The sequence below is a fragment of the Mus caroli genome, unplaced genomic scaffold (assembly GCF_978045245.1).
Source record: "Mus caroli unplaced genomic scaffold, Mus_caroli_1 scaffold_3, whole genome shotgun sequence".
Lineage (NCBI taxonomy): Eukaryota > Metazoa > Chordata > Mammalia > Rodentia > Muridae > Mus > Mus caroli.
In genome coordinates this window covers 121,828,498-121,972,676 of record NW_028227258.1, presented here as the reverse complement: position 1 = coordinate 121,972,676, position 144,179 = coordinate 121,828,498, and the positions used below count along the sequence as shown (strand labels likewise).

General features: G+C 40.0%; 1 long non-coding RNA gene across 3 annotated transcripts; it reads left to right on the top strand.

Moving 5' to 3' along the window:
* Positions 1-44,631: 44,631 nt before the first annotated feature.
* On the top strand, positions 44,632-141,005 carry LOC110292003 (uncharacterized). Of its 3 annotated transcripts, XR_015046632.1 has the most exons (4): positions 44,632-44,755; positions 66,266-66,327; positions 108,917-109,018; positions 139,602-141,005. It is a non-coding gene; the product is annotated as an uncharacterized LOC110292003 (long non-coding RNA). The 3 variants fall into 3 exon arrangements; XR_015046630.1 differs by lacking the exon at positions 108,917-109,018; XR_015046631.1 differs by lacking the exons at positions 108,917-109,018; positions 139,602-141,005 and adding an exon at positions 71,264-71,448.
* Positions 141,006-144,179: the final 3,174 nt, after the last annotated feature.

The following is a 144,179-nucleotide window of genomic DNA, read 5'->3' as shown; positions in this document are numbered from 1 at the left end:
GCCAGAGGTTACAGAAAGGAATCCTCATAAGGGGAGAAGAAAAAAAAAGTTACCCCATCATGGCAGTGCTGTCAGTGACCAAAGCCACACTCTGATGTCTGACCTATGTCCCCCAAAGCAGAGGGATGTTTCTTCCTCTATAAAGTGAGTGTTATTTGATTAAATGAATGTTTCTCTAATAAATAGCGCACTAAAGGTCCTTTCTAAAAGACCGTCTTATCTGGAGCCAAGTAAAAGATATATTGGCAAAAACAAAACTTTCATCCAAATTAATAATGTCTTTATACATCCCTGTCCAGATCGGTGCTGGCTCAAGGATGAGGAGGCTTTTTACCCATGATCCTCTTCTAACCACTTACTAGTCTAGCTAAGCCAGAATCCTCAGCACCAAATCCTACAGACCCTAATTCTGAGGGTGTCTTTGTCTTGTCGACTACCTCTTGGTGAAATGATCACAAAATGGCAGAACATGTCACAGGTTAAAATGAAAGGTTTTTGAAGCCCATTTACTTTTTTTAAATTTTAGCTACTTACTTACTTACTTAGTTAGTTAATTAGTTAGTTAATTTTGTTTTTCAAGAAAGGGTTTCCCTACATAACCCTGGCTCTCCTGGAACTCTCTCTGTAGACCAGGCTGGCCTTAAACTAAGAAATTCACTTGCTTCTGCCTCCCAAATACTGGGATTAAAGGTATGGTCCACCACCCCCTGGCTCCAGTAAAAATTTGAAAATTAAATACAACCAACACTTATTTAATAAAGGGTTTCCACTGTCTCCTCACATTCATTTTACAATCCTCCTAATCTTTTTGTTTCGGAATAAGAGTTTGGGGGGCAAAGACAGAGCATCTGCTTCATTTGCGATGGAGTTAGTGGGTGAGAGACATCCCATCCAGCTCTTGCCAAGGACCTCAGGTTGGGAGAAGGGGCTGCCAGTTTCCTTTGCCTTTTCTTGCACTGTTTAAATGTAGCATTATTCAAAATGGGTATCACAAAGCATTAATCTCATGGAATTCTCTGAGGAAAAATGTGAGATGATATTTTAATTAGAATACTTTGGGTTTTAAGTGAATATCAAAGGGAGTGGGTAAGGGAAGAGTCTTTCTGTGTACATGATTTAATACCACGAATTATGCTTAGCAATAGCCCTGTGTTCAGGAACGGTCAGCTTCTTTTTCTACATACTTCTTGTTTCTGCTTGTCTATAAAGATCCTAGTCCTACCAAGTCTGCATGGTAGCAAAAAACAAACAAACTCCAGCTCCTGAATGTCAGGTTAGCCCATAGCTCAGCAAAATTGGCCCTGTTTTCTTGCAGTCTGAAATCCAAGAAGCCTGGAGCAGTTTGGTGAGCTGGATCAATGGGTAAAGGCATTTGCTGCTAAGCCTAACCTGAGTATGACCCTTAGGGCTTGCACAGCAATAGGAAAGAACCAATACCTACAAGTTGTTCTCTCACTTCCAAATACCACGCACGTGCACACACACACACACAGAGTAAATATTATAAATTTTTGTAAACAAGGAATTGTTTCTGTGTTGCAGGGGAAGGAAGAAGGCAAGCCTTAGTAAGTGTTTGGGATTATATAAGGAACTGTACTGGCTGGTTTTGTATGTTAACATGACACAAGCTGGAGTTATCACAGAAAGGAACCTCTCTTGAGGAAATGCCTCCATGAGATCCAGTTGTAAGGTATTTTCTCAATTAGTGATAAAAGGTGACTGGGTCCATTATTGGTGGTGCCATCCCTAGGCTGGGAGTTGGGTTCTATAAGAAAGCAAGCTGAGCAAGGCTGGGGAAGCAAGCCAGTAAGTAGGATTCCTCCATGGCTTCAGCATCTACTCCTGCCTCCAAGTTCCTACCCTGTGTGAGTTCCTGTGCTGACTTCCTTTGGTGATACAGCATTGTGGAAATGTAAGCTGAATAAACCCTTTCCTCCACAACTTGCTTCTTGGTCATGATGTTTTGTGCAGGAATAGAAACCCTGACTAAGGCAGGAATCATCATAAATAGGTAAAATTTTAAGATTATCAGAATAGATGCTTGCCATGTTCCCAAAACACTGTTAATGCCACAGGCACCTACTTAGGTCTCCACACCATTCATTACTTTCCACCCAGCTCACCAAGGCTTCCAATAAACTTACCACTTCACACATTCCATATTCCTGCAGCCTTAGGGCAGCTAATCAGATGTACTATGGAGTGTTCGGACAGTCCAGAGCCCTTGTTCGGCATGAGTACAAGACTTGCTCTGCAGCTCTGTTGTATCAGTAGATGGGGAAAAAGGCACTTCTCATCTGGAGGATTTGCTGTTTAATCCTCAATTACATTTCTTAAGAAACAAGTCCAAAGGAAAGACAGGGACAAAAAATGGAGCAGAGACTGAAGGAAATGCCATCCAGGGACCTCCCCACCTAGGGATCCATCCTGTTTGCAGACACCAAACCAGATAGCTGCCATTGCCAAGAGGCACTTGCTGACAGGAAACTGGTGTGGCTGTTCCCTGGGAGGTTCTGCCAGCACCTGACCAATGCAGATGTGGATGCTTGGAGCTAACCATCAGAGTGAGCTCAGGACCCCAGTGGGGAGCTGGCAGAAGGACTGGAGGATAAGAAGGGGATTGCAACCCCATAGGAAGAACAATGTTGGCCATCCCTGGGTAGTCCCAGGAACTAGACCATCTACCAAGGAGTGTACAGGGAAGGAACCCATGGCTCCACATACATTTGTAGCAGAGGGTGGCCTTGTCTGACATTAGTGGGAGAGGAGGCCTTTGGTCTTGTGAAGGTTTGATGCCCCAGCGTAGGGGGAGGCATGAGTGGTGGGGCAGGAGTAAGTGGGTGGGTGGGGGAGCACCCTCATAGAAGCAAAGGGAAGGGGGACCTGGGAGGGGGATATCATTTGAGATATAAACGAATGCAATGATTAATAAAGAAAAAAAATACAAAAATAAAACAGGACCAAGTGTCTCTCTGGGGCAGTTTTGAGATGAGGTTTATCCTACTCTTTGCATAATGATGACTTTAACAGAAGAAAGAAAAACTAACAAAATAATTCTAGTTATTATTAATATCAAACAGGCTGCATTTTCTTCTGCAAAGGGTAAGTACAGAGGACATCCCCTCCATCCCTAGACTTGAAATGCAGACTGAAATTCTCTTTCTTCTCCATATCCCCTTCCCCATTCCACTAGATGTTCTTAGTCAAACTGAGCATATTTGTGGAAGCTCGAAAACTGATAAGTGCTGTCTGAGCTTGCCCTGTGTGTTTCCTGATCTTGCAGCGCTTATCTAATGTGATATATACCTAGAGGGAGGGAAAATTGTAGTTCCCTCAAACAAAACAAAACAAAAGCAAGCTCTTTATTCTCTTGCCTACTTCCAGTGAAATTTAGCCAAGAAGAAATTTCAGTCCATACAAAGGAGTTTGGGAAGGCAGCTTATAAAGAAAACTAAGTTTGTTTCCAGTTAGACATCTCAAGGTTGGATGAAAACCTGGTGGGAAAGTCAGAATTGCTATCTCAGACCTTCTCAAGGTAAGCGTTGCTTTGTTTTCCTTAATAGAGCTGGAAAGGTTGTGGAATAAAATCATCACTGAACAAGTAAGTTTTATTAAGATCCACAAAAGTCTTTCCAACTCCAGTCATATTGTGTTTAAGACTGAAGTTTAAGTGAATCTATTCAAATAGCAACTGTGTATTCCATGCCTTCCTAATAAAGCTACACACAAATAAAGCACTGCAGATTAAAGAACTTTTCTTTCATGACTTTATTTGAATGATGTTCTGGCATCCAGCATGTGTATTGTACATTGCGATGACTCATAAATAATCTTGCATTACTATAAAACCAATACATACATACACATAGATTTTTCAGGAAGCAACTCACAGTTAACCAATATTTGAGTGTTTATTTAGTGACAGATACTTATATAGGTATTTCTCACATGAGTTGTTTGATTTAGACCTTGAAAATGAAAAGACAATTATATTCAGGATCACAGAATCAGAGTATATCTGATATTGGGTATAGCTCACTGGTAGAGAGTCCATCTAGCATTCAAAGAGCCCTAAGTTTAATACCCATCACTGAATAAATGGTAGGAAATTGTCTAGAACCAGAGCCCATAAACTCAGGTCTGTAAATCACTAATTGTATGATATTGGGCACACAAGCACTTATCATCCATCACTTGATTCAATTTTGACATTTGATACTTTCAAAGTCGTGTATGAACATATGCATAGAAATTCACAGGCAAACGATCAGAAAATAGTATCTCTTGTTACTCAGAAAATGAATATTATGTTGAGACTTTACATATGGATATTAAAGCATAGTCAATATACACAACCACTCCCAACCCACATCTTGAACAGAACTAACTGTGCCAATGCAAAAGCATGCATAGGTCCAACTCTCTAATTACCACGCCATCTGGTGTTGATCTGAGATGAAGGGAGCTGAAAGCTTGGATTAGACACCTCCAAAGTGGGGGATTTTGATTAGAGACTTTCAAGTGCTGGCCAACAGTCCCCATCCCAGCATGTGTACTCCATATTTGGTTATTTTAAACTTTAACAACCACCCTCAGTCAACCCACTCAACAGATTAAAACTGGGTGCACACAGACATGCACACAAATACATGCACACAAAGCCACCGCCCAGGGGCTGGAGAGATGGAGCAGCAGTGAAGGAAGCAGTGAAGAGCACTTGCTGCTCTTAGGGAGGACTCAGACTCTGCTTCCAGCACTTACATCATGGCTAACAACCATCTGTAACTTCAGCTCTGGGGAAATCGATGCCCTTTTGCAATGAGCACCAGTCACACAGATAGTGAGCATATTCATGTGAAAAGCAAAACACATATACACATTAAGTAAACCGTCTTTAAAAAACACTGGGTATGATAAACTACTTTTAAAACACATGTTAAAAGGTATTATCTTTCACCCATACATATTTCTTTCTCTACCCTGACAGTTCAGAATTTACATGAATTCAGTTGATATGTCTATATCAAATAGATGTCTAAAGTCCTAACCAACATCCCAATTGTTCTGCCACATGCTCATGGACTCTTATTTGATAGCACTCCCAAGATGCATGGGCTTCTCTTCTTATGCCTCCCAACACTAACAAAGTTATCATTGAACCTCACTGAGTCTGTAGCCATTGAACCTGCTCTCCTACCTTCTCCAGGTGGAGCAGATATGAACTGGGGAAGGAATATCACAGTGAAACATACTCAAAACCAGAATTGTTGAAAGACAGTATTGATATTTTTTTTCTCAAGACCCTCCGTATTCCAAACTCTGTGATTTCTCTTTCCAATTTTCATCCCAGGGTGAGTGACACATGTGATGGGCATTCTACCACTTCTTCCACTTGGGCTCTCTGCCAGCGGCTCCCTCATGTTGCATGTTCCGGCCTCTCTTGATTTTGTACTGTCTTCCATAGCTGGTTTTCTCTGTACACTTTCTCTCTCTCTCTCTCTCTCCGTGTGTGTGTGTGTGTGTGTGTGTGTGTGTGTGTGTGTGTGTGTGCATGCCTGTAGCATGCCTGTAGCATGTGCATGTGCACATGCTAATGTATATGTATATATTACCAAAACATATTTATTATTTTATATCTAAGCCAGTGAAACAAATAAAATTTCAATCTAAAAGAATACAATCAGAAAATAAAAAGAAAGAAACAAATAGATACTCCCAAACTTGGTTAAGACAATAGATTCTTTCATCCTAAAATACACAATGATTCTGAAGAGATTAAAATTCCCCATGGTAGTAATCTCGAAGATTCGTACATTTTGTCTTCAAGAACTGTCCATGAAAACAGACAGGGAAAATGTGTAGCTGAAATGAACACAAAAATATGTAAGTAAGTAAATAATAAACCTGACCATTGGAAGCCTGGTGTAGCCATACTGATACCAGGCAAAATATAATCACCAAAATAAATGCAGAGACCAGTTTGATGACCAAAACCTTCATGGGGACATAACCAAACTTACATGATCCTTATTAAATATTCAAAGTCACCTAATTATCAACAATAGCACTAGCACTTGAACCCACATCTCTGAGAACATGGACCCAGGTTCTTTCTAATATGCCATGGCATGATGACATATTTAGTAACTGCAACATTAGCATGCAGTTTTAGCATGTGTTATACAGTCATATTTTCCACAGTGAAGCATGTGGAAGTGTGTAGTTCTCGGATAAGTTCGGACTTGTTTAGGCTTTCTTGTTTTTTTCTGAGAAAATGACTTTTTGGTTCCATGTTTCTGATTATTTTACTTTCTGAGGCCTTAACTCAATAATAAATCGATTAATCTGCATGAGATTAGTCACACTTGTGTACACTTGCACGCATTATTTCTAATTCTCAAAGCAACCCCTTGGGCCAATGTTATTGTCCCCACATTACAAATAAGAAAACATTTTTTTGCTGTAAATTCAACTAGTATATAAAAAACAGCTTTGGAGACAAAATGCAAGGCCTGTTTTCATAAGCTTTACATTATTACTAATTATTCAAAGAGTATTTTAAAAAAATTACTGCCAATCTATATGCTAAAGTGGTCTCTACTCACTATTTACTAACTCCCCCCTGCTTTCCTGAGTCTTTAATACACTTACCAGGGTCCTGAGAAGTGTTCCTTTGTTCAACATGTAACACTGATGCCCCATAGCTTACCTATGGATGGAGTTTCTAGTTACAGTCAATTGTCCTTTCACTATGGTAAGGGGTCCCTCTGTATCCTAGTAATCAATACTCATTTAATATAGTCCATCTCTGTGTCTTATAACTTTCCACTATGTGAAATCATAAAGTAACTGAATGTTTGGTGAGAAACATGTACATGGACTTACATGCACTATAGACCAAGTAAAAAACAAAAATTGTAATTTTAATGCAGTTTAGTTAAACATTATTTAATGTTTAACTTTCATGGCTTTTCCTCAGAAAAACATTTCTTGTAATGCAGCTCTTCTTACTTAGTCCTATAATTAAAACAGCAAATAGTGTTGCGTTTTCATCTAAACACCCTGTGGTATGTATGCACTCTAAGTTGGCTGACCCAGTGATATTCATTATAAAGATAACACAGACAATAAATGCATACACAATGTACATTATTTTATTTATATGTCTTTATTCTATACATAATTAAGGAGGAAAACATACTTGTTAACAAACCAAGTATTTTTTAAGTGTTGTCTTTCAAACAAGAAGCAAGAATTTTACCTTCTACCATCCAAGTCTGAAAAATCTTAAGGATAAGGCTTAGGACACAGCAATGTTAACAACAACAACAACAAAAAGGAACACTTAAGAATGTGAGAAAAAATAAACCTATTTTACCCTAAGATTTTTTACAAAACATAAAAATCGAGCTCTCCTTGCTGGATTGCTACCTCTCCTGTGCCATCTAGTGTCTTTGAGTGACCGGTCTGTGTGCAGAGTTTAGAATAACTTGCTAACGCTCCAGCTGACCATGCAGCCAGTCTGCACATTCACCCTCAGGCGAGCAAACAAGTAACTTAAGACCTGGGCTGCAGAAGGGTGGTTTTATTAGGTTATGAAAAACTGCAAATGAATAGGACTTTAACAGCAAAGGAGAAAGCTTTCAAGTTCAGTCCAGGAACCGTGGCTAGCAGATGCTGAGAAAATGGGGCATAATGGAGCGATTGAATCTCGTTAGGTTCACATACTGCATAATAGGAACAGAATTTTGATCTGAGGCCGCACATCTGGAAGGGAGAAAGTAATGGAGAAGGGACATAGTGAGCAAGACCATCCTTCTCCATTCACAACTGAACATTTTTGCCTCTCTTGTGGTCTGGCTACTGTACCAGATCTGGTCATAATACCCGCTATTAAGAGTGGCTGCCATAGAGCCTTTATCCTTTCTGAGTAAAAGCCTGTGTTTGTCCAAAGACTCCATTTGGAGCACCAGCTCCCTGCAGAAAGCTGGGTAGAGATCTTTCCTGAGGGGTTTTATTCATTTGGTGGGATCCTGTAGCATCAGACATGAGCTGTCTAGTATATCAAGGATAGACAGGTTTGATATATCAAACAGGTTTGATTTATCTGAGAGAACAACTCAGATGGCTTTGGACTGTGCTGTGCCATGCTCCCGTCTGCAGTTTAGATGAGGAAATAAATAAAGCCCTATGAATTGATGCATCTTGTCTCAGTTTGGAATTTCAAATACATGAGTCCTGGACTGTCCAGTCATGTTTTGCTAGAATAAACTACATCAATTTACTGCCCCATAGAGCAATGTATGATACAGCTCAACTTTGCATAGGAACTTATGTCTCAATCCTTTTTTATATTACAAGACTCATTCTTAGACAATAAGGGTAGTTCTACACATACCTGCTTTTTACTTTGACCTAAACACAAAGAGTCAAAAGTCATGAGTTGGTTTGAAGATGTAGCTCAGTGATAGAGTAGTTGCCTAGCAACTGGGTTCCTAGCCCAGTGCTACAAGACAAAAGTAAGAACTTTGTACAAGAAAATCTCGTGGCCTCCTTGTTTTTTTGTTACAGTGATTAAATGCCCTGACAGGCACACCTTAGGGGATGAAGGGCTTAATCTGAGTTGCAATTCAAAGTGTGGTCTGTCTGTCATGGCAGAGAAGTCCTGGCAGCAGGAGCTGCAGGCAGCTAGTCATCTTGCATCCCAGTAAGGAAAATACAGCAATGAATTCACACCTCTGCTCAGCTCCCCTCCACTCTTACACAGCCCATGATGCCAAGTGCCACCCACTACAGGCAGGTCTTCCCACACAATCAAGATAGCTTCTCCCACACCCACCCAGTAGGTAAACCCAGAGGTCTGTCTCCTTGTTGAGTCTAGATTCCATCAAGCTGGCAAGACAGGATAGCCATTACAGTAGGAGTTGACATGGAAACCAACTATGCCATTTGTAGGATGGCTACAACTGGCTTCATAGTTATGGCTAACCCTTTCCAAGCAATGATGGTACACAGATGAGTTATAGGTTTGACCTTAGGTCCCATATACAGAGCTTTGCTCAACTTTCCTTGCATTTTCTCACAGTTAGGACACTGAGCCTTATTTAGTTGTAGCCATGACACATGCCCCCTGCTATGACAGCTCAAGTATAGTAGGAGAAGACAGGTTCCTCTTCTGTGTAACACTGACCAAGATTGGTGCTATAACCCACTTCCTTCTGCACGGGCAGCATGCCTGATTTACATCAGTTGGGCTGATGCCTCCCCAACTGTAATAGTTAATGTCGGTGTCAACTTAACTCCACAGGACCTAGAATCTCCTCAAGACAAATCTATGAGCAGGTGTATGGGAGAAATTTTAATTGAGTTGTTGAGGAAGACTCACTCATCCCATCGACCAGGGTCTTAGACTGAATACAAAGGAGAAAGCAAGCTTACAGCAAGCATATTATTTCCCTGATTATACAGAAGCATTTGTGAAACGAGTTTTCTAACCTTGTAGAGTACTTACTAGAACCCAACCTGAACCCTGATCTCAGAGTTCTAATTCTCAGAACAAGGGACAAGTAGATTCCTGTTATTTAAGTCACCCCGTATTTTTCTAGGGTGTCCATAAAGCACATGTCAGAGATATGTTGAGTAATCAGGTATTAAATGCGTCCTCATCTTGTTCTAAGACTCCACTAATGAGCATTCTAAAATAATGAAGGCTTGTCTGAGTATATAATCAGATCAATTACTATCCAAAAGCAGAGGGTCAACTTTTATTCTATGATTATCTGTAGGGAGAGAGAGAATTACAAAGAGGTAGATGGAGAGGCTAGGGAGGAGGTCCCAAGAGTTCCAAAAGCTAGGCACAGGAAGACTCAAAACCAAAAATTAGATGCCAATGAGAAAGACCAGTCAATTTAATGAAATATTGCTGTTTAGTTCAGACAAGGTGTGTTGGACTTCTTGTGGCAGTCTGCTAACAAAAGAGTCACTTTATGAATTGGGACATGATTTGAGGACAAACCTTCCTGTGAACGGCAGACATCACTTCCACATGAAGATGATGGCATGAGTAGTAGAATTCTCAGGTTGAGGTTTGTGGACATCTCTAAGGCCTGTACAAAGATGCTATGTACATTCTGAAATTGGAATAAAAATGCGATAGAAATATGCCTTGTTCTATGAAATAGAAAATGCTGTCTGTATTATTATTCATTTATAGTTCTTAGTTGAAAAGAAGTGGAGTATTTGAAGAGACTCTGGGCCTTTCATTAGCTTCTGAGAAGGGCTGCTGCTTACCTACCTAAGAACAAAGAGAACCCAGAAGTAGCCTTATGAAGGTGAGTGTTGCTCATAAGAAAATCTTCCCCAACAAGGCAGAGAGCAAGCTTCCCACCCTGGCAAGGGAAACAGAACAGGCAGAATTTGAGTCCCTGAAGCTCCTGGGTTAGGAGCAGAACATCACTCTCAGAAACTGACTTCTTGGGAGCCGAGTCATTTATCATTATGCCGACAGGTGAGAATGGGTAAAGAGCTATGGCTGAACGGCAGTGAGGGCAGGATTGGTCCCAAGCAACTGTGTGGTTGGCAGAGGAGACCCCCTCACAGATCACCATATAGACAGTTGCTACAGACCTTGTGTACAGCACCAATCCCCTCTGGGTTCAAAGGGGACATGTAACACCATGGATAAAGTCCTGCTGAAGATGGTGGTGAAAAACAGGCCTGTAGTGGAGACTGAGGACATGTTGGGACTTGAGAGAATCTAAGTACAGGAAAAAGGACTTCAAGACCTTGATCCTAGAACACCTACATCTTTATCTTCTAAAAACAAACAAAAATAACATACATATGAGTTATCTCTCATTTTTCATTTTAACTTTAATATTTTAATTTTAATAATTATTATCTCACTCATTTTTAAAGTCTTAACTAGTTAGACCGAACAGTACATTCTGGGAATTCTGTAGTAAATACAAGCTTGATTAATCTACAATAGAATCTTTTCTACTCAAGATTGTCAAGAGAATTTTAATCATGTAATAATAACTAAGCAAGCTGTTTTTTTACTAAACATCAGGGTACTTTTAGCCCCAAGGGTGCAGAAGGGGGCATAAATAGCCTGTACATAGCTTAGAAGATGCACTCTGTACAATTTTCATGCTACTAATAAGTTTACGCTATAGATGGTCTTTATTACCCCACAAATAAAGGATATTAAAAGGACGAAGGAAAAGAAAAGGGAAGGAAAGGAAAGAAAAGAAAAGGAAAGAAAGGAAAAGAACAAAGCAAACCGCTCTGTTTTGCGGGTAGTCCGAAGCATGTGAGTTGCCTGTGCGTTGGGAACCGGTGCTTTGTGACTTTAAGAAACAGTATACATTGCATTTGTTTGCATGCGCATGTTCATTGTGTAAATTTGTGAACCCTATGCATTGTCTCTAAGGGAACTCTCTGCTGAGCTCCAGCAATCCACACAACCACGTTGTCAGTCTACTGTCAGCCTCTGCCATGCCAGCCATTTTGGTAAGTGCTCCTAAATTTGATACAGGACAAATAATATTTTATTATTTTCCCATGGGGGAGAGAAAGCTCTTTTTACAGAGCACAGACCAGGATTGCCCTCCTCCCCCGATTCTTGCTGACGTTGCCTTCTTTTTCTTTTTATATTTTCTACCCTGAAGAATTTGAGGCTATAATTTTTAAAGTTTTGCCAGAGCATTAAAAAGCTAACTTAGTCCTTAACGCCCCTTTCCAGCTATCATTAAAATCTTTCTCCACTCTGTTCTTCCCTGTTCCTTCCAGGCCTTGTGACATTTGCGGTGCTCAGCAGGGAGGCCCACTTCCACAGCCTGAGCATGGTCCTCCCTCACACACAGTGAGAAGGCAAACTTCTGCCTTCTTTGGTATCTTTGAAAATAATTTTAGATATAACATACCTCAGAATAGCAGTTCAATTTGGTCAATAAATCTTCTGAGCACATGCCCCAGTAAAAGTTAATAGCTAGTACGAGGCATCCTGGTAACTGTCGTGTACCTTAACTGTGAAACACATTAATATGACTCACCAAAGCTCGACGCACACACATGCACAGGTTCCTCTTAAATAGTTTTCAAAGGGATTGAGTTGATGAGTATCCTGGTTGCAATCTGCACTATGGCAGTGCACAATAATAACAAAGGGAATTAATTTTAAGTACAAGAACTTATTTTTGACCTCAGTACTCTTAGCATTCCTTCTAAGTTCTGCCCCACAGTTACCTGGCAACAGCCAGGTATGCCTAGCTTACTATAAAAGGAGCTGTTCTCTCCTTCCTGCTGGCTCTCTTACTCTCTTCCCCTTCTCTCCCTGAACTCTTTCCCTCTTTCTCCCCTTTCTCTCTCCAAGTATTCTTGGCTGGCCAATTCACACCCCCCTCCTCTCTGTCTCTTTCTGTCTCTCTCTCTGTGTCTTTCTCTGTGTGTTTGTCTCTCTCTCTCTCTCGGTCTCTCTCTCTGTCTGTCTCTGTCTCTGTCTCTGTCTCTGTCTCTGTCTCTGTCTCTCTCTCTCTCTCTCTTTCCTTTCCAGCTCCACTTTCCATGCCCTAAATAGACTCTGTGCCATACTATATATCCATTGTATGGCTGGTACCTCACCTCAGGGGAAGGGGTGCAAAACATATTCTGACCTCTTTCCTTTTTAGAAAACATAAGAAGTATCACAAGGGAATTTATTGTCTCAAAATTCAAAGTTTATTTTACTCAGCAAATTTTACATTTGGTAGATTTTTTTTTTTTTAGTTTGATCATCTAAAATGTGGCAAATGAAACACATAGAAGTTAGCAAGAATGTGCCATGTAACAGATATCAAGTAATCTTTATGATTTTAACCCTTTCTCACATGTGATTATAAATTTCCACTGTTAGCAACTAGAAGTGAGCCTCTCAGCAAGGTCATTAAATGTTATTTTAAATGTTATGATTTAGAAAATACACTACATCCAAGGAGATGCCTTAGGAGAGGAAATATTAACCACACACCTGTGAATGAGAACCTGAGTTGAGATTCCTCACCCCCAACACACACACACACACACACACAAACACACACATCAGATGCAAAAGTTTGATCCCAGCTCAATGGGAGGCAGAAATAGGAGAGTCCGGGTTTCTATTCCTGCACAAACATCATGACCAAGAAGCAAGTTGAGGAGGAAAGGGTGTATTCAGCTTAAACTTCCATACCGCTGTTCATCACCAAGGAAGTCAGGACTGGAACTCAAGCAGGTCAGGAAGCAGGAGCTGATGCAGAGGCCATGGAGGGATGTTCTTTACTGGCTTGCTTCCCCTGGCTTGCTCAGCCTGCTCTCATATAGAACCAAGACTACCAGCCCAGGGATGATCCCACCCACAAGGGGCCTTTCCCCCTTGATCACTAATTGAGAAAATGCCTTACAGTTGTATCTCATGGAGGCATTTCCTCAACTGAAGCTCCTCCTTTCTCTGTGATAACTCCAGCTGTGTCAAGTTGACACAAAACTAGCCAGTACAGTTACCATAGTAACTGAGGCAAACTAAAGAGACTTTGCCTCCAACAAGGTAAAAAGCAAGGACCGATACACGATACACAAAGTGGTTCTCTGATCACCAGTTTCAGAAAAATAAAGGTGGTGGTGGAAGAGACAGGACGAGAGAAGAGGGAAAGGAATGAGAGGGAGGGAAGGAGAGGGCCTGACCTTGACTTTGTGCCTGAGTTAGACTATACCAGGTTCTCCTGCTAGCTGTTATGTTTCCAAAGTAAAGTAACCGATCACAATGGTGTCATCTGTGTGTTCTCAGAACACCAAGCCACAGCCCTGATGGAAGGAAAGTCTATGCCAGCATCTCTCATTTTATGACTCAGAAAGACACTCAAAGTAAAACAAGAATTGCTGTCACCCTGAGATATCCAAAGACACATTTTTAAAGGATTTATCTTACATTCTTTCCTAAACCAAACTGCATGAAACTGTTTCAAATAGAAAAATACAGATGACAAAAAAGTCCCCTAACTATTGTTGTCCTAAAAAAAAGTCCCCTAAAGTTTCTACTGTTTCACAGCCTTATCCTGTGACATCAAACTGCTCTAAAAACAATATCTTAGATACTACCATTCTGTAATCAGTCCCTAAAGCTCCAAAAATTAAAGGATGTGTTCCCATCTGACCCTCAAGCTTGAACAGTAAATAAACCTTATTAAAAGGCACCCCCTCCATCACCACAAGTCCCAACACCTAACAACAGGATCGTGAAGCTTAGACTATTAAACTCCTACGATAAGTCTGAGACTTACAAATTGTGTGATACTTGCAAAAGATTGGAGACTATGCCTAAATCCTCATGCCATACAAGCCAAGAAACACCAAGGAGCTGCAAATGCAGAGAGAATAATCCTCACCTTCACAGCTGCAAGGGATGTAAAACGGTCTGAAATCAATGTGACCCAAGCAGATTCCTATGTGCCTCGTTGTTCCTGGTGTGAGAGGAAAGAAAACTGAGGCCAGAATACCACTGTTTGTTATTTCACGACTTCTATTGTGAGGTCTGTTTTCAAAGAATTGCCAGTTTTCTACAAGTGCTTGAAGTGGGCCTTGTGACTCTTTAAATGAGGAGAATTAATAGTATTTTCAGGACACCTCAGCTCAGGAGCCAGGCTCTGCCCTCTCCACTGATCACTTAAGAAAATGTCACATTGGTCCATTTACCCTAAATACCTAAGAATAAAAACATCAGGAGAGCCTCCAGTACCTTAAGAGCCTAGTGTAGAAACTTGGAGCCTAGAAAATCATCTGTAATGCAAACTAATTAAGGGAAAGACTTATTGATGCTAGATAGTCTTATGTGCAGCCTGATTTAAGATAAAGTACTGAATTATTTATTTGCATAAAACTTATTACTCAGATTTTAGCTTATGTTTCTTCGTGTGCATGTGTTACAAGAAAATATAATATACATATAGTATGAAAACCCTTTAGTATTTATTTCCTTTTTGCTTAATTGTATATTTGTGGCTTATTTATTTATCATTAAGATGGGGGTCTCCAGTAGCCTGGAATGATCTCTGTAGCCAGGAATGAGCCTGAAGTTCTGCTCCCCAACCACCCCTCCAGAGTGCTGGATCCCCACACCTGCTTTTTTGTATTGCTAGGGATCAAACCCAGGGCTTTACACATGCTCAAGATGCATCTACCAAAAAGCTGCATCCAGAGACCTATAACCAATTCTTATCTACATTCCTGTAGTCACTCTAAATTGTTTCAGCATTGTTCCCAGTGTCTGATTTAACGTTTGAGACTATGCATAAGCTAAAGGCACACTCTGCTTTAATAACTGCACAACAGTGATTTTGTGTTACCATAGATCAGTGGGGCGCCCACACTGGATAAAGGGAAAGAAGGAAAACATGGAAACATTTTGTCCCTTAAAGCAGCTTTAGTATTCTTGTCTTCGGTGTTGTTTACACTGGTGGGTTGGGGAAATATTCTTTAATAGGGCTCTCTTCTGCAATGGAAGCTGGCTTATTCTTCCATTTCCCTAAGATTTTCAAGCTCTAAAATTAAAAGGAGTTTTGAGTATAGACTAAACAGAGAATAATGCTGTTTCTCGTGTTAGTACATCACCTGGAGCAGCAGAGGAAGGCTGTTGGTGTCTTACCCCCATCCCTGAGTCAGTCTCAGTATCTTTCTCTGAGCTGTTGAGGCTGTGTGTTCTCACACCCAGGCTTCCATGAGCATAAGCTGACTTATAAGAGATTCATAAGGATGATGCTCAGCATCTGCTAGCAAGATGCTCCTCTGGAAAGGGTTAAAGGCATCAGTCTCCTGCCACTGTTCCCAGCACCCACATCATCAGTCATAGAGAGTGATGTCACACACCTGCATGGCACATGTGAACTATAAACACCTCACCGACATTGAATTTGAGTCTTGAAGTTGAGTCTTCCGTTTAAACTATGCCCAGATGAGTTCCCTGGCTGCCAAGGTTGCTTGTCTGCAAAGTTTTGAGAAAATAGTCTTAAGCAGTCAACTGGGTTCAGGTTTACAGTGCTAGGCTGGACAGTTTCCCGGTTGGTTGATTACTTCTCACTGTCTCCAGAACCAGGGAGGTGGCACTACAAGCAATCAAACCTCACCTCCGTTGCAACTTTTACCAATTTTCTCCTTTTTGACCTACATCAGTAGTCCACATCTTTTCTTTTTTTCCCCTTAAATCAAGGATAGAGCCCAGGGCTTATTTATTTATTGACATGTTTATTCAATTTATTTATTTTGTGAGTGTGGAGAATGCATGACCCATGTGGACACACATGGAGGCCAGATGTCAGCATCAGGTGTCTTCCTCTCTCCCTTTCTATCGTAATTTTTGAGACAGTGACTCTCGTTAAACCTGGACCTCGCTGATTTACTATACATAAATGCTAGTCAGTGAGGATTCAGGATCCTCCCACCTCCTGAGAGTTGGGATTACAGGCATGAACCACCAGACCTAGTCATACCCAGAGCTTCTGGCAGGCTGGGCAAGCACTTTATTACTAAGGTGCTTTGCCAGACACAAGAGTAGGTCTTTTACCAGATTATAATTAAGGTGGTGTGATATACCAAGTGTGATTTCTGGCTACCACCACACCGAAGAGTCCAGCTTGGGTTTGCTACAGGATTAGGCTAGTGACAATGGTAGGAGATTGTTTTCCTACCAGTGAGGAGTAAAGACCTGGGCTCCTCCAAGACCATCCTGCAGAGGACTAATTTCAGTAACAATGGCATCCTGTCTAGAATTTCTGGGCAGCAGTAGCCTATAGTCACAGCTTTCTACAAATCATCTTTTTTTTGTTGTTGTTGTTTTGGTATGGTTTGGCTTGGTTTGGTTTGACCTCCTGAGTTCTCAATGGGACCACAAAATGAAGACAGCAGTAACCTCTCTGGCCACCACATTTCCCCACATGTAGTCACCTGAGAGTTGTATGCCCATTCTCACATTCTCAAAGTAAACAACTCTTCCAGGTTAAAGACTTAATGGAGGAATGATATATGGGAGAGCTCTGAAGTGGCATCGGGCCACGAGGAATGAAGAAGCAATTTTATGTATGTTTCAGTGTCCTAGAGCCCTGTTATAAGAAGCTGGAAGCTAGATGGAGTAGGGTACCTGGAGCTTACACTCTAATTCAGCAGTCAGTGCCAATGAGGCTCTCAATGCTCATTTGCTGTCTCCTTTCCACTCTGCTTTAGCAAACCACTATTTGGAGGGGAAATAAAAATGACCCAAGTGTTTTCTCTGTGCTTAAGCTGTCTTCCCCAGGCCTATCCCAATAATTACATAGAAAAACATAAGAAAATTGTCTGTGTATAAAAGAATGCTCTCATCTCTAGATAGGTTCAAAGAAAACCAATAGGGGTTTAATTTATATTCTTAAGCTGTTAAAATGGTATCAGGGAGATCTTTTAAAATAAATTGCCCAAATTGCTTAATGAAGACTTGTCTTTAAATCCAGATGGATGCAATTTATTTTATATATATATATATATATATATATATATATATATATATGTACAGTCAGAAGAGATATCAGATACCCTGGAACAGGAGTTACAGTTAGTCAAAAGTATAGTACCACATGCAACTATGAGAAGTATAATCTCGATGATATCCAATTGCTTTGCATTTATTTCTTTCCTGTGCTACGCTTTTTACTATAATTTTCAACTGTATTCCTCATATCTAATTGAAGTCCCTTATAAAATGATAAGCCCTTTCCTGTATCTAGGGTTTACCACAAGTAATGAACCTTTGCTGCCTGGGTTCTCAGGTGAGTTGTGATGATACAGAGAGACCATCTAAAATATTTTTCTCAGAGCATCTCCACCTTATGAAGCAACACATGGCTATATACATTTTGGTTCTCCAACACAATTTATTAATGAATGTTTGATTTACATTTATACTGCAATTATATCCTAATTAAAATGTAGTCTCTTATGATCCTAACTATCCTTTAATTCTCTTAATATTCTGGGCATTTGTCCTTTTCTCTGTATAATTAAAAAATTCTACATAATATCAGAATCACCTGTTTTCTTGGGTTCTTCAGTGAGTATAACTAGACTCCCCTTAACCTTAATTTACACAAAGTTTGTTGTGATCATTCGAAATCAAGTACCAAATTGATCAAAACTTTAATCATATCCAACAGGATATGAAAATTACTAAAGTAAAAATTTTATTGCATGGTACTGTCTTCATGGAGAATCATCTCTGAGAATCAAAAGTCAACAAGGGTCTTTTTGCTCCTAATCTTCCAGTGTTTGAGACGTCTAGCTGCTATTATAAGCCTAAAATTGAGCTCCACCACCATCAATAGCCAAGACCTTCCTAGAAACAGTTGGAATACACACACACAGAGACACACACACATACACACACACACACACACACACACACACACACACTGAGAGAGATAAAAACAGAGACAGAGACAGAGAGAGACAGACAGAGAGACAGAGAGACAGAGACAGACAGAGACAGAGAGACAGAGACACACCACACACAGAGAGACAGAGTCACATACACAGACATACCACACACACACAAATTAACACACAAAAAGACACATGCACACACATAACACAAACATTAGCAGACCTATAAACACATACACACAAGCACATATACATACTCACAAACCAAAATGTGTGGGCACACGCCCACACACACACACACACACACACACACACACACGCAGCCTCCATTGTCTATAAATAAACAGAACACTTTATTCTATTTTTCCTTTTTGTAATATCCTGCTTTCCAGAACATAGCAGGACAAACCATACGTCAAGATCACTCCTGACAGTGATTACTCCATGCCAGCCCAAAGCATGTGTTCAGATAAAGGGCATTTCACAAATTCCCCAAGTTCAATGATCTCCCTTTTGGCTTTTTTACCACAGTTACTATTTCTAATTCTTCCCAGTCCACAGATTTGCAAGAGTGCAACACAAAAAAACCCACAAAAATGTCGAAAACAAGTGTTGGAAATAAGTACTGTAAAGTCCCAGGAGCATGCATGGAAGGGAAAAAAAAAACAAAACATGTGCACAAAATTGTTTTCTAAGCATTTAAAACATATTTACCCTCAATCTGTAATATTTGGGTTTCCCCAGGGTGGGGAGAGATTGTGAATTAGCATGATACATCAGCCACAGAGCAAAACTGAGTCACTTTTGGCTCAGCCTGTCATCTGTGGTAAATCAGGTTTTTTTTTTTCTTTAAATTTAACTTAATTTGAACATAAAAATAGCTTTAAGAAAAGCAGAGGAAAGCAGTGGTTCCCCCAACTCCCTAAACCACCTTCATTCAAGTCTATGCAACTGTGCTAACTTTTCAGAAAATTTATATTTTCATCTGTTATGTGTGATCTTTTAAAGAATCTGAATGTCTAAAATAATATAAACTATGTATACTGAAAATTCAAATTTATATTAACAGGAAGGTAAGAGAGGGCTATTTCTGGTATTTTGCATTTTCCCTACATTCTTGTAGAATAAAATTAACCTTGACCTCTTTAGAATTCCACAATTTGTGCATTTATCCATTTTCATCTCAGGCCCAGATTAATCTCATTTAATCCTCACAGCAATAGCACAAAGCAAATATTGTTACATCTGGTTTATAATTGGAAAAAATAACTACATCTGAGAGTCAAAGGAAGTCAATTGACTTATTTAAATTCTTCCTGCTGGTATGTGGCAGAATTAGTAACCAAACACGTGGCTCCAACATCCATAGACAAGACCACAAAAACCAAGTCACCTGAGGACCACTACCAGCATACATCTCCAACTGCAACAACCTAAACGCCTTATCCATTCTGGAAAAAACAAGAAAACCACTCAGCACCAATCCATAGAATGGATCACTAAGTATCGTCTAATAAGTTTCAGGCTAACTCCAAAACCTGTTAAGTATCTCAAGCCATCAACAGAGGAACCAGTGCTGTAGAGCAGGCTCTCATAGGTTTCATCTGTAAATGTGTTTTTCAATGTCATTAGTGATGCTCACAACTTTACATTCACGATCGGCCAATTATTACCAAACCTTAATTTTTATTCTAGCTGAAGACTGGAAGTAATACTGTAGATTTTATTTATGATGCTTTTGTTGTTGTTGTTGACCTTGTGTCTCATATTTATTTTAAGGTAATATTTTAAAATTATTATTGAGAACTTCATCTTGCCTAACTCCTCCACATCATGAGGACAATGGTAGCCAGTATAAATCATTGTCAGTATAAATGGCTATGAATCCTGACAGCTACAATATCTGGGAGTCCACCGAGATAGGGCCGTGAGTCTAACATTGGCACAGATGCTAAGGATATAACCAACTGGTTTCTGATTGGATTTAAGGCTGATTCCTCAGGAGGAAACTCATAGTGGTACTATAAACTAGCCAAGATGTCATGACTGGGACGCTCATAGGCCTTATGAAGTTATTACTATTAATTTGCTAAATGGACAGAGGATCAAAGTATCTTCTAAATATTTATCTGTGTATGCAAACATTTTCTTTGCTTATATTTTATTGGTTATGTGCAGTATCATTCAAAGTCTCAAAAGTTATGAAAATTATATATAATTTTGCTAGGAGATAATAGTCCTAGCAAATGCTGTACTATATTGCAACCATAGTTTTTCCTATGAAATAGGAAAGCAAAGAATAAGATCTTCACAATTACTAAGTATACTGATACAACATTGTTAGCTACCAGTTGTTAGAGACCACTGTGTGCCAGGCACTGTGTGGACTGCCTTGTGTGTCTAGTCAAGTCTTGTTAGGAATAAGCTTTTGGGTTATATTACAAATAAACTTACAGGAAATGAATCTGCTCCAAGTGGGTTAAAAAATTCACACAAGGAGCTGATGACCCAAATCTCGTGACTTGTAGGTGTTCCTTATGTACCCTCTCACAGGCCTAGGTTCAAATCCCAGATCTGTAGCATACCAACAGTGTTTGAGGTATGAAGAAAGCAATAAATTGAGCAATAAATTGAGGTATGAAGAAATCAATAAATTAGTTCAAAGGACTAATAAATTAGTTCAAAGGACGTGTACCACTGGGGCACTATGGGAAAACTGTGATTGCTAATACACAAGCTTTTTGTTGTATGTATTCCAAGTTGAGAGAAGAGCTGAACAATTGCCATTGTGGAGAACCAGACACAGTAAATCACCATTTGACATAGCAAGTGTATAATGGTCAGAAAAACAGTTAAGACATTCAAGACTATGCAAACTCTCCTAGTAAAGAATTTCTGAAAAAAAAAATAGGTTGTTTCTTTCAACAGAACAAGACTTGATCACTTCCAGTGGAACTCCCTCACTAGCATACTCTGGAGACTTACTGGCTTATCAGGAAATCAAGAAAACTGTCCCCATCAGGTGCAAATGGCTGGTGCCTGCACCAAAGTCCTGAATCTCTAACAAATTTGATCTGCAGGTTGAAATGTCTTGGACTCAGTTAGTGACCATGCTGACCATTCATAAAAGCATTATTATGTTTTAGTAATTATAATACATCTTGAGTAGGGTCGTTTTGGAAAGCACTCAGTGAATCACAGGTTCATCTAATAATCAATGTCAGAATGTTCGCAGTTTTCATTTTTTGGGAAGGGGAGGTTGTATGTTTCTGTATATTCTTCTTGATGTATCATTAGCAAATTGGCAAGTTATCTGGTTCTCTCTCTCCCTCTCCCTCTCCCTCTCCCTCTCCCTCTCCCTCTCCCTCTCCCTCTCCCTCTCCCTCTCCCTCTCTCTCTCTCTCTCCCTCTCTCTCTCTCTCTCTCTCTCTCTCTCTCTGTGTGTGTAAGTGTGTGTATGTGTGTGTGTGTGTGTGTGTGTGTGTGTGCGTGTATATGTGCCTTGCCCTAAAGGCCTAGCACCTAGCTTTTATCTTGGGCAATACTTTCTCAAGGAATGTCAGAGGTGGGAGATCAGGGTCATTGGTGTCATTGCTGTGTCACTAGCAGAGACAGATGGAAAAGGTCACCGAGAATTTTCTCAAGTCATGATTCAGACCCATTCTTGGCTTCTAACTTTCCAGGAACTATAAATAGATTCTATTTTTCCTGTTCTAACTTACTGGGGAATTTTTCATTTTACATATGAATGATATTTTGAAACAAACAAGCATTTGATTATATAATGAATGTACTTAGTATTTCTTATTTTTTAATTCATCCCTATGTATTTTATCCCAATACCTAATTCTCATCCTGAGAACTGTCATGAGCCTCCTGCCCATATAATAGCTGAATTCAAACCTGGACTTAAGTAATTATTTAAGGTAAGTTAGTTTTACTCTTCAATGATTCAAATGCTCCTCCTGTTAAGAATTTAAGCTCAGATGTATGCCTTTGTTTCCCCATTTGCAGTGGAAGAGGAATATGGATAGAAATGATCAAGTAGCACAAGAGACAACATAGCTATGAACATAAATGCTGGAAAAATATTTCAGGGCTAGATCTGAGGAAGTTCCTGGAGCCTTCAGCATAACAATGGCAGAGACAGCTAGCTGACTACACCAATCTAAGCCAGGTTTCACAGTCCTTTCACATCTATCAACAGGTTTGACAGCTACACCAGAACAGGGGCTCAAATACTTCCTGCTCTGTGAAATTGTCCCTATGGCATAACGTACAAGAACTTTATGGTTTAGGGGAGGATATTTTCTTGTCAAAAAGAAAGCCATCATGATAAGCTTTAAATTGTCTCCTGCCCATCTTAGAATCTCTCAGCAGAACTTGGGAAGGGGCTGGAAATGTGAGCAATATAGACCCTTATGAGACTTATACTTGTCTCTCATGGAAAAAAATAACAGATTTGGAGGCAGAAACATTGTTTGTATTTACTAGGAAGTTGCCAAGCCAAGTCACTAACATCAGCCATTTACAGCCTTTGGCAAGAGATATTTGGGGACTCAAACCTAGTGCTAGAATTCTTAACTGAAAAACACATTCTTCAATAACACTTCTACTGGATTCCATGAATCGTTTTATTTTTTTATACAGGTACATAAATCTGAATAGTAAATTGTGTACAGAATATGGGTTTTCATGCCACAGAGAAGACAAGTTGATTTTGTATTGCTAATGGCATCATGAGTGTGATGATTTGTATCTGCTTGGCCTAAGGAGTGGCAATGTTAGGAGGTATGGCCTTGTTGGAGTAGGTGTGGCTTTGTGAGTGTAGGATTTAACACCCTTGTCCTAGCTGTCTGAGAGCCAGTCTTCTGTTTGCCTTTGGAGCAAGATGTAGAACTCTCAGCAACTCCAGCTCCATGGCCTGGATGCTGCCATGCTTCTGCCTTGATGATAATGGACTGAAACTCTGAACCTATACGTCAGCCCCAATTAAATATTGTCCTTTATAAAAGTTGCCTTGGTCATGGTGTCTGTTCACAGCAGTAAAACCCTAACTAAAACAACGAGTTAAACAAAAAGAAAGTGGTATAGGGACTTACTATCCATTCTGAATCAGTGAACTCTTATTATTTGATGTGATTTTGTTTTAAGATTCTCCTTTAAAACAATGCTGAAGTCCGCATGACATCTATAAGACCCATTACACTAGCATCTGTCCAAGACTCACTCTATCATCAATGGTCCTTAATACAATAAAAATCCACATAGTTCCTACTTTCATAGTTGATCAGTGTTGGTTGTCAATACATCTGAGGGGTCATTCCATGGCTTTGAGAAGTCTCACTCACTTAACATTCAATGAGCCCAGAACAAAATAGTTATCTAATGAGGATAATTTTTACATTTATCCTTTGTAGTTATCTATCTCTGTCTTCCTTTCATTCATAAACAAAAAAAGAAGGTCATTTGGTGACAGTTGAACTGATGAAGATGAAAATGGAAATCAAATTTCAAGGGAGACATTTATTGTTACAAAGCTCCCTCATTTTATATTGTTTCAGAAGTTCCCCTTTATTATTAATTTGCCCTTCATAGAGTAGGGGATATAATAGCATTTTTAAGATCTCAGGTTTTGGAGTCACTTGCCTTGAAACTCAAATATTCTTCTTGCACACTATGTGATCTCAGAAAATGGTTCTGACCTCTCTGAATCTGTTTGTCATCTAAAAACAGCCCAACAAGTACCTACATCATAGTATGTTGGGAAAATAAAGGTACTCTATCACTCATCAATGGTCCTTAATACAGTAAAATCCACAATGTTCCAACTGCACACTTAATCATTGCTAGCTGTCGATATACTTCTGCATCTGAGGGGTCATCCCACAGCTCTGAGGAGTCTAAAATGTAAAGTACTAGTTCTGTGTATAAATTTTTAGCAATAAATAACTCATTGTTTTCTTAATATTAAAACATCATGCTTGTTAGGAATGTTCAATTCACAACAGATTGGATATCCTTAAGAAAGTCAAGCCTAAGAGACAGAATGGGCTCTACAGAAACACACAGTTCAAACTAGCATGCAAGAGGGAAGGGCTGGGGAAGTAGAAGGTAATGGGTATCACAAAGTGAACAGAGGTCCAGGGTAGGGGGGTTGGGGCCCCTTTATCTAGGGAGCTGTAGCCTCAGCAAATCAGAAGTAGGATGTAGCATCCAACCTGACCACACTCAGGGCTGCACACAGACTCTCCAGTCACGAACACATTGAAAGGCTTTACCCTGGGAAACCAGGCACAATGAGTGTCAGATCCTGTCTACCAAAAGGCTTGGCTTGATGCTAGATGACTAGTTACTGGGCTCAGTCCTTCCTGGCCAAAGTTTGGCCAAGAAAGTGGAGATAAGATTGGACCTGCAGGTAGGTGTTAAGTGGTCCCAGCTGCCAGAGGAAGAAGCCAAGGAGATCATTATTCCATAAACATTTACAATTGGATCTCCACTGCCAAAAAGGAACACCAATAAAATATCTACAACCTGCCTCGGGGCTTCCCACTAGCCTCCCTTCCCCAGCCAGATCTTGCTCCCCATGCTTGGCCGGTGCTGTAGTGTATTTTTCAAACAGCCTTTGCTCCGCATCTACTTCCCTGGCCTTTGTTTTCTGGATTGTTTCTCCATTATCTGATACAGTGGTTGGATCCAGCTTCATCTGGACACCAATCCCTTGGAACTGCCCACGCACATATGAGCTCTAACTTTCAGGACCTTAACTCTGGGCATAAGGCCCAGACTCTAACTCATATTAGAAAAGAGGTTAAAGGGGATCTGGGCAAGGGCATTGTGCTTGGGGCAGAAAATCTGGACTGGAGGCCAAGGTATGCATGTAATGTTAGTACAGCTTTGTGGAAAAACAACTAATTGAACTCTTTACAACTAATATTCTTCCCAGAGCCCTAAAATGAATGACGTGCTTCCCATTTGACAGTTAAGGAAATGGATGCACAGAGACGTGAACTGCTCAAGGTAACAAGTTCAATGTCAGGCTACTGAGCAAGTGCCTCATCACTTCCTATCACTTTGCTTAAGGGAGAGAATAGTAGAAAGCCAAGTCTTCAGGGGATGAGGGCTCTGGAGTCTAGAGAACCATGAAGCTTTAAGGGAAAACAAGAGAGCAGGGCTCAGTGTGTTACACAACTTAGAAAAGCTTATAACTAGTCTTTCGCTGGAGATATACACTAGGAGGAGATGGGGGAACACACAGACACAGGAAAATTCCTAGGTCATGACAAAATACAGTTTTGATAAATCTTTCAAACACTTTCCCTAAAAAGGTGACATTAGAATCCTGCAATCAATGACTAAGTGTCCACTTAATGCTCCCACCCACATCTACCCACCCCCCACCCTAGCATTCCTCAAAAACAATATTAATGCATCTGTGATTATTTGTTCTCTACTCTGGCAGATGTTAGAGGAGTTTCGGTTATTGTTTTATTTTGCATTTCCCTGTTTAATAGTAGAAGCCAACATCCATTTTATAGTTTAGAAAATAGAGTTAGAGTTTATTAAGAAAATGTTTAAATATGTCTCTATACTCAAATCTTTGAGCATGAGTGTTAAAATAAGAGCAGAGAGATCTATAAGAAGGCACCAGTTTTGCAAGAGCATGATCTGGGCCTAAGCATCCGTTGAACCATTCTTAGTCAGATCTTCCATGTTTGAGGAAAGTTGCCTTTCCTCATGTGAATGTTGCTAGCGAATTTTTTAATTGTCTTCACTGGCTAATGAGAGGTTTTACATCATTTTTTACATACATAATAAAAACACATGCAAAATCTAGCCCTCTGTCAGTCTATCTGTATAAACAGTCTTGTCAAATGTACAATAAAGACGGTTCTTGCTTTGACCTTTCCTGATTGCTCCTTTTCTGAGTCTTCCAATGAACAAGTACATCTAGTGTAATTAGTCTGCATCAGCCCTCTGTTCCTGTTGTACTCATGGGCCCCTGTATAAGAAAGCACTTACTCAATCTAAGATCATGAAGTTACCTCCTTCATCCTCCTCTGATAGCTTTATTGCTTTACCTCTACATGAGATGCATGTAGAATTGATTTTGTATAAATCTTAATGCAGAGGTCTGTATGTGTATTTGACTATTCCAACATTGCTTAATAAATGTCCTGGGCTAGCTAACATCCTTTGAACACCAGAGCTTTGCAATCCTTCCCCCCTGCTCTGCCAGTTCCATTGGGCACCAATTGGGTCTACCTCTCACCTCTCTAGCTGGTCCATCGTTTATCACCCCCTCCAAAAACTGTCACCAGATTTTCATAACCATTTGGAAGTCTCAGTTTCAGACATTCATATTTTTCAGTGAATTTCAACTTTTCTTAGCTTTTTGCATTACTGTGTGCAATTTGAAATTAAACTGTCGGTGTGTGCCCAGTGGTGTCAGAACTGATTTTAGCAATTCAGAAGATTTTTGTGATTTCACCAGCTGAGCTGGCACACCATTCCTTCATGCCCATGCCGTGACTGAGCATAAGTCTTGCCAGGCGCACACAGCCCGTGTCCTCTATTTACCTAGGTCTCCTGTGCCACAGCTCACTCAATTGGCTTCCTCTAAGGCTCTATGCACTCTCCAATCTCCAGAGCCCTGGAGAAATCAGGCAATAGGTTGAAACATGGCTGGCCTTGATCTTCTAGCCCTTCCCTTCTAAAAATGTGACTGGTAAAAATAAAAGTCTCCTGGCTTCCTTTCACAAGTTATTTCACCTTTCTCCAATCTGTCAATGAAAACAGCAGCCAAGAGATTGTTGACTTTAGACAAACCTCAGAAGTCTTTCTGAACTCGGAAGCAACAACCGAGAGCCAGCCTTGAACTCAGAAGCCTGCTGTTTTGTCGCTTTTATCTCCAGCCTTTGATTGAAACCTCAATATAAAACCATATCCCTCCTCCAAGGAATGGGAGGAAACCATTGGCTTGGGGGTCAGGATCAAATCCAGCTTTGACATTTATTAGCTGTGCTTGGGGCAAAGGGTCTGATGAAGAGGTTTACACAGCATATCATCATCCCAGCCTGCAGCACGGAGCCTCATGGGGGGGACTGTCTCGGTCGCTGCTCCAGTTTTTGCAATGTCCTCTCAGTTGCTCCTTCTTAAACATATTTATGTTAGAAACTACAGTATTTGTCTTAATGTTCCATGTGATCAACAGTCTTCACTCTAAATCCCATCAACCTTCTTCCCTTCCTATGGACACATTCTAAAATAGCAATACCCAGTGCCTTTAGTAATTTTTCCTAAGACCGAATCTTGCTGTGTCCTCCCGGCTGGCTGAGGGCTCACTATGTAGACCAGGCTAAGCTCAGTATCTCAGCAATCTTCTTGTTTTACCCTCCCTAGTGCTGGGATTCCAGGCACAAGCTGAATACCAGGCTTCACTACTACTTAACAACTGTTCTCTAGCCTTCTAATTGTAGAGTGTATTTTTACTTATTTACCTCTTGTTAATATTTACTTTATTTACCTGGCCAGTGGTGGTGTACACCTTTAATCCTATAGTATTTGGGAAGAAGAGGTAGGCAGGTCTCTGAGTCTGAGACCAAGATGGTCTACAGAGTGAGTTTCAGGATGACCAGGGCTACAAAGAGAAACCTTGTCCTGAAAATATGTATGTGGGTACATTCATGTGATTGTTCATACATTTGGAAGCCAAAGGGATCCCCTGGAACTGGATTTAGAGGCAGTTGATGCCCCACCTGAGTACTGAGAACAGAACTGGGGTCCTCTGTGCAGTAGGTGCTCTGAACCACTGAACCAGCTCTCCAGCTGCTTCCCCTTTGTTTTTCTGTTCACAGTTCTATTCATTCTTTTCTTCTTGAAGCTGAGCACCTCTGTTGTTCTTGGATTAGAAGCACTTTCTATTCAGTGTCCTGGGCTAACTATTAGCCTCTGAACATGGTTACATGGCTATGAGAGTCACCTGGACTGACACTCCTGACCCTAGGGCCTTCCTTGGCTACAGATGCCACAACAGTGCCTCACCAGCTCATTTCTGCTGCGCTGTTACAGCATCCTCATGCTATGGAGCTGTGATAGACAAGAACTAGGCTTTGCTTGAAGCCAAGTCAAGGAGAATACACCTCTGCCACTCATCTAATCCACCCCAGGAGATGTTTCACTAACATTTATGTCCTGCACAGAGCCCTTTGTGTGTTTGTTCTGCATTCAGAAACAGGTTCCTGAAACATGTAACCCTTTTGAGACAAAGTCTGTGCCTGAGTCAATGTGCGGGGTGCACCCTTCCCTCAGGCCAGGGGTTTTCCAGAAAGAATCTTAAACTCGTCCTATGAAGATGCACCTGGCAGACAAATCCACCCAGATGCCTGAGTCTCAAATGTCTAAATTAGCTGTGGTCAAGAATGAGCTGTTCAGAGATGCCATAACACTGTCAAGTGCAGCAAAGAGAATACTCCTTCCACATTATATTTATATGCACAGAATGGAGGAATGTGGCTTTGTGTCTTTTCTCCTCAGATGCATCTGGATTCCCTCCAATTTGACTCTTCTAATGTATGGGGAGCGTGGCTTAGCTTTCCAGCATTTTCCTTCCACAAGGTCCTTTACATCCTTACCCATATACTTATCTGATCTTCGTACTTCATCAGAATATAAGTCTTCCAAACATGATTGTATTTTTAAGACATTCATTCCATGGTTTAAATAAAGAAAGTTCCTCCCCCAAAAGAATTCTCCTCTTAGTGATCAGCAAAATAGCTACACACCCAGGCCTGCTGTGCACAGCTTCCTTCTGTTCTCAGCCTGGTCAAAGCACCCCACCCCCACCCCCAGGTGTCTCATGTCAAACTCCTCTGGTCTCTGAAATGTCCTAAATGTCCTTGTGTTCTGAAATCTAGAATCACAGCATGTGTCGACCTCCCATTGGCAGGCCCCTGAAGAGATCAGGGAGTGAAAACACTTCTGAGCTCACATTTGGACATGTGAGCACAGGACTTGCCTGAGGTGAGATAGTTGGGGAAGCAGGGTAGGACCACCAGTAGCCCCATTTAATCTCCTTCGTTTATTTCTGCATCTGCTGAAGTGATGGTTTACCCTTAGGTAAGTTGTTGCTGTCATTATAAGGTTAAAGGTGTTTGCAAAGTTTTATGTTCTAGAGTAGAGCATACACCACTGCGATCATTTGGGGTTTGTGTCAGATATGGTCAGAATGAGCACATGTGTAAGACAAATGCAGGAGAGCTAACAAGGCAAACCATTGCAAAGCCAGGGATGAAAGAGTCCTCAGGAACTCTGAGGAGACAGCCTGAGTGTTTCCTCAACTTGGCCTACCTGGTTCAGAATGGTAGTGCCAGGAAGTCTTATGCTGCTATTCTGGTAGAACCCAGGATCCAAGTGAGTGTGCCCCATCCTCTCTTGTCATTTAAGCATATCGCTGTAACACACAATCTCAAATTCTCTAATTTTCTCACCAAGAAATGGACCCACGGAGCTCAAAAGGCCCACTTTGTAGAATTATCCACAGTCCTGCTTCCCTTCCTTCTTCAAATAGCTATAATCACAAGATTTAATCTTCCTGATGATGTTTCACGATTGTCCAAACAGTCTGTTATGCTAAAATTAGCGTTCTTTATTTTTCATTTAATACAAAATGAGGAGACTCAGGAAAGCATAGTGGTTTTACCACGCCGCTGATGATGACAAAGGCAAAGATACAGATCTCAACTCATACCTGCATTGGTTATTATTGTTGTCTCTGGGTCCCAAGGTCTGGCATAGAGAACTCAAAGATGGAAGTATTTCTTTGGTGCATGGTTTCAGAGACATCTGTCTGTCAACACAGAACAGCATAGTTTAAGTCATGGACAGGAAGTAGAAAGATAATACAGGAAATATTGACTTCTTTCTACTGTACCCCAGCAGTTCCATTCACCATCTCCCAGCAATGCATTGATATTATGATATTATAAGGACATTAAGGCATTTATCCATATACTAGGCTAGAACTGTCAGGGCATCATTGACTCTAGAAAGTCATCTTAGGCACACCCATAGCCTTTGTTTTCTTCTAGTTGGTTCTTAAGAGAGTGTCATTGGCAATCAGTATCCTAATGCCTGTTGCAATAGGGAAAAAACCTGTTTTTCCTATTTATTACAAGTTTTTAATAGTCACCCTATGCTATCAAGGTTGCTGAAAGTTCCTGCTGGCTAACAAATCTGGTGTACACTTTTCCAAGCAGGACTTTGTGGAGCATCTGAATTAAAAATCATAGCATGGCAATTCCAACTTGATAGGGTAATTATATTATTATTAATTATTATATTATTAAGTAATATATAATAATATATAATAATTATTATATATTATATAATAATATAATAATTATTATATTTTTATTAATAACTATTGCTATTATATATTCCAAATATGAGCTTATTCCTAGTCAACAAAGTACAGAATACAGTAACATGTTCAATGTGATCCACAACGTGGTATGATTACTGAAGGGAACAAACAATAAAAGTGAATAAAATAGAGGTTCCGATATCAAAGCCAAACCTCAGATGGAGACTGAAGAAGCTCAAGGTGCTGAATTATTTCAGCAGATTGAGGGAAGGAGGGAAGACTTTCCGTTCAGAGACACTGAGATCTCAGTCCACCATATCACTGAGCAAGGGCTCCTACCTCTAGTCACCGATCTCCACACCTACCTACAAGCTAGTAAAGGAATGGCTCGTTCCCCATAAAAGATGTAACTGCATCCATTTTACTCACGTGAATGAATGGTTAACTAGTTACATGTGAAAATACACACAGAGAAAGCCATACATAATAACCCAGATATAAATCCAATTTTAAAATGGAGCCTTTTTAAAACAAAAGTACTAAAACCTCCTCAAAACCAGACATGACTCAATTCAGGAGAAAAGGAGAATGTGTCACCATCACACCAGGCAATTACCAGGCCAGAATGTCGCAAAAAGTAATGTGATGGACCCAACACCCTACATTTTAAAATTATCTCCATTGGAATTAACTGGTAGTTGTGAAGAATTTCCTTAACCTTGAAAATTGGCAGAGCACTCTTGAATTAAACAGTATTACATAATAATCAGAAATCAACAAAATCAATTAAAATGGAGCTGCAAGATCATTCAGGAAATGCAAACATACTCTGAACTTTGATTTTTTTTTCAAATTGCTTGTAACTAAAGAATATCAAATGTCCCAGGCCCAGGTTGTTAAACCAGTAAAAAATTTATTAAACACTTAAAGAAGAATCTGTAGATTATTGCAGGAAAGAGAGGAACAGGCAAGGCTTTTCAACTCATTTGAGTGAAACCCAAGAGACGTGGAAATAAAATTAGTGACAATTATTCATCATGATAATGGCATACACAAAATAAAAATGTCCACAAAATGCTAAGAATCCACAGTCAGTAGCACATAAAAGCCATAATACATCATGAACAAGTAGAGTTCATTCTGGGAATGCAAGGTTCAGTCAACACATAAAAATCAATGTAATACATACATATATACATATATACAAGCTTGCATATGGTAGCAATGAACCAACTGAAATAGTCATTTTCAAAAGTACCACTTGTAATGATTCATGTAAAACAAGACATACTTAGATATAAGTAAAGTATCATGCATGAAAACGTGTCATGGTAAAAATCACCCAACCAATGAGATAACCAAGTCAGAAGACACATACTACTTGTTTTCAAGGCTTATTTTAAATCTACAACGATCAAAGAAATTTAATCTTTGCAGATAGCTACCTAGATATAGAGACCAAAAAGAGACCCACCCAAAATAAGACAAGTGATTTTCTTTTAGTCATGTGTCTACTAAATCAATTAGAAAAAGCAACCTCATTCACAAGAATGCTGGAAAAATTGAACGTGGAGATGAAAACATGTTTAATTTTATGACTTAGGCCTAAATGCAGGTACTTATAGAATACATAAGAAAAAAAAACCTTTGCAACCTTGAATTTTGTCCTCTGACATCCTCACACATCCTCACACATATACACAAAAGCATAAGAGTAAATACACACAAGCGAGTAAATAATAAATTTTAAAAATATACACAAATGTTTACAGCTATTTTTTAAACATTTTTATTATGTATTTTCCTCAATTACATTTCCAATGCTATCCCAAAAGTCCCCCATACTCTCCCCCACACTCCCCTACCCACCCATTCCCACCTTTTGGCCCTTGGGTTCCCCTGTACTGGGGCATATAAAGTTTGCATGTCCAATGGGCCTCTCTTTTCAGTGATGGCCGACTAGGCCATCTTTTGATACATATGCAGCTAGAGTCAAGAGCTCCAGGGTACTGGTTAGTTCATAATATGTTTACAGCTATTTTAATCATCGTTTCAAATTATAAACAACACAACTAACTTTCAACTAGGGAGAAGCTAGCACAGCACAGGAGACAGTTCTGGAAACCTGTGAGCCAGCCATCACCTAGTGAGAGGCTTAGGTCCTTGGGGGTCAGCTCTCAACTGTCAGTCTGTTTACTCACTTGCAAATCACCACGAGGTGAGTGTGCTGTGCCATCCTTTCTCCCACCATGATGTACTTAAAAGCAATGGCACCAGATGACCGTGGGCTGGAACTTCTGACATCATCATGACTCAAGATAAACTTTTCCTCCTTATAAGTTGTTCTTCTCGGGTAGTTTGTTACCAGAGAAAACAATGGAAAGGTTGCTGATATAGCCATATGTCATAGTAAGAGATTTAAATAAAATACGAGAAAGATGAAAAGCTTTGTGTGTGACAGAGACAGAGTGCTTACTCAGGCTCAAAGAATCTCTATCAAAATGAATATTTATCAAATATTAATAAATACAAAATATCAAGTAACCAACCAGGAAAACTCTGGAGCAGGAACGTGTAAGAGCAGGAACAACGGGAAGACCTGCGCGCCCTTCCCTGAAGCTTCAGCTGCACAATCAGTTGCCACACAGTGGAGGAAACAGGGCCTACTGAACCTACTGAACATAGCTTGTGGTGACTCCTCTACTTAACAGGAAAGGCAGGAAAGTTTCCTTTGTGCTGTGTCACAGCTTTTCCTATTTTTACTTTTGTCTATTATCCTAAACAAAATTGTCAAAATAATCATGAAATTTGAATGGGTATTGTGAATTATACCACAAATGTTAATAAATAACATTACATAAATGTTAATTTTATGATACATGTGTATGTGTGTGTCACATGTGTATGTGTGTCACATGTGTATGTGTATGCACAACTATTACATTTGTGCAGATGTAAATGCATATATGTATGTCTTTATATCCATAAATACTCTATTGGGGTTACAAAGGAAGTACATATTGAAATATTTAGAAATAGTAGAACATCATATCTGTAATATACTCTCCAGTTGAAATAAAAGATAGACAAGAGACAGATGGTAGAGGCAGAAAGCATATGACATATGAATATACAGAAACAGAAAAATTATAATCAGATAGATGATATATAGATAGATACACAGATACGTCGATAGATGATAGATAAGAATGATAGATATATATATAGATAGATAGATAGATAGATAGATAGATAGATGATAAATAAGTACATGATAGATAGATGATAGATAGGTAATAGATAAGTACATGATAAATGATAGATAAATAGATAGCTAGATTGATAGATGGCAGGTGATAGATAATAGATTAATAGATAATTGATAGATTATAAATAATAAATAGAAGATAGATAATAGATTGATAGATTTGTAGATGAATGGATGATAGATAGGTATAGATAATAAATGCATAAGTGGATGACAGAAAGATGATGATTAGATGTGTAGATGATAGATAATATATAAATAGTAGATAGTTGATAATAGAAGATATATTATGAATAGATGTAGGGTAAATAAATGATAGTTGGATAGGTGACTGGTAGAATATAGATATGTGACAGGAATTAGATAGATAGATAATAGATAGATAGATAGATAGATAGATAGATAGATAGATAGATAGATAGATAGATGATTGACTGATAGAAAATAAATAGGTAAAAGAAAGATAGAAAACAAGTATACTAAAAACTAAAATATCAGTAATTAGAGAATTAGTGTAATGATTAAATTCCCTTGCATCTTTTTTTTTTAAGTTTGAAAATATTTCCAAATAAAAGACTAAACTAAAAAAGACTATATTGCTGCCTTCCCTCCTTTTTATGTCTTAAATTCTACAAAAATATAACAGGTATTAAGAACATTCATTACCATATTTTCACAGACCTTGTTTGCTGTGTTTTCAGATTTTAAAAATCAGTACAAACACTGCAGTGTGGGAGAGGGAACACTTTACAAAAGCCATGAAGATTGTGCAGCCATGTTTTCTCATTCCTGTGGTCATTATGGTCACTTTAATTTGGTCACAGTTCAGAGCTGTAAATACATTTGCCCTTTTGACATACTCATAAAATCTATTTATCAATGTTCTCTTAAATAAAACATAGCCTGAAGAAAATCTTTCAAACTGACACCATATGTTATTGAAATTAAAAAAAAAAAAGAAAGATATTTTCTTCTGGTGAAATACAGGAAAATCAACAGACATTTAGTGATATGTGTGCACATGCTTGAACTACAGTCAGAGCCTCTTTTATATGAGGCTTGGGTCTGCAATTACTCATGTTAATTCATGTGTTTGAATTGCTGCCATATTTATTACAGTGGTTAAATGTTGACTTCAGCGTGGGACGCGTCCTTCTTACAATACTACATGGTTCAGATCTGAAATGAAGCATTCTGTTTTCTTTCTGAGGGACCATTGTGAATGAGAAGAAATAAAATATATGGATATTTTAGAGGTGGATGCATTTGAGAAGGAAACTTCACTACTGATTAAATTAAAATTAACACAAGAACACATGGTTTAAAAGCTACTTAAAATCCACAAAAGCCAATTAAAGAGGAAAAAATGTGGCTAACGCTGTAAAGTTTAATGCTACCTCATTGAAAATGACTGGGCAAAGCCACTACCCCACACAGTAAGCCCAGCCAGAAACACAAACAAGGCAGTTGAGCAGAGTTCTGTTTTCTCATAATAGTCGTTTGGTTTAACTGTCCATTTAAGCATGGAATTTCTCTTGCAGGAGTCAATAAATATCAGGAATGCATGATCAACATCAGCTGTGCTTGCTGGGTGTCTGTCTTTTTTTTTAATTTTTAATATTTTATTACATATTTTCCTCAGTTACATTTCCAATGCTATCCCAAAAGTCCCCCATAGCGCCCCCCACTTCCCTACCCACCCATTCCCATTCTTTTGGCCCTGGCATTCCCCTATATTGGGGCATATAAAGTTTGCAAGTCCAATGGGCCTCTCTTTCCAGTGATAGCCGACTAGGCCATCTTTCGATACATATGCAGCTAGAGACAAGAGCTCCGGGGTTCTGGTTAGTACATCATGTTGTTCCAACAATATGGTTGCAGATCCCTTTAGCTCCTTGGGTACTTTCTCTAGCTTCTCCATTGGGAGCCCTGTGATACATCCAATAGCTGACTGTGAACATCCACTCCTGTGTTTGCTAGGCCCCGGCATCATCTCACAAGAGACAGCTATATTTGGGTCCTTTCAGCAAAATCTTGCTAGTGTATGCAATGGTGTCAGCGTTTAGAAGCTGCTTATGGGATGGATCCCTGGATACGGCAGTCTCTAAATGGTCCATCCTTTCATCACAGCTACGAACTTTGTCTTTGTAACTCCTTCCCTGGGTGTTTTGTTCCCAATTCTAAGAAGGTGCACAGTGTCCACACTTTGGTCTTCATTCTTCTTGAGTTTCATGTGTTTAGCAAATTGTATCTTATATCTTGGGTATCCTAAGTTTGGGGCTAATATCCACTTATCAGTGAATACATATTGTGTGAGTTCTTTTGTGATTGTGTTACTTCACTCAAGATGATGCCCTCCAGGTCCATCCATTTGGCTAGGAATTTCATAAATTCATTCTTTTTAATAGCTGAGTAGTACTCCATTGTGTAAATGTACCATAATTTCTGTATCCATTCCTCTGTTGAGGGACATCTGGGTTCTTTCCAGCTTCTGGCTATTATAAATAGGGCTGCTATGAACATAGTGGAGCATGTGTCCTTTTTACCGGTTGGGACATCTTCTGGATATATGCCCAGGAGAGGTATTGCTGGATCCTCCAGTAGTACTATGTCCAATTTTCTGAGGAACCGCCAGACTGATTTCCAGAGTGGTTGTACAAGCTTGCAATCCCACCAACAATGGAGGAGTGTTCCTCTTTCTCCACATCCTTGCCAGCATCTGCTGTCACCTGAATTTTTGATCTTAGCCATTCTGACTGGTGTGAGGTGGAATCTCAGGGTTGTTTTGATTTGCATTTCCCTGATGATTAAGGATGTTGAACATTTTTTCAGGTGCTTCTCTGCCATTCGGTATTCCTCAGGTGAGAATTCTTTGTTCAGTTCTGAGCCCCATTTTTTAATGGGGTTATTTGACTTTCTGGAGTCCACCTTCTTGAGTTCTTTATATATATTGGATATTAGTCCCTTATCTGATTTAGGATAGGTGAAGATCATTTCCCAATCTGTTGGTGGTTTTTTTGTCTTATTGATGGTGTCTTTAGCCTTGCAGAAGCTTTGTAGTTTCATGAGGTCCCACTTGTCAATTCTCGATCTTACAGCACAAGCCATTACTGTTCTATTCAGGAATTTTTCCCCTGTGCCCATATCTTCAAGGCTTTTCCCCACTTTCTCCTCTATAAGTTTCAGTGTCTCTGGTTTTATGTGAAGTTCCTTGATCCACTTAGACTTGACCTTAGTACAAGGAGATAGGAATGGATCGATTCGCATTCTTCTACATGTTAACAACCAGTTGTGCCAGCACCATTTGTTGAAAATGCTGTCTTTCTTCCACTGGATGGTTTTAGCTCCCTTGTCGAAGATCAAGTGACCGTAGGTGTGTGGGTTCATTTCTGGGTCTTCAATTCTATTCCATTGGTCTATTTGTCTGTCACTATACCAGTACCATGCAGTTTTTATCACAATTGCTCTGTAGTAGAGCTTTAGGTCCGGCATGGTGATTCCACCAGAGGTTTTTTTATCCTTGAGAAGAGTTTTTGCTATCCTAGGTTTTTTGTTATTCCAGATGAATTTGCAGATTGCACTTTCTAATTCGTTGAAGAATTGATTTGGAATTTTGATGGGGATTGCATTGAATCTGTAGATTGCTTTTGGCAAGATAGCCATTTTTACAATGTTGATCCTGCCAATCCATGAGCATGGGAGATCTTTCCATCTTCTGAGATCTTGTATAATTTCTTTCTTCAGAGACTTGAAGTTTTTATTATACAGATCTTTCACTTCCTTACTTAGAGTCACGCCAAGATATTTAATATTATTTGTGACTATTGAGAAAGGTGTTGTTTCCCTAATTTCTTTCTCAGCCTGTTTATTCTTTGTGTAGAGAAAGGCCATTGATTTGTTTGAGTTAATTTTATATCCAGCTACTTCACCGAAGCTGTTTATCAGGCTTAGGAGTTCTCTGGTGGAATTTTTAGGGTCACTTATATATACTATCATATCATCTGCAAAGAGTGATATTTTGACTTCATCTTTTCCAATTTCTATCCCTTTGATCTCCTTTTGTTGTTGAATTGCTCTGGCTAGGACTTCAAGTACAATGTTGAATAGGTATGGAGAAAGTGGACAGCCTTGTCTAGTCCCTGATTTTAGAGGGATTGCTTCAAGCTTCTCACCATTTACTTTGATGTTGGCTACTGGTTTGCTGTAGATTGCTTTTATCATGTTTAGGTATGAGCCTTGAATTCCTGATCTTCCAAGACTTTTATCATGAACGGATGTTGGATCTTGTCAAATGCTTTTTCCGCATCTAACGAGATGACCATGTGGTTTTTGTCTTTGAGTTTGTTTATATACTGGATTACTTTGATGGATTTCCGTATATTGAACCATCCCTGCATCCCTGGGATGAAACCTACTTGGTCAGGATGGATGATTGTTTTGATGTGTTCTTGGATTCGGTTAGCAAGAACTTTATTGAGGATTTTTGCATCAATATTCATAAGGGATATTGGTCTGAAGTTTTCTATCTTTGTTGGGTCTTTTTGTGGTTTAGGTATCAGAGTAATTGTGGCTTCATAGAATGAGTTGGGTAGAGTACCTTCTGTTTCTATTTTGTGGAATAGTTTGTGAAGAACTGGGATTAGATCTTCTTTGAAGGTCTGATAGAACTCTGCACTAAACCCATCTGGTCCTGGGCTTTTTTTAGTTGGGAGACTATTAATGACTGCTTCTATTTCTTTGGGGGATATAGGGCTGTTTAGATCATTAACCTGATCTTGATTCAACTTTGGTACCTGGTATCTGTCTAGGAACTTCTCCATTTCATCCAGGTTCTCCATTTTTGTTGAGTATAGCCTTTGGTAGAAGGATCTGATGGTGTTTTGGATGTCTTCAGGATCTGTTGATATGTCTCCCTTTTCATTTCTGATTTTGTTAATTAGGATGCTTTCCCTGTGCCCTCTAGTGAGTCTGGCTAAGGGTTTATCTATCTTGTTGATTTTCTCAAAGAACCAGCTCCTTGATTGGTTGATTCTTTGAATAGTTTTTCTTGTTTCCACTTGGTTGATTTCGCCCCTGAGTTTGATTATTTCCTGCTGTCTACTCCTCTTGGGTGAATTTGCTTCCTTTTGTTATAGTGCTTTTAGGTATGTTGTCAAGATGCTAATGTGTGCTCTCTCTAGTTTCCTTTTGGAGGCACTCAGAGCTATGAGTTTTCCTCTTAGAAATTCTTTCATTGCGTCCCATAAGTTTGGGTATGTTGTGGCTTCATTTTTATTGAACTCTAAAAAGTCCTTAATTTCTTTCTTTATTCCTACCTTGACCAAGGTATCATTGAGAAGAGTGTTGTACAGTTTCCACGTGAAGGTTGGCTTTGTATTATTTATTTTGTTATTGAAGATCAGCCTTAGTCCATGGTGATCTGATAGGATGCATGGGACAATTTCAATATTTTTGTATCTGTTGAGGCCTGTTTTGTGACCAATTATGTGGTCAATTTTGGAGAAGGTACCATGAGGTGCTGAGAAGAAGGTATATCCTTTTGTTTTAGGATAGAATGTTCTGTAGATATCTGCCAGATCCATTTGATTCATAATTTCTCTTAGTTTCTCTGTGTCCCTGTTTAGTTTCTGTTTCCATGATCTGTCCATTGGTGAAAGTGGTGTGTTGAAGTCTCCCACTATTATTGTATGAGGTGCAATGTGTGCTTTGAGATTTACTAAAGTTTCTTTAATGAATGTGGCTGCCTTTGTATTTGGAGCTTAGATATTCAGGATTGATAGTTCCTCTTGGAGGATTTTACTTTTGATGAGTATGTAGTGTCCCTCCCTGTCTTTTTTAATGACTTTGGGTTGGAAGTCAATCTTATCAGATATTAAAATGGCTACTCCAGCTTGTTTCTTCATACCATTTGCTTGGAAAATTGTTTTCCAGCCTTTCATTCTGAGGTAGTGTCTTTTTCTCTGAGATGAGTTTCCTGTAAGCAGCAAAATTTTGGGTCTTGTCTGTGTAGCCAGTTTGTTAGTCTATGTCTTTTTATTGGGGAGTTGAGTCCATTGATATTAAGAGATATTAAGGAAAAGTAATTGTTGTTTCCTGTTATTTTTGTTGTTAAAGTTGGCATTCTGTTCTTGTGGCTGTCTTCTTTTAGGTTTGTTGAGGGATTACCTTCTTGTTGTTTCTAGGGCGTGGTTCCTGTCCTTGTATTGGTTTTTTTCTGTTATTATCCTTTGAAGGGCTGGATTCGTGGAGACATAATGTGTGAATTCGGTTTTGTTGTGGAATACTTTGGTTTCTCTAGCTATGTTAATTGAGAGTTTGGCTGGGTATAGTAGCCTGGGCTGGAGTTTGTGTTCTTTTAGTGTCTGTATAACATCCGTCCCGGATCTTCTGGCTTTCATAGTCTCTGGTGAAAAATCTGGTGTAATTCTGATAGGCTTGCCTTTATATGTTACTTGGCCTTTTTCTCTTACTGCTTTTAGTATTCTATCTTTATTTAGAGCATTTGTTGTTCTGATTATTATGTGTTGGGAAGTATTTCTTTTCTGGTCCAGTCTATTTGGAGTTCTGTAGGCTTCTTGTATGTTTATGGGCATCTCTTTCTTTAGATTTGGGAAGTTTTCTTCTATAATTTTGTTGAAGATGTTTGCTGGTCCTTTGAGTTGAAAATATTCATTCTCATCCACTCCTATAATCCGTAGGTTAGGTCTTCTCATTGTGTCCTGTATTTCTTGGATGTTTTGAGTTAGGATCTTTTTGCATTTTACATTTTCCTTGATTGTTGTGCTGATGTTCTCTATGGAATCTTCTGCACCTGAGATTCTCTCTTCCATCTCTTGTATTCTGTTGCTGATGCTCGTATCTATGGTTCCAGATTTCTTTCCTAGGATTTCTATCTCCAGTGTTGCCTCATTTTGGGTTTTCTTTATTGTGTCTACTTCCCTTTTTAGGTCTAGTATGGTTTTGTTCATTTCCATCATCTGTTTGGATGTGTTTTCCTGTTTTTCTGTAAGGACTTCTACTTGTTTGATTATGTTATCCTGTTTTTCTTTAAGGATTTGTAACTCTTTAGAAGTGTTCTCCTGCAATTCTTTAAGGGATTTTTGTGCTTCCTCTTTACTGTCTTCTACATGTTTACCAGTGTTCCTTTGTATTTCTTTAAGTGTGTTATTAAAGTCCTTCTTGAAGTCCTCTACCATCATCATGAGATATGCTTTTAGATACGTGTCTAGCTTTTCCGGTGTGTTTGGGTGCCCTGGACCTGGCGAAGTGGGAGTGCTGGGTTCTGATGATGGTGAGTGGTCTTGGTTTCTGTTAGTAAGATTATTACGTTTACCTTTCGCCATCTGGTAATTTCTGGGGTTAGTTTTTGTCGTTGTCACTGTTTAAAGATTGGAGCAGAAGCTGTGTTCCACTCACCAGCAGTCTCAAAATCCTGTGGCGGGGGTCGTGGGTAGCTGGCGGTTGTCAGCTGACCCTGCGCTCTAGCTACCCTGGTGCTGGTCCGGCCGGAAGAGGCCTGCGGTCCTACTCAGGCCGGTTTTCTGCTTCCCTAACTAATGCAGTCTCAGGTCCCTCGAGCAATTGGATTGGAGCAGAAGCTGTGTTCCACTCACCAGAAGTCTTAAGATCCTGTGGCTGGTGTTGTGGGTAGCTGGCGAGTGTCAGCGGACCCTGCGCCCTAGCTACCCGGCACTTTTCTCCGGTGTCTGTCTTTTGATTTAACCCCTAACTCTCAGACAAGAGATGGGTGATAGAGTTACTCTCTAAGAAGAGAGGGGACAGTTAGCATCATACAGAATGACCTCAGTCCTCAGTCCTTCACAAGAAGGCTTTGGCATCACCAAAGTCCTATACATGTCTTAAAAAAAAAATACAGACATGGGGTATTTCTGAAAGTTTTGCTTTTAAAGAAAAGTCTAAACTTGTTCCCATCCTAAGCCACGGGTGAGAAGCAAGTCTGTACCATTCATCCTTGCTTTTGAGCCAACGTGGGAAATTTTTTTAAAGACAATACACAGATAGAAAAGTATTAACCAGCAGTGAAAAAGTTGGACAGTCCATGGTGGTTTCATAGGCAGGAATTTTAATATCTTACAGTAAGATCCCAGTCTTTTAGCTCAGCGCATAGCTGAGAGACTGGCAAACCCAAAGCCACCGTACTTTAAGTCTAGCTTGCTGCATGCCACCAGGGTCCCAGGCTGTACCCCACAAAGGAGGCCTTGCTGTCTCACTGAAGTCTGAGTTTTCATTCATTTAGAAAACATATCCCCATGCTACCTACGGATCAGAAGAAAAGGCATAGTCAGGACAGAGGCAGGAGATATGACTTCTATTTAAAATACCTTTCAAAAGTTAAGTAATGCCTAATATGATGGGTCTCAGGGCCCATCAGACTGTCACTTAACATAACTGTGCAATAATGGTCTCTTGACACCAGGTTTGAAGTCAGATCTTGCCCTGAAGCTGAAGCTTGAGCAATGTGCCCTGTCCTTTCAGGTGTCATGTTCTCTGTTTAACAGCACAGCCCTAACTACTGTAGCAGGCTCAACTGTGCCCTGAGAGGCTGGCCAACAGGAGAGGGACTAGGTGTCAAAGAGCAGATGTTACTAAATAAAGAAAGCAAAAATAAATAAATAAATAAATAAATAAATAAATAAATAAATAAATGAAATTAAGGTACTGATTTTGTTCCCAGTGGCATAAATGGCTACCTCTGCTTTAGTTCTCTAGGATAATTATTGGTACTAAAATTGCTCAGAACAGTTCTATGACAAGGTGTGTTTTTTTTCTATGCAACAATGACCTCAGGTCTTTTATAACTTGTAAGTTCTTTTGTTTTTTTTAACTAATCACTAAGGTTGGCATATCATCTACAGCCGTACCACCCATTCTTCTCTGACCTCAGGGGGCTACCATAGAAAGTAGTGTGTTTCATTATGGCTTCTTCATACACATGTGTCATAAATCTGTGTTCCAGCCCATTCTCCATGATCCCAACCTTTCCCTGTGTCCCCTGCTGTCCTCTGACTAGTTCCATGACAGAGAGTAAAGGAGGGGAGGGTTACCTTTCTTCCACAGCTCCACCTAGTCTCACAAAAGTTCAAGGTAGATTTGCATCCCACACTGTGGATCCATTCTGTTGGTGCAAATGTCACTTCAGGCTCCCCCATAAGCCTGTAGTCCAGCTCTATCTCCCACAGTGTCCCTATATGAAAGATCAGCCAACTATAGCCAAGTGTTTCATGTCCCCAAGTAAAAAATAAAAGCATGGGGCTCCACATTCAAATATATGACAATAACATGAGAGCACTAAGCCAGACACAGACCCCTTCTAAGCACCAAGTTTTGTATGAGGCAGAGAATAGATTCTACTGCTGTGCAGTCAGTCATTCAGGAGTCATTCTTCCAAAGAAATGACTCACCAAAGAATTGGTTTGAGCCTTGTATTACAGCCCCCATGAAGCTTTTCAACCTCACTGAGCTGCTCTACCACATTTAGACAGGCATGAGGAGTGTTTGAATGTTACACCCAACCCAGAAAAGTATCTTGAATTTGTTACTTTGTTTCATGTAAATGGGTGTTTTGCCTGCATGCATATCTGTACCACATGCATGCCTGGTGCTGGCTGAGTCAGAAGGCAGATGTTAGGTCCCCTAGATCTAAAGTTTCAGATGGTTGCAAATCACCTGGTGGTTGTTGAGAATCAAGAACTGATCCTCTTCAAGAGAAACTAGTGTTCTTAGAGATATCTTTCCTTATATTTACCACAAAGAATTCCTAAGAGTGGACAAGGCCTACTTTGAAGGGTACTATCTATTTCTGATACTTAACGTGTTCTTATAAAGTAATAAATAGTATAAATATTAGAAGTCTTTAAAATGACTATCTGGATAATAAACATGAAAGCTAATCTAGATTGTCAAGTTCATTAGATTTGGAATCAAGAGGAAACAAGCTAGCCTATGAAGGCATTTCTAGGAAGGATAAACATGTAGGAAAGACCTTCTCACAGAATGGGCAGATAAAAGACAGATAAATGATAGATGATTAATAGAGAAATAAATGCAAGATAGATAAGAGGTAGATAAATATGTGTTAGATAATTAATAGATGATAGATGATTGATACATATATATGTATACACATATACACACACATTCATAAACATAACTTGGAAACATGATAGGTAGAAAGAAGATAGATGGGTAGATAGAGGATGATACATAGATGATATATATTTGATTGGTAGATGATATATGGGTAGATGTCAAACAGACAAACAGACTTAGGTTAGGTGACAGATGATTAGACAGATTTCTCTAAGTTGCTATGAATTGTTGGTCTTAAACCAGCTTAAATGAACCTTCTCTTTTCTCAGCAGACAGCATGGCACAGAGGCATGAGGCAAGGACAAAGTTGTCTGTGCTAGCCAGGGGCCATGTAGACAAGAGCATGACAGGAGGAAACTGGGAGCTGTGGGACCGTTCTGTGCCCTCACAATCACCCTCAGCATGCACTGTGACACAGAAACTCAAAGCTGGACCACTGGCATAGTGTTAAACAGACAGTCAGAACGGGAGAGTATGACAGATCAGCATCTCTGAGCGTAGACATGTAAGACACATGTCAAGGCCGATGTCTTCTCATGACACTACACCAGGACACTGCAGCAGAAATACAATTTCCATGTCTCTAACCTCTGGTAAGTTTACAACCTGGAAGTCTTTATGTAATACTCGATCCTTCTTTCTGGAAACTCTAAGAAACCTTTCACAGTTCTGTGGCATGTGGGTAAGTCTTTCAGGACTGATAGAAAAAGACAAAACTTAGCCAGGAGGCCAGGACAATGCTATCCATTTATGCTACTCATGTGCCCTATAGACATGAGTATGATGGGAGTGACCTGGAAGCTGTGAAACGGTTTTGCGTCCTCAGTCACCTTCAGCATGCATGGTGAGTCAGAGACGCAAGACTGGACCACTTGCATAGTGTTAAACACACACTCAGAATGAGAAAGTATGACAAATGTGTTTCAGGAACAAAACGACTAAAAATTAGCAGAGGAAGCCTGAAAAGCAAATATCTAAATGAGGTTTCCATCCAAGTGAATGATGAGCCTGAGGTCAAAAGTGGCTATCCACAGACGAAAGAAAAACAGATAAGGGGATGCATGTCTCTAGTAGTTCACTGTGTCCCTGTGTGCACAGAACTACATGGAGAGGAATCACTTGGTGCCAAGGAGGAAGCAATGAATCCTCAGGAAGATGCCTGGAGACAACACCGCAGCTTTCCACTTTCCTGCTTCAGTTTTACCTGCACTGATACTACAGGACCAAGCCTGTCTTGTTTTGTTCTGTTTTGTTTCCAATGCATTTTTGGGGATCCTTATAAACTGTCTGCTTCATTGTAGGAAAGGAATAAATATTTCCACTTTGAAGTTTTTCATTTCATTTATTGAAAGCACCGTAAGGAATGACTCTGGGGAAAATTGGTTGATTTCACGTAGGCTTCACATTGGTATCACAACCCTGTCACACAGATCACTGTGTGGATTCAACTGACTACAACTTTCAAATACTCAGGAATGAAAGAGCACTTTATCATTGTTACCTAAGCAACTTAAGTCATAAGACGACTTAGGATGCTCCATACACTGTCATAAGTCATCTGGAGCCATTTAAAGAAGGCAAGAACTTGTATGTAGCTAACACAGAGATACTGCATCATTTTATAGAAGGAACTTAGACAGATGCATATCTAATAACTGAGGGAAGGGTCCAACCATCCACTCTCCATGGATATCAGAAACAGCCATACCACTGTTCTGCAGAAGCCACAGCATTCGTCCACCAGGACAGAATTTACTATCAGCCCACCTAAGAGATAAAAATCCTAGATCACAGTTGGTGGAACTTGGAAAGGAAAAAAGAACAGAGGATATTTAATGATTACTATAGCTACAAGTCTTCAGAAGACAGGAAATATATTACTTCTTAATTGTCAAACTCATGAGACCCATGCTGGTAATCTTACCTCTACACCATTTCAAGACTTACTTTACATTAATCCATCTTTGAAAGCCTAGAATTTATTGAAATGTTTACCTTTCACATTTCTGATGACTTGTGTCTTTTATTTTCATTTTACTGCCTTATAGACTACAATTGCACGTCAACAGAAGCATTAAACCTTTGAGCTAAGAGTAGCTGCTGTGGGTTTGTGCTCTCTGTCAGCTATCTCACCTCTGACCTGGACGGCTGCAGTAGGGCAGCAGTGTGTATGCTATGCTTCCTAGCAAGCTGCATTTCCTCTCATCATTTTATACAAACTGGAAATATAAACCTTTACCTTGAGCTTTCTCACTTAACATCACAGCATTAGCAAATTACATATTTTAAGTGGTTTATAAGCAGTCAGGATTACATATGAATAAGGGCTAGAACTGTAACTTGGTGGAGAGCGTTGCTTAACATTCATGAGGCCTTGACTCAAATTCTCAGAACACTACATACACCCACAGAGATTATATACAAAAGTATCTGTGGCTGTGTTCTAATAAAATATATCTCAACACAAATTCAAATCTTATATTTTTCACATCCCATAAAGTACTTTTTCATTTTTCCAACTATATAAAATTATAGAATTAATTCTCCATTTATTTTTTTCTCCTAAAATAAAGATCAAATTATAATATTCAAGTCCCTGGATGCAATGTCTAATGACCCAGTCTGAACAGCGACAATAACACGTATCTATAAGTTAAGGTGTGCTATTCTGATATCTTTTCCAATCAACCAGAAAAAAAATACCTGTAGGTATTGATTGAGTGGTACTCACGAAAGTCAAGGCTCAAGGCTTTCTAGGCTGACACAGAAGCTCCTCTGAGATGTAAGGAGTACAATATAGTTAATTCCTGGTCCTCAAATTTCTTGGCCAATAAGAAGGTTACATTAGGTTTCAAAGTCTTTTTTATGAAAATGCCAGCACAAAACTATGGTCCTGGGTTCCACCTCTCCTCTCAGGCTGTCCCAACACTGCCAGTACACCAGCTCGGAGAGAACAGGGTAGAATAATGGAATGGTTCTGGAATGGATGGGATTGGAAGTCTACCTCGTCCCTTGGTGCATCAGAGGAAGTGCCCACCAGGCCAGGAAAGGATGAAGCAGTCAGGTTGGAAGTGGGTGGGAGTCTGGGAGGCCTTCTCTGAGGATCTTAGTGTTAGGGCTCTTTAAGATGAAGACCTCCAATGATCTTTAATGAAGAAGCTCTCTGAGACAATCTTACCTTGTTCTATTACATTACTTGGGGTGTATTTGAATGCATACACTTTATTCTGGGTAAACCAAGGGTTATATAGTTTTGGGGGAGGGTATGTGAGAATATCCCTAGAGGGAAATGTCATTAGCTGATGGCTAAGGTTATTATGATGTCTCAGTAGCATGGAGAGGCATTCCTGGTGCTGGGTACATGACTGCCTGCCTGTGACAACCTGGTTGAAGGTCTTTCGGTTTTTCCAAAGGCAGGCACAGAAACAGGGAGGAGCTACCCCTACTTCTGTGGCCTAATGTTCTGAGATTTCTGAAGTTTAAACTTGCTCTACTTTACCAGTTCCATGCCAATTCCCTGGGTGGCATGGTCCATGTGCCCTACACAATACTGTTGGGTTTCATGCAATGCACTGCTCTCCTCAGGAGGTAACTTTAGTTTTGAAGGGTGTGTATGTATGTTTCTGTGCCTTTGTGTAGTATATGTATGTGTATATATGTGTGTATCAGCTGTGAATGCATTTGTGTTTTGCATGTATAGTGTGTGTGATATATGTGTGTGGTGCATGCATGTGTACACATAGGGTAAGGGATGATTGCCCATTCATGTAAATGAAAACGATAACCTCTACCACTCTTTGCCGTATTCTGGTGTGACAGGTTCTCTCACTAAACCTCAGGCAAGACTGGCAGCCAGCAAGCTTCAGCAATGCCCGTGTCTCTATATTGCAGTGCTGGTGTGTGTGTGTGTGTGTGTGTGTGTGTGTGTGTGTGTGTGTGTGTGTGTGTATGTATGTGTGTGTGTGTGTGTGTGTGTGTGTGTGTGTGTGTACATTAGGGATCACAACTCAGATTTTATGCTTTCACAGAGAGTTCCCTGATCCACAGAGCCATCTCTCCAGTCCAAAACCCTCTCTTAATAAACACCAATTTTACTTCATTAAAAAAAAAAGAAGATAGAAAAAATGAAAAGAAAAAGGAATTTGGAGCCAACAGGCTACTACAGGACCTAGAAGCCCATTGTGCACTGGGTGTTGTCAAAACTATCACAGCATGGATTTGCATTCTGATCTGCAGCACTCATCATCAGATAAAAGAGAATTCCAAACCAGCTGTGAGCAGGTGCTGACTGCACACATCAGCTGCATGAGCAAGTGGTCCAGGTGGCATGATACACTGGTAAAAAACTGAAAGGAACAAGCCAACCCTATAGGTCCTTCTAAATAGCCTCCAGAAAATGGAGAAGTGGGATATAATGACTTCAGCAATAGGGGATTCTTTTCCTATCCAGGATGGAGGCTGACAGTTCTTCTTTAGTATCTGAGACTTTAAAGAGAGTCCATTGGTGCTCTTACACTCCCACCACCCTGTGATGGTTTCCATTTTCAGTTTGTGGTGCTTCACTGTCCGTAACTTTCCCCAATGTCTGTGTTTCAATAACTATAACTAAACTATACACTTCAAGAGTGCACAGAGAACTCCATCAGCCTTCTTCACCTTATAGAGCAAGCACCCACAGTGCAGCACCACTGTAGTCTTTCTGCTTGGGCGGTTTGGTGTGTTTTATTTCTAACAAGCACACTAAGCAGGTTTTCTTATAGCATTTCCACATATACTTACTGCTGATGACTCTTGTTCCCTCTTCTCTCCTGAATCCCCAGCCCCTCCCCCACTGTATCATTCTACCCCAGCACTCATCTATCCACTTTCACCTCACATGTGCTCTATCATGCCCAGGTCCTCCTTAGGGACCTCTTTTCCCCATCTCATGGGTTTTGCTCTAATTTCCTAGCCCTTACCCTCACTCATTCCCATATAAATACACATACACAACAGTTGGGAGCTAAGACCTGCATCTGGGAGAAGACATTCAATATTAATCCTCATGAAGGATTTTGTCACTGAATAATAGAGAAGAAATGAAGGACAAGGACAGCTGCCTCTCATATCTATGCTCCCCAGTTGTTATATCTTGGCCCAATTCACTTTCAGCCCATCAGAGAGTCATCTACAGACTAGAATAAACTTGATATATTTTCAAGTCAGTGATTAAAGTGACTGGTGGTGCATACCAAGTCAGAGTCCAAGACAGAAAAACTGAGAATCCTAGACCAATTTGTGTTACAGAGTGTGATGCTTTAAAAACATACCAATTTTATTGCTTACAGAGGAAACAAGCAAAGCAGTACTCACTAAAGTACATGCTAGCCCAGAGGTCATGGAAATCTGCAGTACCAAATACTTTGAATAATGTATATACAAGAGGCTATTCTAGAGCGCCATATTGGATCCGGGACTCCACCGAACTTAGGAACTTAGTCTGCACAGGTGAGAGTGTGCACCACAGAAGCTGACAGCTTCTGTGACCTGCCAAAGCAACACAGCATCTGGGAAAGGTCCTGTTTTAGGCCTTCTTCTTCGGCCAGGAGGAGGTCCAAACACCAGATATCTGTGCACCTTCCCTGTAAGAGGAGAGCTTGTCAGCAGAGAGTGCTCTAACCACTGAAACTCAGAGGAGAGAGCCTGTCTCCCAGGTCTGCTGATAGACGGTAATCAGAATCACCAGAAGAACAATCTCTAAACAGAGACAACTATAACGACTCCAGAGATTACCAGATGACGAAAGGTAAACGTAAGAATCTTACTAACAGAAACCAAGACCACTCACCATCATCAGAACCCAGCACTCCCACTTCGCACAGTCCAGGGCACCCCAACACATCTGAAAAGCTAGACCTGGATTTAAAAGCATATCTCATGATGATGGTAGAGGACATCATGAAGGACTTTAATAATTCACTTAAAGAATTACAGAAGAACATTGCTAAAGAGTTACAAGTCCTTAAAGAAAAACAGGATAACACAATCAAACAGGTAGAAGTCCTTAAAGAAAAACAGGAAAACACATCCAAACACATGATGGAAATGAACAAAACCATACTAGACCTAAAAAGGGAAGTAGACACAATAAAGAAAACGCAAAATGAGGCAACACTGGAGATAGAAACCCTAGGAAAGAAATCTGGAACCATAGATGCGAGCATCAGCAACAGAATACAAGAGATGGAAGAGAGAATCTCAGGTGCAGAAGATTCCATAGAGAACATCGGCACAACAATCAAAGAGAATTGAAAATGCAAAAAGATCCTAACTCAAAACATCCAGGAAATCCAGGACACAATGAGAAGACCAAACCTACAGATAATAGGAGTGGATGAGAATGAAGATTTTCAACTCAAAGGACCAGCAAACATCTTCAACAAAGTTATAGAAGAAAACTTCCCAAATCTAAAGAAAAAGATGCCCATGAACATACAAGAAGCCTACAGAACTCCAAATAGACTGGACCAGAAAAGAAATACCTCCCAACACATAATAATCAGAACAACAAATGCACTAAATAAAGATAGAATACTAAAAGCAGTAAGAGAAAAAGGTCAAGTAACATATAAAGGCAAGCCTATCAGAATTACACCAGATTTTCACCAGAGACTATGAAAGCCAGAAGATCCTGGACAGATGTTATACAGACACTAAAAGAACACAAATTCCATCCCAGGCTACTATACCCAGCCAAACTCTCAATTAACATAGATGGAGAAACCAAAGTATTCCACAACAAAACCAAATTCACACATTATCTCTCCACGAATCCAGCCCTTCAAAGGATAATAACAGAAAAAAACCAATACAAGGACAGGAACCACGCCCTAGAAAAAACAAGAAGGTAATCCCTCAACAAACCTAAAAGAAGACACCCATAAGAACAGAATGCCAACTTTAACAACAAAAATAACAGGAAGCAACAATTACTTTTCCTTAATATCTCTTAATATCAATGGACTCAACTCCCCAATAAAAAGACATAGACTAACAAACTGGCTACACAAACAAGACCCAACATTTTGCTACTTACAGGAAACTCATCTCAGAGAAAAAGATAGACACTACCTCAGAATGAAAGGCTGGAAAACAATTTTCCAAGCAAATGGTATGAAGAAACAAGCTGGAGTAGCCATTCTAATATCTGATAAGATGACTTCCAACCCAAAGTCATCAAAAAAGACAGGGAGGGGCACTTCATACCCATCAAAGGTAAAATCCTCCAAGAGGAACTATCACTTCTGAATATCTATGCTCCAAATACAAAGGCAGCCACATTCATTAAAGAAACTTTAGTAAATCTCAAAGCACACATTGCACCTCATACAATAATAGTGGGAGACTTCAACACACCACTTTCACCAATGGACAGATCATGGAAACAGAAACGTAACAGGGACACAGTGAAACTAACAAAAGTTATGAATCAAATGGATCTGGCAGATATCTACAGAACATTCTATCCTAAAACAAAAGGATATACCTTCTTCTCAGCACCTCATGGCACATTCTCCAAAATTGACCACATAATTGGTCACAAAACAGGTCTCAACAGATACAAAAATATTGAAATTGTCCCATGCATCCTATCAGATCACCATGGACTAAGGCTGATCTTCAATAACAACATAAATAATAGAAAGCCAACATTCACGTGGAAACTGAACAACACTCTTCTCAATGATACCTTGGTCAAGGAAGGAATAAAGAAAGAAATTAAGGACTTTTTAGAGTTCAATGAAAATGAAGCCACAACATACCCAAACTTATGGGACACAATGAAAGCATTTCTAAGAGGAAAACTCATAGCTCTGAGTGCCTCCAAAAAGAAACTAGACAGAGCACACATTAGCAGCTTGACAACACACCTAAAAGCTCTAGAACGAAAGGAAGCAAATTCACCCAAGAGGAGTAGACTGCAAGAAATAATCAAACTCAGGGGCGAAATCAACCAAGTGGAAACAAGAAGAACTATTCAAAGAATCAACCAATCAAGGAGCTGGTTCTTTGAGAAAATCAACAAGATAGATAAACCCTTAGCCAGACTCACTAGAGGGCACAGGGAAAGCATTCTAATTAACAAAATCAGAAATGAAAAAGGAGACATAACAACAGATCCTGAAGACATCCAAAACACCATCAGATCCTTCTACAAAAGGCTATACTCAACAAAACTGGAGAACCTGGATGAAATGGAGAAGTTTCTAGACAGATACCAGGTACCAAAGTTGAATCAAGATCAGGTTAATAAACTAAACAGCCCTATATCCCCCAAAGAAATAGAAGCAGTCATTAATACTTTCCCAACCAAAAAAAGCCCAGGACCACATGGGTTTAGTGCAGAGTTCTATCAGACCTTCAAAGAAGATCTAATCCCAGTTCTTCACAAACTATTCCACAAAATAGAAACAGAAGGTACTCTACCCAGCTCATTCTATGAAGCCACAATTACTCTGATACCTAAACCACAAAAAGACCCAACAAAGATAGAAAACTTCAGACCAATATCCCTTATGAATATTGATGCAAAAATCCTCAATAAAGTTCTTGCTAACCGAATCCAAGAACACATCAAAACAATCATCCATCCTGACCAAGTAGGTTTCATCCCAGGGATGCAGGGATGGTTCAATATACGGAAATCCATCAACATAATCCAGTATATAAACAAACTCAAAGACAAAAACCACATGGTCATCTCGTTAGATGCGGAAAAAGCATTTGACAAGACACAACACCCATTCATGATAAAAGTCTTGGAAAGATCAGGAATTCAAGGCCCATACTTAAACATGATAAAAACAATCTATAGCAAACCAGAAGCCAACATCAAAGTAAATGGTGAGAAGCTTGAAGCAATCCCTCTAAAATCAGGGACTAAACAAGGCTGTCCACTTTCTCCATACCTATTCAACATCGTACCTCCATACCTATTCAACATCGTGTCTCCATACCTATTCAACATTGAAGTCCTAGCCAGAGCAATTCAACAACAAAAGGAGATCAAAGGGATACAAATTGGAAAAGATGAAGTCAAAATATCACTCTTTGCAGATGATATGATAGTATATATAAGTGACCCTAAAAATTCCACCAGAGAACTCCTAAGCCTGATAAACAGCTTCAGTGATGTAGCTGGATATAAAATTAACTCAAACAAACCAATGGCCTTTCTCTACACAAAGAATAAACAGGCTGAGAAAGAAATCAGGGAAACAACACCCTTCTCAATAGTCACAAATAATATAAAATATCTTGGCGTGACTCTAACTAAGGAAGTAAAAGATCTATATAATAAAAACTTCAAGTCTCTGAAGAAAGAAATTATAGAAGATCTCAGAAGATGGAAAGATCTCCCATGCTCATGGATTGGCAGGATCAACATTGTAAAAATGGCTATCTTGCCAAAAGCAATCTACAGATTCAATGCAATCCCCATCAAAATTCTAACTCAATTCTTCAACAAATTAGAAAGTGCAATCTGTAAATTCATCTGGAATAACAAAAAACCTAGGATAGCAAAAACTCTTCTCAAGGATAAAAGAACCTCTGGTGGAAGCACCATGCCGGACCTAAAGCTTTACTACAGAGCAATTGTGATAAAAACTGTGTGGTATTGGTATAGTAACAGACAAGTAGACCAATGGAATAGAATTGAAGACCCAGAAATGAACCCACACACCTATGGTCATTTGATATTCGACAAGGGAGCTAAAACCATCCAGTGGAAGAAAGACAGCATTTTCAACAAATGGTGTTGGCACAACTGGTTGTTATCATGTAGAAGAATGCGAGTCGATCCATTCCTATCTCCTTGTACTAAGGTAAAGTCTAAGTGGACCAAGGAACTTCACATAAAACCAGAGACACTGAAACTTATAGAAGAGAAAGTGGGGAAAAGCCTTGAAGATATGGGCACAGGGGAAAAATTCTTGAATAGAACAGCAAGGGCTTGTGCTGTAAGATCGAGAATTGACAAGTGGGACCTCATGAAACTGCAAAGCTTCTGCAAGGCAAAAGACACCATCAATAAGACAAAAAAAAAAAAAACACCAACAGATTGGGAAAGGATCTTTACCTATCCTAAATCAGATAAGGGACTAATATCCAATATATATAAAGAACTCAAGAAGGTGGACTCCATAAAATCAAATAACCCCTTTAAAAAATGGGGCTCAGAACTGAACAAAGAATTCTCACCTGAGGAATACCGAATGGCAGAGAAGCACCTGAAAAATGTTCAACATCCTTAATCATCAGGGAAATGCAAATCAAAACAATCCTGAGATTCCACCTCACACCAGTCAGAATGGCTAAGATCAAAAATTCAGGTGACAGCAGATGCTGGCAAGGATGTGGAGAAAGAGGAACACTCCTCCATTGTTGGTGGGATTGCAAGCTTGTACAACCACTCTGGAAATCAGTCTGGCGGTTCCTCAGAAAATTGGACATAGTACTACTGGAGGATCCAGCAATACCTCTCCTGGGCATATATCCAGAAGATGTCCCAACCGGTAAGAAGGACACATGCTCCACTATGTTCATAGCAGCCTTATTTATAATAGCCAGAAGCTGGAAAGAACCCAGATGTCCCTCAACAGAGGAATGGATACAGAAATTATGGTACATTTACACAATGGAGTACTACTCAGCTATTAAAAAGAATGAATTTATGAAATTCCTAGCCAAATTGAAGGACCTGGAAGGCATCATCTTGAGTGAGGTAACACAATCACAAAGGAACTCACACAATATGTATTCACTGATAAGTGGATATTAGCCCAAAACTTAGGATACCCAAGATACAAGATACAATTTGCTAAACACATGAAACTCAAGAAGAATGAAGACCAAAGTGTGGACACTGTGCCCCTTCTTAGAATTGGGAACAAAACACCCATGGAAGGAGTTACACAGACAAAGTTTGGAGCTGTGATGAAAGGATGGACCATCTAGAGACAGCCATATCCAGGGATCCATCCCATAATCAGCTTCCAAATGCTGACACCATTGCATACACTAGCAAGATTTTGCTGAAAGGACCCAGATATAGCTGTCTCTTGTGAGACTATGCTGGGGCCTAGCAAACACAGAAGTGGATGCTCACAGTCAGCTATTGGATGGATCACAGGGCTCCCAATGGAGAAGCTAGAGAAAGTACCCAAGGAGTTAAAGGGATATGCAACCCTATAGGGGGAACAACATGATGAACTAACCAGTACCCCAGAGCTCTTGTCTCTAGCTGCATATGTATCGAAAGTTGGCCTAGTCGGCCATCACTGGAAAGAGAGGCCCATTTGACTTGCAAACTTTATATGCCCCAATACAGGGGAATGCCAGGGCCAAAAGAATGGGAATGGGTGGGTAGGGAGGTGGGGGGGGTATGGGGGACTTTTGGGATAGCATTGGAAATGTAATTGAGGAAAATACGTAATAAAAAATATTAAAAAAAAAGAGGCTATTCTAGAGGCTGGGTCACCTGAAGGCATGGGACAAAGATGGTGGTGGAGGCACAAGGGGACTTCAGATACTATGAGTAGGAGATATTCAAGGGAGGCACCAGGATGCTACAACTGCATTGCAATCCTTAAAGCCACATAAAATGAGTATCTCAGGGAAAATGGATAGTGATCCTTACTTAGCATTGTAGTTGTGGTGACAAAATATTTGACAGCTTAAAGGAGAGCAGACTTATTTTGGCCCAGGCAGGGAATACTGTCCATTGGATTAGGAGGATGAGGTCACAGTTCCTATTATGCAGTCAAACCAGGAATAGGAGCAGTGGGGTCAGAACCAGAGTGAGACCCCATCCACGACCTACTTCTGTTACCAAGGCTACAAGTCCCAAAGGTTGCAGCATCTCCCAACACAGCGCCACCAGCTGAGAACCCTGTGTAAGAGGTGGGGGATAATAGTCCATAGCCTAAACCCTTTCAGTAGTAAACCTCCATATAAAATTAGACTCTCAATATGATTTAATTCCCAAAATGGGTGCTTTGCAATAGACTTTTTCAAGCCCAGCCAGGATAACTAAATTCCCTGATCTCATAAGTGTGGTCCTACAGTGGCTAGAAGACTGTGTGGTCTGTTCCACACAATAACTAGGGTCTCAGCAATGTTTCCATTTCAGAAGGAAGTCAACTCTCTAAACTACAACACAGGTTGTTTTCTTTGAACTTGGGACACACTATTTTAATGAATAATTGAAAGAGGTCATTTGTGACTCAGTAATGCCAGGTAGTATATAAGGAGACTTGTTTGCTTACTGGTAGGTCAAAAAGAGAAGAGAGGGAGGGGAAAAAAGAGAGAGAAAGCAAGAAAGAGAGAGAACAGAAAAGCTTTCTTATTAAAAATGTGTGGGCCAAGTGATGAGAAATATCTTTCCAGAATACTCCTTAGGCCAGCCAACTCACAACCAAGCTGATTCACATGGTAAAAGTTGGTCTTATTTGGCTAAGGTACTCAACACACCATGGGCAGAATCACAAGGCTTAACCGTACTGCAAATTAAAAACTTCTCTTAAAACTGGCTAAAAGAAATATTTTGAAAGCCTCACTTTCTGGATTGAGTGCTTAGACACTGAATACTTAGAAATGTGATATGTCAGTGTTTCTACAAAGAGCAGACTTTGGGGTCCAGTTATGGGTGTTTAGACCGACAGTGTCTGATAATTAATTCCACATGTCGTTTTGTGGTCTTTTCATATGAATGAAAGCAAGAGACAATGAAAGAGTGAGAAAGGAACCAGGGGTTAAGAATTTTCTCACAGTCAGCCTGGACTTGTTGCAGAAAGTATGACTGTTTTGTAAGCCCATCAGAACAAAGATGCACAGACTTGAAGTGTATCTCTTCTTGATTATGCAGGCGATAAGCTCCTAATATCTTTTTACTCAATGGAAAAGAAGAAAACAAAAAGGTCTAGCATTCAACATTCTGGATCATTCCCACTTAGCAGCCTTCAAAAACTAAACACAGCTGATTTGGGTGCATGGTGTTCAAGCTTCTGTTTCCAGCCAACCGGCCTGTCCTCTGGCCTACTTCTCCTTTAGTTCCCTCACTGACCACAATGACCTTTGGTTCTACTGTCTGTTGCCAATGCCCTCATCACTTCTCCAACTTCTTCCTCACATCTGGCAGCATTGTCTACGAGACATCACTTGTACAAACATTAATCTTCAAGTTGCATCCAATGCAGGCTTCCACATAGAGTTGGTCAACATACTCTCCTTCACTCAGACAACTACCATGGTTTTTTTTATAATAATCTAATTATTTTCTAATGTATATTGGGAATGAATTTCTCCATTTTCCCAGTCCTTCTGCTAAATCTGTTTACTACTTCTTTGGGTTGCTTTCTCTGTCTAGTCTCTAATGGTTATTATTTCAAACAAAATGTTCTGCTCTCTTTTCCACCCTTCCTCTCTCTCCTCTTTCCTCACACTTTTCTTCCAACACTTTTTTCTCTCTCTCCCATTCTGAATCTCTTGCTGGCCTCTCATTAAATTCTGTTGATCCATCGTTTCATGCCTAAAACACATCTTTAATTTTAGTTACTACCTTTGATAGTTAATCTCAATTGTCAACTTGATGAAATCTTAATTCAACTTTCAGATAGTCCTTCTGTGCATGGGAAAACCTGCCTACTGTGGGTGTCACCATTCCTTATGCTGGGATCTTCGACTGTATAAGAAATAAGATGACTGCCATATCCAGGGATCCATCCCATAATCAGCTTCCAAACGCTGACACCATTGCATACACTAGCAAGATTTTGCTGAAAGGACCCAGATATAGCTGTCTCTTGTGAGACAATGCCGGGGCCTAGCAAACACAGAAGTGGATGCTCACAGTCAGCTATTGGATGGATCACAGGGCCCCCAATGGAGGAGCTAGAGAAAGTACCCAAGGAGCTAAAGGGATCTGCAACCCTATAGGTGGAACAACATTATGAACTAACCAGTACCCCGGAGCTCTTGACTCTAGCTGCATATGTATCAAAAGATGGCCTAGTCAGCCATCACTGGAAAGAGAGGCCCATTGGACTTGCAAAGTTTATATGCCCCAGTACAGGGGAACGCCAGGGCCAAAAAGTGGGAGTGGGTGAGTAGGGGAGTGGGAGGAGGGAGTGTATTGGGGACTTTTTGGATAGCATTGGAAATGTAAATGAGGAAAATACCTAATAAAAAAATTAATTCAAAAAAAAAAAAAGAAATAAGATGATGACTTGGGCACAGTATTCATGAATCTTTTCTTTCTGTGTGTTGATCCAATGTAATTAGTTGCCTCAAGTTCTTGCCTTTTTGACTTCCCTTCCAGGATTGATTGTAAATTGCAACTATGAGTCAAGTAAACTCTTTCTCTCTTAAGTTGCATTTGTCAGCATACTTTATTAAAGCAACAAAGAATGAAAGGAATGAATGAACTATCAATCACTTCCTCCCTTGCTTCCTACTTGTTTCTTTCCTTCCAATTCTTCCAAACCTCTTAAATCTTTCATGATACTTCTAGATCAACTTCTTCACAGCTGGTAAATCTGATGGCTTTATGATCTCTACTAAACTGTCTTAAAGCCTTTAACCCTGAAATCCAGGCACATAATCAAACAACCTATATCCATAAACATCTCTGGTGTCTGAACAAAACAGAACTTGTAAAAATTTCCTTCCTGTACTCAACTTTAGTCTACCTTGGTGTGTCTTGAGATTAGATATTGTTAATTTTCTGGATTTGTTCTTTTTTTGTTCAAGATTGTTTTGGTTATTCAGTGTTTTGTAACTCAATATGAATTTTAATAATTGAGTTTCTTTTCTATTTATTTTATTTTGCATTCACAAGGCAGAGGATCATGACAGAACTCTGATTAGATACATGCTTGCTGTGCACAACACAGGCTAGCATTAAACTCAATGATTCCCTTTGCTCTGTCTTCCATGAGGTACTGACTTGTAACATCATGCTCATCTTAATTATTCACAACTGAAACCTCTTCAGTAGAAAATGCAATCCTGGTTGACACTCTTTGCATCTGTAGTAAGGCTCATGCTTCAATTTGATGGATGACATAATTGACTATTTGATGCCTTGAAAGTTTGAGAAAGTTTAATTCTTTCATCTTCTTTCCCAATGGGCCCTCTTTAGAGCAAGCATTTTCTTCTGCCCAGAGACAATGTATGGTGGTCTATACAGTCAGGGCTACTTGTGTTGGACTGAGTGAATCTGCACAATGCTGGGCATCAATAACAAGGAGCACACTTGTGCTACATCCAGGTCACATTTTCCAGAAGGAACTTATCATTGAAAGAAGTTCATATTTTGTTGCTGTCATTTGATCACCCAACTGATTCTTGGCTCAAGATGGAAAACCATAAGAATCCTTTACTGCCTCCTTCATACTTCTTACAATACCCTTCTGCTGACATCCATCACCCTTCTGACTGGACATACATGTTACATACCTCCCACACTAAGCATAGATTTCCAGATAGGACTGAATCGCCTTGCCTCCCTAACTGTGAAGACACTTCTTTCTCTGATTCTGGAGCCTTTCCAAAGTATTGCCCTTCACTGTAAATATCCAAAAAGATTACTAGACAATTGGGAGGTTATTGAATTTTTAAAAAAACATCTTTAATATTTTGGGGAAATAAATCCAGTTTTGGTCTAGGTAAGTCCTACAGAAAAGCCTATAGTCTTAGAAGGTACATATGCCCCACTATGTTTAAGAGCTATGTACATAGGATATAGTACTTGCACTGAACAGCCATGATCTAAAAATCACTTCTTTCCACACCCTCTAGGTTCAAACATTTATAAGTGTCCTCAAAACCATAACAATTGAGAAGTCTAACATTTCAGACTTGACATAAAACTTCTATTTGAAAATACTCTTTCAGTCAAAGACTCAGAAAAAGATGACTATAACCTAAGAACATACTGTAACATTTCTAAGCAAAGCAGACCACCAATAATTCTGACATAGGAAATAAAACAACCGTTCAAGCACATTTACTCAAGCTGATAAGAGCTTTTGTAGCTGAGGCAAAGTGGGAGTTCTATACAAAACTAAAATTTGCTCTCATGGGAGTCTAAACCAGAACTTTAGGATTTGTTTCTTTCTAGCTAAACACTTACAAGAAAAAAGAAGAAAGATAAGCCCAGAAATGTCTAACTAAAGCCATGTGGAGACACTCCTGAGATACACATATTTTCAAACTAGATTAAATCACCCAATCACAGAGAGAGATTGCAAGTATAATCAGAAATGAGATCAACCTGGAAGATACGGGCACAGGGGAAAATTCCTAAACAGAGCAGCAATGGCCTGTGCTGTAAGATCAAGAATCAACAAATGGGACCTCATAAAATTGTAAAGCTTCTGTAGGGCAAAAGATACTGTCAATAAGGCAAAAAAGACCACCAACAGATTGGGAAAGGATTTTTACCAATCCTAAATCTGATAGGGGACTAATATCCAATATACACCAAGAGCTCAAGAAGCTGAACTCCAGAAATTCAAATAACCCCATTTTAAAAAATGGGCTACAGAGCTAAACAAAGAATTCTCAACTGAGGAATACCGAAGGGCTGAGAAGCACTTGAAAAAATGTTCAACATCCTAAATCATCAGGAAAATGCAAATCAAAACGAGATTTTGAGATTCTACCTCACACCAGTCAGAATGGCTAGGATCAAAAATTCAGGTGACAGCAGATGTTGGCAAGGATATGGAGAAAGAGGAACACTCCTCCATTCCTAGTGGGATTGCAAGCTGGTACAACCACTCTGGAAATCAGTCTGGTGGTTCCTCAGAAAACTGGACATAGTACTACTGGTAGATCCAGCAATACCTCTCCTGGGCATATACCCAGAAGATGTTCCAACTGGTAATAAGGACACATGCTCCACTATGTTCGTAGCAGCCCTATTTATAATAGCCAGAAGCTAGAAAGAACCCAAATATCCCTCAACAGAGGAATGGATACAGAAAATGTGGTATATTTACACAATGGAGTATTACTCAGCTGTTAAAAACAATGAATTTATGAAATTCTTGGGCAAATGGAGGTATCTGGAGGATATCATCCTGAGTGAGGTAACCCAATCACAAAAGAAGTCACTTGATATGTACTCACTGATAAGTGGATATTAGCCTAGAAACCTAGAATTCCCAAGCTACAACTTCCAAAACACAAGAAAATCAAGAAGGAAGACCAACGCGTGAATACTTCATTCCTCCCTAGAATACAGAATAAAATATCCACGGAAGGAGTTGCAGAGACAAAGTTTGGAGCAAGACGAAAGGATGGACCATCCAGAGACTGCCCCACCCAGGGGTCCATCCCATAATCAGCCACCAAATACAGACACTATTGCATACACCAGCAAGATTTTGCTGAAAGGACCCTGATATAGCTGTCTCCTATGAAGCTTTGCCAGTGCCTAGCAAATACAGAAGTGGATGCTCACAGTCATCCATAGGATGGAGCACAGGGCCCCCAGTATAGGAGCTAGAAAAAGTACCCAAGAACTGAAGGAGTCTGCAACCGTATTGGTGGAACAACAATATGAATTAACCAGTACCCCCGGAGCTTTTGTCTCTAGCTGCATATGTAGCAGAAGATGGCCTAGTCAGCCATCATTGGGGAGAAAGGCCCCTTGGTCTAGCAAACTTTATATGCCCCAGTACAGGGGAATGCCAGGGCCAAGAAGTGGGAGTGAGTAGGTAGGGGAGCAGGGCTGGGAGAGGGTATAGGGAACTTTTGGGATAGCATTTGAAATGTAAATGAAGAAAATATCTAATAAAAACTTTTAAAAAAGAAAGAAATGAGATCGAAGGAGACAAGGAAGCATCACCTAATAATGAGAGAGTTCACAGAAAAAAGGACATCAGAACGCACAAGATAGGAAAAGGTACTTCAAGTACATTTGCTCTTATCTGAATTCTTTCCTTAGTTCAAATAAGGCTGAAAAGTGACCATTGTGTTTAGCAACCTGGAGATCACTGATGACTTTATTCAATTCAGACAGAAGAAGCCTAGCTTCACTGCTGCCCAGCTATGTAGGCTTGGTTATCTTTGATCTTTCATCTCTTTAAAAATCTTGTTCACATGCTCCACTATGTTCATAGCAGCCTTATTTATAATAGCCAGAAGCTGGAAAGAACCCAGGTGCCCCTCAACAGAGGAATGGATACAGAAAATGTGGTACATTTACACATTGGAGTACTACTCAGCTATTAAAAGGAATGAATTTATGAAATTCCTAGGCAAATGGATGGATCTGAAGGGCATCATCCTGAGTGAGGTAACATATTCACAAAGTAACTCACACAATATGTACTCACTGATAAGTGGATATTAGCCCAAAAACTTAGGATACCCAAGATATAAGATACAATTTGTTAAACGCATGAAACTCAAGAAGAACGAAGACCAAAGTGTGGACACTGTGCCCCTTCTTGGAATTGGGAACAAAACACCCATGGAAAGAGTTACAGAGATAAAGTTTGGAGCTGTGAAGAAAGGATGAACCATCTAAAGACTGCCATATCCAGGGATCCATCCCATAATCAGCTTCCAAACGCTGACACCTTTGCATACACTAGCAAGATTTTGCTGAAAGGACCCAGATATAGCTGTCTCTTGTGAGACAATGCCGGGGCCTAGCAAACACAGAAGTGGATGCTCACAGTCAGCTATTGGATGGATCACAGGGCCCCCAATGGAGGAGCTAGAGAAAGTACCCAAGGAGCTAAAGGGAACTGCAACCCCATAGGTGGAACATTATTATGAACTAACCAGTACCCCGGAGCTCTTGACTCTAGCTGCATATATATCGAAAGATGGACTAGTTGGCCATCACTGGAAAGAGAGGCCCATTGGACTTGCCAACTTTATATGCCCCAGTACAGGGGAATGCCAGGGCCAAGGGGTGGGGGGGGTGGGTAGGGGATTGGGGGGGGAGTGTATTGGGGACTTTTTGGATAGCATTGGAAATGTAATTGAGGAAAATACGTAATAAATTTTTTTTTTAAATCTTGTTCTCTAGGCAATACTAAGGATTCCTAGTTCAGTAGGATACCAAGTTGATTAAGTGGAATAATACTGCCAAGGGCTCCATACAGGGCATGTCACCTCACAAATACCAGCTGCTGTATATTCTGAAAGGACATACAGAAGTCATGGATAACCCAGTCCCCTTGCTTTTACTTCTCATAGCAGTAGCACTGGATGATGATGGTCCTCCACATACACCACACCCATTCAGCCACACAAGACTTGAGTTCTCTTTTCCTCCCTAAATCTGAAAAGTCACCCTACCCCATACATTGACATATTTACAAAATGAAATTTTGCCACATTTTCATAAGGCAAACACAGTGATGGTCTCCTAAGCATCTCCAGTTGCCTTTGGCTTAAGAGATAGAGGAGTCAGGCATCTCATTTTCAGCTCAAACTCTTAACCTAAGGCCCTGCCAACATTCCATGCTCTCAGTGAGTTTTGAATACATGCACATGCCTTAAATATGCTCATGTACTCACTGTGGAGTGTTCAACTTCTAAATTTACAGCACCTAATAAAAGTATGTGCTGAAAATATTCCTATCTGCCTACAACATGTCTGTAGGAGAACTCTAGTGGCCAATAAAAAACTTCGATTCCCATTTGACAGTGCATGGGGTAGTAATCCCTGTGCTGACAGGTGGCTAGTAACTTCAGAAGTAATTGTAGAGATACTGTCTGCAGATGTTTGGGAATGTAGTACAAATTCTCACAAATGGGTGCCATAGGAATATGTGGAAATGATGGCTGATATAACTTTTATTATAAAGAGACACATCCTCCCCCCAAAAAACATCTGGAAGGTCTGTGTGTGAAAGAATTAGAGGTAGGTAACGGGGCTCATGCTGAGACACTTGGCATTTTATACTCACACACAGCTTCAGGATGTCAGCCAAACCCTGAACTGGTGTGAGAATTCTAAGCTTTCACCCCACATGTCCCCCTCATGGATGGGAGCTGGGTGAACAATTCTTCTCTTTTCTTTGTTCAACAAAAAGAACAGACTAGGTTGATATATCAAATGTATAACTTCTGACAACATGCACAATGTGAGTGTGTGTGTGTGTGTGTGTGTGTGTGTGTGTGTGTGTGTGTGTGTGTGTGTGCAGAGTTCCTCTTTCCAAAAGCTATTGAAGTGAAATATGTTGCCAAGATACAACTGCTTGTGACTCCAGATTCCAGAAGATGAGTTTCCAAAAGAGAGTTATTTTTCAGGACCTGTATTCTGCTAAGCACATTAAAATAATGTTTGGGGATGTACTATCTAAAAAAAAAAATACAAAGACTGCCTTCCTACTATTTTGAATTCTTCCTGGTTAGCATTGAAATATACGAGGTAAAATTCATTAATTGAATAATCCCTTTCTCATTAAGCATGTCACCATTAGTGATCCAGATATACAGATCAATGTATTATATAATGTGTTCCCTACGGAAGCTGTGTTCCTAGAACTGTCCCTCATTAATGCTAATAGATTTTTTTTTTAACTTTGGTAAAGCTTTATTTACAGAAATGCCCTGTAGTCCATAGCTGGGAATAATATGTCTGAATTAAAATATTTAAATATGTATCCTTTGGATTATAGCACCACTATACTCTAGTTGAATAGCTGTGAATAGTTGTGTCCCTAGCTGCTCAGGATTTCAACTTACAAATTAATAACTCCAATAGGCCAACCACTTGACACTGCAAACTCTACCTCAGATAGAGCAGATGCTGTAATTATATTTTTAGGGCATTTAGCAAAACATCTTTCACACTTTTCATTATTCAGACTTCATTAAGCCTAGTGATACAGGATTCTCTACTTGGCTGCATTTTTTTTTTATTTGCGTGACTGGTGTGTGTGCACATACACACAAATGAAAGAAAAGGAACAGAGGTCCTCTGGGTTTTAAACACTAGCTTTAGACTACTCATGAATCTTCTTCAGGACAAAAATATGTTACTTTCTGAAATATAGACTTTACTTTTAAAGCATCCAGTTGATTGCCATAGTTCTTCATATTGGTGGTTGTATATTTAAAAAATAACCTTTCCCAAAGAAAGACAGGACTTTTATCCTCATCAGCTGAAAATTCCTAGCCTGAAGAAGTCTGTTTTCTTACTCTGGGTCTTGACTAATGAACAGCTTAACAGTGCACCGTATGGTAGGGACATACAGTGAGTCACACAATGATGAGTTAGAGGGATAAATACCAGCTTTGCAGATCAATGCACTGCAACTTTTCTTAAAGTCCTGGATGCCAGTTAGAGATCAGCTAGTAGTTTTCCCTATGTGTTCATACAGAGAGAGGCATTACTATCTATGACCTCACAGGAGACATACAACAGAAACTCTAAACTTGTCCTGTCCTGGTCTCCTCCCACTGGATATCTTCCCTTGGTTGACTTGACTCTGAACTCTTTAATAAACCAGGTCTAAAGTATTGGTACATGTGAAAGAATATTCAACACCTTCTATGAAGCCTGGAAAACCATTGACTAGAAGAAGATCCTGAGAGCCTTGCAGACTTTCCGAGAGGCTGTCAGAAATCAATGCAGTCTAATGACTTGTATTCTTTGAAATGGGATCTGGCTGATGAACTAACTCATGAAACATCATAGATGTCTATATGTCTCTGTGCTTATCAACTTGTTACTCAAAAATAAAAACTTTAAAAAAGAAGAAGAAGTTCTACTTTGACTTCTGCACCAGTTCCACCCAGCACCAGTCTCTCCTTTTCACTGCCAGGGGCATGGTGGCATTTCCCTTGGAGAGCATAAGATCAGTCTCTTTTAAAAGGTTTTAGCAGCACAAGTCAACTAAATTACTAAAAAGATATTCTACAGTAAAGTCTCTAAAAAAAAACTTCAAGCAAACAAAGAAACTGATACACACATAACAAATCCCACTTGGAAAGAGTATAAGTCAGTTCATAAAATTTTACATGTTCCTTGGGCAGCAAACTCTGAGAACCACATGGTACACAACTCACCTGATTGTTCTTTTTTTCAGGAAGAATTAGTGGAATATGATCCCTACCTCAGCAAAAACCAAGGTATACCCTAAACATCTGGGTAAGTAGGGTTTTCTCTTACACCCACTATTGAATAACATTTTAAGATTTAGGGTGTGCCAAAATGAAGGCTGAAGAAACTATACATATATACACACACACACACACACATATGTGTGTGTGTGTGTGTGTGTGTGTGTGTGTGTGTGTGTGTGTGTGTGTGTGTCAAGAAACTTGGAGAGAAATTTAAATCTCCTAAAAGAGATATTGGTGGTTTTTAACATTTTCTCATATTTTAAAGATAAGAATTTATTCCAATGTCCCAAAATAATTACAATAAAGTCAGTGTCTCAGATTATTTTCAGTATCAAATATTAATCAAATATATAGCCTATTTAATTTACTATGTATAATGCAATGATCTAAACAATGTAACTCCTTTATATGTCCTACGTCCCCAAAGAGTGTACATTGTTGTGGAAATTTTGATATCTGTAAGTAGGTAGACATTCTATAATCATCTTTAAATATTTTTGTGTTGTTCAAAGAGTGCTGAGGTGATTACATTAACTAATAAACTATGAAATTCTCTTTAGTTAAGAGGCATTAACTGAAAAAACAAACCCTCACATAAAGGTTGTTCTCTTTGCAGATGAATAAATTTCTATTTGGTGTATGTAGCACATTTTCATTATCTGATCACCGGGTCAAGCTTCTAGACATCTAGGCTGATTTCCCCTTCTTACTATTATGACTGGAATAGCAATAAACATGTATGGACAAATATGTCCATGTAAGGATATGGAGTTCCTTATGTATATGTTCAGGACTCATAACCCCCCCGTACATATGGTAATTCTATTTTAGGGTTGTTGTTTTGTTGTCCTTGCTCTTGTTGCAAATGTTCACACTGATTTTTACAATGGCTGCCCCAGTTCACATCTGACCAACAATGTGTAGGTGTCCCCTTTACCCACAGCTTTGTCAATATTTACTACCATTTGTTTTCTTAGTCACAACCTTCTCAGCTTAGGGGTGAGATGAAAACACAGGGTAGTTTTAATATGCATTTCCCTGGCTGCAGCAGGTGAGGCGTCCCGGGTCCCTCAGAGATCAGTCTGCACAGGTCAGGTCTCAGACTGCGAAAGGTGAGCAAGCAGACTGCAGAAGCAACACAGCTTCTGGGACAGACCCTGTTTCATTCTCCAGACATCCTGGCACCTTCCTCGCCAGAGAAGAGGTGTCTGCCTGGGAGGGCTCTGACTGCCAGAGTAGGAGAGAGAACCATCTTGTGTCCCACCTCCCTCAGAGACCAGTCTATGCAGATGAGCATGCAGACTGCAGAGGCAACACATCTTCTGGGACAGGCCATGTTTCAGGCCTTCATCTTCAGCCAGGAGGCAAGTCTGAACACCAGATATCTGTGCACATTCCTTGCAAGAGGAGAGCTTGCCTACAGAGAGCACTCTGACCACTGAGACTCAGGAGAGAGCTAGACTCCCAGGTCTACTGACAAAGGCTAACAGAATCACAGGAGGAACAAGCTCTAACCAGAGAAAATTATAACAACTAAGTCCAGAGATTACCAGATGGCAAAAGGCAAACTTAAGAATCTTACTAACAGAAATCAAGACCACTCACCATCATCAGAACCCAGCACTCACACTTCAGCCAGTCCTGGATACCCCAACACACCTGAAAAGGAAGACTCGGATTTAAAATCATAGCTCATGATGCTAGTAGAGGACATCAAGAAGGGCATTCATAACTCACTTAAAGAAATACAGGAGAACACTGCTAAAGAGGTAGAAGTCCTTAAAGAATTACAGGAAAACACGACCAAACAGGTGATAGAATTGAAAACAAACATCCAACCTAAAAAGGGAGGTAGAAACAATAAAGAAAACCCAAAGTGAGACAGCTCTGAAGATAGAAGCCCTAGGAAAGAAATCTGGAACCATAGATGTGAGCATCAGCAACAGAATACAAGAGATGGAAGAGAGAATCTCAGGTGCAGAAGATTCCATAGAGAGCATTGGCACAACAATCAAAGAAAATGCAAAATGCAAAAAGATCCTAACACAAAACATCCATTAAATCCAGGACACAATGAGAAGGCCAAGCCTATGAATAATAGGAGTAGATGAGAATGAAGATTTTAAAGTTAAAGGGCCAACAAATATCTTCAACAAAATTATAGAAGAAAACTCCCCAAACCTAGAGAAAGAGATGCCCATGAACATACAAGAAGCCTACAGAACTCCAAATAGACTGGACCAGAAAAGAAATACCTCCTGACACATAATAATCACAACAACAAATGCACTAAATAAAGATAGAATATTAAAAGCAGTAAGGGAGAAAGGTCAAGTAACATATAAAGGCAGGCCTATCAGAATTACACCAGACTTTTCACCAGAGACTATGAAAGCCAGAAGAGCCTGGACAGATGTTATACAGACACTAAGAGAACACAAATGCCAGCCCAGGCTACTATACCCGGCCAAACTCTCAATTACCATAGATGGAGAAACCAAAGTATTCCACAACAAAACCAAATTCACACATTATCTTTCCATGAATCCAGCCCTTCAAAGGATAATAACAGAAAAAAAAAAAAAAACAGTACAAGGATGGAAATCACGCCCTAGAAAAAGCAAGAAAATAATCCCTCAACAAACCAAAAAGAAGACAGCCACAAGAACAGAATGCCAACTCTAGCAACAAAAATAAAAGGAAGCAACAATTACTTTTCCTTAATATCTCTTAATATCAATGGACTCAATTCCCCAAATAAAAGACATAGACTAACAGACTGGCTACACAAACAGGACCCAAGATTCTGCTGCTTACAGGAAACCCACCTCAGGGAAAAGGACAGACACCACCTCAGAGTGAAAGGTTGGAAAACAATTTTTCAAGCAAATGGTCTGAAAAAACAAGCTGGAGTATCCATGCTAATATCGAATAAAATTGACGTCTAACCCAAAGTTATCAAAAAAGACAAGGAGGGGCACTTCATATTCATCAAAGGTAAAATCTACCAACATGAACTCTCAATTCTGAATATCTATGCTCCAAATGCAAGGGCAGCCACATTCATTTAAAAAACTTTAGTAAAGCTCAATGCACACATTGCACCTCACACAGTAATAATGGGAGACTTCAACACCACACACTCATCAAGGACAGATCCTGGAAACAGAAACTAAGCAGAGACACATGGACACTAACCGAAGTTATTAAACAAATGGATTTAATAGATATCTACAGAACATTATATCCTAAAACAAAAGGATATACCTTCTTCTCAGCGCCACATGGTACCTCCTCCAAAATTGACGATATAATTGGTCACAAAACAGGCCTCCACAGATACAAAAATATTGAAATTATCCCATGCATCCTATCTGATCACCATGGACTAAAGCAGATCTTCAATAACAACATAAATAATAGAAAGCCAACATTCACGTGGAAACTGAGCAACACTCTACTGAATGATTCCTTGGTCAAGGATGAAATAAAGAAATTAAAGACTCTTTAGAGCTTAATGAAAATGAAGCCACAACATACCCAAACTTATGGGACACAATAAAGGCAGTCCTAAGAGGAAAACTCATATCCCTGAGTGCCTCCAAAGAGAAACTAGAGAGAGCACACACTAGCAGCCTGACAGCACACCTAGAAGCTCTAGAACTAAAGGAAGCAAAATCACCCAAGAGGAGTAGACGGCAGGAAATAATCAAACTCAGGACTGAAATCAACCAAGTGGAAACAAAAAGAACTATTCAAAGAATCAATCAAACCAGGAGCTGGCTCTTTGAGAAAATCAACATGATAGAAAAACCCTTAGCCAGATTTACTAGAGGGCACAGGGACAGTATCCTAATTAACAAAATCAAAAATGAAAAAGGAGACATAACAACAGAACCAGAGGAAATCCAAAACATCATCAGATCCTACTACAAAAGTCTATACTCAACAAAACTGGATAACCTGGATGAAATGGACAACTTCCTAGACAGGTACCAGGTACCAAAGTTAAATCAGGATCAGATTAATGATCTAAACAGTCACATTTCCCCTAAAGAAATAGAAGCAGTCATCAATAGTCTCACAACCAAAAAAAAAAAAAAAAAAGCCCAGGACCAGATGGGTTTAGTGCAGAGTTCTAGCAGACCTTCAAAGAAGACCTAATTCCAACTCTTCTCAAACTATTACACAAAATAGAAACAGAAGGTACTCTACCCAATTCATTCTATGAAGCCACAATTGCTCTGATACCTAAACCACACAAAGATCCAACAAAGAAAGAGAACTTCAGACCAATTTCCCTTATGAATATCTATGCAAAGATACTCAATAAAATCCATGTGCCCAGGCGTGGTGGTGCATGCCTTTAATCCCAGCACTCGGGAGGCAGAGGCAGGCGGATTTCTGAGTTCGAGGCCAGCCTGGTCTACAGAGTGAGTTCCAGGACAGCCAGGGCTACACAGAGAAACCCTGTCTCGAAAAACCAAAAAAATCCATGCAAACCTGGATACTTCATTCCTCCCTAGAATACAGAATAAGATATCCATAGAAGGAGTTGCAGAGACAAAGTTTGAAGCTAAGGTGAAAGGATGGACCATCCAGAGACTGCCCCATCCGGGGGTCCTTCCCATAATCAGCCACCAAACGCAGAGAGTATTGCATACGCCAGCAAGATTTTGCTGAAGGGACCCTGATATACCTGTCTCCTGTGAGGCTTTGCCAGTGACTGGCAAATACAGAAGTGGATGCTCATAGTCATCTATAGGATGGAACACAGGGCCCCCAATATAGGAGCTAGAGAAAGTGTGAGACCCCGACTTAGAGCGTTTCTCCCTGGAAGGTAAAGCCCCTGGATGTTCCCCAAGCTTGTTTTCCCTGATCTTTAAAAATACAGCTAGAAAGAAGCTCTTTGTTCTCTGTAGCCAGCAAAAGACCTTTTTGTTTCTATACTGTACTAACAGAGATGCCTGCCTTCCTGTGCCAAGGACATGGAGATAGATGCCAGAGAGGAGGCTGCAGCTCACTCCCCTGCCCCTCACCAGAAAGGAGCTGTAGCCAACTCTCCTCCCAACTCCTCCCAACTCTCCTCCCAACTCCTCCCAACTCTCCTCCCAACTCCTCCCAATTCCTCAGCTAGCTGTTAAAAGCCCCCTACTGTCATTGTTCGGGATTGAACTCCCCTGACCTGCACAGTGGAGGAGGGACTTCATCCTCAGCTAGCTGATAATAAAACCTCTTGCAGTTTGCATCAGGTGTGGTTTTCTCTTGGGAGACTGGGGTGCTGGCCAGCTCATCCCGGGACTTGAGCGGAGGCCTAGCTTCGGGGGTCTTACAAAATCACCCAAGGTGCTGAAGGGGTCTGCAACCCTATAGGTGGAACAACAATATGAACTAACCAGTATCCCCAGAGCACATGACTCTAGCTGCATATGTAGCAGAAGATGGCCTACTCAGCCACCACTGGGAAGAGAGGCCCCCTGGTATTGCAAACTTTATATGCCTCAGTACAGGGGAATGCCAGGGCCAAGAAGTGGGAGTGGGTGAGTAGGGGAGCAGTGCTGGGGGGAGGTTATAGGGGACTTTTGGGATTTGAAATGTAAATAAAGAAAATATCTAATAAAAATATTCATTTCCCTGATGGCTAAGACTGTTGAACAGTTTTTTGCTGTTGTCTTGGATTTGGGTTTCGGTTGGGGAGGTATTTGTTTGTGAAATTTTAAAAAGATTCTTCTCTCATACAATTCATTCTGACTACAGTTTTTCCTCCCTCTACTCCTTCTATCTTTACCCCCACATCCTCTCTCTATAAATACCCTCTGTTCCCTCTTCAGAAAAGAGCAGGTCTCCAAGAGAAAAGAAGCGACAATCAAACAGGACAAGACAAGATACAATAAGTCAAGGTGAAAGCCCTTCTATGGAGGCTAGAGAACACAACCCAATAAGAAGAAAAGAGTTCCAAAAGCAGGCAAATGAGGTAGAAATACACTTCCCACAATAACAGTCATACATATATTCAGAGAACCTGGGACAGACCAATGCAGACCCTCTGCTTGCTGCTTCAGTCTCTGTGAATCCATAAGAGCCCTGCTTAGTTGATTCTGTGGGCATGTTCTCCTTGTGTCTTCCATTCCCTTTGATTTCAACAATCTTTCAGCTATTTCCCCCAACTTCCATGGGTTTACTCTTCTGTCCAAGGAGAGAGAGAGAACCAATGGAGACTTACAAACTAGACTCTCCATATAATGTCTGGCTGTGAGTCTCTGTGTCTGCTCCCATCTGCTACTAGAGATAACAACTGGACAAAGCAACAGTCTATGAGTCTATGTCATTAGGAATCACGCCATTGGTATTTTTGCACTCCTGTTTGGTTCTACCCTAACTGGCATTGCCAGTCTCCAGTTCCTGGTCATCCAGAAAGTGTAAGTCATGGGCTCTGTCTCATGAGGTGGGCCTCACGTTAAACACAAACATTGGTTGGCAGCTCCCACATGTGTTGAACACTTTTCAAAATAATTATTAGTCATTTGTATTTCTTCTATGAAGAACTATCTGTTCAGATCATTGGTACATTTATTGATTGCCAAGGTTTTTGTTTTCAGTTTTGTCAGTTATATATACGTGTGTGTGTGTGTGTGTGTGTGTGTATGTATGTATGTATGTATGTATTCTAAATATAAATCTCCTGTCTAAAGGATAGCCCTTCAAATATCAATTGGCCAAGTTGTCTTTTCTTTTATTATGCCAATTGAAAAGAGTATATATTTCCAAATTAATTATATATTTTATATCATCTGGAACCAATGACACAGGATCAAAGGTAATTCCGTACAGAGGACTATGCTGGGGATATTTATACTCCCCTATGGCATAGAAGGTCAGCTACCATAATCACAGCCACCTGTACAGAACCTTAGATTCATGAGCACAACTGTTTCCCTTTACAGGCCTTTTGTTTTACAAGCTTGTGAATCTGTGAGAAGCAACAGACTTTATGAGGACTTTCCATAGGAAATGTTCATGAGTAGAGATGCTGTCCTGGGTATCAGGATCTCATCAGTGCTCACTGGATCTCATCAACAGGAGGCCAGAATTCATTAGTGGCTTCCAACTGTGGAGCAACTAAAGGTTAGCATCCATTGTCTCTCTGATCAGAGCACTTTTCCTCCTTCTTTTTCCATGTAGCAATCCCTTGCATTGTGTAAGATTAAGGTGAAATGTTGAATCCTCTCTGAAGTATTATCTGACAAACTCTACCTTTCCTCTATGGCTTGGCCCCTCACTCTGTTATCCACTGCTAGTCTCTGCTGAAGTTCTTTGCTAAGCCACTTACCAAAGTAATTCCTTCTTCCCTCACATTCTCAGTAGGAATTTAAGTCACAGGTTTACTAATATGCTCCTACTCTTACACTGAAGCTAGAAATTGGGACACTTCCATGATTCCATTTCTGACAATGTTTCCAAGACTACTTTGTTTTCAAAGTAAATGTCATTATTTATATTTAAAGTGGGTGTTATAAAAGTACAAAGAGGCACTAAGAGAGTAACATAGACATGATGGTTCATTTTGTTGTCAACTTGAAGTGGTCTAGAATCACCTAGAAAGAGTCACAGTGAGGGACTGTCTAGGTCAAGCTTGCTCATGGACACAGCTGTAGGAGATTTTCTTAACTACATTAATAGAGGTGGGAGGACCTACTGTTGCTGAATCACCATTTCTTATACAAGAGATCCTGCACTGCATAAGAGAGAAAGTGAGCTGAGCACAAACTTATATGCATTCAGAGTTTCTGTTCTTGATGGTGATTAGCTGCTTTGAGCTCCTGCTGCCTTGACCACTGATGGACTGTAATTTGGAATTGTGAGCTAAAATCTCAACTACGTTGCTTTTGTTGGGGCATTTATCAGGGAAAATAGAAACTAAGACAACACTGAATGATCATATAAGCTTTTTTTTTTTTCACTTACTCATTTGGGGGATAGAGGGGACAAAAGCAGCTAAAACTACATATTTAGCAAAACTCTCAAATAAAATATATTATTGTCATATCCTTATGTTGCAAGTTAGCTCTCTAGACTTCATAGTAAATATCATTGTGGGAGGGGATGTGTGTGCATATACATGTACATAGGTGCTTGTAATTACCTGAAGAAAACCCTGGGTATGACTCTTCATGAGCCATCTATAATTTTCATAGATGTAATAGCATCTCTTATTGGTCTAAAACTCATCAAATAACCTAGGCTGACTACACATGACCCCTAAGAATCTGTTTGTCTCTACATATCACCATAATCACATATTTGCATTGTGTTATGATGTTGTTCTTGCTGCTGCTGCTGCTGCTGCTGCTGTTGTTGTTGTTGTTGTTGTTGTTGTAGATTCTGGAGATAGAACTCAGGTCTCTGTACTTGCAAAGCAAGAACTCTACTGACTCATCCTAAGACCTATAATATATCTTTTGACTTCCTTTTTCCAAAGCTCCTCTTAACCACTGCTTTGACCTCTGTTTCTGTATATTTGATGTCAATAAATTTTTATTTATATTTTAATTAATTAATTAATTTTTTACACTCCATATTTTATTCCCCTCCTCCACCTTCCTACTGCTCCACATCACATACTTCTTCCCTACCCCACATGAACTCTGAATCCCTGGGGCCTCCAGTCTCTTGAGGGTTAGGTGCATCATCTCTGAATGAACACAGACCCAGAAATCCTCTGCTGTATGTGTGTTGGTGGCCTCATATCAGCTGGTGTATGCTGCTTGTTTGGTGGTCCAGTGTTTGAGAGATCTCTGGGGTCCAGATTAATGGGGACTGCTGGTCCTCCTACAGGGTCACCCTCCTCCTCAGCTTCTTTCACTCTTTCCCTAATTTAATAATAGGGGTCAGCTGCTTTTGTCTGTTAGTTGGGTGCAAATATCTTCATCTGACTCTTCAGCTGCTTGCTGGGTCTTTTGGAATGTGGTCATGTGAGGTCCCTTTTTGTCAGTGCTCCATAGCCTCAGTAATACTGTCAGGCCTTGGGACTTCCTCTTGAGTTGGATCAATCGTTGGGCCTGTTGCTGGACCTTCTTTTCCTCAGGGTCCTCTCCCTTTCCATCCCTGCAGTTCTTTAAGACAGGAACAAATATGGGTCAGAGTTGTGACCGTGGGATGGTCCGCCCCCTCCCACATTTGAAGCCCTGTCTTCCTGCTGGAGATGGGCTCTTTAAGTTCCCTCTCCCTACTGTTGGGCATTTCATCTAAGGTCCCTCCCTTTGAGTCCTGAGAGTCTCTCACCTCCCAGGTCTCTGGTGCATTCTGGAGGGTGCCCCTAATCTCCTACCTCCCGAGGTTGCCTGGTTTCCATTTTTTCTGCTGGCCCTCGGGACTTCAGTCCTTTTCCCTCATCCAATACCAGACCAGGTTCCCCCTACCCCCAATTCCCCCCTGACCCGTCGTCCACTTTCCCTCCCAGGTTCTTCCCTCCCTCCCAACTTGTGATTGCTTTCTTCTCCCTCCCAAGTGGGACTGAGGCATCCTCACTTGGACACTTCAGCTTGTCGACCATTTTGAGTTCTGTGAACTGTATCTTGGATGTTCTGTACTTTGGAAAGAGAGGGACTAATATCCACTTATTAGTGAGTACATAACATGCATTCATTTGCCTACAAAACTCAGGATGTCCTTTCTTTTAATAGCTAAGTAGTATTCCATTGTGTAAATGAACCACATTTTCTGTATCCATTCTTCTGTTGTGGGACATCTAGGTTGTTCCCAGCTCTGCCTATCACAAATAAGACTGCTATGAACATAGTGGAACACATGCCCCTATGGCATGGTGGGGCATCTTTTGGGTATATTCCCAAAAGTGGTATAGCTAGGCCTTCAGGTAGATCTATTTCCAATTTTCTGAGGAATCTCCAGATTGATTTCCAGAGTGGTTGTACTTGTTTGCAATCCCACGAGCAATGGAGGAGTGTTTCTCTTTCTCCACATCATCTCCAACATATGTTGTCACCTGTGGTTTTGATCATAGCCATTCCGATTGGTAGAAGGTAGAATCTCAGGGTCATTTTTATTTGCATTTCTCTGATCATTAAGGACTTTGAAAATTTCTTTATTTTCTTCACATCCATTCAAGATTCCTCAGTTGTAAAATCTCGGTTTTGTTCTATATCCCATTTTTTTTATTGGGTTGCTTGGTTTTTTGGTGATTAACTTCTTGGGTTCTTTGTATATTTTTGATATTAGGCCTCTATTGGATGTGGGGTTATTGAAGACTTTTTCCAAATCTGTGGGTTGCCGATTTGTCTTATTGACTATGTCCTTTGCCTTACAGAAGCTTTCCAGTTTCATGAGGTCCCATTTATCAATTCTTGATCTTAGAGCATAAGCCATTGGAGTTCTGTTTAGGAAATTTCCACCTGTGCCAATGAGTTCAAGGCTCTTTGCCACTTTCTCTACTATTAGAATCAGTGTATTTGGTTTTATGTTGAGGTCCTTGATCCACTGGGACTTGAGCTTTGTACACAGTGACAAATACGGGATTTTCATTCCACATATACATTGTGCAATGATTAAAGCACACTGACCTTATTCTGCTATTCCTAATTATTATTATTACTAGAAATCTGTTGATCTTTATCACTTCCATAATTACTACTCAGACACTAATTCTCAACTTTTCCTGCATCTAGAAACCATTTTAAAACATCTCTCACAGTGGTTTCATTGAATTGCTCATGCCAAGCCCCTGAACATGTAATTATTCAAACCCTCACATTGGACACATACATACACACACACACACACACACACACACACACACACACACACACACTTCTTTCAGATGTCGCATTGGTATTTTCACAAGTTCTAGAAAGAAATCCAGGTTGCTCAGCACCAACCCTACGCCAAGTTAATATCTCCCCAATCCACAGTCTTTACTTCAAGAGCTTCATACCACACTTGCATGCCTCTGTTTTCTCTCTCCTTGAGTCTGGAGCTTTCTGTGATCTGGAGAAATGCTCTCCTTGATGTATCACACAGTCCAACAGCTTCCCTTTGTTAAGTAAAATATAGCTCTTGACCATAGCCTTCTGGTCTTTCTTGATCACTCTCACTAGCCATTTTCCACACTTGCCCTCTTTCAACAATATTCTCCAGTGTTCAACCACAGCTCAATCACTTCCTACCCTCAAAGATTTGCAGACTTTGCAGGTATCCACATGACTCTTCACTTATTTCTCTCAGGTATCCTTTTTTTTTTTTTAATCTGTCACCTTTAAAAAAAACAAAAACAAAAAAAAACAAAAAAACCAAAGATCCTTATGATGGTTTAACAAGAATGACCCTCATTTGAATTTGAATGCTTAGTCATCAACCATGCAGGAGTGACACTATTTGAGAAGGATCAGAAGGATTAGGAAGTGTGGCCCTGTTGAAAGAAATATGTCACTAGCAAGATTTTGCTGAAAGGACCCAAATACTAGCAAGATTTTGCTGAAAGGACCCAAATATAGCTGTCTCTTGTGAGACTATGCAGGGGCCTAGCAAACACAGGAGTGGATGCTCACAGTCAGCTATTGGATGTATCACAGGGCTCCCAATGGAGAAGCTAGAGAAAGTACCCAAGGAGCTAAAGGGATCTGCAACCCTATAGTTGGAACAACATGTTGAACTAACCAGTACCCCGGAGCTCTTGTCTCTAGCTGCATATGTATCGAAAGATGGCCTAGTCGGCCATCAATGGAAAGAGAGGCCCATTGGACTTGCAAACTTTATATGCCCCAATATAGGGGAATGCCAGGGCCAAAAGAATGGGAATGGGTGGGTAGGGAAGTGGGGGGCGGTATGGGGGGACTTTCGGGTATAGCATTGGAAATGTAATTGAGGAAAATATGTAATAAAAAATATTAAAAATTTTTTAAAAAATGAAAAAAAAAAGAAATATGTCTCTAGGGGAGGGCTTTATAGTTTCAAGGGCCACAACAAGCCAACATCTCTTTCTTGGCCTGCAGATCAACAGCATATAACTCTCAGCTACTGCTCCAATGCCACGAGTGCCACTGTTTTCCTGCCATGCTGATAATGTACTAAACCTCCAAAACTATAAATATGCCCCAGTTAAAAGCTTTTCTTTATAAGAGTTGCCTTGGTTATCATGTACTGTGACTAGGACAGGCCTATTATGAGGAGTAGCATTTGATTTGCCACTCACTGTGCTCATCCTCTGCTTTTCTCCTCAACTGTGTGCATGTGTGCCCCGTTCAATAAAATATAAGTACAGAACCAGGAGAATTGAGTTCTCTGTGTGTCTACAGATCCTGGAGCAGGACCCAACACTAATAGATCCTCAGTATAGCTTAAAGTGATTGAAGAAAATAGAGGATGAAAGACAAAGAATTCTCCTTCCATCAACCTCATTGACAGATAAATGAGCTAACATAGATAATATTCATTTTAATCTTTACTTTAAATAAAATGCTCACAGCATCTCTGCTAACACCACAAATGAGTCTAAAAGGGGTGAAGTACCTATCACACATACATAAGCCCAAAGAGAGAGAAAGCACAAGTATTGCTAAGTCTTCAACTCCAGAACTGTAGGACTTAATTTTTGAGATGCTAGACTTTAGAGAAATTCTTTCTTTGCTTCTTCATTGTTTATAGAGCAATATCTTGCATCCTCCAGTCCCTGGCATGAGCACTAGCTACCTCTTGGAGAATCAGTGAACTCTACAATCATAACTTGCTGAGGGGAAGAAAGAACTGAACCTCTTCTGTCCAAACATTTTCATATGGTATAACTTGAGACAAATTCCAGACCCTGGTGGAGCCCCAACTTCCTTACCAAAGATGGGAAAGAGCAAAGAGAACATTCCCTGGCTCATACCCTTCTCAAAGACCATGTGATTCTAAAAAAAGATGGACTCACGTTCTGTCTACAGTCCCAGCCATCTACCCCACACTTATTTTTACATGAGTAAAAATTAGAAATTCTCTTCATTGGCACCATCCTTGTGTTTTTATCAATCTACATTTCTATAGATGGCTATTTATTGTTGAATGTAAATATTTGGAACAAGGAGGGTTTGCAAGATGAATTGAAACTTTGGATCCAGCAATACTCTGAGGCTTCTTGCACCAAATGGCAAAAGCAGATAATTAAGTTTTTTTTCTAAGAACATTGTCATCCTAGGACACACAGCATAAAATTTTACAGAGAAAATACATGGCCAGGGTTGCTCCCTCCTGCATCGCCAAGTTGAGCCAGCAAACAGCAGAAAGGAATTGTGGCTAGCTTTACCTATGTTCACTCTTGCCTAGTTCCTGGAAAGAAGTTACAAATGACAGAACTGTGGCCTGAAAACCAGCAGGTTATAGAGGACCAAAGAGAAGCTCAACTCTACAGAGCTGTTATTACCCACAGACCCACGATTTCTAAGCATGCCAGCCAGGAAAAATTATGGTTGTATATGTGCATATTTATTTACATGTTTCCCTTTTTCTTATTTTTTCATCTTAAATTTATGTATTTTGTTACTGCATAACTGCTTTCTGTGCTTTTTCTTTAAATTTGTTAATTTTTTTCCAATTAATATTGTTCCTTCTATTTCTTTTTTTTTCTCTTTTTTCTTTCTGCATTGTCCCAATTATGGTTTTGTTGTTTGTTTGTTTGTTTTTTGGGGGTTTGTTTGGATTTTTGTTTGGGTTTTTTGTTTGTTATTTTTGTAAGTGCTTATTGAAGACTGGTTCCAGAACATGCACACACACACACACACACACACACACACACACACACACACACACACACTTCCAGGCAGGCCTGACTATAAGGATATGAGTGGTCATCCATCGGAAATGGACCTCTAAAGTAACAGCAGCGAGGAAAGCACGGTGATCATTTGCATTCCACATAATTGTGCCTTTGCTTCAGGCACAACCACCTGTTCTTAACATTCCTTCAAAATTAAAACAATAAAATTTGTAAATAAACTGGTACAAAATGATCATACATAACATACCTAAACATAACAAAGGCCATGAATAAACAAGCATATTCAACATCTAACTGAATGAGGAAAGTACAAAGCAATTTCTTCTATGGTCAGGACTAAAATTTTGATCACTCATATCCACTAATCTTAACTAAAGCAATACCAACAGAAAGCAAATGGCATACAAATAGAAAGATAATTGCATCATCCATTTCTGCAGGTTATGTAATTCTGTATGCATAATAATCCATAAGGCTCCATCAAAAGATGCTGCAACCTCCAAGAAATCAGTAGCTCCTATATATCCCAATAATGAGCCTCCTGATGAATGAACCAGGAAACATCCATTCTCTCTCTCTCTCTCTCTCTCTCTCTCTCTCTCTCTCTCTCTCTCTCTCACACACACACACACACACACACACATACACACACGAGAGAGAGAGAGAGAGAGAGAGAGAGAGAGAGAGAGAGAGAGAGAGCACCAGTCATAGAACTAAGAATATAAAATGAAAATGATCAAATAATGAAACAAGAAATTGGAGAAGATGGAAGTCTAGAAGATGGGAAGATCTCCTAGGCTTATGGATGGGGAGAATTAATATTATAAAACCATCATAAGTGATCTGTAGAGTCAGCACAATTCCCATCAAAATACTAACATCACTCTTCACAGAACTAGGAAAAGAACACTAAAAATAATTTAGAAGCACAAAATATCCTAAACAGCTCTAATAACTGAGCAGAAAAACAAAGGTGAAGGTAGCACAATACATAACCACAGTTACAAACCCTGGGATAAATCACAGATGTCAAGCGGTTTTAGGGAGCAAGTGAATTACTGAGTGAATGTTTGTTATGGCATGGCTGTGTCAAAGACCTCAGTGGCTCTGACCATAGGCATAGCAAGTCTCTATTCAGGTGATGCTCCAAAGGATGACATACTCATCTTCTGGTCAGTGTATAGATGCTTAGAGTAGAGAAAATGTCCACTCAGCTTTCTCCCCCTATGTTTACAGTCTGAATACTGCTCCAGGCAGGATTAGTGAAACCTGCCTCCAACTCGGCAGACTACAATAACCCTGACTGTTTCTCTGTATGTAATAAGCCTGCTTCCTTGTTCAGCTGTACGCAATAGTCTTGGCACCATGTCTTCATCTGATTCTTTGCAAGGGTGGCAAAAACGCATGATGGAATATAGTGTCATTGTCACCAAATGATACTGAAAAAACTGAGTGTCCCCATGGGCACAATGAACAAAAATCATATCAAAATGGATCAAAAAAATCTAGATTTAAGACCCTAAGTTCTGAAACTGCTACAGGGAAGCAGAGAAAAATCTTTCAAAATATTTGCACAGGCAGCAGGCTCCTGCATAAAATGTTATGAGGGCAGGCAGCAAAAGCAAGAACTGACAGATAGTATCACATGAACTTAAAACCACAGGGAAAGGTCGACAGAGTGAAACACATACAGCAATGGAGAAAAGTCTTTAGTTGCTATCCAGAATCCATAGAGAACTAAAAATAAAAAAGTAACACAAACCCCAAGTAATCACATTTAATAATGGCCAAATGATCCAAATAGATATTCCCCCCAAAGAAGAAATACAAAAGGCCAAGAAATGTTATGCAAACGTGTTTAGTTTCTTTAGCCACCAGGCTAAAGCAAATAAAGCTTCATTGGTCTCTACAGAAAAGCAGGGGTCCTCAGGGATGCTATTTTTCTGAGAAATTATAAAATTGCTGATAGGATGAGGTGGCCATTTCAGGTTTCATATTCCTTATTACTAGGAATTTTAGCTAGGGTCACCCTCATAGCATCCTGGGAGTTTTCCTTGTCCTAGGTTTCTAGTTTGTCCCAGAGATGTTTCCCCTCCCCACCAATCCCAGTTCCCTCTCCCAGTTCTCTCTCCCTCCCTCCTCCCCACACTGGATCCTTCTGCTACCCTCCCCACCCCTTCTCCCAAACAGTTCCCTCCCTCCCTTCACCCCGGATGTCCTATCTTATACAATCTCAGTGGTAATCAAGCATCCCCTCCCCCTTGGGCCATCTTTGTTACTTAGCTACTTTGGATCTGTGAATTCTAGCATGGTTATCCTGTACTTTATGTGCAATGTATACTTATAAATGAGTAAATACCATGTTTGTCTTTCTGGGACTGGGTTACCTCACTTAGTATGATATTTTTAGTTTCATTGATTTGCCTGCAAATGTCATGATACACTTGGTTTTTATAGCTGGGTAATACTCCATTGTGTAAATGTACCACATTTTATTTATCCATTTTTCACCTGAGGGATATCTAGGTTGTTTCCAGATTCTGGCTATTACAAATAAAGCTGCTATGAACATAGTATTCATGTGGTATGGTGGAGTCTCTTTTGGGTATTACCCAGGTGTAGTATAGCTGGGTCTTGAGGTAGAACTCAGTTTCTTAGATACTGAGTGGCAAACTGATTTCCAAAGTGGTTGTACAAGTTTGTCCTCCCACTTCCACCAGCAATGGATGCACCATCTTCTAGTTTTATGAATGAGATCCCACTGGAATGGAATATATCCTGGTCTCAGTTCTAAGTCCTATTGTAGATTCTTGTGGCTTGTTAATGTCTAGCTCTAAAGCAGTAAATTCAGAGTGAGCTGGGAACATGTATGTTTCAGCTGTGGACTCCCCAGAACAAACAAACCTGGGTTTGTAGCACTTACCTATGTTTCTACTGTACGACTACCAACAAGGCCAATAGGGGCTCAGAGAAACCGAACTAGCAACCAAAGAGCCTACATGGCCTGCATGTGAGGGACCAAGGCTCCACCCTCTCAGAGGAGAAGGTATGGAGGAGGGACTCTGTGAGGGAGGGACCGGAAAGGGGAGCAGCTTATGGGATGCTGAAGCATAGATGAGAAGTACTTAAAGAAATGTTCAATATCTTTAGTCATTAGGGAAATGCAAACCAAAACAACCCTGAGATTTTACCTCACACACATCAGAATAGCTAAGATCAATAAATACAAGGAACAGCACATGTTGGTGAGAATGTGGAGAGAGGGGGACACTCCTTAATTGGTGATGGGATTAGAAACTTTGGAAACCAGTCTGGTAGTTTCTTAGAAATTTGGAAATAGTTTTACCTGAAGACCCAGCTAAACATGGATACTAAACAAATTAATTAAGAAAAAAAAGAAATTTTTTGCTCTAAAAATATTCTGGATTCTAAAATTATCTTCTTTTTGCCAATTGCTTAGGAGAAATAATGTGTGGGTGATTTTTGCTTAGTATTTTAAAAAACCTGATTGGTTGAAGTAACAATAAATCTGAGCTAGACCTGGCCCTTCCTTTCACAGCCCCATAATGAGGATCATCAGCTCAGCAGAGGAAAGAAAAACTTCTGTCATAATAGCTAGTGCTTTGTCTCTGAGGCTCCTTTCTGTGGTTCCAGATGTTGATACCAGAGCCTGGGTCACACTGTACAAGTGTTCTACCACTGAGTTATATCTCAGTTTCCATCTTTTAGGTTTATTATATTATTGTCATTAATTTATTTACTTGACATCCCTATTGCAGTTTCCCCTCTCTCCTCCCTTTCCAGTGCCTCCCTCTCACATTACCCCCCCCATTCCCCTCCCCCTTTCTCCTCAGAGAAAGTTAGGCCTCCCATGGATATCAACTTGCCTTGGCATCTCAAGTTACAGTAGGACTAGATGCTTCTCCTCCTATTGAGCCTAGACAAGGCAGCCAAGTTATGGGGAAGGGGTCCAAAGGCAGGCAACAGAGTCAGATATACCCCTGCTCCAGTTCATAGGAGTCCCCACTTGAAGACCAAGCTCCCCTCTCCCCTCCCTCCCTCTGCCTCCAATAATTATTTTGTTTCCCCTTCTAAGTGTGGTTCAAGAATCCTTGAACCTTCTTCCTTCCTTAACGTCTTTGGGTTTATGGGGTATATCATGGGAATTCTATACTTTTTAGCTAATAACTACTTATCAGTGAGTATATACCATGCATGGTTTTTAAAGTCTGGGTTACCTCAATCAGGAAAATATTTTCTAGTTCCATCTATTTGCTTGCAAAATTCATGATGCCCTTATTTTTAATAGCTGAATAGTATTCCATATGTAAATAGTACCACATTTTCTGTATTCATTCTTCACTTGAGGGACATCTGGGTTATTTCCAGTTTCTGGTTATTATAAATAAAGCTGCTATGAACATAGAGTAGCATGTTTCCTTGTGACATGGCAGAGTATCTTTTGGAAGACCAGGAGTGGTATAGCTGGATCTTTAGGTAGAATTATTTCCAATTTTCTAAGAAACCACCAGATTGGTTTTCAGAGTTTTCAATCCCACCACCAATCAAGGAATGTCCCCCTCTCTCCACATCCTCACCAGCATGTGCTATTTCTTGTGATTTTTTTAATCTTAGTCATTCTGATGTATGTAAGGTGGGATCTCAGGGTTGTTTTCATTTGTATTTCCCTAATGACTAAGGATATTGAGCATTTCTTTAAGTACTTCTCATCCATTCGAGATTTCTCTGTTGAGAATTCTCTATTTAGTTCTTTACCCCTCTTTTTTAATAGGGTTATTTTGTTTCTTGGAGTTTAAATTCTTGAGTTCTTTATATATTTTGGATATTAGCCTTCAGTCAGATGTAGTATTAATGTATATCTTTGTCAATCTCTAGGCTGCTATTTATCCTGTTGACAGTGTTCTTTACCTTATAAAAACTTTTGTTTCATGAGGTTCCATGTATAAATTGTTGATCTTAGGCCTAGACCATTAGTGTTCTGTTCAGGATATTGTCTCTTGTACCAATGTGTCCAAAGCTAAGTCTCACTTTCTATTCATTAGGTTTAGTGTGTCAGGTTTTTTGTTGAGCTCTTTGATCTACTTGGACTTGAGATTTGTGCAAGGTGATGAATATGGATCTATTTGCATTTTTCACAGGCAGACATACAGTTAAACCAGCACCATTTGTTGAAAATGTTTTCTTTTTTCCATTGTATGGTTTTGGCTTCTTCACTGAAAATCAAGTGTCCATAGGTGTGTGAATTTATATCTGGGCCTTGAATTCTATTCCATTGACAAACCTGTCTGTTTCAGTACCAGTAGCATGCAATATCTATCATTATTAAAGTCAAGGACAGTGATTCCTCCAGAAACTCTTTTATTGTTCAGGATTGTTTTGGCTATCCTAGGATTTTTGTGAACTTGAGAATTGCTCCTTCAAGGTCTATAAAAATTCGTGTTTGAATTTTGATGGGGATTGCATTAAATCTGTAGATTGCTTTTGGCAAGATAGCCATTTTCACTCTGTTAATCCTACAGATCATACATGTGAGATCTTTCCATCTTCTGATATTTTATTCTATTTCTTTCTTTAGCAACTTGAACTTCTTGTCATGTAAGTTTTTCATTTGCTTCGTTAGAGTTACAGCAAGGTATTTTATATTTTTTGTGACTATTGTGAAGGGTGTTGTTTCCTTAGTTTCTTTCTCTGTCCTATATCCTTTGTATAAGGATAGCTACTGATTTCTTTGAGTTAATTTTATATCCAGCCACTTTGCTGAAGTTGTGTATCAGTTGTAAGAGCTCACTTTACTGTAGAATTTGCAGGATTGATTATGTATACTATCATATTGTCCTTGAAAAGTGATACCTTGATTTCTTCCTTTTCAATTTATATTCCCTTGATCTCCTTTCTTGTCTTATTGATCTGGCTAGAACTTCAAGTACTGGGTTAAATAGGTAGGGAGACAGTGGGCAGCCTTGTCTTGTCCCTGAATTTCGTGGGATTGCTTTAAGGTTCTCTACATTTAATTTGACATTGGCTATTGGTTGTTGTACATTGCTTTGATTATATTTATGAACGTGCCTTGAACCCTTGATCTTTAATACAAATGGGTGCTGAATTTTGTCAAAGGCTTTTTCAGCATCTAATGAGATGATCATGTGACTTTTGTATTTCAGTTTGTTTATATAGTAGATTATGTTGATGGATTTTGTATATTGAACTATCCATGCATTCCTGGGATAAAGCCTACTTGAGCATGATGAATGATATTTTAGATGTTTTCTTGGATTCCATTTGCAAGAATTTTATAGAGAATTTTTTCATCAATGTTCATGAGTGAAAATGGCCTGAAGTTTTCTTTCTGTGTTGAGTCTTTGTGAGGTTTAGATATAAGGTTAACTGTGAGCTCATAGAATGAGTTAGGTAGTGTTCCTTCTGTTTCTATGTTGTGGAATTACTTGCAGAGTATTGTTATTAACTCATTACACATTCATTCATTATGTTCAGATTTTCTAATTTTGTAGACTACAAGTGTCCAAAGTAAGACTTAATGCAGGCTGGGCGTGATAGCGCACGCCTTTAATCCCAGCACTTGGGAGGCAGAGGCAGGCGGATCTCTGAGTTCGAGGCCAGCCTGGTCTACAGAGTGAGTTCCAGGACAGCTGGGCTACACAGAGAAACCCTGTCTCGAAAAAAGAAAAAAAAAAAAAAAAGACAATGCATTTTTGGATTTCCTCAGTTTCTGTTGTTATGTATCATTTCTCATTTTGTTCATTTGGATAGTGTCTCCGTGTCTTTTAGTTTAGCTAAGAGTTTGCCTATCTTGTTGATTTTCTCAAAGAACCAGCTTTTACTTTTGTTGAGTTTTGTATTGTTCTCTTTGTTTCTAGCTGACTGATTTTAGCACTGATTTTGACTGTTTGCTGCAGTTTACTCCTCTTGGGTGTGTGTGTGCACCTTTTTGGTCTAGATCTTTCAGGTATGCTGTCAAATTGCTAGTATAGGGTCTCTCCAATTTATGTATGAATGCCCTTAGTGCTGTGAATTTTACTCTTAGCACTGCTTGCATTGTGTACCATAAGTTTGGGTATACTGCACCTTCATTTTCATTGAATTCTAGGAAGTCTTTAGCTTCTTTATTTCTCCCCGGATCAAGTGATCATTCAATAGAGACTTTCCATGAGTGTGTGGGATTTCTGTTGTTTCTGTTGTTATTGAAGTCCAACCTTAGTCCATGATGATTTGATAGAATTCAAGGGGTTATTTCAATCTTCATCTGTTAAGACTTGCTTTATGCCTGATTATATGATTAATTTTTGGAGAAGATTCTGTGAGGTGCTGAGAAAAAGGTATATTCTTTTGTTTTAGAGTGGAAGATTCTGTAGGTATCTGTTATGTCCATTAGGTTCATCACATCTGTTAGTTTCATTGTTTCTCTGTTTATTTTTCTATTTTGATGACCTGCCCATTGGTGAAAGTGGAGTGTTGAAGTCCCCTGCTATTACTGGGTGAGGTTCAATGTGTTTTTTGAGCTTTAGTGAAGTTTCTTTGACAAATGTGGATGCCCTTGCATTTGGGGCATGGATGTTCAGAAATGAGATATCCTCTTGATGAATTATTCCTTTGGTGAGTATGAAGTGTCCTTCCCAATCTCTTTTGATAACTTCTGATCAAATTCTTTAAATATTGGAATCACTACACCAGCTTTGAGAGGGGCCCTGGATTAGCTTGGGAAACCTCTTTTCCAGACCTTTACCCTGAGGTATTGTTGTATTGAGGTATTTGTTACTGAGGTGTGTTTCTTGTATGCAGCAGAATAATGGATCCTGTTTGTGTATCCAGTCTGTTAGCCTTTGTCTTTTTATGGTGAATTGAGCCCATTGAAGTTGAAAGATATTAACAACCAATGATTATTATTTTCTGTAATTTTTATGTTGGAGGTGTTACTCTGTGTGTGTGTGTGTGTGTGTGATTATTTTCTTATATTTTATTGGCTATAGTTACCCTCTTTGTGTTGGAGTTTTCCTTTTAATATCTTCTGTAGGGTTGAATTAGTAGAAAGACAGTGTTTTAATTTGGTTTTGTCATGGAATATCATGGTTTCTCCATCTATGATGATTGAGAGTTTTACTGGGTGTAGTAGTCCAGGCTGACACCTGTTGTTTCTTAAGTTCTGCAAGACATCTATCCAGGATCTTTTGGCTTTTATAGTCTCTATTGAGAAGTCAGGTGTAATTCTGATAGGTCTGCCTTTGTATGTTACTTGGCCTTTTTCCCTTGCAGCACTTAATATTCATTCTTTGTTCTGTATATTTCATATTTTGATTATTATGTGGAGTGAGAATTTTCTTTTCTGGTCCAATTTATTTGATATTCTGTAAGCTTCTTGTACATTTATAGCCATCCCTTTCTTTAGGTTAGGGAAGTTTTCTTCTATGATTTTGTTGAAGATGTATTCTGACCCTTTGAATCTTTATCCTCTTCTACTCCTATTCTTCTTAGATTTGGTCCTTTCATAGTACCCCATATTCCTGTTTTGATTTAGGAACTTTACATTTGGCATTTTCTTTGATCGATGTGTTCATTTCTTCTATGGTATCTTCAACACTTGAGAGTCTCTTCCATCTCTTGTATTCCGTTTTTGTTGCTTGCTTGTGTAGTTTCTGTTATCTTTCATAGGGTTTTCCATCTCCATGATTACCTCCATTTGTGTTTTCTTTATTACTTCTTGTCTTAGTTAGGGTTTTACTGCTGTGTACAGACACCAAGACCAAGGCAACTCTTATAAGAACAACCTTTAATTGGTACTGGCTTACAGGTTCAGAAGTCCATTATCGTCAAGGCAGGAGCATGGCAGTATCCAGCCAGGCATGGTATAGGAGGAGATGAAACTTCTACATCTTTATCTGAAGGCCACTAGGAGAAAACTGGCTTCCAGGCAGGTAGGACAAGAGTCTTAAAGCCCATGCTCACAGTGACACACTTTCTCCAACAAGGTCATACCTATGCCAATAAGACCAACCATACCCCCTAATAGTACCACTCCCTGGGCCAAGCATATTCAAACTACCACACTGCTATCTCCTTTTTAGGTCTTAGACTATTTTATTCATTTCCTTTACCTGTTTGTGTTTTCCTGTATTTCTTTAAGGGGAGTTTTTATAACCTCTTGAAAAGCCTCTATCATCTTTAAGAGATGGTATTTAAAGTCACCATCTTGCTCTTCAGGTCTGTTAGGATATCCAGGGCTTGCCATCATATGTAACCTGGGTTCTGATGGTGCCATATTGTATTGGCTTCTGTTGATGATGTTCTTATGCTTACCTTTTACCATCTAATTGTCTCTTAGTTGGTTGACCTGAGTGTCCTATGTTCAAGCAGGCCTTTGGGGAGGCAAGTTAGAGCCATGTGTCTCATTCGAACAGGCCTCCTGCTTGTGTGTGTCAGTTTAGAGATGGCCTCTTAGGATACAGGCAGAGCTGTGGCATGGGATATTACATAGACTGCTCCAGAACCACCACTAGTGTAGGCACATACTGGAAGTCTGCCCTGGAAGGACAGAACCCATGGCTGCCAGGCTCACTGGGGTTCCTGTAGATGGGGGGATTTGGGATAGGAGAGCAGGAGTGTCTCACTTGTACATGTCAGGTTAGAGCCAGACTACTGGGGGAAGGGCAGGCAAAGTTGTGGGGTTGGGTATTTTGTTTGTTGCTCCAACTAGAGCAGAAATTTAAATCTTGTATGCCAAGACTATAAACTATGGAGAGACAATATTTTTCCTCTAGGAAGTTCCATGGATGATAAATATTTGGGGATTTACAGGCCATGAAGTCTGTATGGTCATTAAACTATAAATGAATGTAACTACATTCTACTAAAAGTTTATTTACAGAAGGGATGGCATGCTAGCTTTAGTTTTCTGACCTCAGTCCTAGGCAGCTGCCTGTAACTCTAGTTCAGAGCATCCAAAACCTTATTCTGGCTACTGTTGATGCTGCACTCACACATGTATACCCACACAGATAGATAGATAGATAGATAGATAGATAGATAGATAGATAGATAGATAGATATAGATGTAGATGATGTAGATGTAGATGTAGATGTAGATGTAGATGTAGATGTAGATGTAGATGTAGATGTAGATATAGATATAGATATAGATATAGATATAGATATAGATATAGATATAGATATATAGATACACAAACACACTCATGCTAAGTGTGAGTGGTGATGTAGAGGCAGAAGCAGCTGGATCCCTAGAGCTTGCAGGTCCTCTAGCCTAGCTGTTAGTGAGTTCCAGGTCACTGAAAGACCTCATCTCAAAAAAGAATAAAAATAGTAAAAAAAAAATAAAATAATGCCTGAGGAATGACGCCTAAGATTGTCCTCTGCCTCCATAGGGAGACTACTATCCACATATACACACAGAGATTCTCTCTGTGTCTCTCTGTATGCGTATGTCTTTCTCTGTCTCTGTGTATGTATCTCACTCGGTCTCTCTGTCTGTCTGTCTCTGTCTGTCTCTCTTTCACACATACACAGAGAGAGAGACACACAGAGAGAGAGAGAGACAGAGAGATAGGGAGAGAGAGAGAGATGACCTCAGGTGTCTTTCTTTCTAAGAGCACCAGCTCTATCAGATCAAAGCTCTACCTTTCATAACCCCAATTAACTTTGGCCATCTCCTAGCCAACTTTATCTGCAAATAAAGTTTCAAGGAGCCTTAGGCTTCCACATAAGAACCAGGGCTATAATCTCAGTGTTTGCTACTAACTTGTTTACTCAAAGAACTTCATCATTTCCAGAAGTTTCTTTCTGGGCTTTATCATAGATTATACAGTAATTATTTGGACTTGTGTCACAAAAAAGAGAAAAGGCATTTAGAAACTTATAAAAAAGAAACCTCTCCTGCCTGTCCACCTTCTGGACTTTGCCTTTGCATCTAAGCACTGCAGGAGACAGCAGGGACCAGCTGATGGATCTCTCTCTCTCTCTCTCTCTCTCTCTCTCTCTCTCTCTCTCTCTCTCTCTCTCTCTCCCTCTCTGTCCCATGCAACTGCTGCATTGTGGTGTCATAAACTTGTCAAAGAAAAGCCTAACTCATTGCAGCAAACACATTCTCTGTTGACAGTGAGCTAACATTTAGTTCCAAGATTCTTGCAATTATTGTGGTTCTCCTGATGCTAAATGAGGCTCCCGGGGATTTCAAAAGTTCTCTTCATCAGCATAAAACCTGGCTGGGGTGTTTTCTCCTTTTCTTTTTATTTTTTTCTAGAGTTTCAATGTAAGAAACTTAACAATTGTGTGACTTTAATCAAACAGATTGTTTAGAAAGGTTTTTCCAATGGGATTTTCTTCTGAACTATTTCAAGATGATAGCCAGCTGGAATCTATTGATGATTTCTGTGTCTCTAAAGCAGGGAGGAAACAAAGTACACTGGAAGGAGAGAGATGGGACATCAGACCTCCAGCTTCCACATACATTTACCAAATGTAATTTTATTCTAGAGTGGCAGTTAAAATAAGTATAAAACTGCTCACAGGGGTTGGCAGGATGGCCGGTAAGGATATGTACTGTTCTTGCAGAGTTTGGCTTCAGAGTTCAACTGAGGCAGCTCACAACACTCCTAACTCCAGTTCAAGGGGACCCAACACCCTTCTCAGGCATCTTTGGGCACTGCACTCAAATGCACACATAGACACATATACATAACTTTAAAAAATAAAATAAATGAAAATTTGAAATAAATTTTAAAAGCTAGAGTACAGACACATATTTAAAAATCACTTATGAGACAGAAGAGGTTGGAGGAAGCTTCACAGTGGCTTTTATGCTCAGTGACACTGATGACAAGTTAGAACCCCTTTTGACTTAATGCCAAGTAGGTTCTCATAAAAGAGTATTTTTATCTGTAAAATGCAGCCTAAAGCATTTGATATCACAATATTCTACCCATAGCAAACAGGTGCCATATCACAGAAGTACCAACAATATTTGCATCTCACTAAACATATCTGACAGTTCTGAAACTTAATCTTGAATTATTACTCTCTCACAGCAAAATATGTATGCATCAGGGATTTTTGTTTGGACCATTTCAATAATTTTTTAATATTATGGCTATATAATAACAGCAAATCTTGATAACACCTTTTCATCTGGCTTGATGGAAAGAAGGGAGTGCTAGGCAGGATGGGGCATGTTTTAGGCTGACCTCAGATAGTCAGAAGTCAGAACAAAACTGTCAAAGAGGCCACAGAGATGGCTTATTGGGTAAAAGTGCCAAGCCTAACTCTGTAAGATCAATCCTCAGGACATACCTGGTAGAAGCAAAGAACCAAGTTATCAATTTGTCCACTGACCCACACACACAACCATGTCCTAGCTTGCACATGTGTGCACACACCAAGACATATGCATACACATATGAATTGATAAAAAAGAAAAAGAAACAAGTATCTCTACATACATCAACCAACTCTTTATCTCAAAAAATAAGTTTAAAATAGATGGCTATCTTCAATTGCTTCTGATAATTTTATAGATGTCCCATCCTAGTAAGCATTTCTCCCTATCCCACGTTAGTGATAGTTCCTAATGTCCAGCCTACACTGATGTCTTCACCTCATCACTACCTCTTTCATTTCCCAGGTCATCTGTCTTCAAATGGTTCTTTTCCTTCTGAGCTTTGTCTGTGTGGAGCCATGTACCCTGCAGTCTCATTGTTACTGCAATCCCTCCCTCCAACAATAGTTCCTTAGATAACTCTCCCTACATAGCACTTCCATTCCTGCTCTCTCTTTGATGTATCTTTTGGTGCCATCTGCTGAAACACACATACAAACATGTATGCAGAAACGTATATACAAACATATATACACATATACACAGTTTTCTCCAATTCTAAACAATTCTGATTGTTGTATTTACAAAAGACACAATAATCTGCACCAGAACCTCTACATATACAGATTAAAACTTTTAGCTTAATATTTTTATGGGCCTCTTGACTGTGAGAATGAGTGGGTCTCTGAATCTTGTGCCTTGGGACTCCTTTACTCCTATTGGGTTACCATGTCCAACTTCAATAGGATAGTTTTTCCTTTATCTTATTATATTTTATTTTGCACAAAACAACCTAATAAACTCATTGAAAAAAATACCGCAGTTTCTCTCTCCAGTTCTCCATTTTCTGTTCAATATAAATTCCTATGCTGCTGAAATGCAATAGATCATAAGTTGGTACAAAAGTACAATGTGTCCATTAAAACGCTGTTTAGTTGTTCTTTGTGTTGCCAAGAACCGTCTGTCATGCAACCCTGCAGTTACTTTGGAATTCTGTTATACCCATTCTTCTTTCCTTGAGGCCTTTGAAGAAAAAAATCATTAATTACATACTTAGTCTTTATACGCCCAGTCTTCATTTCTCTAGTTACATGTGCTATTATCATACTTTCAGATAACAACCAAGAAACAGAAATATACTAGGTCTTTGCTAAAGAAAGTTTATGTTCAGATAAATTTTACAAATATATAATGTCTTTCATAGAGTGTTTTCAGTGTTCATGTTTTAACTAGAAAGACAGCTTCATTTATTTACCTTCTTTCATTTATGTCGGCTCTATGAGTCTATGTGTATGTGTGTGCAGGTCTCTGCTGGGTCCTGTGGAGGATGATGGAAGAAAGCACTGGATCTATTAGAGTCAGAGTTACAATCTTTTGAGATATAGCCCTGATGCTGAGAACTGATCTAGAGGTAGTGTTTTATCACAGCAATAGAAAAGTAAATGACAAACCGGTACTAAAATGAGCTTCTCCATCCAGCCTTTCATGAATCTTCCACTCACATGTACCTTGGGTTGATTATTTCCCTGAAAATGGTGAAGTTATTTCATTAGTCAGGAATGATTCTTTCATATCAGACTCTGTTACTGTGGCGGCTTCAATGAGAATTGTCCCCGTAGTCTCTGGCATCTGAACATTTGGTCCCCAGCTAATAGCACTGTTTGGGGAGGTTTAAAAGGTGTGACCTTGTAGGAGGAATTTTGTCATGGAAGGCAGGCATTGTGAGCTTAAAGCCTTGTCCGAGTTCCAGTTTATTCTCCCTGCTTTTTGCTTACAGTTAGAACTGTGAACTCTCAACTTGCTGCTTTTATAGCCATGCCTACTACCTTGCTGCCATGATGCCACTCCATGATAGACTTTTATCCACTTGCAACTATAAACTCAAATAACCTTTCTTATATAATTAATGTTGGTCATGGTGCTTTGTCACAGCAACAGCACAGTAACAGTGGTGGTTTTAATGAGAATTTCCCCATAGTCTCAGGCATCTTAACATTTGGCTCCCAGCTGATAGCACTGTTTGGAGAGGTTTAGGAGGGGTGATCTTGCTGAGAAAGTTTGTCACTGGGGGCAGGCTGTCCCGTCCACCAAGGCTAGACAGGAAAAATAAAATCAGCTGGAACACAAGACCATCTATTCTGCTCCTTGTTAAGAGTCCTCGGAGCAGGAATATGGAAACCATTCAAATAATACACTTCTTTTACTTGCACAGTGCCTGTACTCATTTAGTTATGGTATAGCCTTGGATGCTGGAGGCCAAAGACCAGAGATTATGACATAATTGCTTCAGGGATGTCTTCATAGTTCCTCTCCCAGTAAAGACAAAAAGGCTAGAGGGTATTTAACCTGTGCATGGGCATTTCCATTTAATTGTGGAGCACTGTTCAACGGTGAAAACATTTGTTTTAAGGTAGATTATTCAGTACTGCCCTTATCTGTAAATGAAAAGCATCTCTTTTCCCCCTGTGGTATTTTAGAATTTTAAGCTGTTCAAAAGCAAAGGCAGTGTTTGCCTGCTTTTGTGCCTGCACAGAAAAAGCCTAGAGGCACCATCAGCTCCTAGGAGAAGGCCACTTCTCAGCAAACTGCATCACTAACTCACACTAAGCTGACATTGTGACACCAAAACCAAACCATATCAGCCATGGCACAGGCTAGGAACACAGAAAGGTGCAAAACCAAATGCAGCCAAATGAAACTAAGGCCCCCTACACCAGCTTCTGTCCAATACAGAGCAATGTTTCATCAGATCTGCTTCTAGTTTCCAGGCCACTGAAGTACACAGAGCACGTGTCTCTATAATGAAATGATTCTGAGGAAAGGGTGGACTTTCTAGTAGTGGTAGTAGTATTTTAACCAGTCAAAATCACAAAGGAAGTGGTTTGTCTCTTTCTTCTTAATTGACAGATACTCAGTCATCTCCATAGCATTCTAGTCTGAGTACCCAGCTATGGCCTGTACTGGCCCAAGTTTCTCTTCATTTTTCTCTTTGGCTCATGGACTTCTGGACAGCATACTGCTCATTAAAAACTCCTCCCTAGACTGGACAGGAAAAATAAAATGTGCTGGAACAGAAGACCATTTATTCTGCTCCTTGTTAAGAGTCCTCGGAGCAGGGGATATGGAAACCATTCATTACATTGAGGGTCTTGGACTAAGAGTAGATGTCAATTATCCGTGCATCTCTGGCTCCCAATGCCATGGATAATTGAGAGCTGGACTCACTACTGAACACCCCTGCTACATCAATCTGCTTACCTCTTGCTTCATTTACTTCTGCTCTTCCCAGCACCACCACCAACCCCCTGAGAATATAACACCACCTTCTAAATTCCACATTTTGTGAACATCAAGTCAGAAACCTTCCTAAAAATTGTCTCAAACTAGGTAGTCTAAACAACTCTGGCATGCATTCTAGGCCTGCCAGGGTGGGTGAAAAAAAACACCACAATAATAAACAAACCCTGAGTTGTGTATTTCGGGTGGATTCTATATGGCACTTAGTTTTTCACTCGGAGCATATTAAGTGATAGTCTGCAGAGAAGAAGGAAAATTAAGCCTGTTAGATCTTATAAATTTAATAAGCTCTAACTACTCAGATTGTGATGTGATATTTTGAGACTATTAAATTGGATTATTTTTCCTTCTTTGTTATATATGAGATATATTGAGTTTTAATTTTAATTTCAAACATGAGGAATTCAAAGTCAGTGAGATGAAACTGAAACCTTATCTGGAGAGGAGACTGGAGTTTTCTACGCACAAATATTAGACCATTATGCTCCTTCATGATGTTTTAATTACAGAGAATAAAAGAGATTTGAAAGGAATCTAGAGTGGTTTATAAAGAGAGCAAAAGTTCACTTGGGGAAAGGAAAAATGTGTTTCTACAAACATAAAAGACATAGATCTAAAACTCCACAGTTACTGAGTAGAGGGTAGAGCTAAAGTTGTAAGATCCATGTGAGTCTGGCCAGCCCCATATGCTGTCATCCCTCATAATACTGAACAAAGACGACAGAGAGAGAGAGAGAGAGAGAATTAAACCTGAAATAAAATGCAAAGTTAATCTGTTCATCCATTCAACAATTATGACCTTAAAATCTAAACACTGAGACTAAAACACAGTATTGTCCATGTTTGCATCAAGGTCCAGAGAAATAATAGTGAAATAAAAAGTGTTTTCACATTGAATCACAAACTCAAATACTTGAATCATAAGGTGTGGGGGGGGGCGGTTAGGGGTACAGGGAGTATCACTGAAACTTCTTAACCTTCCTGCAAAAGAGGAAGGCTACTATTCCTTCTAAAGGTTCATAGTAGCAAATCCTAATGTAATAAAGTTACTTTAACTAAATATATATATATATATATATATATATATAAGAAAAACAGGTTTCTTTTAAAATCTCCATGGTTTCATTACAACCATGATAGAGACCATTAACTACCAGCTGGATGATCGGTGGTAAGGACACTAAATTCTTTTCAACAAGTCTTTAATCAGCTGTATAAGCAGATATATTCCTCAATTAAAGGATTCTCTCATAGTCCTGTATTCCCACAAGCCTCCGCTCTGAGATCTGCACAGTGGGAACTGAGATATAGCAGAAGATGCTACCTCGAGATATGTCACTTGGATATCCAGATTATTTTGAGCTGAAGGTAATGTAAAACGTCACAGACACAAGAAGAGCCCCTGTTCTCTGTTATTTACCTAAGAACAAAGCAACAAATCTGTTCATGTGTTCCTCTTCAGTCTCTGAGGAAACCACATAAGCTAATCCTGGTAAACTCTAGACTCCTCAACCAAAGAAGGTTCAAGGAGAATCTATGTAACATCGTTATAACTAGCTCTTCTCTTCATTCATTTCCCTCTTAATTTTGCCTTTCCAAAAATTGTCACCTGTGGTAGTTCTGTTTCTCATCACTGTGACAAAATTTCTGACAGAGGTACCTTGGATGGGAAAGCTGGTAGCAAAGGCATGTCAGTCCATTACAGCAGGGAATAGTGACTGGGAACATGATAGTGGGATCTTGTGGCAGTGAATTTCTTACATGACAGACCAGAAAGAAGAAAACAAAAGATCAAAAACAGAGTGTTCAAAAAATAAATGTCTCCACGTTCATGAGCACTTGAACACTTTGTCCCCAGAGTATGGCACTTTATGGGGAAGTTTAGGAAGTACAACCTTGCTAGAGGAAGTATGTCACTGGAGCCTTCTGCCACCATGCCTGTTACTTGCTGTCATGGTTCCCTGATGTCTTAGTTGGCATTTCTATTGCCTCAAGGAAACCCCATGATCAAAAACACATTAGGGAGGAAAGAATTTATTTGGCTTAGGGTCCACATTGTAGTCCATCATTGAAGGAAGTCAGTTCAGGAATTCAAAACATGGCAGGAATCTGGAAGCAAGACATGATACAAAGGCCATGGGGTGGTGCTGCTTTCTGGCTTGCTCATCATGGCTTGCTCAGCCTGCTTTCTTATAGAACTCAGAACCATCAGCGCAAGATCAACAGCATTTACAATGGGTTGTTCACCCTCTGCCCCATAAATCACTAAGAAAATACCCTACAGATGGATCTTATGGAGGCATTTGCTCATTCCTTTCAGATAACTTTAGCTTACATTAATTTGACATAGAACTGTTTAGCAAAACTGCAATGATGGACTCATTATTCTGGAACGGTAAGCCCAAGTAAACTTTTTTACATATGTTGCCTTAGCCATGGTGTTTTATTACAACAGAGAATTATAAGTGAAGCAAATCAGGTAAAATCTTCTGAGGGCCACTGTTAGTGACTTTTTCCACCAGAAAGACGCCACCCCTAAACTCTACATGCACTCTTATACATAGCTCGTAGGCTGGGAAACCTGTACTCAAAACTTGAGCCAATAGGAAACATTTTATGTGGAAGCCAGGACACCAACTGTTATGCTAAAAGTCTTTTCCCTTTGTCTTATGTGCACATTTTGGTGCTCTCTGTTAAACTTCCACATAAGCCAAAGATCTAAACCCGTCATATCAAGTCACTAGTCACTATGCACTCCCATGTGTTTACTCAGTGCACATGCTAACAAACTTGTTTGTTTTTCACAGTTTTATAGGCCCCAGTACTGTAATAAAACTCCCACAGATAGAAAGGAAAGCAAATCTTTCCTCTTCTTCGAAGCTTTTAAGCTTGTAGCAAAATTAAAACAGAAATGCCTACTCCCAACTGAATCCATGATGATAGCTGGCTCATCCTTAGTTCCTACTGCCGCACTTGCTCACAGTCTCAAAGTATTTGTAAAGGACTTCACAATATGTCTTAAATACGCTTTCACAGAATTCCATAGATTATTTAGTATGAAACTCTGTGTCAGTGCCTTTGATTCAGAAATAAGACATTCTTATGAATTTTAAAGTTTGTGACTGTAGACTTATCAATACGGTAGCCACTAGCCACCCATGATTATCAAGCACTTGAAAAGAGACAAGTTCCAACTGAGAAACACTATAAGTATAAAATACATATATTTCAAATGCTTGGTATGGAAAGGGAGAGTGTAAAAGTTCTAATTATTAAATGTTACATTCATTACACATTGATCATTTAAAATTCCCAGTTTGGCTGCCATCATGGTAGAAGGAGCATGAGGTACCTGGATGAATTGCATTCATAGTCAAGAAGCAGAGAGGGAACAATTACTTGTGCTCAGCTCACTATTGTAGCTAATCTGGGGCTCTAGGTGAAGACCCCATTAGTGTGTAAGGTGATCCTTACCTCATTTAAGCCTCTCCAGAAACAGACCTGGGAACATTCCCAGAAATGTATCACCTAGGTGATTGAAAATCCTACCAAGAGACAATTGAGATCAACTATTATACCTGGAAAATATAACCATTTTGATTTTAAAAGCAAGTGGCTAAGCATTCCTATAACCTAGATAATAGAGTCTCCCATAAATTCTTAGCTTCCTGGGTTATTCTATAATCCATGACAAGAAAAATTAATCCACTAAATCCTAACACAACAATTTGACATATTTTGTTCAAAAAAACCTGGAGCGATAGAATGGAGCAATCAATCTGACTTGACTTGGACTTAAGCAGCCAGTTGTTAGTAATCTTGTTTTAACATAGACTCGGTATGTGTGTGTGTGTGTGTGTGTGTGTGTGTGCGTGTGTGTGTGTATTAGCAATGATTAGGACTAACTTCTCAGACATATACCACATGTGACTAAGAATGTGAGAGATATCTACTCAGACAATAGAGCCTCTAGTTCAGCACATACTGTGCAAAATCAAAAGCTCATAACTCACTACCAATATGTCAGGCACAAACATTTGCAGTAGGTAAACTAATGTTGGTAAAAAAGATTTTACAATATTATTAGACATGTGTAGTTTCCATTACTGGCTATTTCACTTTGTAAGCACCCACATAGCTGAGAATAAAATCTGACTGATCTCCACAAAGTAAGTCCTTCCATACTGTTGGGATATAGTCAATGAACTACATATTTTGTGCTGAATCCCATATGTTCTTTTAAATGTCATCATCCAACTTTCTAATATTCCCTGTTTCATCATGTTCCTTCTAGACTCAGAGAGACAAGCCATTGGTCACTGCCCAGGAATTAATGTCTACTTTATGCCATTTCTTCTTCATCAAAATTTTAATAGCCAAATTAACTGCTTAGACACTGTCCTCTTGAAATATCTTCCTTCACCAACATCTTACAGGGAACTCCCAGAATGGAGCTACCAAAGTGCCAACAGACTGTGGATCTTAGACTTGGAGCTTAGCCAAGAATCAAACTCAGAGTTTTTCTTCCTTTGAAAGCTCAGAGGTAGATGTTATTACAACAATGGAAGATAGTGTGAAATGTGAGCCATTGGCTTGTATACTTCACGCCTTTAGACATCCTTGAGTTTGTGCAACCTTACCATTAAATGGGTCTGATAATACCCAGAACACCATGCATGGGAGGGGAAGTGGATGGGGAGGGGGAGTGGGAGGAGAGGGAAACATGATCTGGTATTGGGTGAGAGAAAAGGACTGAAGCCCTGAAGGCCAGCAGGAAGAATGTAAACAGGAAACCATAGGAAATAGGAGGTAGAGGGACCACCCCCCCCCCCCCCAGAATGCACCAGAGACCTGGGAAGTGAGAGACTCCCAGGACTCAAAAGGAGGGACCTTACATGAAATGCCTGACAGTAGAGTAAGGGATCTTATAGAGCCCACCTCCATCAGGAAGACAGGACATCAAGTGAGAGATGGGGTTGCCATCCCACAGTCACATTTATGACCCTTAATTGTTCCTGTCTGAATGAATTACAGGGATGGAAATGGAGAGGAACCTGAGGAAAAGAAGGTCCAGCAACAGGCCCAAAAAGGGATCCAGCCAAAGGGGAAGTCCTAAGGCCTGACACTATTACTGAGGCTATGGAATGCTCACAAAAAGAGATCAACCATGACTGTCCTCCGAAAAGACCCAAAAAGCAGCTCAAAGAGTCAGATGTAGATATTTGCACCCAATCAATGGACAGAAGCAGCTGACCCCTGTTGTCGAATTAGGGAAGGCTGAAAAAAGCTGAGGAGAAGGGCCATTCTGTAGGAGCACCAGCAGTTCAATCAATATGGACCCCCAAGATCTCTCAAACACTGGACCAACAAACAGACAGCATACACCAGCTGATATGAGGCCACCAACATACATACAGTAGACTTCCGGGTCTGTGTTCATTCAGAGATGATGCACCTAACCCTCAAGAGACTGGAGGCCCCAGGGAGTTTAGGGATCAGGTGGGGTGGGGGTGGGGGCATCTACGTGGAGACAGGGTGGGGTGGGGAGGAAGTGTGGAATGTGGAGCAGACGGAGGGTGGATGGGGGGCTGAGATGGAATATGGAGTGTAAAAAATAAATTAAAAGTAAAATGAAATTTTAAAAACTTAATTTTTAAAAAAGATATAATAGCACTCGGGAGGCAGAGGCAGGCGGATTTCTGAGTTCGAGGCCAGCCTGGTCTACAAAGTGAGCTCCAGGACAGCCAGGGCTATACAGAGAAACCCTGTCTCGTAAAAACCAAAACCAAAAAAAAAAAAAAAAAAAAAAAAAAGATATAATAAAGATGAGGTGAAAAACAAAACAGTCACCTAGTAACCTGGTGCCCTCAACTCAGACAACTCATTGCTTTTAATAGTGATAATTCTTCCACACCAGCATGTCTTTGCTCAGGAACAATCAGCATTATGGAAGTTCTGTTCAGATGTGCTAAGGATGCATATGATGTGCTCATCCACTGCCTGCTTCCATCATCAGATACCATGGGGCAATAATTCAACTCACACAGCTACTTCACACCACACTCTGAACTTGATTTAAATTCTGCTATTTCTCTAGGTCCCATTCAAAACTTTGGAGCTTACAAAGCACTGGTCCAGTGATTTATGCAGGCCCTGAGTCCATTGTCAATATCACACCAAGAAGAAATCTCACTTTGGATCCCTGACCAGGATTTGAAAGGTCTAAACTAGAAATTACTCTAGTTGCTTTAATAAGACATATATGTATGTTAAATGGTAGGAAATAAATGTTACAATACTACTCAGAGTACACAATATCAGCAAACTAGTCAAACAGCTCTTGATCTTGCCCATGGCAGGATATGTTTTCCAAGTTAAGGAAAATTGTTATAGGGGCTAGAGAAATTGTTCAGCACTTAAGAACTTAGCACTGCTCTCACAGAGGACTGGATGGATTGCAACTGACTATAACTTCAATTCCAAAGGATCCATTACCCTTTTCTGTCCTCTGAGGATAATTGAATCTACAAATACAAAATCCACTTAGAAACACAGGAATACACATAATTTAAAATAAAAAATATTTTTTAAAAAATAAAGGGAGCTTATTGTACTTTGTAAGCTCCACACTAAGGGAAAGGTCCTAGAATGGGTTGGCTACAATAGAAAGTAATGCATATCTGCTATTAGTATGTGACTTAGCATCAGTTTCAAGACCTAGGAGAAGAACTACATTTTTCTCATAGAGAAATGATTTCTATAATAATTTATGGTTATGGAGAGGAGCCTGAGGAAAAGAAGGTCCAACAACAGGCCCAAAGAGGGATCCAGCCAAAGGGGAGGTCCTAAGGCCTGACAAAATTACTGAGGCTATGAAATGCTCACAAAAAGAGATCTATCATGACTGCCCTCTGAAAAGACCCAACACTTATCTCTTCAGTTATATAGATTTTCTATATAAATAAAATCAAGCAATTGCTTATAGCCTATCCATCCTTCAGTGTGTGTTGATGACCTCTGAGAGACATACTCCCTTGTTTGCTATCATAGTCTTGGAGGCCATTGTGGTATTTATGTCCACTTGGTCCCTTCCATCTTTTATTTATACTGTAGTTATCCTCAGTCATCCACAGGTCCTCAGACATACATGTTATCCTCATGGTCTCTATGACACAGCTTCACAAAGCCATTAGAGGCTTTTCTACTACTCTAGCATCTTCAAGGTTAGTTCCTTGATGGAGATGGTTCATTCTCCTAGCTCCCTCAGAACACCTTAGCTAGATCCATTAGATTTTGGTCTAATATTCACAACTCAAGCCATGGTAAGATGCTGTTCATTGATCCCAGCAAACAGAGCCAACGAGAAGAATCAGGGACATATCTGGGAAAGGAAGCTGTCCATCATCCTACATGTTACCTAACTTGTGCCCTATGAAGCTGGTCTCTAGGCAAGGCTTCTGTTGTTGTTGTTGTTGTTGTTGTGTTTTTGTTGAAAACTATTTTTTCATACAATATATTTTGATTGTGTTTTTCCCCTTCCTCCAATTTGATTCAGATCTTCCTCCACCTCCCTGTTCTAACAAAGAGAGGGGAAGGAGAGGATGAGGGCCATGGAGTGAAAGGGGGAAAGAGAGAATGGAAAGATGCAGAAAATCAGGAAGAGACAGAGAAGAAGAGAAAGGAAGACTAACTTTAGGCCCAGAGGTATTAAGTAAAATTAAGTCATAAAATTTCCTAACCCAGACATTCAGATGTGCTGACCCCAGATCATGAGGCTCTACAGATTCCCCATAAGAGTCCTTTCCTACGTGCAGGAACACTTCCAGTCCTCTTAATTCATATCGTCACAATTTATAGCACAATCTTGGCCCTGTTCCTCAGCATAATCTGTTTCCTTGTTTCTAGAAAAACAAATGTCTTTAAAGGGCACACTAGAGAACTTGTGACTTTCTTAATCTTATCTGAAGACAATATTTGGATGACCTGAGTCAGGACTTCCAAACACCTAGCTACATTACATCACTAGTAGCAATGGCTACACAGAGGTCAAGTAGACAGTGAGGAATCAGCAGGAGTTGCTCCTTCTCCCTCATGTTCGCCTCTTCTCAGTCTACCGTGGGTATCAGTATTAAATCTGTGATATCGCACAGTACCAAATAATGCTCCCACCTCTCATTTTTAAGTCACTTCTGTGCTGCTGGCTGGTAGGTCAGAGACCTTAGGTAGGTTCTAAACCCAGGGTTTTTCTTCTCAACAACTGTCTAACATTTGGTTTGTCCAAGAGCTGAGCCTAGTTTCCTAACTGGAATACAAGTGATTTATGCAACAGATGATCTTAGAAATGAACTCTCCACTCTGTAGGATGAGTAAACACTGAGTCTTCATGTGTTAGACACCATTTTAATTACTATATATGTGCCATGGTTATATAATACATTATGTATATATATAATACACTATTATATATTTAATTGTTAACTTGACTTCAACTTTGGAACTGGGGTAATTGGTGAATTGTTCAGAAAGGCAGCTATATATGTGATTACAACATCAGCAAAGTAGAGGAAAACAAAAATATAGTTCATCCTCAAAAATTCCATCCAAAAAGTTTCCTCTTATTAACAGCACAAATAACAGAGAGGGGTGTTTGTATTTTTGTACCTCAAGTGTGGGGTACACAGCCTTACCCATTGCATTGGGTATCTACCAACATCTTGTCCTGGGTTTCCCTTAAGTGACACAGTCTGTTAGTTTACAGAAGACAGCAAGGATCCCCTTCCTACCCTGTTAGACAGCTCCACAGTCTCATCATCAACAATTTTAACACCAAATTAAGTCAGTTCATCAGCCCTGTGTTAAACAATGTCTCATCTGAATATTATAGTAGGTTTCTAACTAAACAGGCAAGCCCACCCAAGCTTCAATGCATTTTCTTTGCAGGGACCTTACCCTTTCATCTAATGCAAATAATAAATTGCCACCTCTACTACTCCCCATACCCTGAACAGGACAGCAGTGGGGGAGGGGGCCATAGTCAAAATGAATTACCATACAAAAGTTCAGAATTCCCTCCCCCACCATTTTGCTTATTTAAAATAACTTGCAGACTTCATCTTGTTAGGAATCACTTCTAGAGTTAGTCTTCCTCAGCACTGATAATAACTATTTTAATTACATGGCTAGTAAGTATATATCTATCATGAAGGCATCTCAAAACTAGATACAAAAGCTGTACTAACTTCACAACAGAGATTCTCTCAGACCACCTTGAGCACAAATATTACCATAAGTCCCATTGTTCTCCCCACCTTAGTGATGAAGAGACAGAGGTAAGAGACTAGAAGTTAGTTTCTGGGAATTCTTGCTCGTAATTATGCTGCTGAATTTCAGAGAAAATATTTTTAAAGTCTTTGCTGAGCTGAATGGAGTGTGAAAGTAGAGACATAGGTCAAGTCAGCAGGGCAAGGCTAGGGAAGCCCTGTGGCGCAATTTGAACTCAATCCAGTCTCCAGCTGGGAAAACCCAATCACAGCTTCTCAAAGAACTGCAGCCGGACTAGGTCTCTTGCTACTCTGACCTCAAACTCTGTCTATAAAGCTCAACCTGGTCACGAGGCACGTGCAGAAAACACATACACACTTCACACTCATCAAAAGTTCCAGCTGCATAAGGCAAAGCCAGACAGACTCTAAAACAGTGCAGAAGGCATCCTTCTACCCATCTGCCAATTGCTCTGCATGTTCCCAGTTTGGAGACAAGACACCTTCAGGCCTTACCTCTCAATCCTCCATCCCTGCCTCACAGACTAAACACACTGATTGCCAATCAAAACAAACATCTTTACTGACAACCAAGTTCTGCCTGCATAACTCTTTCCTGTAAAAAAAAAAAAAAAATACAAAAGCCTATTCTGTTCCCAATGGAATTCCTTCCTCCTCTGCTTCTTGTGAAGGAGAGAACAGGATCCTATGCAAAATCAGCTGGCTGCACTCCTGCCTGGGGAATTTCACAAGGGTCTCTGCATGACCTAAATTTAGGAAGAAGTAAATACCTTGAACTGGGAACCAAAAATCAAAGGGGAAAGCCTGCTTCAACTCCACATTGATCTGTCTTTCAAAGGAACTGCTAGAGAGTGCACATTCCCGCAGCCGTGCTCTCCCATCATGCGGATCTGAAATTGCTAACAGATACATAAAACTCCAGGTTTGATCTCATGTCTTGTGCAGCTTTGCTTTTAGCTGCATGCAAATTCCTCACTGGAGCTGCCTATGAAGCTCTAACAAGTTCCCTTCAGAGGCAAGTCTCTAGGTTCCCAGCTGCCTGCATGAGTGGGGAGTAGAGGCTTCAAATCACAACCTCAAAAGAATGATGTTTCAACAGCAGTACTATCCCAGAATGGGCTTCTAAAACAATCCACTGCTGGGATTTAATATATGTGCAGAAATTAAGCTAGGAAGAGGGTCTTGACAGGAGGAGAGAAAGGAGACTAAGTTCAGGCTATCTTTGGTATTTGCTGGTACTGAACAGTGAGGGATGCCTGATTCTGACTGTTATAAAAACATATGGGTCTCATTCCAGAGATATGCGTGTAAGCCTTGCTCCCTGGGACAAAGCTAAGCCAGACTCTATAGCCTCAGGATCTTTGATACATCACTAAGCCCAGGTGTAATGTTCATCTTCAGGGCCACCTTGACAGGATTTGAAGTCACCCAGGAGACATGGGGGTTTGCATTTGTGAGGGTACTTCCAGAGAGGTTTAGCTAAGGAGAGAAGAAAGGCCCACTCAAGGTAGGCAACACTAGCTTTCTAACTGGGATACTGAAGTGAATTAGCATGTGGAAGCCAGATGAGCACCTGCGTTTTCCATTCTCTGTATCTTGACTCTGAACAAAATGAGTCCAGCAGCCTCATGCTTGGCTCACCATGAAGGGTTGTATCCCCCCAAACCTAGAGCTAAAATAAACCCTTCACTGGTCTAGCAATCTATCACATCAACAAGTAACTAAAACTGTGTAAATACTCCAAACCCAGGGATGAAGTTGTTCGAAGACAGTGGGTTTTCTGTTTAATAAAAAAAAAATTGGTAGAAAACTCCTTTCTATTTCTTTTCTATAATTTGTCTTCCATTTTTGTTATTTTTTTTCACTTAACATTCCTTTCTGAAGCAGAAAATTGTTAATCTGCTCTAAACTCTCCCACAGGTGTGTGCCTCCTCTACATCTGTCCAATTGTTTTGGGTTCATGAATGAAAGACACACACACTTATTTTTAATATGCCCTAAGCAGCTCAATGGCTGGGTCACTCCCTAACTCTACCTGACTAACACACACTCCCCTCTGATATTCCTGAGTTAATAATTACTAAATCTATATTTCATCTTTACTGCCATAGACCCTTCTGGGTAGCCCTCCGGGGGCTGCTTTTCCCCTGGACCTACACTTAGGCTGTCTCTCCCTCCTCACCTTTCTGGCATAATCCATCTCCTATATCCTCATCATGGCTGAATCTCCTCTTCCTCCTTCCTCAGTCCCTTCTTTGGAATCCAAAAAGTCGAACCTCTGTCTCCCTGCCCAGGCATTGGCCGCCAGTAACTTAACTGACCAGTCAAAAACCAACTGGGGACAGGCTTCCTTTAGTACTACATGCAGGACAGGTTTTGGGGTAACATAATTAACATAGAACACAAGCCACTACACTTTTCTAAATCCTGCCAGATCAATCTCCAACCCATTTGAATTTGTCTTGTCTTGTCTTGTCTTGTCTTATCTTGTCTTGTCTTGTTTTGTTTTGTTTTGTTTTAGAAGAGACTATCTCATAGCTGCTGTCTTCCTCCTTTGACCCTTGCAGTCTTTATGTCCTTCTGTGATGTTCCCTGAGTCTTAAGTGAAGAGGTTGGGTATAAATGCTCTAGTTTGTGGTTCTCAATCTGTGGGGCATTACCCTTTTGGGAGTTGAACAACTTTTTCCATGAGGGTCACCTAAGACCATTGTAAATATAGGTATATTTACATTATAATAGATAACAGTAGCAAGATCACAGTAATGAAGTAGCAACAAGAATAATTTTATGGTTGGGGTCACCACAACATGAGGAACTATATTAAGGGGTCACAGCATTAGCAAGGCTGAGAGTAGCTGTTCTAGTTGTTTCTGTTTCCATTCTCAGAAGGATGTTTGTGTTCTCAAATTCTTCTGAACTCTGCTACCTAGAGAAGGATAGATAAATATGTAGCCCCAGTCACATGAACTAAGACAAAAAAAAAAGCAGAAAGACCCATCCCACCCAAGGTGTCTTTGAGCACAGAAGAAAGGACTTGTGTCCAGTTTCTCATGTCTCTGCTCTTCAAAAGGTTGTGTTTTCCTGAGAAGGTACCTCCCAGCCTGTCAATATTCCTGTGATTGCTCAGCAGGGGACACCCTGAAAGCTTTTGTCCCCTCAGCTCCTTATTCGCCAGCAAGCCTGTGTTTATAAGTTCTCATGTGTTGCCACCATCATTAATTCCAACTTGATGTTGACCTTAATGAAGGCTACTGTGAATTCTGTGCCATCCAGGAGAGCTGAGAATTGGGGAGGAGGAGTGGCAAAGAAAACAGTACAGAAAGAAAGGAGAAAAAGAAGAGCCACTGGATAAGGGCGTGCTGTCTGACCTGCACCGCCACTTGATTAGTGTCAACAACACTAAATATATGTTCATTGTCTCAGCCTTTCCTAACAATTATTAAGAGAGCGATGCCATGTATGAAGTCAAAAGAAACTGTATTTCCACTTGACTGATAGATGACCTATGTACCATCTATAAATTATTTAAATACAATCTACTTTATCTGTCCATTTACTACAAATATTATATGAAGGTAATGTTTTTCCATTTAACAGTAAGATGAACAATAAGTACATCTAATTTTAACCTAGATATCTAATCTGTTCCAATGTCCATCCATTCACCCAGCAGTACCTAAACTTTAAGCAGGTCAGTAAAAGATCCTTTTGTCTGAAGAATTTAAGTCTTTCTTATTCCTACATCACATGCAAATCGTAAGCTACTTAGGGTTTTATTTGACAGAACTTTGGAAAGATGAGGAACAAAGAGACATAGCCAAGAGAAGAATGTGGGCTTTCAGACATTCTGTGTGTACTAATAATGATATTTAAACCACCAAGATTTCCATCCATCAGTACTAATTTATTTCAGATTGCTCTGTGGGTCTGCTAATCAAAGCCAGCAAACACATGCCGAGAAAAGCCAAAAGGAGCAATGAATTCCATCTCCCTACGTTCATGTATCAAGAGGATGGTAAGTAGTCAGGATGAATAAACATGGAGTTGCTGGTGCTTTAATTACATAGTTAGCAGAATCATCCGTTAGAGGACAAGGCAAGAATATAGAGATGGTTCCTTACAATGTCCTAAAATCAATCCTAAAGTTAGACTCAGATACCAGAAGGTGCCCAAATTCAAGGGCCATTATTTTGAGTCCTTTACAAGCATTTGTTTTTATCAGAGATGATCAAGAGTTGTAATCTTTTTCAATAATGGATAGCTGCCTTCTGTGACATGAAGAAAAATGGACACAGAATGAAGACCGTTGAAAAGAGAATACATTTTTACCACTGGCCAGTGAAGAAATAAAGAGTAATTTATGAATTGTATCTGAAGAAAGTATGCCTACACATTAGCTTTAATATGAAATAAATAGCAATATACTTGGAAAACACTCTAACAAACCTTTTTTCTAACAACTTCCTGTATTAGTTACTTATGTGGCTATGATAGAATACTGTGACAAAAGCCCAAAAGAGTTTATTAACTTAGCCTATGGTTCCAGAGACAGAGCAGGACATGGCAGGATGAGCAGGAAACTGAACCACCACTTTTACAGCCACACATAGGAAGCAAAGAGAGCAAGCCAAAAGTAAGGCAAAAATAGAAACCTTGAAATCCTATCACTCTAGTGACTTGGTCCTCTATCAGGGATTCATTGTTCTAAATATTCCCTAAACTGCCCAAGTAGAAGCATTAACTGAGGGCAAAGTGTTCAACTATATGAGCCTATAAAGGACATTTCTCATCTAAACCATAGCAAGAGATCCACACCGTTGTCTTACATTTTTTGTTTTGTTTTGTTTTTGTTTGTTTTTTTGTTTTATTTTTTGTTTCCAAGAGGGGGATCAGATTGAGGCTAACTGAAAACAAATTTCTTTTTTAATGACTTACAAAAGGGAGCTTGAACCAATGAACTCTATACAAGAGTTATATCTTTAAAGCACAGTTCTAAGAAAACTTGCCTAGTCCTTATACTTGGAAACAAAATAAGATCTCTGCCAACATAGTCTTTCTTTACACATAGAATACATGTATGCAAGTCAATAATGAACACTTAGCAAAAATTGTAACCAAGCTATATTGTGAACACACTCAAATAACTACTGTAGAGAAAAGGAGAGGTAAAAATTGAGAATAAGGATAAAAGAAGAATAAATTTATTTACAAAATAAATCTTGCATTGACCTATGGTAGCAGAATCTTAAAACCTAAGAAATACAGTTATATCAATTGTCTCTGCCAGGAGCCAAAGTAGGTAAAACAATAATCAATATGGCTTATACATAAATGTGACAACATTTAAAATAAAAAGGACATTGATTAATTAGTTCAACATGAGACACAACCTCAGGCCGACAGATGACCATGCTTGCCTAGGTTTTAGAATCCTACAAAATTTGTCGTAGAAGTATATCTTTATTCCACGATTTCTCATGTTGTTTATAAAAATCAGCACAAACCACTGAAACCAAATCTGGGCTTTGCTCTCCTGTGAGAAGCCATGCCGGGTATACACTGACATAAGTGTATAGGTCCTAAGCAGGAAAGCCTGGTGATGGTTGGAGGAGAAGCTCAATACCAAAAGTGATAAAGGGGTTTTTACGTAAGGACAAAAGTACCTAGGATGTGCTGAGAATGTAGACTGTCATGTGACTTTTCCTGGGAAGATGTGGCCAAGCATCTTGTTAGAGATAGAGCATCAGTGTCAGACTACAGAGGTTAACCTACCTGGATCTAGCCAGGTGAACCAACAGGCTTACTGGGTTTATTTCCATAAACATGAGCTTAGATGACTCAAAGTCAGACGTGTCCTGGTGTGTCCCAGTGCTGTCTGCATGACTCTTAGGCAACTCTGCTTCCACCAGAGAGTCTTCTTTTGGCCAGCAATTATTACTCTTTACCCCTCTGAGAAACCCCTCTGAACCATATGAGTTTCCTGATCTTGTGAGTCTCCAGAACCTGCTTTTTCCTTCCAGTGAGAAGTGCTTTGACATGGCTAACAACCCTGATGGGGAATAAATCCTTCTATAATCAGGAAATTAATGCCAGTTTCTCAGCCCCTGTCAATGGAACCTCATGTTGGACGAAGTAAAGGCAGAGTACTTAAAGTATTTTCTCTTAGTGCTACTTCTTACAACAGCCATTGAGCACAGGACAGGGAAGTTGAGAACATATTATTTAAGGGGTAGAGGTGGCAGTAGTAGAATTGTACCTAGGACCTCATGCAAACTTCCCAGATGATCTACCACTCAGCTATATTCCAGTCTTATTTTACTTTCTTTTTGCAACAAGGTGTCCCTAAGATGCCTACCCTGACCTTGAACTTGAAATCCTCCTGCATCAGCTTACACAGTATCTGGGACCATAGGCCTGACACTACATTAGACTTTAAACAAATACTTTAATGCCAGTGGTCTATGTTAGACAGGTACCTAAGTGCCAGGAAACAATGACAGTCATCTTAGCTCTTGTTCTCTTCTAGTATGAAGCCCGCACTTCACTCAGACCTGGAGTCTATACTCCCCAACTTTAAACCTGATTGGCATACACATAGGTGCTTCAACCCATCAATCGTACCAAAAGGGACACTAGCTCCATGGTTGATCATGAAAAACAGCATAGCTTCCACTTGTCATTTTCTTTCGTAAAACACCTACAAAGGGATGTCAATATTTAAGAACTCTGCTGCTTCCAAATCAAGGATCTTGGAAATTTTTATGAAAAGATTACATGGGTAATGACTTGGATGACTTAGACCCAATCTCATCCCATCCACAAGCTATTAGAATCCATAGAATTCAAAACCTAACAGAGTGGGTCTCAGATTGGCTCTTGGGTCTCCTAGTCTCTCACTACAACTACATAAGAGACTCAGGTTAAGGTTGCCTATTCCAACCACTGTTGAATTCTGTACCACAGACACTGAAGGTTTCTAAAAAAGAAAAAAAAAGAAAAAGAAAAAAAGAAAAAAAGAAAAAAAAATTGTTGTCTTAAGCCACTAAAGTTTTGGGCCTCTGATGTAGCAGTAGATCACTGATACAGGGGTCTTTCATGGAAGTTGGACCTGCATGGATGAAGGATTCCTTCATGGATGGGTACCTCACCTGTGTAACCTGTGGATAGCTCTAAAGCTGGGTAGAAGGAGTCTCATTTACCTCATTTATTGCTGCTATTGTGATTTGCTAATGCTTGTCAATGCTTCCAATGAGGTGGGTGTTGGCATTCCTAACAACCCACTGAAGCTACCCCTTGGTGGTTGAGAAAGTTAAAGCTTGGTAAAAAATTGTGCCTAGCAACACAGAAGTAGATGATCACAGTCAGCTATTGGATGGATCACACGGCCCCCAATGGAGGAGCTAGAGAAAGTACCCAAGGAGCTAAAGGGAACTGCAATAGGTGGAACAACAATATGAACTAACCAGTACCCTGGAGCTCTTGTCTCTAGCTGCATATGTATCAAAAGATGACCTAATCGGCCATCACTGCAAAGAGAGGCCCATTGGACTTGCAAACTTTATATGCCCCAGTACAGGGGAACCCCAGGGCCAAAAAGGGGGAGTGGGTGGGTAGGGGGTTGGGGGGGTGGGTATGGGGGACTTTTGGGATAGCATTGAAAATGTAAACGAGGAAAATACCTAATAAATAAATAAATTTAAAAAAAAAAGAAATTGTGGACCTGCACAGCAGTCATGATAAAGGCACCCTGCACTGGTGAACCTCGCTTCCAGACATAGCCTTCTAACTCATTCTCTTTACTTTGGACACTCTTTGGGGTTAAGGGAAATTCATAAACTCTTGAAGTGATGATAAAACTGAAGAAGAACTACAGGAATGACAGACTGAGATTTGAGGGAGGAAATAGCTCAGCGGGTAAAGTGCTTTGCCATGCAAGCATGAGGTCTTGAGTTCAATCTCCAGAGCTAACATAAAACAGCTGAGTATGGTAGAGCATGCCCACCACTGCTCCTGGCTGTAAATAGGGAAAGGCCTTAGAGCTGTCTGCATAAGCAGACCAGCTGCACCCATGAGCTTGATGTTCACTGAGAAACCATATCTTAAGTAGTAAGACTTAACTAGAGAATGGTTGAGGAAAATATCTATCTTAGTTAGGGAGACTATTGCTGTGGTAAATCACCATGATCAAAAGTATGTTGGAGAAGAAAGGATTTATTCGGCTTTTACTTCCACATCACTGTTGTCATTGGAGGAAGTAGGAAGTCAACACAGGAACTCAAACAAGACCAGGAACCTAGAGGTGATGCAGTGGCCATGGAAGGGTGCTGCTCACTGACTTGCTCCTCATGGCTTGCTCAGCCTGCTTTCTTATAGAATCCAGGACTATCTGCCCAGAGATGACATCACCCACAATGGGCTGAGCCCTTAACCCATCAATCTCTGATTAAGAAACTGCCATACAGGCTTGCTTGTAGCCAAATCTTATGAAGAATTTTTTTTTTCAATTTAGATCCCCTCCTCTCAGATGACTTTAGCTTGTGTCACGTTAGCATAAAATGACCTAGCACAACACCCAACATCAACCTCTGGCTACCTTACATGTGCACAGGCACACAGACACACAGACAGAAAAGCTGGAGCCAGATGACGAGTGCACAGTCTGATCAAGCCATACCAACTAGACAACTCAGAAACCCAGGATGGTTCTTATGTACAAAACAGCAGAAGGGCTTCAGCAGTCTCTGTAGGAGGTCTCTAGAGGTGAGCACTCTCAGGCTGTAAACATCTGGTTGGAGGAAGCTGCAGTTGCTAGTTTTTGCCTACACTAATTAATAATTTGTAAACACCCATTCATGCACACACCCACCACATTTGTACTTGGACTAGAGGAAAGCTTTGCCAGTTCTGAACCTGACCTTAATGGGAAGGCTTGGCCATTTCCATGGGTCTGAGGCCTTGAGTCATGGGCATGGCTCTGCTCATTTCAACAACACACATTCACTCCAGATTTCAACTGCCCTTTACACAGGGCTTCTTTGGCTCCCCAAAACACACAGAGCAAAACTGGCAAAAACCAAGCCCATGAAAAATTGTCAGCCTGGTGATACTGTTTCATGAACACAAACAACATTTTCTGGTCCTGTAGAAAAATAAAATCTAATTAGTGACTCCCAAATTTTAACATACAATTAAACTAAGTAGATTCATAGAAACCAGAGCAACTACTTTGGGTCATAAACACCCATCCCAGGGAAGATGGAATTACCAGATAGATGGTGACATGGGGGAGGGGGACGGGGGCCTATAACCATGTTAAATCTTATTCTACAATATAATAAACACTGAGTTTTCAAAACACTGGTGTTGACAAAAGAATGTTATCCTTACTGAAACAAAGGAGATGGAAGGGGAAAAAAGAATGTTTAAATTTTGTCTCCGTCTGTAGAAAGTGCTATATTTAAGTCAACCACTTTAAAACGAAAGAGCTGGCAGCAATTCAACACTGCTCCTTCCTTTCCTGAGGCATCCTAACCATGTGTTTCCCCCAGGGAGAAATCACACCTAAACGCCTTCTCTCTTAGAAACCCTTAAGAAGCACCGCTGTGTTTAAACTTCAAGATGGAGTCAGTGGTCTCACTGTGTGTGTGTGGTAGTTGTGGGTGGGATTGGAGTGTGAAGTCCCCATCAAAATATACAGCAATCAGAACTTTTGTCACTAGTTCGCATGACGGACACCACAGTTCAACACCCTCACCATCACACACACATGGCGTGCTGACAGTCCATAAGCATAAGTATAGTTCCTAAAACCAAAGAGTGCTTTTCTCCCCATCTATGTGACATTTGTTGTGTAAATATAAATTCCAAATTCAGGAATAAATGACTGAAGCATAATTTCACTGAAATGTTTTTCTAAATCACATTTCCCTAAGGCTGAATAAGGCTGCTCGCAGCTCTGTTGATGGAGTCCTGGAAATGTCTTTGAAAGACACAGCAGTGGGATCAAATTGCTGCCTTTTGATACTATGTGCAGATCCCAAGATGGAATCCAAACAAATAGATGAAGGAAAATGGAGAGACATAAAAATCCAAGTGGGAAGACTGAACGAGGCAGAGGTAAACCACAGTCCTCGCCTACCACCTTGGGAATGAAGGCTATTACCAACCAAATAGAGTCATAATGAGTCTACCTGTGCAGCCTTTAGAAATACCAAGAATTAGGGCTAAAGATACAAGGGCTCAATGGTCAAGAATACTACACACACAAGATAGATAGATAGATTGAGAGAGAGAGAGAGAGAGAGAGAGAGAGAGAGAGAGATTTACGAGAGAGAGAGAGAAAATAAGTATATCTTAAGTAAAAGAAATAGCATGAATGACCCCTGGAATGATCATATCTCGATCTGACAATGTCACTGATGTGGGGAAAGTTTCCTTAATATGTGTCTTTATTTGTCCTTTACAACTCTGCAACACCTCCCTCCCTCCCTCCCTCTGCCTCCCACATTTCTCCCCATCCTTATCTCTCTTGCAGTGTTTACAGCTAACTAATTTCCAAAGTTCCTCTTCCACATGTTTGTCTGATCACCCAAACTGAATTGAGTGCCACACTGAAGCACTATGCACACTATTCGCATAAAAATAAATGATTCCAGGGAAGGGCTTGAATGCTATTCCAATCTAACATTTATAAATGCTACTGGCTCTGTTTCTAATTCCCCCCAACACACACTGGATCTCTGACTTTCATGTGAAAATTAATGGTATTACTTTTCTAGTCCCTCAAGCTGACAGAGTATAAACAAACTTCTCTTTCCATTCCTGCAAGGAAAGATCAAGCTAAAACGGGTCTCATTAATTCTTCCTTCAAACTCACTTTGGTTTTCTTCTGTCTGCTCCTTCTTTGCCATTCTCACTTCCTTCCCAGAGGTTTGGACATTATCTTCTCATAATAGGCTAACTCAGGAGCCCCGTATGCTAACTGCATATATTTTTCCTTCTCTTATTCCAAAATACTTTTATATTTTTAAAATTGAAATGTAATTACATCATTTACCCTTTCCCTTTCCTTCCTCCGCCCCTTCCGTGTGTGTGTGTGTGTGTGTGTGTGTGTGTATTTCTATTTCTAATACATAAATGCAATCTTATCAGCCTGTATATTACTTATATGTATATGATTTCAGGAATGACCACTAGTATTGGATAATCAATTGCAAGAAGTTCTTTCTTAGGGAAAGCAGTCTCTTCTAATCTCAGCAACCCTTGGTTGCCTATAGACCTTTGTCTGGGTTTAGATGGCTCTTCATTGACTCTAAACTACAGCTGAAAACCCTTCTCCATGTGTCTTCTGCCTCTCCTGCCAGGCTATGACAATATTCTAGAGGAATGGGATCCCCACTGCCTGTGGGAAAGTAAAGTTGGACATCACTTTGGAAGTCACTTTGGCAGTTTCTGAAAAACATAAATATTCTCCCACCTTTGCTCCAGGTTCCATTTTAAATTCTTCCTTGGAAAAGTGAAAGGCTTGCTCATGCAAAGGTTCACACAGGAACATTCATAGAAACTATTGGGAATAGCTAAGAACTAGGGGCAGTCCGGAAATGGAAAGATGGCAGGAAATCTATGCAATAGAGTGCTATGTAACAACATGAAGAATGAACTATTCATGCATCTATAACATAGATGAGTCAAAGAATAAGCCCAAGAGAAAAAAAAATCCAGGAAAGTATTAATTAGAGGAAACTAGTACTATAATTCAGGTAGAGACTTGGCCTAGCATTCATGAGTACCTAGATTCAATCCCCTTTCTCCTTAACATTGCAAAATATGCAGAAAATGAATAATAATAGCTGGTGACATGGCTTATTTGGCAAAATGCTCACTGTGTAAACATGAAGACCTGTGTTCAAGTCCCAGTGGAGCATGGTGACCACATTCACATCAAGACTTGGTGAGGCAGAGACCCCTGCATCTCTGCAGCTCACTGGCCAGTCAGCCTAGTCTGGTTGGCAAGCAATCTTCTGGCCTATATACACACATAGACATCTGTGTGCATGCACATGCATACACAGAGAAATGCATAATGTGTAATGACACAAATAATATCAGTGGACTCCTGGGGACAGAGAAGTTGGAGTATATAAAGGTTGAATGAAGAACCATGAATCCAAGAAATTCTTGGCACAGATGGGCCTGTGCATTGTCTTATTGGAATTACTGCTCTGATGGTAATATACACATGTCAAACCTTGCCAATCTGTGCATATAAAATGTTCATTGTGTTTTATGTATTAGTAATATTTTAATGAGTTTAAAGGAATATTTCAGGCCACTCACCTCAAAGAATACCTTCCATGAACCTAACTGTCCAACTAACTAATCTAAATGTCCAACTAACTCCAGGTTGCATGGCAATGTGTCCCAAACACACATCCCAGACATACTAGGAAAAAAGAGACATAGGCAGAGAAAAAGAGAGAGAGAAAGAGGAATATAATGGGATGGTTTAGATCTAAGGATTAACTTGGTCGCCACCACAGACTATGTTTTTCTCCTAGAGTAGATATAACCTGAGCTCAGACATGATGTTCCAGTGATGAAATGTATGTAACTACTCTGCTGATTTCCAAACAATACAGTGTTGACTACCAAGTACTTATCTTCTAGATGTTAGGGTTCCTAAAGTTTAATCATAGGATCATAAGTCTAATCAATAGCTAAAATATACTGAACTCAGCCAATACCTTCAGGATGCTCTTTATAATTCCACCATACTTTCTATTCATTACTTGTTTTCCAGAAAACAATATTTAGGTGCTATCTATCTAGTAGTAATTTGTTTGGATCACTTGACTCCCTCCATGTTGTATCTTGATACAAGACACTCTCTTCTGAGAAGTAGGATCAATGTATTATGAATATTTATTGTCCAGTGGACGTGATAAAAATGTTCCCTTTACTAGAAATCCCTATTTGGAGATGATGACAGAAATGAAAGGGTTGGCTTCTACTGTGTATTTTCCCTTTAGAACTCAGTCCAATACCACAGGCAATGCTTCTGCTGTCTAACCAACTCAATGTCAGAAGCACTGAATTTTCTTCTACACAGGGCATGTAGATTTAATAAGGAGAGGTAGCCACCTTACCTTAAGCAACACCAAGGAGGAAGAACATGTCACCAGTTTAAATAAGTGGGTGTTCAGTGATATTTAGGAAGCTATTACTCATAGCAGAGAAGTATTTCCATAAAGAGTGATTGGATGAAATCTCTAACTAAAGTCACTTTGAACTGCAATCAGAAACACTATTACACACACACACACACATGCACAATTATTTGTTATGTTATCTTACAACTAAACTCATCTAAATTATCTTTGCTAATCATGAGTTAGCATACTAGGTATTCTGATTTCTAAAGTATAATCATTTCTCAGCAATTTGCAGAGGCTTTGTGTGTACTTGACCGTTGATATTAATAACACCAGTCCAGGACTGCTGTGCTCTGTAACTGTAACTTCAGTTACGAAGCATGAACTACAGAGTAAGAGCTCTTCTCATTTTATGTTTACCAGAGCATGAAACAAAAGTAAAGATCCAACATAAACCACAAGGCATCAGGGCTGTGTACCAGTGAGTGATGACTTCAACAACCTTGCTTGCACTCTTAACACCAGCAGCACACTTGGATAGGATGTAGACCTCACAATAAAATTTTAGAGTCAGATTTCAAATAATTACTTCATGTTCTCCCTCAGGAATCTAATGAAGAAAAAGGGGTTAAATTAAAATAACAATTTAAGAATGGGGAAAGAGGAACAAATTAACACCAACATTGTTTGCTAGAGAGAGAGAACATAAAGTTATACCACACTCAAACCTTTTGAATTGTTGGCCAAAGCAGACCATTGTTTCTACAGAGAGTATAGAGTATTGATATAATCTTTGGTTGCATCTCAGAGGTTGAAGGTAGCTGCCTATTTCTTAAGACACTGTTCGCTTAGGACATAGGGATCCCAGCTGTATCCAATTGAAAGCCCTTTCCTGTAGTCTAGATTTTATGGGTACCAGAAAATACTATGCAAGCTGACAGGAGAGGGAAGCAATTAACAATTAATAGTACTACCCAGCAGCAACACGGAGGAACCAGGACAATGACCAACAGGAAAAATATCCATAAAAGTGCAATAAGTGGCCTCCATATGTTAATAGTAACTGATAGATGTCTAATTGGACTTTAGGCCCACTCAAAAGGAGGGAAATTATGCCTCCTACTAGAATTCTAGGCAGTTTCCCAGGACTACTAAGCTCATAGATCTTAAAGGAGAATTTTGCATCACCATTTTGCTTAGACCAGCATAATTCCTTACTACATCTTAAATCTTATCCTTATACCCACAGATAAATATAGCTACCTCCCCTCATCAAAGACGCTTTTCTTTACAGCAAATGGAAACCATCACAGAAAACCACAACTGGACACAAGATAGATATCAACAGATAGTGGGGAGCCTAGTCCCAACTGATATATCTGTATCACAGCTCCAAGCATCCAAGGTTCAGAAAACAGTGTAGAAGAGGAGGTAGAAAGTTTGTGAGAACCAGGAAGTCTGCAGTGAAACAAGCTCTCCTAGAAACTGGAACAACGGTAGTACCAATAGACATGCTAACCCAGAAAGGGGAAATGTTTACCCTGCCCTCCCCCTACTATGGGCAACTAATGACTACTGGGTCAGGGAGAATTAGCCTCCCTGGGTATGCGTTCACTAATTGATTGTCCAGTAGAAAGGAATCATCTCTAGAAACATATACACACAATCAGCAAGAGCAAAGTCAGTAGGATGTGTTCATATAGTTTGTGTATACAAATGTGTGTGTGAGAGACAATAATAATCAAAGAAAAATGGGCTATTAATTTTAGCACACAAGGCATGGGAGGGTCTAGATAAAGAAAGGGTAAGGAGGTATGTGACTCTATTTCAACTAAAATACACAAAAACAAATTTAAAAGAAAAGGACTAATTTAAAAAAAAAAAGATCTAAATTTCCTCTTGAAAAGAGTATACAATTGGGCTGGGAAATGGTTCCATGGTTAAGAGTGCTTGCCACTCTTCCAGAGGACACCAATTGGGTTTCTAGTGCACATGTGAATAGGGGGATTACAACTGCATATAACTCTAGCTCCAAGGAATCTGCTGCTGCTCTCTTTGGGCCTCTTACATGCTAAATGAAAATAAACTTTAAAAATAAAAGTGCCTAATTCAATTATGGACCTGCTTGCATATGTGCAGATATATTAATAGAGGTTTTCTTCTATTAGGAAATCTAATAAGAATCAAAGAAATAAATAAAGAGGCTGTATACAGCCTTTGAAGACAGTAGAATAGCCCACAAGGTACAATGTGCTTTGGACTACTAGATATTTATATTTCAAATACTTTCAAAAATCATATTAGCTTTTGAAAACTCGATTTTATCCACCCAAATCTCACCTACCCCTCGACGACACCAGCCTTCCCAGGGTCTCGGGAGGTGGCCAACTGGAACATTCTCTGGACAATTGGCAGCTGGCATCAATCAGCTCATAAAATCCAACTTGTCAGCTAAAACCAGTAATATTTCTTAAGCAAGACAATCTGCTAAACAGCTTATGTCTTAAATCTATGAAAAACATTTGCAAAAACACATTTTGTGCTTGCTCTTCCTAAGCTCTGAGGCTGCAGATGTTTCAAAAACCACTACTCTGGAAATTGTCCCAGCCATCTCTTATCCGCAGAACTCGAGGACATGGTCTAGGTTCCATGGTTAGCTGTAGACCATACTCTGATAGGTGAAGTGGGAGCAGATTTCCTTCTTGTGCTGGAAAGGGGGGGTGTGTCTTGCTTCATCTTTTGCATCTACACAGCACTTTCAATTGACTGTGCAGCCAATCAATTCATCCTAAGTCAAAATGTGGGAGTGGGTTGGTAGGGGAGCAGGGCGGGGGGACGGTATAGGGAACTTTGGGGATAGCATTTGAAATGTAAATAAAGAAAATAATAATAAAAAAGAATAAAAAAAGAATATAGCAAAGTGCCAAAAACTAAATAAAATAAAATGACAACCTAATAAAACCCTATTGGTTTTTTTTGTTGTTGTTGTTGCTTTCTTTTGGTTTTTCGAGACAGGGTTTCTCTGTGTAGCCTTGGCTGTCCTGGAACTCACTCTGTAGACCAAGCTGGCCTCGAACTCAGAAATCTGCTTGCCTCTGCCTCCCCAGTGCTGGGATTAAAGGCATGTGCCACCACACCCGGCTCGCCCTATTGGTTTTTGACATGCAAAGAAAAAAAAAAAAAAAGAAAGAAAGAAAAAAGGAAAAAAAAATCACAGCAGTGCAGTCTAGCCAACATCTACTAACAGTGGCCCTAGCAAGTAAAAAATTACATAGATTCTATAGATTTCCAAGAAACTGCAAAGCTTAGAAAATTAAAATATCTTGAGCAAAGCACATCCCAAGGTTCAGTGCACACAGTAAAATGAGGGGCCTGACTGACCAAGCTCCAACTCTCCTCATTGCTTTTGTTTGCACAGAAGTCCAAGCTACTCTGTAATCATTCACTCTTCAAGTTACCCAGGACTGTAGAGAGCTGGTCCCCAAAGTGTCATCCACAAACGATGGTTAGATAAACACTCTGGAAGTCTTTTTGACATGCAAAAAAGTAGAGGAAGGTTTCAGAAAAGATGAAGGCACCTCTGTTTAGTTATCACTGCTTCTCAACACTTCAGGCCACTGATATCAAAGAAGGAAAATATTCCATAGCCCAACATCAATCACTGATGATACTTCTTCTCCCTATCAAAGCAAGAACACCCTCAGATCCTCCTCTGACCCTTGCGTACAGACTCCAGGGATCACTCGAGGAATCAACACACTATTTTCAGTGTAAGAGCCTCATGACTGTTGCCTTGTGAACTTGAATCCACTATGTTTTGTATGATCATGAGTAGAAGGGTACATTAAGTTGTGACTCATGTGTCTCTCTCTATCCTCCAATGAACTTTATGCATCACTAGCATACATTCTGACACATACTCCCAGTTTTTCCTCAAAGCCTCTCCTTATCTTTCTACTTCCCTTATTTCAGTAAGTGAAAATACCAGAGGTCCACACATCCAAGGGACACCACATCTGCCTCACCCTCACATCCAACAAATCAACTCCTCAAAGTTTTTCTTTTCAAATCGCTTTCAGATTTATTCTCTGTTCTAACTGGCATTTCCTTACCTAGTTCAAAGCCTTATCATCTTTCTTCTAACATACAGCAGTCACTTTTCAACTAAGCTCCTCTGCCAATGGGCTTGCAAGCAGCACATTTCCCTCTCCTGAACCTTTCAGTGAATCCTAATGCAGTGAGTGTGACAGCCTCAAATTACTTAAACATCTTAGATTGCAGCTTGAGGTTCCAGAAATAACTGAAAGCCAAATGCCTTTTAGAATCCAGCCTAGCAAGTAATATAACAGCCCATCCACCACTCTTGACTTCACAAAGTCAAAAACCCGACCACATTCAAGGGATAAAGTTTGGAAGGAATACATGCCAAGGAGTTTGCCGTCATATCTTAAAGCCACCATATCCACCTCTCTTTCATGTTGCACTCAAGAAAAACAGCTACAGATTCCCCAGATGTGCCTTGTGTATGTTGTTTCCCAAATGGAATATATTCCTTCTTTTTTTTTGGGGCAGCCCTTTCTGGTTTCTCCAGGATTATCAAAACACTAATTCAGTGTGATACTTTCACCAGTCTTGCCTACTGGACTTGAATCCTAGTGCTTCTTACTGACACAGAATTTCATCAAGATGTGTTATCAGTAGACTGAGGGAAGAAGGAGACAGCGCTCGTTCTTTACAAGCCCCCACATGGTAATCATACTGCTGGTCCAACCCATTGCAGAATCAAGAGCCCACTCTGAAAGTTCTGTTACTTAAGCCTGAGAGAAAAATAAGGGAGAAGAAGGGTGTGACAGGGACTGGCTATAAAGAATGTTCCTGGGAGTAAAGACATGGCAGACACAGGAGGTAGATTGAGAGAATGAGTGTATTTCTGGTCTGAGTTAAGGACAAGCTGGGCTCATTCCAGGATGTTCTACATGTGGAATGTCATCTTTTCAGCTGTTCCAAGCTTTGAATGACACTATTTTAAAAAGCAGCCACCTAACCTCAATTACTCCATTGTCTAATGCCATGCCCAAGAAAGAAAGATTCTTCATCTTGTTTACACTGGTAAAATCTAGCATCTGCCAGCTCACCAAAGGGTACAAACGGACAAATGATACCTGAAAGCAGACCAGATCATGTCAGAAACACCAAACACATGAGCTTATCAAGCACACTGGATAGAAACACACTCACTCACACACACACACACACACACACACCTGATGTTATCAAAATGGGGAACATCAAGACTGCAATGTGACAGACAAGGTTATTAAGTCACCTGTCCATTTGTCACAAGCCTCAACCAGATAATTGTCACAGGGATGCTCTTGTGCTTCTGTGTCTGGAGTCTAGCACAAACACATTTCTCCTATCTCTGACACTTAGCCTGTATCCAGGTCTAGCCTCAGAACCTACATTTGCCATCTGTGAGCCTGAATTCCTGTGGTTCATTAGACTTAACTTTGGTGGCCTGTAGACCCTTCGTTGCATTGTATCAGCTCTGTCTTTGACTTTAGCACAACCTGTAAGAACCCTACAGCCTCTTTAACTCTTTCTTAGCCATCCAGTAGTCTGTGTGTCTGTTTATTATTATGTGAAGTATGAAATGTGATCTGAGAGTGAATATCAGTTATTAAATTTGGAATAAAAGAACTGTGACTGGCAGCAGCCAGCAATGAGGGAAATCAAGAATACTTGGCAAACTGAAGTCAATGAAATTGGTGCAGATTGTGAATTTATTGTTACACAGTAAGTTCTGACTCTGTGGAAAGACACAGATATCTTCATCTATGTTGCTGACATAACATGCTCACAAATCCTGGCAAAGAGGGAAATGTAGGGCAAGCAGGAAAGCAAAGAAACTGAGCTAAATGCTAGCCAGTATTTTAGATAGAGGGTCACAAGTACATCCAGAACTGGTGAGAGAGCATGGCCAAAACGTTTGGGTCCAGTTAGACTCAGAGAGGGAGCCATGGTGGCATACAGTTGAGGTTAACCACCCCTGGTATATTCTTTTGGATCTTTATTCCAGTCTTTGGTCTTTTAAGCTTGTATTTCTTATAGTTGCTTGTATGTACTATTATAGATATGTACTATTCCTTCCATAACCTCCTAAGCACACAGCTATTCTTATTTATTAAAGAATGGCTTAAAGGCCTGCAAGATAGCTTAGCAAGTATTTTAGCTTCATGTCTTGCTGTAATAAAACAACCTGACCAAAAGCAGCTTAGGAGATAAAGATTTCATTAAGCTGACAAATCCAGGCCACAATCTATCACAAAGGGACTCAAGACAGGAATTTGAATTCTACACTTCAATTCCACACAACCTTACCTGAGTGTCTGGAAAGTTGGCTGAGGGCTAAAGAAAGCTTGTTGCTCATGCAGAGGATCCAGTCCCCACATGATTGCTAACAACAAACTATAGCACCAGTCACAGGGGAATCTAATGCCCACTTCTAGCCTCCAAGGACACTGCGTGCATGTGGTTCAAAGATGTACATGAGGCAAAAACAAAACAACAACAACAAAAAAACAAAGTCAAAAACAAACAAACAAAAAACCCAGAAAAAAATTTTAAATTAATTAAAAATTTTTTAAATAAAATTTTAAAATAATAATAAAAATTTAAAAACAAACTAGCAATTAATATTACCTCCAACCAAGAAACTGAGGTCACAGCCAAAGATATGTGGCAGAAACCATGGAGGAATATGCTAACTATCTGGCAGGTTTATGCTAAATTAGCTTTCATATATAGCTCAGGACCACCTGCCTAGGGAATAGCACATCCTACAGTGGGCTGGGCCCTTTCACATCAATGAACAATCAAGACAATCCCCTACAGACATGCCTATAGGCAAATTAATTTCTCAAATGAGGTTCTCTTCCCCAACAATCTGAGATTTTATCTGATGAACAGTTAAATTAACTGATCAAAACAGGTGGTAGTATTTGCTATACAAGCCTGAAGATCTCAATTTGATCTCAAGAACCCACAAAAGGATTTAAGAAGAGAATTAATTCCATAAAACTGTCTTCTGATCTCTACGCATGGGTTTTGGCATGTGCTCTCCATCCCCTTATTAAAAAATCAAACACGTTATAGAGTTTATGACCCCTAGGGGAAAATAGACTCAATCCAATTATAATTAAAAGATTTATTGATTAGTTCCTAGCAAGATTACAATTTCTGTTCAATAAATACTTTAATTATAATTGGACTGAGTCTATGGTCTTTTCTCAGGGACACACACACACACAAAGAAAACAATGTATTTATGCATATATATTTTTCTCTGAGTTCATATATTAATTCTACCACTACCTAATCTATAGTGTTAAGGAGATTATTTAATTTTGTTTTCCTATCAATGAAAATAACAACATAGGATTGTTCATGACTAAAAAGAACACACCTGGAAGCTTCCATTCTGGAAGTTTAAGTCCAGATTGTTATTAATATAAGGGACATGGTGTCTAAGAGTTCAGAATTAGAATCAAACTACTAAGGTGAAAACATCTAACTCCTTGACTTCCTAGTTGTGTGAGCTTTAACATAGTGCTATGGAATTAGGGGGAAACTTGTCTGGTATACAATGTTACTAGGAAAGTTTAAGTCTCCTCTCAAGTTTCTTAGTCACATTAATAAAAGAATTTAAGAATAGATGCAGGATGGAGCTTGAGAGCAGCTTTATTAAAATTACTAATTTTAATAACTTTTAAAAGATAAATAATGTTCTCTAGAACTCTATGTCTCCTGCAGGAGGAAGTCAGAGAAGAAAGAAAGCCATGCCATTCGCAAGCAGTATGTGATAGAAGGGCAGAGGTTGGTATAATCTCATAGAAAAGAGAAAGTTCAAAGCCCAAGGAAATGTGCCCAGGCTTTGACAAAAGAAAGTACAAGAGATAAAAGGAAATGGAGAGAGGCAATTTTTTCCTGAGTAATTTTTTTTACTCACTTAGGGAGCAGACCCATCCCTAAGTGACTTCATTAAAGGTAGAGTTTCTGTGATGGAAACGATATCATCTCATTAAAGGGATGATTATTCCTACCATCTCTTTGGCTTGGATTAAATCAGCCTTCCTGGGGAGTGAACTCAACCAGATGATTGGCAGCCTTAGCTGGATTAATTTATATTTGAAGCATCTTGGAATATTAAGCTCAAGGCAAGGCCAAAGTTGTACTCCATTCTTTAGCTTTCCTTAATGAGCCTCAACATAAGCCCCTGATCAAGGTGCTGAATTCCTCCAAGCCTTGGTTCTTCCAACTGCAATATATGTGCTAACAACAGCAAACTAAAAGAACTATTAAGAGAATTGAGATTGTGTCCCCTTGTTATGTAATTGAATCCAAGTTGCTATCACCATTGTCATCTAAAATTTGAATATATAAAAAATTTGCACAAGATTGCCCATGCTCCAGGTTAGCCTCAAACTTTATGTAACTGGGATAACCTTGAACTCCTGAGTATCCTGTACATCTGTTCTGGATGCTGGGATTCCAAGTATCTATTATTCTTCCAGTTTCAATGGTGCTAAGGATGAGCCTGGGGCTTCCTGCATGCTAGACAAGCACTCTCCCAGCTGAGTTTGGGAAATGTCTTCTTAGGACTTTCCCAAGTGACACACTCCTGCTCCTCTACCTACCCATAAACAAACAATGAGCCAGGCCTCCCCTTCCCTTCTATGAGAAATTTCTACTTGAGTTTCATTTAAGGCATTAATTTTACTGCTAAGGAATAAAGAAGTATGCCATAAAAGGCATAATTATGTCTTCTCCTGCAGACTATAAGGGAATAGCACATCATCCAGTATCTGATTATATGTCACACATGCCATGGTATAAACATCGAAACAACAGGAAGAAGCTGACTAAAGACAGCCATTTTGCTTCTTTCCACCCTTCACTTCTCAGTCATCTCTCACTTTCTACTTCCCGAGAATCTGAGCTTGGAGGTCTTTACAAATAGATATGCTACCACCAGCCTCGCAGAAGTAACATGGTGCTACTGTAATTTCAGAATTCATAGCAAATTCAGACCCACTTTCTACAAAAATGATGAGAAGCCCCCCTTCTGATAGAAGAATACTAGGTAAGATTCATCTCAACACTCCAGAGAACACCGAGAGTGTGAGCCACAGTTAAACCGCACACCAAAGAATGGGTCTGATTACTCTGTTTACAATACATGCCTGGACTACAATCCAGAAGAACCACTGTAGCTTTCCACTTGTACTCCATAAAGAAATGCATCTCTGGTGGTTTAAAGATGTTTTCCTTTGCCTTGTGTTTATGTTGTTTGACATTGAAACCTATTATGTTTCCTACATTTGTATAATTATTCTTCTTCTATGTTCTACTGAACTTGGGAGTGTCGCAAACATTAAATTCTAAAATAAAGTTTTGCAGTTTCTTCACATAAAATTGGGCTCTCCTCTTTCTAAGAACTCGTGCTAGTTGGTGCTTCAAATGCTCCTCAAAGGCATTATGCACCTTGCTGCTTCTGCACACTGCAGACATTCCCATCTTCATAAAAATCTGCCCTGCCACTTTTATATTTCTGTGTGTCTGAACACAGTGTTCTTTATGTAAGTAATGAGTCCCATGAGCCATGAAGATGGAAGTACTACAAGTCGAGCGAAGGAACTAACCATATTTGGCAAAATTATTGGGCAAGAGAAAATAATAATAGCCAACAAGATTGGTATTGTATTTGTAAGAGGTAGTATGGATTTGCCTAGGTCATGTAGGGACTTAAGTGCATGGTTGCTACAATATCAGATGGGTCTATGGGCAACATTAAGTGGTGGTATTTGGCGAGGATTTATGGAATCCTCCAAATCTGGCCCTCACCAGCTACCTCTTAGTGACAGGTTCACCCAAGATTACCAGGTCTCAAGAACTGTTATTAACAAGAGACACTTTAGTCTTCAAATCCCACTGTAGAGTCTCAGTGAGACGATCCATCCATCCTGTCCCAGAGGGTGTCTGAAAGTGCAGAGTTCAAAACTCTAGGACAAATTTTAACTGGATCATCCCACAGAAGAAAAGTTTTTCCTTCAGAAAGGGAAAAGAGTCCATAGGAAGAAGGGTGAGAAAATACATTTTGAGTCCCTAAAGGAAGCTCTACTCTAATGCCTCTCAGACCTTCTGCTGGAGTGAGAAAAGGGAAGGACTTTCAAGATAGCTACTTTCTAGACTCATGGGAAGACTTCATGCTTTTCCTACATAGGCAGCCATTTTGGGCAAGTTGGACTGGCATGTTCTCTTCTGGTATAAAGTATGGTGTTGCATTCAATGTGTTGACAGGTGAAGCAACAGGTTGAAATGGGTTGAAGGTGGGGTCAGAAAGTTCTCTGAGCTTTCTGGAAGGTCTGAGGAGCTGATAATACTGTCATTTGCCTACCACTTTGGATGATTTTACTTCATAGCTCAGAAAGAAACTGATAGCAACTGATGGAAAAATTATACAATTAATCTGAATATACTGAATGTGTAAATGCATGGAGGAAAAACAAGAATTAAGTAAAAAGAAGAGGAAAGTGAAAAATCCTTAAGAATTATAAAAGTGTTTGTTTCACATGGTGAAAAACTAGACAAGTTCTCTTTTAGTTTTTTTATTTTTACTGATTTTTGTCTATCTATCTATCTATCTATTTATGTATTTAGACAGAATAGCTCTATAGTACAGGCTATTCTTTTTTTTCTTTATTACATATTATCTCTATTTACATTTCAAGTCTTATCCCCTTTCCTAGTTTACCCTCTAAAAATTCCCACCCACCCCACCACACTACACCCCCTCACCAACCCACCCACTCCTGCTTCCTGGCCCAGCATTCCCCTATACTGTGGCATAGAACCTTCACAGGAACAAGGACCTCTCTTCCCATTGATGACTGACTAGGCCATCTTCTGCTACATATGCAGCTAGAGCCATGAGTCCCACCACGTATGCTCTTTGGTTGGTGGTTTAATCCCAAGGAGCTCTGGGGGTACTGGTTGGTTCATATTTTTGTTCCTTCTATGGGGCTGCAAATTCCTTCAGCTCCTTGAGTACTTTCTCTAGGTCCTTTACTGGGGGCTGTACAATACTGGGTCTTATGGTAGTACTATGTCCAATTTTCTGAGATTTCCAGAGTGGTTGTACCAGCTTGCAATCCCACCAGCAATGCAGCAATGGAGGAGGTTTTTTTTTCTTTCTGCTCATCTTCACCAGCATCTGCTGTCACCTGAGTTTTTGATCCTAGCCATTCTGACTGGTGTGAGGTGTAGTCTCAGGAATCTCAGGATTGTTTTGATTTGCATTTCCCTGATGACTAAGGATGTTGAACATTTTTGTGGTACTTCTCAGCCATTTGGTTTTCCTCAGTTGAAAATTTTCCTCAGTTGTTTAGCTCTGTACCCCATTTTTAAAATAAGGTCATCTAGTTTTCTGGAGTCTACCTTCTTGAGTTCTTTGTATATATTGGATATTAACCCTCTATCAGATTTGGAACTGGTAAAGATCTTTTCCAAATCTGTCCGTGAATTCCAGGCTACTCTTAAACACACAATCTTTCTGCATCCTCTGCCCAAGCACTAGGATTACAAGTGTGTACCAACATGCCCAGATTCTCCCTTTATAAATATATGCTTTAGACCTTAATACATAAAACCATAATCAGTCGCTGATTTCTTCTTACTTTTTTTTCATATTGCTGTAATAAAGTATTTTAACCAAAACAACTTAATGAAGAAAAGGTTTATTTGGCTTACATTACTCAATGTACATTACATTACAGTCATCATAGTGGAGGTAGAAAGGCAGCATGAGTTAGTAGTCTAGAACTTAAGCCTAGGGAATGGTGCCACACACTTTTAAAGTGGTGCTTGCCACTTTAATGAATCTCATCAAAATAATGCCTACAGACTTGCTCAGAGGCTGGTCTTCTGGGTGATTCTAGAACTTGTCAAGTTGACAATCAGAGTGGACCATCATAACTGGTGGACAGGTAGCAGAACTTTATGTTCATTACTAAAAAGAAAAAGAAAAGTAGAAGAGGCATGAATGAATAATGTGGCACTCCCCCACTCCCCTGTCTTCCCACAAACACCAGCAGATCAAGCACACACCATAATTGTGTCACCTATGACCTATGGCCTGGTCACTTTTAATGAAGTCCTCCCTCATTAAGAAAGCTCTTTGGAATAATATGTGAATCCTCTGAGGATAACAAATAGAATCATGCAAATACATGGAAATAGAATACATGGAACATAAAAGTCAAAATAAGAAAATATAAAGATATGTACTAGGCCCTCACTAGTAGCTCTGATTTAGAGAAAAATAAATGTTCCAATGAATAAAATAAGTATCTTAAGAATTGTTTTCAATACTCTATTACTGTATTTCCTCATATGTCCAAGATTTTTTTTAGGAAAGAGTTTATTTTATCTTATATCTTACAGTACATTATGAATGGTAATCACGACAGGAAATCAAACATGAACTTGGAGGTAGGCACTGAAGAAAGAGGTCATGAAGGAATAGAGTTACTACCTTGTTTAGACTGATTTCTTTCTCCAGTTGTTCAGGGATGGCACTTGCAATAGTAAATTATAGTCAAGAAAATAGAAAATAGTCACTGATATTTTGCCTACTAGACAATCTGATGGAGACAAAGACAAAAAAACAAGTTTCCTTTTTCACTTTGACTCTGGTTGGGCTATATTTGGGGGAAAAAACTAAGAAAGAAAGAAAGAAAGAAAGAAAGAAAGAGAGAGAGAGAGAGAGAGAGAGAGACAGACAGACAGACAGACAGACAGACAGACAGACAGACAGACAGAAAGATTTCCTCAAAGAACCAGCTCCTGGTTTTGTTCATTGTTTGTATATTTCTTTTTGTTTCTACTTGGTTGATTTCAGCACTGAGTTTGATTATTTCCTGACTTCTACACCTTTTGGGTGTATTCGCTTATTTTTGTTCTAGAGCTTTCAGGTGTGCTGTCAAGCTGCTAGTGTATGTTCTCTCCAGTTTCTTTTTGGAGGCACTCAGAGCTCTGAGTTTTCCTCTTAGCACTGCTTTCATTGTGTCACATAAGTTTGGGTATGTTGTGCCTTAATTTTCATTCTAAAAAGTCATTCATTTCTTTCTTTATTTCTACCTTACGCAAGTTATCACTGAGTAAGGCATTGTTCAGCTTCCATGTATATGTGGGCTTTCTGTTGTTTTTCTTGTTATTGAAGACCTGCCATAGTCCACGGTGGTCTGATACCATGCATGGGATTATTTCAATGTACTTGTATCAGTTTAGGACAGTTTTATGACTGATTATATGGCCAATTTTGGAGAAGGTACCATGAGGTGCTGAGAGGAAGATATATTCTTTTGTTTTAGGATAAAATGTTCTATAGATATCTGTTAAAACCATTTGGTTCATCACTTCTGCTAGTTTTACTGTGTATCTGTTTAGTTTCTGTTTCCATAATCTGTCCACTGGTGAGAGTGGGGTGTTGAAGTCTCCCACTATTATTGTTTGGGGTGCAACATGTGCTTTGAGCTTTAGTAAAGTTTCTTTTACGAATATGGGTGCCCTTGCATTTGGAACATAGATATTCAGAATTGGGGATTATTCTTGGTAGATTTTTCCTTTGATGAGTATGAAGTGTCCTTCCTTATCTTTTTTGATAACTTTTGGTTGAAAGTAAATTTTATTCGATATTAGAATGGCTACGCCAGCTTATATCTTGGCACCATTTGCTTGGAAAATTGTTTTCCAGCCCTTCAATCTGAGGTAGTGTCTGTCTTTGACACTAGAGTGTGTTTCCTGTATGCAGTAAAATGTTGGGTCCTGTTTATGTATCTAGTCTTTTTATTGGGGAATTGAGTCCATTGATATTAAGAGATAATAAAGGATCCGGCCGGATCAGCAGCGGGGTAGCTGGAGCGCAGGATTGCCTGACACCCGCCAGCTACCCACGACCCCCGCCGCAGGATTTTGGGACTGCTGGTGAGTGGAACACAGCTTCTGCTCCAGTCCAATCACGCAAGACCTGAGACTGCTCTGGTTGGGGAGAGAGAAATCCGGCCTACATAGGGCCAAAAGCCTCTTCCGGTCAGAAAAGCACCAGGGCAGCTGGGGCGCAGGGTCGGCTGACACTTGCCAGCTACCCACAACACCCGCCACAGGATCTTAAGACTTCTGGTGAGTGGAGCACAGCTTCTGCTCCAATCCAATTGCCCACGGGACCTGAGACTGCATTAGTTAGGGAAGCAGAAACCGGCCTGAGTAGGGCCACAGGCCTCATCCTGCCGGATCAGCGCCTGGGTAGCTGGAGCGCAGGGTTGCCTGACACCCGCCAGCTACCCACGACCCCCGCCGCAGGATTTAGAGACTGCTGGTGAGTGGAACACAGCTTCTGCTCCAATCTTTAAACAGTGACAACGATAACAACTAACCCCAGAGATTGCCAGATGGCGAAAGGTAAACGTAATAATCTTACTAACAGAAACCAAGACCACTCACCATCATCAGAACCCAGCACCCCCACTTCGCCCAGTCCAGGGCACCCCAACACACCGGAAAAGCTAGACACGGATCTAAAAGCATATCTCCTGATGATGGTAGAGGACTTCAAGAAGGACTTTAATAACACACTTAAAGAAATACAGGAGAACACTGCTAAACAGGCAGAAGACACTAAAGAGGAAGCACAAAAATCCCTTAAAGAATTGCAGGAGAACACTGCTAAAGAGTTACAAATCCTTAAAGAAAAACAGGATAACATAATCAAACAGGTAGAAGTCCTTACAGAAAAACAGGAAAACACATCCAAACACATGATGGAAATGAACAAAACCATACTAGACCTAAAAAGGGAAGTAGACACAATAAAGAAAACCCAAAAGGAGGCAACACTGGAGATAGAAACTCTAGGAAAGAAATCTGGAACCATAGATACGAGCATCAGCAAGAGAATACAAGAGATGGAAGAGAGAATCTCAGGTGCAGAAGATTCCATAGAGAACATCGGCACAACAATCAAGGAAAATGTAAAATGCAAAAAGATCCTAACTCAAAACATCCAAGAAATACAGGACACAATGAGAAGACCAAACCTACGGATAATAGGAGTGGATGAGAATGAAGATTTTCAACTCAAAGGACCAGCAAACATCTTCAACAAAATTATAGAAGAAAACTTCCCAAATCTAAAGAAAGAGATGCCCATGAACATTCAAGAAGCCTACAGAACTCCAAATAGACTGGACCAGAAAAGAAATACCTCCCGACACATAATAATCAGAACAACAAATGCTCTAAATAAAGATAGAATACTAAAAGCAGTAAGAGAAAAAGGCCAAGTAACATATAAAGGCAAGCCTATCAGAATTACACCAGATTTTTCACCAGAGACTATGAAAGCCAGAAGATCCTGGACGGATGTTATACAGACACTAAAAGAACACAAATTCCATCCCAGGCTACTATACCCAGCCAAACTCTCAATTAACATAGATGGAGAAACCAAAGTATTCCACTACAAAACCAAATTCACACATTATCTCTCCACGAATCCAGCCCTTCAAAGGATAATAACAGAAAAAAAACAATACAAGGACAGGAACCACGCCCTAGAAACAACAAGAAGGTAATCCCTCAACAAACCTAAAAGAAGACAGCCACAAGAACAAAATGCCAACTTTAACAACAAAAATAACAGGAAACAACAATTACTTTTCCTTAATATCTCTTAATATCAATGGACTCAACTCCCCGATAAAAAACACATAGACTAACAAACTGGCTACACAAACAAGACCCAACATTTTGCTGCTTACAGGAAACTCATCTCAGAGAAAAGGATAGACACTACCTCAGAATGAAAGGCTGGAAAACAATTTTCCAAGCAAATGGCATGAAGAAACAAGCTGGAGTAGCCATTCTAATATCTGCTAAGATTGACTTCCAACCCAAAGTCATTAAATAAGACAGGGAGGGACACTTCATACTCATCAAAGGTAAAATCCTCCAAGAGGAACTATCAATCCTGAATATCTATGCTCCAAATACAAAGGCAGCCACATTCATTAAAGAAACTTTAGTAAATCTCAAAGCACACATTGCACCTCATACAATAATAGTGGGAGACTTCAACACACCACTTTCACCAATGCACAGATCATGGAAACAGAAACTAAACAGGGACACAGAGAAACTAAGAGAAATTATGAATCAAATGGATCTGTCAGATATCTACAGAACATTTTATCCTAAAACAAAAGGATATACCTTCTTCTCAGCACCTCATGGTACCTTCTCAAAATTGACCACATAATTGGTCACAAAACAGGCCTCAACAGATACAAAAATATTGAAATTGTCCCATGCATCCTATCAGATCACCATGGACTAAGGCTGATCTTCAATAACAAAATAAATAATAGAAAGCCAACCTTCACGTGGAAACTGAACAACACTCTTCTCAATGATACCTTGGTCAAGGAAGGAATAAAGAAAGAAATTAAGGACTTTTTAGAGTTCAATGAAAATGAAGCCACAACATACCCAAACTTATGGGACGCAATGAAAGCATTTCTAGGAGGAAAACTCATAGCTCTGAGTGCCTCCAAAAGGAAACTAGAGAGAGCACACATTAGCAGCTTGACAAAACACCTAAAAGCACTAGAACAAAAGGAAGCAAATTCACCCAAGAGGAGTAGACGGCAGGAAATAATCAAACTCAGGGGCGAAATCAACCAAGTGGAAACAAGAAAAACTATTCAAAGAATCAACCAATCAAGGAGCTGGTTCTTTGAGAAAATCAACAAGATAGATAAACCCTTAGCCAGACTCACTAGAGGGCACAGGGAAAGCATCCTAATTAACAAAATCAGAAATGAAAAAGGAGACATAACAACAGATCCTGAAGACATCCAAAACACCATCAGATCCTTCTACCAAAGGCTATACTCAACAAAACTGGAGAACCTGGATGAAATACAGAAGTTCCTAGACAGATACCAGGTACCAAAGTTGAATCAAGATCAGGTTAATGATCTAAACAGCCCTATATCCCCCAAATAAATAGAAGCAGTCATTAATAGTCTCCCAACTAAAAAAAGCCCAGGACCAGATGGGTTTAGTGCAGAGTTCGATCAGACCTTCAAAGAAGATCTAATCCCAGTTCTTCACAAACTATTCCACAAAATAGAAACAGAAGGTACTCTACCCAACTCATTCTATGAAGCCACAATTACTCTGATACCTAAACCACAAAAAGACCCAACAAAGATAGAAAACTTCAGACCAGTATCCCTTATGAATATTGATGCAAAAATCCTCAATAAAGTTCTTGCTAACCGAATCCAAGAACACATCAAAACAATCATCCATCCTGACCAAGTAGGTTTCATCCCAGGGATGCAGGGATGGTTCAATATACGGAAATCCATCAACGTAATCCAGTATATAAACAAACTCAAAGACAAAAACCACATGGTCATCTCCTTAGATGCGGAAAAAGCATTTGACAAGATCCAACACCCATTCATGATAAAAGTCTTGGAAAGATCAGGAATTCAAGGCCCATACCTAAACATGATAAAAGCAATCTACAGCAAACCAGTAGCCAACATCAAAGTAAATGGTGAGAAGCTTGAAGCAATCCCTCTAAAATCAGGGACTAGACAAGGCTGTCCACTTTCTCCATACCTATTCAACATTGTACTTGAAGTCCTAGCCAGAGCAATTCGACAACAAAAGGAGATCAAAGGGATACAAATTGGAAAAGATGAAGTCAAAATATCACTTTTTGCAGATGATATGATAGTATATATAAGTGACCCTAAAAATTCCACCAGAGAACTCCTAAGCCTGATAAACAGCTTCAGTGAAGTAGCTGGATATAAAATTAACTCAAACAAATCAATGGCCTTTCTCTACACAAAGAATAAACAGGCTGAGAAAGAAATCAGGGAAACAACACCCTTCTCAATAGTCACAAATAATATAAAATATCTTGGCGTGACTCTAACTAAGGAAGTGAAAGATCTGTATAATAAAAATGTCAAGTCTCTGAAGAAAGAAATTATAGAAGATCTCAGAAGATGGAAAGATCTCCCATGCTCATGGATTGGCAGGATCAACATTGTAAAAATGGCTATCTTGCCAAAAGCAATCTACAGATTCAATGCAATCCCCATCAAAATTCCAAATCAATTCTTCAACGAATTAGAAAGTGCAATCTGCAAATTCATCTGGAACAACAAAAAACCTAGGATAGCAAAAACTCTTCTCAAGGATAAAAGAACCTCTGGTGGAATCACCATGCCAGACCTAAAGCTCTACTACAGAGCAATTGTGATAAAAACTGCATGGTACTGGTATAGTGACAGACAAATAGACCAATGGAATAGAATTGAAGACCCAGAAATGAACCCACACACCTATGGTCACTTGATCTTCGACAAGGGAGCTAAAAACATCCAGTGGAAGAAAGACAGCATTTTCAACAAATGGTGCTGGCACAACTGGTTGTTAACATGTAGAAGAATGCGAATCGATCCATTCCTATCTCCTTGTACTAAGGTCAAGTCTAAGTGGATCAAGGAACTTCACATAAAACCAGAGACACTGAAACTTATAGAGGAGAAAGTGGGGAAAAGCCTTGAAGATATGGGCACAGGGGGAAAATTCCTGAATAGAACATTAATGGCTTGTGTTGTAAGATCGAGAATTGACAAGTGGGACCTCATGAAACTACAAAGCTTCTGCAAGGCTAAAGACACCATCAATAAGACAAAAAAACCACCAACAGATTGGGAAAGGATCTTCACCTATCCTAAATCAGATAAGGGACTAATATCCAATATATATAAAGAACTCAAGAAGGTGGACTCCAGAAAGTCAAATAACCCCATTAAAAATGGGGCTCAGAACTGAACAAAGAATTCTCACCTGAGGAATACCGAATGGCAGAGAAACACCTGAAAAAATGTTCAACATCCTTAATCATCAGGGAAATGCAAATCAAAACAACCCTGAGATTCCACCTCACACCAGTCAGAATGGCTAAGATCAAAAATTCAGGTGACAGCAGATGCTGGCGAGGATGTGGAGAAAGAGGAACACTCCTCCATTGTTGGTGGGATTGCAAGCTTGTACAACCACTCTGGAAATCAGTCTGGTGGTTCCTCACAAAATTGGACATAGTATTACCGGAGGATCCAGCAATACCTCTCCTGGGCATATATCCAGAAGATGTCCCAACCGGTAAAAAGGACACATGCTCCACTATGTTCATAGCAGCCTTATTTATAATAGCCAGAAGCTGGAAAGAACCCAGATGCCCCTCAACAGAGGAATGGATACAGAAATTATGGTACATTTACACAATGGAGTACTACTCAGCTATTAAAAAGAATGAAGTTATGAAATTCCTAGCCAAATGGATGGACCTGGAGGGCATCATCTTGAGTGAAATAACACAATCACAAAAGAACTCACACAATATGTATTCACTGATAAGTGGATATTAGCCCCAAACTTAGGATACCCAAGATATAAGATACAATTTGCTAAACGCATGAAACTCAAGAAGAATGAAGACCAAAGTGTGGACACTGTGCACCTTCTTAGAATTGGGAACAAAACACCCAGGGAAGGAATTACAGAGACAAAGTTCGTAGCTGTGATGAAAGGATGGACCATTTAGAGACTGCCGTATCCAGGGATCCATCCCATAATCAGCTTCTAAACGCTGACACCATTGCATACACTAGCAAGATTTTGCTGAAAGGACCCAAATATAGCTGTCTCTTGTGAGACGATGCTGGGGCCTAGCAAACACAGGAGTGGATGTTCACAGTCAGCTATTGGATGTATCACAGGGCTCCCAATGGAGAAGCTAGAGAAAGTACCCAAGGAGCTAAAGGGATCTGCAACCCTATTGTTGGAACAACATGATGTACTAACCAGAACCCCGGAGCTCTTGTCTCTAGCTGCATATGTATCGAAAGATGGCCTAGTAGGCCATCAATGGAAAGAGAGGCCCATTGGACTTGCAAACTTTATATGCCCCAATATAGGGGAATGCCAGGGCCAAAAGAATGGGAATGGGTGGGTAGGGAAGTGGGGGGCGCTATGGGGGACTTTTGGGATAGCATTGGAAATGTAATTGAGGAAAATATGTAATAAAAATATTAAAAATCAAAAAAAAGAGATAATAAAGAATAGTGATTGTTGTTTCCTGTTATTTTTGTTGTTAGAGGTGGAATTATGTTTGTGTGGATATCTTCTTTTAAGTTTGTTGAAAGAGGATTACTATTTTGCTTTTTTCTTTCTTTTTTTTTTTTGTTAAAAAAGAAAAGAATTTATTGACTTTTTATAATGAAGTCAGAGAGACATGTCTACCTTGTCTACATTAGTGGTTTTTTTTTTATTACATCTTTTCCTCAATTACATTTCCAATGCTATCCCAAAAGTCCCCCATACCCTCCCCACCCCCACTTCCCTACCCACCCATTCCCATTTTTTTGGCCCTGGCATTCCCCTGTACTGGGGCATATAAAGTTTGCATGTCCAATGGGCCTCTCTTTCCAGTGATGGCTGACTAGGCCATCTTTCGATACATATGCAGCTAGAGTCAAGAGCTCCGGGGTACTGGTTAGTTCATAATGTTGTTCCACCCATAGGGTTGCGTATCCCTTCAGCTCCTTGGGTACTTTCTCTAGCTCCTCCATTGGGGGCCCTGTGATCCATTCACTAGCTGACCGTGAGCATCCACTTCTGTGTTTGCCAGGCCCCGGCATAGTCTCACAAGAGACAGCTATATCTGGGTCCTTTCAGCAAAATCTTGCTAGTGAATGCATTGGTGTCAGCGTTTGGATGCTGATCATGGGATGGATCTCTGGATATGGCAGTCTCTAGATGGTCCATCCTTTCGTCACAGCTCCAAACTTTGTCTCTGTAACTCCTTCCATGGGTGTTCTGTTCCCAATTCTAACGAGGGGCATAGTGTCCACACTTCAGTCTTCATTCTTCTTGAGTTTCATGTGTTTAGCAAACTGTATCTTATATCTTGGGTATCCTAAGTTTTGGGCTAATATCCACTTATCAGTGAGTACATATTGTGTGAGTTCCTTTGTGATTGTGTTACCTCACTCAGGATGATGCCCTCCAGGTCCATCCATTTGGCTATGAATTTCATAAATTCATTCTTTTTAATAGCTGAGTAGTACTCCATTGTGTAAATGTACCACATTTTCTATATCCATTCCTCTGTTGAGGGGCCACTCTCCCCATACCTATTCAACATTGTACTTGAAGTCCTAGCCAGAGCAATTCGACAACAAAAGGAGATCAAGGGGATACAAATTAGAAAAGATGAAGTCAAAATATCATTTTTTGCAGATATTGTGGCCTCCCTTCCCCCAGCCTGGAACCTGCCTGCTCTAGGGTGGAGCTACCGGCTCATTCGTCCTGCCACGCCCACTGCTGGAACCTGACTCTGCTGCCTGGAGGCACACACGTGTTCGTCCTGCTACTGGACCCTGAGTTACTTGGCGGGAAATTGGGTTCCCTCCCCCCTCCTTTATAAACTGAGTGTCTGGAAATATTAAATTGAGTCTTGATCAGAGTTTTGTCTTGACTTCATTCTTCTCTTCCGCCCTATCTAGTTACCTCTCTTTGCAGGGAACTGCCATTCTCAGTGAACCGTTCGTGTTGTGGACCGCGGGCGGGCCGCAACAGTTGGCGCCAGAACTGGGACCTGAAGAATGGCAGAGAGATGCTAAGAGAAACGATTGCTGTGTGGAGCTCCACAAGAAAGGAAAGAATCTTCGTATCGGAGGAGGAGCATCGGAGCAACGGACAGGTACACATGCTAGCGCTAGCCCAAAAAAATTTCAGTTTTGAAAGTGTTGCGGGGATGCAGTAGGATACGAAGCAAGTTTGAAGCAGTGCTAACCCAACACTGGTTCTGCTTGGGTTCAGCAGTTCGTAAATCGGAACTAGATACGGAGACAGGCGGTGTGCCGCAGTTTTTTTTGAAAACTGCTTAGGTGGAGGAAAGAAGGGTTCAAAAACATGGATCAGGCAATTGTGTTTAGTTTTCAGGAGTTGCTTAAGGAAAAAGGAGTAAGGCTTGAAGTACAATTAGTAAGAAATTTTTTAGATAAGATAGATAGCTGTTGTCCATGGTTCAAAGAAGAAGAAACGATAGATTGTGGAACCTGGGAAAAAGTTGGTGAGGCCCTGAATATCGCTCAGACAGATAATTTTACCCTAGGTCTCTGGGCGCTTGTAAATGATGCTATGAAAAATACAACTTCCCCAGGGCTAAATTGCCCTCAGGCGGAGCTTGTGGTATCTCAGGAGGAGTGCCTATCAGAGAAGGCCTCCTCAGGAAAAGATCTTCTTAACTCAAAAATTGATAATTGTGGAAACTCTGATGATGGACTGAATTTTAACAAAAATCACTCAGATAGAGGAATGGCCCATTACCCTAATGAGAATTGGTTCTCTTGCGAATCTCCCGCTCCACCCACAGTCACCACTTCGGGAGGTGCTACGCATAGGGACACACGGCTAATTGAGTTAGAATTTGAAATTAAGCTTCAGAGGCTGACTAATGAGCTTCGGGAACTAAAAAAGATCTCAGAAGCGGAGAAGAGTAACTCTTCTGTACTTCACCAGGTGCCGCTAGAAAGAGTTGTTAGTCAGACTCGTGGGAAAGGACAGAATTCGTCTAATACGCTGGCCTTTCCTGTGGTCGAGGCAGTTGATCAGCAAGATGCTAGGACCAGACATTACCAGATCTTGGATTTCAAGTTGTTAAAAGAGTTAAAGGCAGCTGTTGTGCAATATGGTCCTTCAGCCCCATTCACTCAAGCATTACTGGACACAGTGGCGGAGTCAAACTTAACCCCCTCAGATTGGAAGACTCTGTCCAAGGCTACCCTGTCAGGAGGAGATTTCTTGCTTTGGGATTCTGAATGGCGAGAAGCCAGTAGGAAAACTGCTGCTTCTAATGCTCACGCTGGTAACCCAGACTGGGATACCAACATGCTTTTAGGAGAGGGTCCATATGAGGGACAGACAAATCAGATTGATTTTCCCGTTGCAGTGTACGTGCAAGTTGCGACAGCCGCACGCCGTGCTTGGGGAAAGTTGCCAGTTAAAGGAGATGCTAGTGGAAGTTTAGCTAGCATTCGGCAGGGTTCTGATGAACCATATCAGGACTTTGTGGACAGGCTGTTGATTTCCGCTAGTAGAATCCTTGGAAGTCCAGACACAGGTAGTCCCTTTGTTATGCAGCTGGCTTATGAGAATGCTAACGCAGCTTGCCGAGCTGCAATTCAACCGCATAAGGGACAGACAGATTTGGCGGGATATGTCCGTCTTTGCGCAGACATCGGGCCTTCCTGCGAGTTCTCGCAGGGAACCCACGCGCAAGCAATGTTCTCGAGGAAACGAGAAAATAATGCATGCTTTAATTGTGGAGGTTTGGATCATTTTAGAAGTAATTGTCCTAAGAACAAGGGCGCCAAGGGTAGACAAACAGGCCGTACCCCAGGAATTTGTCCCAAGTGTGGAAAAGGCCGCCACTGGGCAAAAGATTGTAAGCATAAACCAAGGGTTTTGAGCCGCCCGGTGCCGGGAAACGAGGAAAGGGGTCAGCCCCAGGCCCCGAGTTACTCAAAGAGGACAGCTTATGGGGCCATAAATCTGCTGCCCAGCCAACAAGATCAGTTCTTGAACTTGTCAGGTCAAACCCAGGAAATGCAAGACTGGACCTCTGTTCCACTGTCCACGCAGTATTAACCCCAGAAATGGGAGTCCAAACTCTGCCTACCGGAGTCTTTGGACCACTGCCCACAGAAACCTGTGGCTTTCTCTTGGGACGAAGCAGTTCTATTGTAGAAGGCCTGCAGATTTTACCAGGTGTTATAAATAATGATTATGAGGGAGAACTTAAAATCATAGCCGCTTGCTCTCGTGGTGTTATAACTATACCTGCTAATCAAAAAATTGCTCAACTTACTTTGATCCCTTTACGCCAGTTACTATATAGATTCCTTAAAAGTGAGGAAGGACAAAATAATTTTGACTCCTCGGGCGTAAATTGGGTGAAATCCATCACAAATCAGAGACCTAACCTTAAATTGACTCTTGATGGAAAAGGCTTTGAAGGATTAATAGATACCGGGGCCGACGTAACAATTATTAGAGGGCAGGACTGGCCCTCAAACTGGCCCTTAACTGCTTCCTTGACTCATCTTCAAGGAATTGGGTACGCCAGTAACCCAAAACGTAGTTCCAAATTGCTAACCTGGAGAGATGAGGAAGGGAAATCAGGAAAGATTCAGCCGTATGTTATGTCAAATTTGCCTGTGACCCTGTGGGGAAGAGATCTGTTGTCACAGATGGGTGTTGTTCTGTGCAGTTCTAAGGAGATGGTGACTGGACAGACATTCAGGCAGGGACACCTGCCTGCTCGTGAACTAGTAAAAAAAGGACAGGGAATTGAGACCTTTAAGGATCTTAAACCCCACTCTAACATGAGAGGTTTAAAGTATTTTCAATAGCGACCACTATCTTGCCTGCATCCCACGCGGAAAAAATTCAATGGCGTAATGATATTCCGGTGTGGGTAGATCAGTGGTCTTTACCTAAAGAGAAAATAGAGGCCGCTTCTTTGCTAGTGCAGGAGCAGTTAGAAGCAGGACATTTGGTAGAGTCTCACTCTCCCTGGAATACACCCATTTTCATTATCAGAAAGAAGTCTGGAAAATGGAGACTGTTACAAGATTTAAGAAAAGTTAATGAGACCATGGTACTTATGGGAACCTTACAACCAGGGCTCCCCTCCCCAGTGGCCATTCCTAAGGGATATTATAAGATTGTTATAGATTTGAAAGATTGTTTCTTTACCATCCCTTTGCATCCAAAGGATTGTGAGAGGTTTGCTTTTAGTGTTCCTTCTGTAAATTTCAAGGAACCCATGAAAAGATATCAATGGACAGTCCTTCCGCAGGGGATGGCTAATAGTCCCACATTATGTCAAAGGTTTGTGGCGAAGGCAATTCAGCCTGTTAGACAACAATGGCCAAATATTTACATCGTTCATTTCACAGACGATGTCTTGATGGCGGGAAAGGACCCCCAAGAATTGCTTTTGTGTTATAAAGGTTTACAAAAAGCCCTAGCTGATAAGGGATTGCAAATTGCTTCTGAAAAGGTACAAACTCAGGATCCTTATAATTATTTGGGTTTTAGACTCACAGATCAAGCTGTTTTTCCCCAAAAGATCGTTATTCGTAGAGATAACTTAAAGACCTTAAATGATTTTCAAAAATTGTTGGGTGATATTAATTGGCTTCGCCCCTATTTAAAGCTTACTACAGGGGAGTTAAAACCTTTATTTGATATTCTTAAAGGGAGTTCTGATCCCACTTCCCCTAGATCCCTAACCTCAGAAGGATTGCTGGCCTTACAACTAGTGGAAAAGTCTATTGAAGAGCAATTCGTTACCTATATAGATTACTCCCAGCCGCTGCACCTGTTAATTTTTAATACAACTCATGTGCCTACGGGACTGCTATGGCAAAAATTTCCTATAATGTGGATACATTCAAGGATTTCTCCCAAACGTAATATCTTGCCATATCACGAAGCAGTGGCTCAGATGATTATCACTGGAAGAAGGCAGGCATTGACTTATTTCGGAAAAGAGCCAGATATCATTGTTCAGCCTTACAGCGTAAGTCAAGACACTTGGCTGAAACAGCATAGTACAGATTGGTTGCTTGCACAAATAGGGTTTAGTGGAATTATAGACAACCACTACCCTCAAGATAGGTTAATAAAATTTTTAAATGTACATGATATGGTATTTCCTAAGATGACTTCTTTACAGCCTTTAAATAATGCTCTATTGATTTTTACTGATGGCTCCTCTAAAGGGCGAGCTGGATATCTTATTAATGA